Consider the following 138516-nt stretch of genomic DNA (forward strand, 5'->3'; position numbering starts at 1 on the left):
TAAGTTGGCCACACTTTGAAGTGGTCTCATCAAAAGGTCCTACTTACATTGGGTCCACACCCAACAGGAATGGGCTAGATTTAAGATCATCTTTTTCTGGGGTGCATTCAGTTCCAGACCACCACACCAGGTGTGCCAGGAAATAATCACATAAAACACGAATAAACAATGGAAATAAAATAATAGGTTACCCAATATTGGATGTATTGGAATGAGTTTTAAAATGGAATTAATATGCTGACAAAAACAAATGAAAAGATAGGGATTTTTAAAATTTTTTTATTTTTTTACTCTTATTCTTTTTTAAAATTTATTTATTAATTAAAAAATAAGAAACAAAATAAAACAACATACATAATCAGTGATTCACAATATCATTACCTAGTTGCATATTAAGATAGGGATTTTTGTCAGAGAATTGGAATCGATAGAAGAAGAATCATGCCGAAGTTCTAGAACTGAAATATGAAAGAACCGCAATGAAGAACTCAGTAGATGGGCTTGAAAGCAGCTGATGTACAGCAGAGAGCATTAGTGCAATGGAAATTCAGTAAGTAGACTATATCCAGATTGAAACATGTAGGGAAAAAGGGAGAAAATTATACTCTTAAGAGACATATGGGACATAGTAAAACTCTAACATAGGTGAGTAATTGGAATCCCAAAAAGAAAAGAGTGAGTCAGACAGGTATAGAAGTAATATTCAAAGAGTTAGTGTCTGTATTTGTTAGGGTTCTCTAGAGAAACAGAATCAACAGGGAACACTCGCAAATATAAAATTTATAAAAGTGTCTCACATGACCGCAGGAACACAGAGTCCAAAATCCGCAGGTCAGGCTGTGAAGCCATTGGCTCCAATGGAGGGTCTGGACCGAACTCCACAGGAGAGGCTCGCTAGCCGAAGCAGGCAGAGAGCTTGTCTCTTCTGAATCCTCCTCAAAAGGCTTCCCGTGATTAGATTAAGCATCACTCACTGCAGAAGACACTCCCCTTGGCTGATTACAAATGGAATCAGCTGTGGATGCAGCTGACCTGATCATGATCTAATTCTATGAAATGTCCTCATTGCAACAGACAGGTCAGCATTTGCCCAACCAGACAAACAGGTAACACCACTTGGCCAAGTTGACACATGAACCTGACCATGACAGTGGCCAAAAATTTTCAAAACCTGATGAAAGAGGAAAAGCCATAGATTCAATAGGCTCTGTGAATTTTCAGTAGGATACATACAATGGAAAATATACCTAGGAATGTCATAGCAAAAGTGCTGAAAACAAAATTTTAAAGCATTCAGAGTGAAACAACACAATATTCTCAAATGTGCGACAAAAAGATTAGGTCGGACTTTTTGACTGAAACAATGGAAGCAAGAAGACAATGGAATCATGTCTTGAAAGTGCTGACTGAAAATGACTGCCAACCTAGTATTCTGTCTTGTTTGCTGGCAGAGCAGGCCGCCAATGCTGTCCTTTCTAGTGCTCCAGCCTGCTCCAGCCAGTCACCCCACTGCTGAAAATAGCAGCCAAGCTGCAGTGTCTTAAACACCCCACACTTTGGGACACTTGTCCAGTTCAGAGCCTTCTCTGTTTACCTCACTTTGGGGGCTGGCCTGTTGGGATGACACATTCCTGCAGCACAGCCTGCCTCCTGGAGGGCTAAGGACAGGCTTTTCCTTCAGGCCTCTGCAAAACCAGAGAGAAACCCTGGAGCTCCCCTCCCAACAAGACTGCACAGCAGGGAAAGATAATGTATTAAATAAATAAATCTCTGAGACATTAATGAGGGGAAAAAAGTAAGTTGTGGAAGGTTACGTATATGATCATTTCTGTAAAACCTAAAATCTTGCAAACCAATAGTATACATTGTTTATGGAGACACAGATAGTCATAAAATATTAACAGTTCCATGGCACTGATGACTGTCCAGTACAGCCTGGTGGTTTTCTCTGGTCAGGGAGCAATGGAATCTTGGAAGATGCATACTCTGTGTTCTTTTTGTTTTACTTTTTCCCAGCATACACTCCCTCTTCTCTCCTATGATCCCCCGGTAAATACCAACTTCTATCTCTGTAAATTCGCTATTTCTAGTCATCTCTTATCAGTGGCATCATGCAAGATATTTCCTTTTGTGTCTTGCATATTTCACTGAGCATGAAGTTTTCATAGTCCTTCTATGTTGCTGCAGGCCTCAAAACTTCATTCTTTCTTCTGGCTGAATAGTACTTCATTGTGTATATGTTGCACGCTTTGCTCACCCATTCATTTGTTGATGGACAGTTGGGTTGTTGGGCTTTGTGTCCTTAATGGTCACCAGAGACAGTTTATTTAAATGAGCTGAGCTAAATAGCATATATGTGACAATGCTGAACTTTGATGTATCTCAGTGCTGTTTCCTTGGGTACTTTTCTGTTTTCTCTCTGCTTTTTGGTATGCTTGAAATATTTTCTTAAAGAAGAAAAGCCTTCCAGGACCATGCACCTGATTAAAAAAAAAAAAGAAAAAGAAAAGCCTAATAAGTAAACTCATGGAGTTAAAATCTTTGAAGAAGAAGGAGGAGGAGGAGGCAAGCCACTAGTTCAGACTTTTCCAAGCAGAGACATTCTTCTGGCATTAGCCTCTCGTGTGGCACGCATGCTTTTGCGCCCGTGGAAGCATCATGTGACTGTTTCACTGGTTCCCTCGCCTGCATCGTGCAGCGAAGGTGGCTGGGACTTCAGTACCCGGCCTTGGCCTGCTGGGGGCTTGGAGGCTGCCCCACTAGGAAGGGGTTCAGGTGCCAGCATATATGATGTTAATACTCCCGTAATTTTAGCTGTAGCTTTTAATGTGAGTTGGCGTTTGTTTCTGAAACAGTGTGAGGCAGGAATTCAACTGACACTTTCGCCCTGGAAATGGAAAGCGTGCCTGGGGAGCTGGTTTGCATGTTTACTCGGGTTTGTTTGGACTCTTGGTTTTACTTCACTTGTATATTTGTATGCCCCTCTATAAATATCACCTGTCGTTTTTCTTCATTTTTGTTATTGTCAAATATAACGTATATACAAAGCAAAGAAAGAAAAAAGCAATAGTTTCAAAGCATTCTTCAACAAGTGGTTACAGGACAGATCCCAGAGTTTGTCATGGGCTACCATACAATCCTCTCAAGATTTTTCCTTCAAGCTCCTCCAGAATATAGGAGGCTACAAGGAATAATTTTTTTTTTATCATCACAATAAACTTTTTTTTCTTTTTTGTGAAAAATAACATATATACAAAAAAGCAATAAATTTCAAAGCACAGCACAGCACAGCAATTATGGCCAGATGGCTTCACAGGGGAATTTTTTTTTTTTTTGCTTTTAGTTTATTATTTATTTTGCAGGAATCTTTGACTCTAAATATGTACTGTTTGGCGGTATGATGCATGCTTAGCCTTTTAAAATGTCTTTGTACAATTTCATCTCAAAATAATTTCATTCACAGTGTACACAGAAATCTAAGAGAGACTTAGTATTTACAAGATTCAATATGTTCTTGCTGTTTTAAAGAAACTCATCAATTCCTTACAGTAGGAAAACACGGACACTAAGTATCGTTATAAATAGGAATTCAGAATTGTTCAGTCTCAGAACTGTTCATGGCTTTAGAAATGAAAATTGAGTCATTATTCTATTAGTCTCTGAATGCCCAAGCCATGCAAAATCTATTTGTATTAAATATATGGGGATGCAAATAATACAGGAAAAAATGCAGTCTGGCAAATGTGAAAATGTCATCAGAATTAACTTTTACGATAAGAAAATAATGTTAATTCTTTCAAAAAGATACAGTAGTGGTGCAACATAGTGCCCAATGTATTCTGATTTTTTAAAGAAACATTTAAATTGTCAGTTTTCTTCCTCTACAGGTATATAGACTCACATATTGCAAAGTGGAATCATTTAAGTGGACTCATTTAAGGGGAATTTCATCAAACATTCTAAAATGAACTAATACCAATCAATTAACGTAATACAGCACATTAACAAATCGAAAGGGAAAAATCACACGATCATCTCAATTGATGCTGAAAATGCACTTGACAAAATTCAACATCCTTTTCTGATAAAAACACTTCACAAGATAGGAATCAAAGGTAACTTCCTCAATATGATAAAGAGCATATATTAAAGACAGATAGCCAGCATTGTACTCAATGGAGAGAGACTGAAAGCTTTCCCCTTAAGATCAGGAAGAAGACAAGGATGCCCTCTGTCACCACTATTATTCAATGTTGTACTAGAAGTTCTAGCTAGAGCAGTCAGGCAGGACAAAGAAATACAAGGCATTCAAATTGGAAGGAAGTGTAAAACTTTCATTATTTACGGATGACATGATACTACACTTGGGAAATCTACAACAAAGTGACGAGCTAATAAACAAATTCAGCAAGGTGGCGGGATATAAAATTAATGTGCAAAAATCAATAACGTTTCTATACATAAGCAATGACCTAACTGAGGGGTCAGTTAAGGAAAAATTCCACTCAAAATAGCAACTAAAAAAATCGAGTACTTGGGAATGAACTTAACTAGAGAAATAAAGGACTTGTATATAGAAAACTACAGAACATTGCTAAAAGAAATTTAAAAAGTTCTAAATAGGTGGAAAGACATTCTCTGCTCATGGATAGGAAGATTAAATATAATTAAGACTTGGAAAAGCTAGTTACCAAATTCATCTGGATGGGAAAAAGCTAAAAGTACCCTAAAAAGGAAGAACAAAGTGGGAGGATTAATACTAAGTGACTTTAAAACTTATTATAAAGTCACAGTGGTCAGAACTGCATGGTACTGGCACAAAGATTGAAGTATTGATCAATGGAATTGAATCGAGAGTGCAGAAATAGACAATCAAATCAATGGTCAACTGATTTTTGACAAGGCCCCCCAATCCACTGAACTGGGACAAAACAGTCTTTTCCATAGATGGGAGTGGAAGAACTGGTTATCAATAGCCAAAAGAATAAAAGAGGACCCTTACCTTATACCTATACAAAAATTAACTCAAAGTGGATCAAACATCTGAATATAAGAACTAGCACCATAAAGCTTCTAGAAGAAAATGTAGGGAAACATCTTCAAAACCTCCTAATAGGAGGTAGCTTCCTACATTTTACACACAAAGCACAAGCAACAAAAGAAAAAATAGGTAAATGGGAACTCCTCAAAATCAGATGCTTCTGCATCTCAAAAGACTGTCAAAAAGGTGAAGAGGCAGCCAACTCAATGGGAGAAAACATTTGGAAATCACGTCTGACAAAGGTTTGATATCCTGTATACATAAAGAAATCTTACAACTCTACAACAAAAGAAAAACCCAATTATAAAATGGACTAAAGATATGTATAGGCATTTTTCGGAAGAGCAAATACAGATGGCTCAAAAGCACAGGAAGAAATGCTTATTTTCATTAGCTATAAGGAAAATGCAGATCAAGACTATAATGAGATACCATCTCACACCTATAATAATGGCTGCTATGCAGGAAACAAGAAACTACAAATGTTGGTGAGGATGTGGAGAAATTGGGACACTTTCGTAGTACTAGTGGGAATGTGTAATCGATCAGCCACTATAGAAGACGGTTTGGCGGTTCCTTAGGAAACTAAATACCACCTGGTTTTAAGTGCCATAGTTTGATAGGATTTTCTGAAATGCAGAAGGACGTCTCCCTTAATTGAGTTTCTTCTTTTAGAGCTTGATTATTCTTGCAGATAATCTCTTTCAGAGGCATTTAGGAGCCATCCTTCACCATTCTTTGTAAAAGTCTGTTGCTGTTTGGAGAATGGGATTTCCACTTCCAATTCTGCTCCCCAGGCCCCGCCCCCCAGGCTCTTTCCCTAAGGCCCACCCCCGTCAGCCCCGCCCAGCCGACTCCGCTCCAGGCCCTGCCCAAGCACTGGGTGCGTGTCCTATCAGGCGCGTCCCGATAGGCCCCGCCCCACCGACCTCGCCCCCCGCAGGCCCCGCCCCTCCAGCTGTCAGGCCGGTCCGGGCCAACCGCCTCCCTCGGCTCGATATCCTGCAGGCCAGTTGCGGCTCTGCTGGTCGGTGGCCCCGAGGCCCTGCGGCCGCGCCCGGGTGTGCAGGACGCCGACACTCGCCTCGCGCCCGAGCTCCGGCTTGGCTTGCGTCGCGCGGCTCCGGCCGTTTGCTGGCTCCTGGCGGCGCGGCGAATCTGCCGCTGCGAATCGGCGCTTGCGGCGCGGGCCTCGCGAGAGCGGGGGCGCGGGGCTGGCGGGTGGCGCTCGGGTCCCCGCCGGCATGGCGGGCCGCGTGTGCCGCGGCTGCGGCGGCACGGACATCGAGTTGGATGCGGCGCGCGGCGACGCCGTGTGCACCAGCTGCGGCTCCGTGCTCGAGGACAACATCATCGTGTCTGAGGTGCAGTTCGTGGAGAACAGCGGCGGCGGCTCCTCGGCCGTGGGCCAGTTCGTGTCGCTGGACGGTGGGTTCCGGGCGCGGCGCCCCGCGACGCCCCTTGCCCCGCGGGCGGGCGCCAGTAGGTGCAATCCCAAGCTCTGGGTCTGGCGCTCACGGCGCAGGCCGTACAGGTGTCGGGCACCGGCGGACTCCAGGGCAGGTTTGGCGGGAGGAAGAGCGCGCGGCGCCGCGCGGGGAGGCCCCGCAGGGTCGGGGCGGCCTGCTACGTCGAGGGAGGGCTGGCGGTCAGCCTGAGGCGCCGCGGCGGCTGTGGTGGCGACCCTCCCTCCGCAAGAGGCCGAGAACGGCGACGGCCGGGTCTCTGGGAGAAACTGAGGCAGACGCCGAGGCTGCTGGGTCGTACGCGGTTGCTTCTCGGAAGGGGGAGTGGAGGGGGCGCTGGGTGCGGGGGTGCGGGGCTGCCGGGCTGTCACGAGCTTTATAGAACTGGTTGGCTCTTTAAACTGTGCTTGTATAACTTTGATTTTTTAAATTGAATTTACAAGAAGAGGAGAAAGCAAGAGGACTCTGGCTGTGGTCTGGACACAGTGGACACCCCCCACCCCACCCCAAACTAACAACAGTAAAATTGCATGTATTTTACAGTACAGTTCTATGAATTTAATGCCGTCAGAGATTCAGATAACCGCAATGAGTTTAAAGAAAAGTTCCATCAGTTGGAAAATCTAACTTGTGAGATCCTTTTATTGTTTCAGATTCCTCCACTCCTAGCCCAAGCAACTACTGATCTGTTCTCCAGCCATATAGTTTTATCTTTTCAGGAAAGTCAAGGAAGTGGAACCAGACAGTATGTAACCTTTTGGAGTTGGCTACTTTCAGCCAGCCTAATGGCTTTAAATTCATCCAGGTTGTTGCATGTATCAACCGTTCCATCTTTTATATTGCTGAGCAGTGTCCTATGTGGTTTTGTTAGGGTTTTCTAGGGAAGCAGAACGGACAGATAAATAGATATATATTATGTAAACATGAGATCTATTCTAGTTGCTCTAAGGTAAGTCCGAATTCCCTAGGGCAGGCAGCAAGCTGAGAACTCCAAAGGTTTCCAATGAATTCCCCAGGAGGAGGTTGCTGATTGAAGTAGAGATGCAGTCTCTGTTCTTAGTGCTGAAATCATCACTTCTTTTAAAGCCTCAAACTGATTGAATGGATGTCTCTCATTGTTGAAGGCGCGCTCCTCAGTTGACTGTGGATATATCAGCTATAGAGAGTTAAGTTCATGAAATGTCCTCACAGTAGCGGTCAGGCCAGTGCTTGCTTGACCAGATGATTAGACTCCATCACTTGGCCAAGGTAACACGTGAACCTAACCCTAACACCTTGGAACAGATGGTCTGCTGTTCGGCTAGCAACCTACCCAAGGAGATTTGGGATTGTTGCTGGTTTTAGGTGATTATGAGCAGAGCTGTCCTAAATGACTGTGTATAGCTTTCCAGGTTAGCGTAAGTTTCATTTCTCGAGAGTGGCTACCCAGGAGTGGGCTGCTGGGTAATATGGCAGGACCCATACCTGTCATACATTTAGCCCCCCACCCCTGCCAACCTGTACTCTAATTCCTGCCTTTATTTATGTACAGAGCTTGCACATTCTTTGATATTTTCTTGGAAATTACCTTAAGGCTAAATTTAACTTCCTAGATCTGTAACATTCTTGTTTGCTTTGATTACAGCTTAACTTCAGTGTTACACACAAACTGTTTCTGTACTCCTCTGGTTCTCCCCCGTATATGGAGTTCTTGCTATAAATTACATGTCTTTACATTATGAGTCTCAAACCACTGATTTCTCATTACATTTGTGCATTTGTCTTTCTCATCCTGTAGGAAGTGAAAAGTGGAAGCCAAGAATACAGTTGTACTGGCATTTATATTTTACTCTTTTCACTACCCTCACAGATCTTTATTTCTTCACGCAGCTTTGATCTGTTGTCTGTTGTCCTTTCCTTTCAACCTACCGAATTCCCTTTAGCATCTCTCCTAGGCTGATCTAGTGGTGGCGAACTCCCTCAGCTTTTGTTTATCAGGAAATAACTTAATCTTTCCCACATTTTTAAAAAAATATGTTTTTATTGAGTTATCTTCATACATATAGTCCATCCAAAGTATACATCAGTGGCTCACAGTGCCATCACGTAGTTGTGCATTCATCACCATGATCATTTTTAGAACATGTGCATCACTCCAGAAAAAAGCAGTAAAAGGAAAAAACTCATAACATCCCATATCCCTTACCCTTCCCTTTCATTGACCATTAGTATTTGAATCTACCCAATATTTTTGACCCCTTATCCTCCTCTGTTATTTATTTATTTTTGCTTTTACTTATCTGTTTATACCCTGGCTAAAAGCATCAGACAGAAGGTTTTCACAATCACATGTTTATATTGTAAAATCTATATAGTTATACAATCATCTTCAAGAATCAAGGCTACTGGAATACAGTGTAACCGTTTTAGGGACATCCTTCTAGCCCCTCCTATAATACCATAAGCTAAAAAGGGATATCCATATAATGCATAAGAATAACTTCCAGGATAACCTCTTGAATGTGTTTGAAATTTCTCAGCCACTGAAACTTTATTTTGTCTCATTTATCTCTTTGCCCTTTTGGTCAAGCAAGCCTTCTCAATCCCATGATGCTAGGTCCCGGCTCCCACATTTTTTTTTTTTTTTTATTAATTAAAAAAAGAAATTAACAACAAACAAAACATTAAGATATCATTCCATTCTACATATACAATCAGTAATTCTTAATATCATCACATAGTTGCATATTCATCATCTCTTAGAACATTTGCATCGATTTAGAAAAAGAAATAAAACGATAACAGAGAAAAAAAAGATTATACATACCATACCCCTTACCCCTCACTTTCCTTTACCACTAGCATTTCAAACTAAATTTATTTTACCATTTGTTCCCCCTATTATTTACTTTTATTCCATATGTTCTACTCTTCTGTTGATAAAGTAGATATAAGGAGCATCAGACACATGGTTTTCACATTCACAGAGTCTCATTGTGAAAGCTATATCATTGTTCAATCATCATCAAGAAACATGGCTACTGGAACACAGCTCTACATTTTCAGGCAGTTCCCTCCAGCCTCTCCACTACATCTTGAACAACAAGGTGATATCTACTTAATGCGTAAGAATAACCTCCAGGATAACCTCTCGACTCTGGAATCTCTCAGCCATTGACACTTAGTCTCATTTCACTCTTCCCCCTTTGGTCGAGTAGGTTCTCTCAATCCCTTGATGTTAATTCTCAGCTCATTCTAAGGTTTTTCTCAGTCCCTTCATGCTGAGTCTCAGCTCATTCCAGGATCTCTGTCCCATGTTGCCAGGAAGGTCCACACCCCTGGGAGTCATGTCCCACGCAGAGAGGGGGAGGGTGGTGAGACTGCTCGTCGTGCTGGCTGGAGAGAGAGGCCACATCTGCCGGCTCCCACATTTTTGAAAGACAGTTTTGCTTTATAGAATATAGAATTCTCAGTTGGTAATATTTTGCTTTTAGTATTTTATATCATCTCACTATCTTCTTGCCTCAGTGGTTTTTGATGAAAAGTTGGGATTTAGTCTTATTGAGATTCCCTTGTGTGTGACATGTTGCTTCGCTTCCTTTGACTTTCAGAATTCTCTAGCTTTGGCATTCGACAGTTGGATTATAATATGCATGGCGTGGGTCTAGTTGGATTATCCTATTTGGAGTTCATTGATTGTCTTTGATGTGTATATTCGTATCTTCTTAAATTTGGGAAGTTTTCAGCCATTATTTCTTTGAATGTTCTTTGTGCCTTTTTCTCTCTCTCTTTTCCTCCTGGGACTCCCACAATGCATGTATTGGAACACTTGACAGTATCCCACAACTTCCCCAGGCTCTGTTCATTTTCTTCTCCTCTTCAGACTGATTGATTTGAATAGTCTTATCTTCAGGTTCACTGATTCTTTCTTCTGCCAGCTCCAATCTGCTGTTGAACCCCTCTAGGGAATTTTAAATTTCCGGTACTGTGGTCTTCAACTTTGATTCCTTTTCATAATTTCCATCTATCTTTCATCTGTCTCAAATATTCCTTTGTGTTCACCAATTGTTTTCCTGATTTCCTTTAGTTTTGTTGATATTTTCCTTTAGTTCTTTAAGCATTTGTAGTAGAAAAAAGGGAACAAAATAGAGTTGCTGTGGCTGAGATTTAAAATAAATTCAGGAGATCATTCTGGAGATTCCTCTTAGTCGTGTATTAGCCAGATATCACAAACTGCCAAAGTATGCAAAGATACATGCAACAATGTTCCTTAGTACCCCAAGGACATCTGGACAGCATAAAACAAACCACAAGACAAATAACTCAGTTAACTATCCAACCCAAAGGACATTTCAGTATCCCAAATAGCTACCATTCACAACTTGTCTAGTCTTTGTCTTTAAAAACCCTTCCCTGGAAATGCCACGATGGGACATGATTTGTGGTGCTCCCCAAATTGCAGTTCTAAGACCCCAAATAAATGCCTTATGGCCTGGCAGCTTGATTTGTTATTTTGTTAATAATAGGACCATTTGAGAATATATACTTTTTAAAATTGTTAGTAGGGGTAAAATGTGCATATTGCAAAAATCATTTTAATCGGACAATTTTCTTTGTTATTAAGTACATTGACAGTGCTGTGTCACTTTCACCACTATCCATTGTTAAACTGTTTTTATCATCCTAAACCAAAACTCATATTCATTTAGTAATAACTCCCCATTCCCCTTCCCTCCAGGACCACTTTTTGAAGGACTTTGTCTGCAATAACCCTGGTCTGATCCTTCTCATTCATGGTTTGTGATGCTTAAATCTTCTCTTTTGCTGGGCCATTGCTTCCTGTTTCTTTGTATGTTTTATAACCTTTTCTTGAAACCTGGACGTTTTCATGTTTTAATGAGTTCTTGCTGGAATTTATGTTCTAAGGTGTCTGTTCCTTTATCTTGTGTCCTGCTAGTATTACGACAGAGCCTTGAGTAGGAGCTAAGAAAGAAGGAAGAATGAGGTGAAACGGTAACGCCTTTCCCAGCTGTTGCAGATTGACCTGTGTGAGCGCTGTCCTTCAGGGCTTATCCGTACCATGAGTTTAGAGAAAAGTTTAGGGCCAAAGCTCAGGGCCTCCCTGACCCTTTCTATGCAGTAGTCTTTTCTGGGGCAGGTGTGTGTGTCCCCAGGAATCCCCTTGTCTACTTCGTTCTGAATGCCCCCTCTTCTCTAGGAGATGTTTCCTCATGTACTGCAGCCAGCAGTATCCCTTGTCCCAGGCAGCATGCTTTCTCTGCTCCCCACCGTCCTGTAGGAGAGCTCGGTGAGCTGCCTCACTGTACACACAGGGCAGATTCTGGAATGACAAGTCCCTCAGGCCAGTACCAGGCAGGCTGGGCCAGTTAACATGCTCCATGGTGTATACAAGAGCTCCTCTGCTCCCTCTGGAACCAGAACGAGGGGTCTGCCTGGGTATGCAGGCTGGCTGCATGGGGAATGGGGCAGCCAGGGTGCCAGGAAGTCCCACCACTTTTAAGTGGCCTTTTCCTTGATTTGGTGCTCACCCAGTTACCTGTTTTCTGGAGCTCTGAGGAAATTGTTTCTACCAGTTCTTGTATGGTTGAATGGAGCCTCCAGGAGCCTAGCTCCACCATGTTGATGGGGCCAGGGTCACCCTCATTGACCCTTTTGTCCACTTTTTTTTTTAACTTTTTTTTTTTTTGTATAATATAACATATGTACAGAACAAAGAAAGAAAAACGCAATAATTTTCAAAGCACTCTTCAACAAGTAGTTCCAGGACAGATCCCAGAGTTTATCATGGGCTACCATACCATCATCTCAGATTTTTCATTCTAGTTGTTCCAAAACATAGGAGGCTAGAAGGAATAAATATTTTATCATCACATTCAACTTGTTTTTTCTTTTTTGTGAAAAATAACATATATACAAAAAAGCAATAAATTTCAAAGCACAGCAGAACAATTAGTTGCAGAATAGATTTCAGAGTTTGGTATGGGTTACAATTCCACAATTTTAGGTTTTTACTTCTAGCTGCTCTAAGATACTGGAGACTAAAAGAAATATCAATTTAATGATCCAATAATCATATTTGTTTGTTAAATCCTCCCTTCTCTGTATAACTCCACCATCACTTTCAATTTTTCTATCCCACTCTTTAGGGGTATTTGGGCTATGGCCATTTTAACTTTTTCATGTTGGAAAGGACTGTCATTAATATGGGATAGAGAGATGAAACTAGGTGATGCTCTGGAGATGCTGGGCCCTCTAGGCTTCAGGACTTATTTGGTCCAGGGACCCACATGGAGGTTGTAGGTTTCTGGAAAGTTTCCCTAGTGTATGGAACCTTTGTAGAATCTTATATAATGCCCTAGGTGTTCTGTAGGATTGGCTGGAATGGTTTTGGTTGGGGTTTGGTAGCAGTTATGATAGGTAGCAGTCTAACTGAGCCTTGCGTAAGAATGACCTCCAGAGTATTCCTGTCAACTCTATTTGAACTCTCTTAACCACTGATACTTTATTAGTTTATACTTCTTTTCTCCCTTTTGATCAGGATGGCATTGTTGATTCCACGATGCCAGGGCCAGACTTATCCCTGGGATTCATCTCCCATGTCTCCAGGGAGACTTTCACCCCTGGATGTCATATCCCACATAGTGGGGAGGGCAATGATTTCACTTGCAGGGCTGGGCTTAGAGAGAGTGAGGCACATTTGAGCAACAGAAGAGGTCCTCCAGAAGTAACTTTTAGGCATACCTGTAGGTAGGCTAAGCTTCTCTGCTACCTACATAACCTTCACAAGAGTAGGTCTCAAGATCAAGAGCTTGGCCTGTTGATTTGAGTATCCCTAATGTTTGACACAGTATCAGGGGTTTTCCCAGTGATAGTTTAATAGGTCCTTATATTTTCTCCCATCTGTCGAGGGACTTTACCAATACTTTTTGATTATCTGCTTAATATATTCTAGGATATATCCAGGCATTACATTAAGCTATACAGGATTAAAGGCCTTCATTCTTATTCTGGGCTCCCTGTGTTTTGGTTGTTCAAATGAGCTATCCAGACAGGCTGAATTAGATTATGTCCTTTTGCCCACTTTTTGAATGGAATTGTTTGTTTTCTTACTGTTGAATTCTGAGAGTTCTTTTTATATTCTGCTTCAAGTCCTCTCTGGCTATGTGATTTGGAGATCTAAACTGATTTTTTTGCAGGGCAGAAGTTGTAAATTTTGCTGCAGTCCAGTTTACCACTGTTTTTCTTTTACAGATTGTTTTTGGTGCCACATCTAAGAACTCTTTGCCTAGCTTCAGTTCTCAAATACTTCTTTGTATGTTTTCTTCTTAACATCTTACAGTTTTATACTCTACATTTGTATCTGTGAGCCATTTTGATTAATTTTTGTGTAAGGTGTGATATGTAGGTTGAGGTTCTTATATGGATGTCTGCTTGTTCCAACACCACTTGTTGAAAAGACCTCTTTTAGCATTCAGTTGTTTTTGGTCCTTTGGCAAAACTCTATTGACTATAAATGTGTAGGTCTATTTCTAGGCCCTCCGTTCTGCCCCACTGATCAGTGTGTCTATTCCTTTCTTAATCCCACATTGTCTTGCTCTCTGTGGACTTACAGTAAGTATTGAAATCATGTATTGAGAGTCCTCAAACTTTGTTCTTTGTCAAAATTATTTTAGCTATGATGGTTCCTTTCCATTTCTATTTAAATTTTAGAATAAATTTTTCTGTATCTGCAAAAAAAAAATCCTCTTGTGATTTTGGTTGGAATTACATTAAATCCTCTGATAAATTTGGAATTGACATATTTAATGTGTTGGGTTTTCTATTTGTGAACACAGCATGTCTTTCTTTAAGAGTTTCTTTGTAGTCGTATATAATATAGAGGATGTTTTGTGTCTTCCTTTCATTTCCCTCTGCCTTGGAGTAGACACGCTTGTCTGTTTAGATCTTAGGGAAACACTCTGTCTTACCGTTCTTCATGGTGTAGGCTATAGATTTTTTTTTCTGCCACTGATACTTTATTAGTTATACTTCTTTCCCCCATTCTGATCAGATTGGAATTGTTGATCCCACATGCCAGGGCCAGATTCATTCCTGGGAGTTGTCTTCTATGTCACCAGGGAGACTTTCAGTCTTGGATGTCTTGTCCCATGTAGGGGGGCAGGCAGTGATTTCACTTGCTGAGTTGGGCTTAGAGAGAATGAGGCCACATCTGAGCAACAAAAGAGGTCCTCCAGAAGTAACTCGTAGGCATGCCTATAGGTGGGCTAAGCTTCTCCGCTACCTACATAAGCTTCACAAGAGCAAGCCTCAAGATGAAAGGTATGGACTATCAATTTGGGTATCCCTAAAGTTTGACACAGTAGCAGGGCATTTCTGATGGTAAAGTTTAATAGTTCCATATTTTTCCTCCCATCCGTCAAGGAATTTTGCCAATGCTTTTTGGTTATCTGCTTAATATACTCTAAGATGCATCTAGGCATTACATTAAGCTATACAGGATTAAAGGACCTCTTTCTTATCTTTCAACCACCTGCATTCATTGGGCATCATGTAGAATGTCCAAAGTCCACAGTCCATCAACAATCTCAATTTTAGATAATTTCATTGTTACCAATAGAAAGAAAATCATTAAACACACCCTTGCCAAATAGGAAATCTAAACCTCCTCTTAACTCTTGTCCCTCCCCGCATTATTTACCTCTGCTGTTGCTGTGGTAGTACTGATGTTTGCCTTTTGAATATAGCCCATAGCATGTAATAGCAGTTTTCCCTTGTACCCTGGACTTACGCAGTCTTTGTACATGAATCATACCTTTGAAATAGTTCTTGCAAAAACTAATTTATATTTCTAGTGTTAATCAATGGGACACGTAGGTCTATACAACCGCTTTCTATCTTGTTCATCTTCAGTGTGGTAATATTACGTATAGACCCACTAGGGAACCACCTTCACTCCTATCTATTCCCTTATATTGGAGTTCAACCTTAGTAGCTAAGGTTCACCCATTTCTAGCTTCTATGTATCTCTAAGTCCCCCTATATTCTGTAGTATAAGCCTTGGACTGTACCTTTTCCATGATTGTAAAAGTGAAATCGTACAGTATCTGTCCTTTTGTGTCTGGCTAATTTCATTCGGCATTATGTCCTCAAGGCTCATCCATCTTGTCGTGTGCTTCAGGACATCATTTCGTCTTACTGTTGTATAATATTCCTTCGTATGTATATACCACATTTGGTAAACCACTAGTCTGTTGATGGGCATTTGGTTTGTTTCCAATGTAGCTTTTTTTTGTATATGCTCTTTATCAATAAAGTTGAAGAAGTTCTCTATTTGCTGTGTTTTTATCATGAATGGTGTTGGATTTTCTCAAAGGGTTTTTCTGTATCAATTGAGATGATCATGTGATTTTTCTTCTTTAGCCTGTTATGTAGATTTCACTGATGAATTTTCAAATGTTGAACCTGCTTTGGATTGCTAGGTAAGCAGACAGGGTCGTGGTGCATTATTCCTGTATATGTTGCTGAAATTGATTTGCTGTTACTGTGTTTAGTATTTGTTTATGTTCAGATGGGATATTGCCCTGTAGATTTCTTCTCTGTGATGACTTTATCTGACTTTTGTATCAGAGTGATGCTGACCTCATAGAATGAATTGGGAAATGGTCCTTCTTTTTCAGATTTCCGGAACTGATTATATGGAATTGATATTACTTTAAATGTTTGACAGAAGTTACCAATGTAGACATCTGGACCTGGAGTTTTGTTTTTTTTTTTCCAGAAGATTTTTAACTCTTCACTTTCTTTAATAGTTTTGGGTTAAAGTTGTATTTTAGGTTATCCATGAGAGAGTTTGGTAGCTGCGGTGTTTGAGGAATTGTTTGTAGAGTTGTTTGTAGTATTCTCTTGGTATTTCTTTAATGCCTGTAAGGTCTGTTGTGATATATTCTCTTTTTCCTTTCAAATACTAATATTTTGTGTCTTCTTGCTTTGTTTCTCTTTTTTTCCTTTGTCTCTTGCTGGAGGTTTATCAGTATTACCAAGGAATCATCTTTGGGTTTTGTTGATTTTTCTGTTCTGTTTTTCCCTGTCTCTTGCTCATCTTACTTTTATGGCATCCTTCTTTGTGTTCTCCAGGAGTGATTTCCCAGGGATGAAATCACTGGGCTGCAAAGGCTGCATGACACACTTTTGTGGCTTTGTTACGTATTGCAAACTGCCCCCTCATAGAGTTCTCCAAGACTCTGATGCCTATTGAGACAAAAATCAACATGATAACATAATAGTAGCAGACATTGAGGGTGTTCCAGGAGCGCACTGAGCTAAGTGCATCCCATGATCTGATGGCAGTTCATCGCACTCACGCTCAGGTATGACCACTGAAGAGAACTCCATGAGGGCCTTCCATCACGCTCTGTCGGGCTCTTTGTCAGGACACTTGGGCGAACTCCATCAGACTCCGTCAGGCTGGCGGGTGCCAGTTCATCCACGTCCCCACCGAGCCAGGCCTCAAATTGGGTCTCTCCTTAAGGAGTTTCACAACAGCAGCAAAAACTCTTTACTTATAAAATTATTTTGAAGTGCTTGCTTACCCATGTAGGAGAATCACGCTTTCTGGTCTTAGCCTTGGTGCCCCCAGGCTCACAGGTGCCCCACGCCATGCTGATTGAGACAGGGTGACCTTGCCCAGGCTGTGTAAGCAGGTGATTGGGGGAGGGTGCAAAGCTGCCAGTGGTGACCAGCACCTCCAGGTCAGCTTCCTGTAACATCAGTACCAGATGCTTAACAGTGGGCATAGTCTGAAAAGGGCAAATGAAGGGCAAGAATTTCCTAAGTCTGCAGCTTTTGGCCAGAGAGAATGCTTAATTTTTTTACCTTGAGCTTCCTTCTTTCAGGTTCCAGCTTTGCCTGCTCCCTACACTCTTCCCCCCTGCCCCCCAGTTTAGCAGACTGAGGTTTGCTGAATCAGTACTTTTCATACTAGCCAGGCAGCTTTCCAGATTAATCCCCTATATGCAGATTCACAACAGTGGTTTTGTGGCATAAGAGGGAATCTGTGTGGATTTAGAAAGCATGTTTTTAGCCCCTTCTTTGGACTAGCTGGACCCAGTGGGTTCCTGAGGGGACAGACAAGATCACCCATGCTTATCACCTGTGTAACAGGGGATGAGCTGAGGCTACACCAGGGAACTTGAGGACAGTGGGGGTCATTGGTGAAAGTCAGTGCATGATTCGTAGGGTGGATGGACTGTGGGCCAGCTCCAGGAAGAGAGATTTGGGGTGTTGGGGAGAGATGGAGGCCATTGTAGGAGCTGAAGGCAGAGGGACATGTAAGAGAGCCTACGGGTGTGGGGAGGGGTGGGGCAGAAGGGGATCAGCTGGCATTGGAAGCCAGTGGAATGGGTCATTTAACACAAACAATTAAATCTGCTCTGTTATTTAAAATAACATCTCTGGGGTGCATGGGTGGTTCAGTGGTAGAATGCTCGCCTTCCATGTGGGAGACCCAGGTTCAATTCCTGAACCATATACCCCCCCCCCCCCCCAAATCAAAAAAACTCTCTAGTGTGATTCTGTGTTATTGGGAGCCTGTTCTGCCTGCCGTCTGATTATCTAAACATGGAAAGATGGCTGGGATGAAGGCTGGAGGGTGGATGTCAGGGATTTTTATACTTGATCATTGTCCTTTTATAATGCAGTATTATGCGAATTATTTATTAAAAGCTTGTAGCCATTTTTACTAAAACAGTAAGAGCCTCCCCCACCGCCTTTTTCTAAAAGACAAATTGTTTAAGAGGGTTGCTGTGCCAAGATATTAGCTCTGCAGTCCTGGGTAGAGTGAATGTGGGTGATTGTTGTTCTCTGCTGTGAGTTTTCTATATTTTGAAAAACTCAGGTATAAAAATTCTAAAGCTCAAAAAATCACTGCCAACAAAATAAAGCACCCTGACAGGAGGCAGAGGGTGGGGACGGGTGGAACTGAGACATGTTCTCGTTCCCAGGGTCTTGGAGAGGGCCAGGCTGGGCACATAGGGTCACCTGCATCCAGGCAGGGTCTAGCTTAGCTGGGCTGGCCCCACTTGCTAATAATGCGGGTGCAGGAGATAGGTGGGTGCACTTCCTCTGAGAGGACAGGCTCCGGGCACAGCAGAGGAACCCTGGCTGCAGCTGGAAGCAGAATGTGACAGCTGTTCACCTAGGGTTTTGCTGCAAGAGTATGATTAGAAAGTGCACATGGGTGTGGGCTCCTGTCTGTGGCTCCAGGTTGAGGCTGCAACCCTGATGGCAAGGCAGAGGTAGAGGACCGTACCCCTTAGGGATTCTGTGAGTCCCTTGGAATGATGGCCCAGGGGCTTGACTACTTCCCATTATGTGTGCTGACCTGCTTTGCTCTTGCTCCAACAATGCTGGGTGTAATAAAAAAGGCTGCAATTGCAGACCTCCTCTGCCAAGTTTTGACAGATCAGTTTTTTGTGTTTCCAGGTGCTGGCAAAACCCCAACCCTGGGCAGTGGCTTCCATGTGAACCTTGGGAAGGAGTCGAGAGCACAGACCCTACAGAATGGTACGTGCCGCTGCAGCCCTGCTGCCCTGGGGCAGTGTCCAGGGGAGGGATGGGGTTGGTGGGGCTGGGTTGAGGGTGCTAGGAGCACAGTGCATTGCTGTGCCACCCACAGTGCCTCAGCTCTGGCCACCCTTGGTGAGGTCCCCTCCTCAAGCCATCTGGTGCTTCCTGGGTACTGCTGCAAACACTTTGTCTCTACCAGGGCTACTTAGAGGGGGAGCTTTGGACCCCTGCTTGGTCCCCAACTGTTTTTTCCTGATCTGGGTCAAAATAAGTACAAAAATAACAAACATATAAGTTTGACATTGTGGAGGCAGTTTTATTGTGATTTGTAAACGTATCGGTTCCTAACACACTGGAGCAATGAGTGTTCAAATCCCTTCCCTATTTTTAAATTGGGTTGTCTTATTGAGTTGTAAGACTGCTTTATATGTTTTAGATACAAGTTCCTTATAAGATATATGAATTGCAGAAAATTTCTCCCATACCATGGTTACCTTTTCACTGTCTTGACCATTTCCTTTGAAGTACAAAAGGTTTTTTTTTTTGTGGGGGGGGGGAGGGGAGTGCAAGGTTTGGGAGTCGAACCTGGGTCTCCCTCACCACTGAACCACCTGTGCACCCCTGAAGTCAGAAGTTTTTACTTTCACTGATGTATCCAATATATTTTCTTGTATGGATTGTGCTTTTGGTTTCATATATGAGAAACCATTGCCTCCTGTCACAGTTCTGTTTCATCATCTGTATGTCTAGTATGATGCTACCTTTATTCCTGTAGCTTTTGAGAAGTTTTGAAATTGGAAAGTGTACTCTAACTTTGTTCTTTTCAAGATTTTTTAAAACTATTCTGTATAACTTCCTTTACAATATAAATTTTAGGATCAGTTCACAATTTTCTGAAAAAAAATGGCAGCTAGAATTTTTGATAGGGATTGGGTTGACTCTATAGATTGATTTGGGAATGTTGCCATCTTTACAATGTTGGGTCTTCTGATGTGTGGACAGGAAATGTCTTTCCGTTTAGTTAGGTCTTCTTTAATTCCTTTCAACAGTGTTTTGTAGTTTTTAAAGAATAAATTTTACACTTATTTTGTTAAATTTATTCCTCAGTTTTGTTGTTTTTAACACTCTTATAAGTGGAATTGTTTTCTTAATTTCATTTATAGTTGGGCCATTGCTAGGCATAGGAATATGGATGTTTTATAGATCTTATATTTTGTAACCTTGCTGAATTCTAGTTTTTAGTGGATTCCTTAAGATTTTATATATATAAGATCATGTCGTCTGCAAATAGAGATAGTTGTACTTTCCTTTCTAACCTGGGTACCTTTTATTTCATTTTCTTGCCTAATTGCGTTGTCTAGAACTAGTAAGATGTTGAATAGAAGTGGTTGGTGAGAGCAGATATCCTCGTCTTGTTTTTGGTTTTAGGGAGAAAACATTTAATCTCTCATCGTTAAGTATAATGTCATTGTGGGCTCTTTAACATGCCGTTTATCAGGTTGAGGATGTTCCCTTTGATTGCTAGTGTGTTGTGTGTTTTAGTGTGAGGGATGGCACGTTTTGTCAGATGCCTTTTCTGCATCTTTTGAAATGATGGTGTGGTTTTTGTTACTATAATACAGTGTATTATAGTATTATAGTAATTGATTTCTTAAAAAGAATTTTATTTGAGAATATGTGGGTTTACAGAACAATCATGCATGAAATACAGGATTCCCAAATACCATCTGGGCTGGTTTGAAAACCATCCTTTAATCCTAATCGAAGCATGTAGGATCAAGCCCATCATGGATGTGGGGAACTTTGATTGGATTATTTCCATGGAGATGCGACACACCAGTAGTGGGTGGGGCCTCTTGACTACGTTGCTTCCATGGAAGTGTGAGCTGCCCAGTTGTGGGTGGGACCTTTTGATTAGGTTGTTTCTGTGAAGATATGACCCTGCCCATGCAAGGTAGGTCTTAATCAGTTTACCTGGAGTATTAATAAAATAAAGAGACTTGGATAAGTAGAATTTAGTCTACCAAATGCATGAAGAGTTTAGCATTAGGAAATCTGTCAACAATTTATTGCATCAACAAATAAAGAAGACAACTCATAGTTTTGTTTCAAGGGATGCCTAAACATACAGGGGAAGGTAATGATTTTCCTTACCAAGTTGGGCTTAGAGAGAGAGGGAGAGAGAGAGGCCACATCTGAGCAACAAAGAGGCTTCCTGGAAGCAACTCTTAGGCCTCCTTATAGGTAGTCTTAGCTTCTCCTCTACAGAAATAAGTTTTATAAGGGCAAGCCTCAAAATCAAGGGCTTGGCCTATTTTCTTGAGAATCCTGGATGGTTGAGAAGGTACCTGGGGTTTCCCAGATGGGAAATTTTAATAGTTCCATTTTTTTTTTTTCCGAACCTTCAAGGGACTCTACCATTACTTTTTTGGGGAGCGGGTGGGCATGGGTACATGGTCCAGAAATTGAACCTGGGTCTCCTGCATTCTACTGCTGAACCACCTGATTTTTCCAACTTTTTTTTTTAACATGGGCAGGCACCATGAATCAAACCCGGGTCTCCGACATGGCAGCTGAGAACTTTGCCTGCTGAGCCATCGTGGCCGGACCTGACTTTTTTATTTTATTGTTATTTTTTAAATGTATATATGTGTTTTTTTTTTACCGTATATATTTTATATTTCACACACTAAAAAAAAGTTTTAAAAAAAAGTCAGGTGGTTTTCCAAGTACATTTTAACAAGTAGTTATAGAACAGATTTTAAAGTTAGGTATGGGTTACAGTTCCACGATTTTTCATGTTTTCTTCTAGCTGCTCCAAGACATTAGAGACCGATAGAAATATCATATACTGGTTCAGCAGCCACACTCATTTGTTAATTCCTATCTTCTCTATTATACTCCTCCTCCTCTTTAAATAACATACATACATGAAAGCAATAAATTTCAAAGTACATTGCAACAATTAGTTGTAGAACAGATTTCAGGGTTTGGTATAGGTTACAGTTCCACACTTTTAGGTTTTATTTCTAGCTGCTCTGATGTACTGGAGGCTAAAAGAAATATCAGCAAAATGATTCAGCACTCACACTCATTTGTTAAACCCAACCTTCTCTGTATAACTCCACCATTACCTTTGATATTTCTCCAACTCTTTGGTACTATTTGAGCTATGCCCATTCCAGCTTTTTCATATTGAAAGGAGCTGTTAGTAATATGGAGTAGGGGAATGGAATTGATGTTTTGGAAAGGCTGGCTCCTCTGCATTTCAGGACTTATCTGGCCCAGAGACCCATCTGGAGGCATGGAATGTTTATAGAATCTTATATAATGCCCTAGGAATTCTTTAGAATTGGCAGGAATGGTCTAGGTTGGGGGTTGGCAAGTTATGATAGGTAGCAATGTCTAACTGAAGCATGCATAAGAGTGAACTTCAGTGTTGCCTCTCAACTCTATTTGAACTCCTTCAGCCACTAATGCCTTATTTTTTACACTTTTCCCCCTTTTTGTCAGGATGACATTGTTGATCCCATGGTGCCAGGAACCAGTACTTTTAATTATCAGCCCACCATAGTCTGAGATGTATCCTGGTATTACATTAAACTATACAGAATTACAAGACCTCACTCCTGTTCTGGACTTCAGGAGATTGATTTGTTTAAATGAAAGGTTGGTTTAGATTGTGTATTACAGAAAATTTAGGCTCTAAACACAATAAAGCTCTCTGCCTATGGTCTCATATTGTAGGTGAAGCTCTAGAGTACGTACATGATCATCTTTTACCCTTTATTCTGTTTTACCTTAGTCTCAGGCAGATTGGTTCCTGTTTATCTCTAATTGAGTCCTAATCTCTTTTTCGATTACTCTAACTATTATTGTATATAGCTATGCTAACTTTGAGGGCTGTAATATTTCATTTCTGGGTCTCAGATGTCACAAAGTTATTCAGAGTTCCACGGAAATTCCAGCTGATTCACATATAACTCAGTGTCTCAGAATCTAGAAATACATTTACAAAGTAAGACTAAGTGTGACTGTTTTAAGGGCTTAAAATCTAGGCTCCAGTTTTCTTATAGGTATGTTTTGAAAGAGATCTTAGCATACCTCTTCTTTTGTTTCTGACTTATTTTGCATAGCACATTTACCCCAAGGTTTATTCAGTTCTTTGTGTGCCTCATGACGTCCTTCCTTTTGTAAGCTGCCTCATAATCCATCATATAAATATGTCACAATTTGCCATTCTTCTTTTCTGTCATTGGTACCCTTGCCCCCCTCCATCTGTTGGGCATCATGGGTAATATCCAAAATAAGGAAACCATGTCTTACAATATCCTCACTTGGATGTACAGTCAGCAGCACTCTCAAGTTTAGACAGTTTTCATTCGTCCATGGAGACAAAGAACCAACAAATACAGTCTCACCAAATACCAAATCAAAACTTTATCCCTTATCACTTTTCTCTCCCCCACTATTAGTTGTCCCTAGTAGTGCTATGGAACTTTTGATGTTTTCCTGCTAACTTTTGGCCATAGCATGCATTTTTAGTTTTCCCCCTATACCTTTCTATTTTGACTCTTTGTCCAGTATCAAAGCTTTGAAATAGTTCATGTGAGAACTTGCGTATATTTGTAGATTTCATCAGTGGGATACATGGCACTGCACATCCTCTTTCAATCATATTCAACTTCAATTTGGCTTTATTACTTATAGCCTCGCTGAGTAGTTACCATCATTTCTATCCATTCCCTTGAATTTAGATTCTGCCTCTTTGGGTAGTCTTACCCCATCTCTAGCCTCTGTGTACCTCTAGGTCTACTGTATTACTCAGTGTAGTGTCTGAGATTATCTTTACCAGAGTCATAATAGCAAAATCATACAGTATTTGACCTTTGTGTCTGACTTATTTAACTCAGCATTATATTCTAGGGTATCTTTAATTTCCTTTACTGGGGTCTTCAGCTCTGTTTGGTTCCTTTTCATAATTTCCATCTCTATTGATATTCTCTTTGTGTTCATGTATCATTTTCCTGATTTCCTTTAGTCCTTGTTCATGTTTTCCTTTAGTTCTTTGAGCATAATTAGGACTTTTTAAAAAAATTCTTTGGTATGTCCCAGGTCTGATCTTCCTTATTGATGATTCTAGTACTTTAATCTTCACCTTTCCTGGGCGATTGCTTCCTTTTTCTTTATATGTTTTGTACCCTTTTTTTGAAACCTGAACATTTTCATATTTTAATGTGTTCTTGCTGAAATTTAGACTCTAAGGCATCTGTTCTTTAAACTTGTATCCAGCTAATTTTATAACAGCTTTCCTTGAATGCCAGCAGATAAGCAAAGAAAATGAAGGGAAAAAGAAAACAGTCTTTGTAGATTGACCTGTGTGAGTGCTGTCCTTCAGAGCTTACCCATACGATGAGTTTAGACAAAAGTTTAGGGCCAAAGCTCTGGGCCTCCCTAACCCTTTCTGTGCGGGAGTCTTGTCTGGGAAGGTGTGTGTGGCCCCAGGAATCCCTTTGCCTACTTGGTTCTGAATGCCCCTTTTCTCTAGGAGACGTTTCCTCATGTACTGCAGCCAGCAGTATCCCTCATCGCAGGCAGCATGCTTTCTCTGCTCCCCACAGTCCTGTAGGAGAGCTCGGTGAGCTGCCTTGTACACACAGAGCAGGTTCTGGGATGATGAGTCCCTCAGGCCAGCACCAGACAGGCTTGGGCCAGATGTACATGCTCCATGGTGTGCACGAGGGCTCCTCTGCTCCCTCTGGAGCCAGGACCAGGGGTCTTTGCCAGGCATGCAGACTGGCTCCATGGGGAATGGGTCAGAAGGTGCCAGGAGGCCTTTCCTTGATTCAGCACTCGCCCAGTTGCCTGTTTTCTGGGGCTCTGAGAAAGATGTTTCTGCCAGTTCTTCCTGGTTGTTCAAAGCTTCTGTGGGGGATGGAGCCCTGGAGTGCCTCACTTTGGGGGTGGGGTGGGGTTAGGGACTGGGCTCCACACACCCACTTTTTATTGAACTGTTTGGAGGAGTCCTGGCTCATATTGTGTTTTTTCACCCCCTGTTCCCCCATTATACTTCAGCGAGTATCTCTAAGAAAGGGTCTCCTTCCTTTCTCGATATTGCTTTTGGCCCATAGCTTTTTGAGTGGGCTTGCTCCTCGGGTGCAGACTATGTCCCCGGGTTGGCCCCTGCTTAGCCTACCTGTCTGGCAGCACTGAGCACCTGGTCATTCCCATAAGGGCTTGGCCCCCTGAGAATGCTTTCTCTGCTCCCCACAGTCCTGTAGGAGAGCTCGGTGAGCTGCCTTGTACACACAGAGCAGGTTCTGGGATGATGAGTCCCTCAGGCCAGCACCAGACAGGCTTGGGCCAGATGTACATGCTCCATGGTGTGCACGAGGGCTCCTCTGCTCCCTCTGGAGCCTGGGCAGTGTGGAGGGGTAGGCCCATGGGAGGTGGTAAGCTGGGTAGCCTCTTCTCTTACAGGGCATGACTGGGGGGCACCCAGGGGCTGCAGACTTTGGGGTTGGAGGAAGGCTGCACTGTGGGCATGGCTGGCATCCGAGCTTTGCCAGGCCATCTGGTTGTCAGTGGACGACAGCCTGTGCAAAACTCTTAATGATTCAAATGTTTGAGTTGGTCCTTGGGTAAGGGCAGGGGGAGCTTGGGGCAGACCAGCCTCTTGTGGCCAGACTGGGAATGACTTCTAGACAGAGCCCCTTGCAGACATCCTGAGCTCCAGGGCACCCTGCTTCACACAGATGCTGCTGGGAAGTGAAGTGACTCACATTTAATGACCAGCAGAAATTATTGGAAACTCAGATTGCAGCATTCAGAAATAAAATTTTATTGGAACATACACAAAAATACATTAAAAAACTTTCAAGAGGCAATTTTGTTGATGACAGATGTGACCTATAGAGGGCAGAGTGAAAGATTCTTCCCGGATAGAAAGAGGGTGAGGATTGGGTTAAAGAAATGAGTAGAAAGACAGAAGGAGATGAGAATGGGATCCTGATGAATACTGACATTTGCTTACTTGTCAAATAAAAAACAAATCTGAACTTAAAAGTAAAAGACTTTCAAGGACAGAGAATAAACCCTACTCTAAACTATGGACTGTAAAGTTCAACGTATAATTATAATAATGTTTCATCCCTGTCTATAACAAAGATATCATGCCGATACAAAATGATAATAATTGGGGAAACCGTGAGGAGGTGTGGGGGAACTCTGTATTTTCTGTGTGATTTTTCTGTAGACTACTCTAATAAAAAAAAGGAAAAAAAAAAACATAAGGAAAAGGGCAAATCTATATTCTTAATTTAAAATTATCAGGAGGTCATATGACAGTTATTTTATGAAAATTTTCAGTTGGTCAAGTGTTACTAACTAGCGATAATATTGGGATTTTTTTGCCCTAGGGAAGCGCCAGATCCACCACCTGGGGAACCAGTTGCAGCTGAACCAGCATTGCTTGGACACGGCCTTCAACTTCTTCAAGATGGCAGTGGGCAAGCACCTGACCCGCGGGCGCAAAACCACCCACGTGATCGCAGCGTGCCTCTACCTGGTGTGCCGGACCGAAGGCACACCCCGTATCCTTCCTTTGGGGTGCTGCTCGGAGGGCCCTGTGGCAGCTTCCCTCTGGTGCTGGGATATGGTTGTGATGTGACTGGATGTTTATTGGCTGACCTCTGGGACCTCAGGCCTTCTGCTTGGAGGGATAGGAAGCGGGTCCCCTTTCCTCTGGCACAGCCCCCAGGGGCAGGACAGGGGCTTTGGCCTCGGGTCCACTCTTGGACCACCTTGGGCACAGGTCCCTGTTTTCAGCGTGACCCTGGTGCTCAGATCTACCCTCTTGGTTGAGAGGAGCATGTTGTCCCTGGGGTGGGCTGGGGTTTCTCAAGGTTTGTGGAAGGGGGTGGGGAAGCGGCTGGAGCCCCGCGGCTGCCTGGGGAGTGTCCCACAGGCTCTACCTTTGTGCTATCTCCCCGAACTCCATCGTGGATGAGCTACTGCTTTAACGATTCTGCCATTGTGCTCTTTCTGGGAGTGACTGGCCAGGGCAGTGCTTGTGTCATAGTCTCTAATCATGGTTATTAGGGAGCAAGAGAACAGCTGCTGCAGAGGCTGGCTTCCAGGGGAGTGGGCTGGTGGGGGGCGGGCAGCTGGGTGCTACGGGTGCTGCGGAGCCCTGTGGCTCTGAGAGGGAGCAGACTTGGTTCCTGAACAGAGTTGCCTGGTGACTCTTCTGTTACCTCTTTTTTTTTACATGGGCAGGCACCAGGAATTGAACCCCGGTCTCCAGCATGGTAGTGAAAGAGTTTTACTATTATCTTTACTAACATCTGTTTTCAACTTTCATTGCTCTGTTACATTGCCACTTATTTTCTCAGACCAGTTTTTTTAGCATGCTAATTTTCTGCTGTTTGATTTATCATTCGGTTTATAAATTTCAGTGAGTGTATTTTCACTCCTTAAAAGTTTCTTTTGTTTTTAAATCTGCATTTTCTTTATTCATAATATCCTGTTTTTATTTGCATACCTACGTCTTCTGTTATTTTTTAATCACATCCATATTTTGGAGTCAGTGCTTTTTCTGGGCAGTCTCTTCATCCCCTCCTCTGCCTGTACTGTTTCCTGGCCTCCCTCAGGGTTGCTTGACTCCGTGGGTGTTTTCCCTGCCTACCTGCTGGAGTCCTGTACACCTCGGATTATATAATTGTTCCCTCCTTTCTACATTTACTGCTACTTGGGCTGATCTGGGCTTACTTTTTAAAATTTAGATTTTATTTACTTAAAAGGTAAACATGCACCCTGTTTAAAGCAGGGGTCAGGAAACTACAGGCTGTAAGCCAAATCTAGCCCACTACTTGTTTTTGTAAATGAAGTTTTATTGGCATGTAGTCTTATTCAGCCTGAAATATTTATTATCTGGTCCTTTACGGAAGTGGTAGGTGACCTGTGGTCCAGTAGTTCCATCTAGAAGGATTGTTCTAGCAACAGCAGATCCAAGCCCTTCTTCCCCATTTCCCACTCCCCAGAGGCAACTGCTGTCAACTCCTTTAGTTGATTCTTTGGAATTTCCTTCCATATCTCTAAAATCACTCTTTGATTTTTCAGTTTTGGGCACAAGCTGCCACCCACCCCCACAGTTTGCGGGACTTTCTCCCACATGCTGCCCACCTTCACAGGCCCGCTTAGCGTACTCTGCCCTCTTCTCCTGCCCCATGCTCCGATGCCTTCTCTGGAGAAACCAGGGTCCTCTTGTCAGCCTTGTGCTCGGGCTTTGGTGCACTGACCATGAATTTGACCCTATGCCCTCTGCTGCCCTCTGGAGCCTGCACCAAGAAGTCTTCCAATTTCACCTTCCTGAAGGAACTGTACTCTGTGCCTGTACACAGTGCTTGTGTGTGGAGACTCCTCTCCACCATTCTGGGTGCCTCCTTCCAGGCCCCAGGCCCTCATTTCGAGAAAGCACATTCCCCGAGGCTTTCCTCGGAAAGAGGACCTGGACACTAAATTGTTCTGAGTGCCAGTGTCCGGAAGTCACCCTTGTGGGTAGTGTGACTGGATGCGGAACTGCAGGCTGCAGGCCTTCTGGCCACCACCGGGGCACTCTTCCACCATCCTCTGGTGTCCTCTGAGGACAAGCCTCAGTGATGCCAACCACTGGCTTGGTTTGCCTGGCAGCTCCTCTCCTGTACGTGGGAACTACTTGAATCCTTTCTTTGATTTCTCCCACTTTTGCTTTGTTTCCTCTGCCTGCCCTTCTGACCCATGCTTTGGTTGTACTTTCTCTCTTGCTTTCCACTCATTTATCATGGCTCAGAAGAGCACCTAAACTCCCAGAAATTTTCCCATTTCTGCTTTCTTGTTCTTTTTGGTTTGTTTTTTTGGGTGCATGGTCCGAGAATCAAACCTGGGTCTTCTACATGGATGGCAGGCATTCTGACCACTCACTGTGCACCCTGCTTTCATGTTTTTAACATCTAGCAGTTCTTTCAGTTCTTTGAATATTCCATGTTCACAATTTCTTATTCCTGGTGGGTGTAGCACCTTTCCCCTCTCTGTAGGAAGCAGCAGGGGTTCTGGACCCTCCCCTCTCGTTATCTCTGCCTGTTGTCTGTTCCAGAAGCTTCCCTCCAGTGCCAGGTCTGCTGTTCCCTGTTTAAGTGTAGTAGCATGGAGAGCACCTGGAAACTGCACTTTGTTGGATGACCCTCAATATCAGGAGCTTTAACTAAAACACCCCGTTTAAAACCCTGAACCTTATCACTTCAGCAGGAGTATGTATGAAACACATACATCCTTTCCAGGGTGAAGGTGGGCACCCAGACATCCCTCCTACAGGTGGAGGAGAGCGTGACCTGTGCCTCAGAAGCCCCAGCCCCGGGAGGTTCCCGAGTCACAGACCCTCCCTCTGCCAAAGAGAACCATGGCCCTAGCTGTATACTCATCCCTCCCCTGCATTTCTTTAGCAGCTCTGCACATTTCGTGAATTATGCACCCTTCAGCCAGCCTCTGCCTGTGCCACCCCGAGCCTCTGACCGTGGTTTGGCTTTTGCCTCCTGAGCTTTTGCAGAGTCTGCTCGTGGCTGTCAGTAGTTCAGGGACACAGGTGCGGCTTGGGTATAGCAGATCCCGGAAATGGGAGAATATGGTTGGGGAGTGAGCTCCACTCTGTGTCTCTGAAATCATTGTGACCCCTCCATCGCTGGCGGGTCAGATGGGGGTGGCCGGAGCGCTGGTGTGCACAAAACCATGGCCCACGCTGTGTGATCTCCTCCAGTTCTACCCATCATGGCAGTGATTGCCCTGTAAAGGGCCTAAACCCATTAAAGTGTGCATTTCAGTAGGGAAATTTATGATGTGCACACTTTACCCCAATCGCCCCTACCTGACACCTGTCCGTCCCTGCCTGCACTGTCCCCTGGGAACTCATTCCACTGAAATCTCGGGTTGCTGCTTACCCATTTTCTTTGCAGTTTACTCACTGTTTTTGGTGAGGAATGCTTGAGGGAGGTGAGAGTCATTTGAGATACACCCCTCTGTGTCCTCTCTTTTGTTTGGTGTCTCCTCCTTCGTGTCAGGCAGAGTACCTGGACTCGTGGACCTGCCTCGCCTTTTGTGGGCCCGGGTGTTTTTCTTTCTAGCTGAGCATTCTGGTCACTGGGCCACCTTCTCCCTTGGCCTCTGAGGTACTGTTTCATCTTCCCCAGGAGCCCTAAGGACCTGTAAAGCTGCAGGCTCTTTCTCCTTGCCAGGGCAGGCAGCTGCTGGTTTAGCCTGTGTGTATCCTTCCCTTTTCCTCCACCCGCGTGCTTCCCTGTCTGCCTGTAGGACTCCTGCTTACTTTGCAGACTCTTCCCTGTCTAGACCAGTGGGAGAGCAGCAGCTTGTGGCCACCACCCCCTTCACACACCGACTGGCCCAGCACTAAGCCCCCCAACCCCCTGGCCTGGTTCTTAGCCCCTTTTGCATTGCTACACGAGTCACTTCTTAAAAGTCATGTGTTTTTTTCCTTTAAGCTTTTTATTTTGGAATAAAATAAAGTGAAAAGATTGTTCGAAAAATAGTGTGAAACCCATACAGAGAGCTCTCAATGTACAACAGCTGCATTTTATTTATTTGCTTTAATTGATATATATATATTTTTTTATTAATTAACGGAAAAAAAGAAATTAACCCAACATTTAGAAATCATACCATTCTATATATGCAATCAGTAATTCTTAACATCATCACATAGATGCATGATCATCGTTTCTTAGTACATTTGCATCGGTTTCGAAGAACTAGCAACACAACAGAAAAAGATATAGAATGTTAATATAGAGAAAAAAAATAAAAGTAATAATAATAGTAAAAAAAAACAAATAAAAAACAAAACAAAACAAAAACCAATAGCTCAGATGCAGCTTCATTCAGTGTTTTAACATGATTACTTTACAATTAGGTATTATTGTGCTGTCCATTTTTGAGTTTTTGTATCTGGTCCTGTTGCACAGTCTGTATCCCTTCAGCTCCAATTACGCATTATCTTACCCTGTTTCTAACTCCTGCTGGACTCTGTTACCAATGACATATTCCAAGTTTATTCTCGAATGTCGGTTCACATCAGTGCGACCATACAGTATTTGTCTTTTAGTTTTTGGCTAGACTCACTCAGCATAATGTTCTCTAGGTCCATCCATGTTATTACATGCTTCATAAGTTTATCCTGTCTTAAAGCTGCATAATATTCCATCGTATGTATATACCACAGTTTGTTTAGCCACTCGTCTGTTGATGGACATTTTGGCTGTTTCCATCTCTTTGCAATTGTAAATAACGCTGCTATAAATATTGGTGTGCAAATGTCCGTTTGTGTCTTTGCCCTTAAGTCCTTTGAGTAGATTCCCAGCAATGGTATTGCTGGGTCGTATGGCAATTCTATATTCAGCTTTTTGAGGAACCACCAAACTGCCTTCCACAGTGGTTGCACCATTTGACATTCCCACCAACAGTGGATAAGTGTGCCTCTTTCTCCACATCCTCTCCAATACTTGTCATTTTCTGTTTTGTTGATAATGGCCATTCTGGTGGGTGTGAGATGATATCTCATTGTGGTTTTGATTTGCATTTCTCTAATGGCCAGGGACATTGAGCATCTCTTCATGTGCCTTTTGGCCATTTGTATTTCCTCTTCTGAGAGGTGTCTGTTCAAGTCTTTTTCCCATTTTGTAATTGGGTTGGCTGTCTTTTTGTTGTTGAGTTGAACAATCTCTTTATAAATTCTGGATACTAGACCTTTATCTGATATGTCGTTTCCAAATATTGTCTCCCATTGTGTAGGCTGTCTTTCTACTTTCTTGATGAAGTTCTTTGATGCACAAAAGTGTTTAATTTTGAGGAGTTCCCATTTATTTCTTTCTTTCTTCAGTGCTCTTGCTTTAGGTTTAAGGTCCATAAAACCGCCTCCAATTGTAAGTTTCATAAGATATCTCCCTACATTTTCCTCTAACTGTTTTATGGTCTTAGACCTAATGTTTAGATCTTTGATCCATTTTGAGTTAACTTTTGTATAGGGTGTGAGATACGGGTCCTCTTTCATTCTTTTGCATATGGATATCAAGTTCTCTAGGCACCATTTATTGAAGAGACTGTTCTGTCCCAGGTGAGTTGGCTTGACCGCCTTATCAAAAATCAAATGTCCATAGATGAGAGGGTCTATATCTGAGCACTCTATTTGATTCCATTGGTCGATATATCTATCTTTATGCCAATACCATGCTGTTTTGACCACTGTGGCTTCATAATATGCCTTAAAGTCAGGCAGCGTGAGACCTCCAGCTTCGTTTTTTTTCCTCAAGATACTTTTAGCAATTCGGGGCACCCTGCCCTGCCAGATAAATTTGCTTATTGGTTTTTCTATTTCTGAAAAATAAGTTGTTGGGATTTTCATTGGTATTGCATTGAATCTATAAATCAATTTAGGTAGGATTGACATCTTAACTATATTAGTCTTCCAATCCGTGAACACGGTTTGCCCTTCCATCTATTTAGGTCTTCTGTGATTTCTTTTAACAGTTTTTTGTAGTTTTCTTTATATATATTTTTTGTCTCTTTAGTTAAATTTATTCCTAGGTATTTCATTCTTTTAGTTGCATTGTAAATGGGATTCGTTTCTTGATTTCCCCCTCAGCTTGTTCATTACTGGTGTATAGAAAGGCTACAGATTTTTGAATGTTGATCTTGTAACCTGCTACTTTGCTGTACTCATTTATTAGCTCTAGTAGTTTTGTTGTGGATTTTTCCGGGTTTTCGACGTATAGTATCATATCATCTGCAAACAGTGATAGTTTTACTTCTTCCTTTCCAATTTTGATGCCTTGTATTTCTTTTTCTTGTCTAATTGCTCTGGCTAGAACCTCCAACACGATGTTGAATAATAGTGGTGATAATGGGCATCCTTGTCTTGTTCCTGATCTTAGGGGGAAAGTTTTCAATTTTTCCCCATTGAGGATGATATTAGCTGTGGGTTTTTCATATATTCCCTCTATCATTTTAAGGAAGTTCCCTTGTATTCCTATCTTTTGAAGTGTTTTCAACAGGAAAGCATGTTGAATCTTGTCAGATGCCTTCTCTGCATCAATTGAGATGATCATGTGATTTTTCTGCTTTGATTTGTTGATATGGTGTATTACATGAATTGATTTTCTTATGTTGAACCATCCTTGCATACCTGGGATGAATCCTACTTGGTCATGATGTATAATTCTTTTAATGTGTTGTTGGATTCGATTTGCTAGAATTTTGTTGAGGATTTTTGCATCTATATTCATTAGAGGTTGGTCTGTAGTTTTCTTTTTTTTGTAATATCTTTGCCTGATTTTGGTATGAGTGTGATGTTGGCTTCATAGAATGAATTAGGTAGTTTTCCCTCCACTTCAATTTTTTTGAAGAGTTTGAGGAGAATTGGTACTAATTCTTTCTGGAATGTTTGATAGAATTCACATGTGAAGCTGTCTGGTCCTGAACTTTTCTTTTTAGGAAGCTTTTGAATGACTGATTCAATGTCTTTACTTGTGATTGGTTTGTTGAGGTCATCTATGTCTTCTTGAGTCAAAGTTGGTTGTTCATGTCTTTCCAGGAACCCGTTCATTTCATCTAAATTGTTGTATTTATTACTATAAAGTTGTTCATGGTATTCTGTTATTACCTCCTTTATTTCTGTGAGGTCAGTGGTTATGTCTCCTCTTCCATTTCTGATCTTATTTATTTGCATCCTCTCTCTTCTTTTTTTTGTCAATCTTGCTAAGGGCCCATCAATCTTATTGATTTTCTCATAGAACCAACTTCTGACCTTATTGATTTTCTCTATTGTTTTCATGTTTTCAATTTCATTTATTTCTGCTCTAATCTTTGTTATTTCTTTCCTTTTGCTTGCTTTGGGGTTAGTTTGCTGTTCTTTTTCCAGTTCTTCCAAGTGGACAGTTAATTCCTGCATTTTTGCCTTTTCTTCTTTTCTGATATAGGCATTTAGGGCAATAAATTTCCCTCTTAGCACTGCCTTTGCTGCGTCCCATAGGTTTTGATATGTTGTGTTTTCGTTTTCATTCGCCTCGAGGTATTTCCTAATTTCTCTTGCAATTTCTTCCTTGACCCACTCGTTGTTTAAGAGTCTGTTGTTGAGCCTCCACGTATTTGTGAATTTTCTGGCACTCGGCCTATTATTGATTTCCAACTTCATTCCTTTATGATCTGAGAAAGTGTTGTGTATGATTTCAGTCTTTTTAAATTTTCTGAGACTTGCTTTGTGACCCAGCATATGGTCTATCTTTGAGAATGATCCATGAGCACTTGAGAAAAAGGTGTATCCTGCTGTTGTGGGATGTAATGTCCTATAAATGTCTGTTAAGTCTAGCTCATTTATTGTAATATTCAAATTCTCTATTTCTTTATTGATCCTCTGTCTAGATGTTCTGTCCATTGATGAGAGTCGTGAATTGAAGTCTCCAACTATTATGGTATATGTGTCTATTTCCCTTTTCAGTGTTTGCAGTGTATTCCTCACGTATTTTGAGGCATTCTGGTTCGGTGCATAAATATTTATGACTGTTATGTCTTCTTGTTTAATCGTTCCTTTTATTAGTAGATAGTGTCCTTCTTTGTCTCTTTTAACTGTTTTACATTTGAAGTCTAATTTGTTGGATATTAGTATAGCTACTCCTGCTCTTTTCTGGTTGTTATTTGCATGAAATATCTTTTCCCAACCTTTCACTTTCAACCTATGTTTATCTTTGGGTCTAAGATGTGTTTCCTGTAGACAGCATATAGAAGGACCCTGTTTTTTAATCCAATCTGCCAGTCTATGTCTTTTGATTGGGGAATTCAGTCCATTAACATTTAGTGTTATTACTGTTTGGATAATAGTTTCCTCTTCCATTTTGCCTTTTGTATTATATATATCATATCTGACTTTCCTTCTTTCTACGCTCTTCTCCATACCTCTCTCTTCTTTCTTTTCGTATCTTACTGTAGTGCTCCCTTTAGTATTTCTTGCAGAGCTGGTCTCTTGGTCACAAAGTTTCTCAGTGACTTTTTGTCTGAGAATGTTTTAATTTCTCCCTCATTTTTGAAGGAGAATTTTGCTGGATATAGAAGTTTTGGTTGGCAGTTTTTCTCTTTTAGTAGTTTAAATATATCATCCCACTGTCTTCTAGCTTCCATGGTTTCTGCTGAGAAATCTACACATAGTCTTATTGGGTTTCCCTTGTATGTGATGGATTGTTTTTCTCTTGCTGCTTTCAAGATCCTCTCTTTCTCTTTGACTTCTGACATTCTAACTAGTAAGTGTCTTGGAGAACGCCTATTTGGGTCTATTCTTTTTGGGGTGCGCTGTACTTCTTGGATCTGTAATTTTAGATCTTTCATAATAGTTGGGAAATTTTCAGTGATAATTTCTTCCATTAGTTTTTCTCCTCCTTTTCCCTTCTCTTCTCCTTCTGGGACACCCACAACACGTATATTTGTGCGCTTCATATTGTCATTCAGTTCCCTGATCCCCTGCTCAAATTTTTCCATTCTTTTCCCTATAGTTTCTGTTTCTTTTTGGAATTGAGATGTTCCATCCTGTAGTTCCCTAATTCTAGCTTCTGTCTCTTTAAATCTATCATTGTAGGTATCCATTGTTTTTTCCATGTTTTCTACTTTGTCCTTCACTCCCATAAGTTCTGTGATTTGTTTTTTTCAGATTTTCTATTTCTTCTTTTTGTTCAGCCCATGTCTTCTTCATGTCCTCCCTCAATTTATTGATTTGGTTTTTGAAGAGGTTTTCCATTTCTGTTCGTATATTCAGCATTAGTTGTTCAGCTCCTGTATCTCATTTGAACTATTGGTTTGTTCCTTTGACTGGGCCATATCTTCAATTTTACGAGCGTGTTCCGTTATTTTCTGCTGGCGTCTGGGCATTTAATCAGGTTTCCCTGGGTGTGGGACCCAGCAGGTTGAAAGATTTTTCTGTGAAATCTCTGGGTTCTGTTTTTCTTATCCTGCCCAGCAGGTGGCGCTCGTGGCGCTCATCTTTCTGCGGGTCCCACCAGTAAAAGATGCTGTGGCTCATTTAACTTTGGAAAACTCTCGCTGTGGGGGAGGGTCGCCAGCGAAAGCGGCTTGGGGGAGTGCTGATCCGAATCTCCCAGCCGGCCCGGGAATCTGCGCGTGGGGAGCGTCGCTGGCCTCCGCGGCTTGGGGGAGTGCCGGTCCAAATCTCCCAGCCGGCCCGGGATGCCAAGCATGGCGGGGGGGGGCGCCAGCCGCCGCGGCTTGTGGGAGTGCCTATCCAACGTTCCCAGCTGGACCGGGAAGCCACGTGTGTGGAAGGGACCCCTGTTGCCGGTCTCCGCAGCTTGGGGGACCTCCGATCCAATTCTCCCAGCCGGTCCGAGTGGGCCGTGCGTGGGGGGGTGGGCGCCAGCCGCCGCGGCTTGAGGAGACCACCTGTCCAATTCTCCCAGCCGGCCCGGGAAGGAGGGCGGGAGGGACTCCGGCCGCCAGCTGCCCCAGCCCGGGGAAGTTCGCGCCCCGCAGTGATCTCACCGCTGCGGATTCTCCCTGCCGGTCAGCCGTTGCAGAATGGGGTACGCTGTCTTTTTGGTCTCTGTTGTGGCTCCAGGAGCTGTTCTGTACCGTTTCTATTTCTTTAGTAGCTGTTCTGGAGGAGGAACTAAGACCTGCGCGTCTTACTAAGCCGCCATCTTCTCCGGAAGTCCCTACCTTTGTAGAATCTTATATGATGCTCTATATATACTTTAGGATTGGCAGGATTGGTTTTAGTTGGGTTTGGCAAGTTATGATAGGTAGCAATGCCTAACTGAAGCTTGCGAGTTAGTTTTTTATATGATGAGAGTTAGCACCATTTGTTGAAGAGACTAATGGTGCTGAGATTGTTCTCAGAAATTTTAGGTTCCTTTGATTTTTAGTTCTACCTCATTTAGGTTTCCATAAATTTTTCCACTTACTGAAAATGAGTTTCATTCAGGTCCTGCTTGTAATTTGTTCTCCCAGCAAGTATGGTGCTGGCCATGAGGCCTGTTCTAGTTTGCTAGCTGCCAGAATACAATATAGCAGAAACAGAATGGCTTTTTTTTTTTTTTTTAGTTAATTAAACATATCAACCTACAAACACAAACATTCCTTCCATATGATCATTCCATTCTACATATATAATCAGTAACTCAATATCATCACATAGTTGTATATTCATCATCATGATCACTTCTTAGAACTCTTGCATCAATTCAGAAAAGAAATAAGAAAACAGACAAAAATTCCCATGTACCATACCTCTTACCCCTCCTCCCCATTGATCACTAGCATTTCAATTTACTAAATCTATTTCAACATTTGTTCCCCCCACTATTCATTTATTTTTAATTCATATGTTCCATTCGTCTGTCGATAAGGTAGATAAAAGGAGCATCAGACACAAGGTTTTCACAGTTACACAGTCACCTTGCGAAAGCTATCTCATTATACAATCATCTTCAAGAAACATGGCTACTGGAACACAGCTCTACATTTTCAGGCAGTTCCCTCCAGCTTCTCCATTACACCTTAACTAAAAAGGTGATATCTATATTATGCATAAGAATAACCTGCAGGATAACCTCTCGACTCTGTTTGGAATCTCTCAGCTGTTGACACTTTATTTTGTCTCATTTCAGTCTTCCCCCTTTTGATTGTGGGACTGGCTTTTCAAAAGGGGAATTTAATAAGTTGCTAGTTTAAAGTTCTAAGGCCAAGAAAATGTTCTAGTTAAAACAATTCCTTAGAAATGTCCGATCTAAGGCATCCAGGGAAAAATACCTTGATTCAGGAAGGCCAAAGGCGTTCAAGGTTTCTCTCTCACGGTGAACATGGTGTCATCTGCTAGCTTTCTCTCTCCTAACTTCCCTCCTGGGAGATAATCTAATTAAAGTTTCAGACATGCAGTATAGGATAGGGATTAGAAGAAATGGTTTCCTTATAAAATGGGATTAGGATTAAAACATGACTTTTCTATGGTATATAAATCTTTTCAAACCAGCACAGGCCCCCCCACCCCCCACCCTCCTGGCGCTGGAGCTGACAGTCTTGGCATTGCTAGGAAAAGCTGGTTGGCTCCGGATGCCATGGGCTGGGCAGTGGCACAGCACTGAAACAGGGCTTCAGTGCCCCAGTGTTTAGGAAAATTGACCTGCTGCTTCAAGTCCTCTGAGGGTTGTTGTGGGAGGCTCGTGTGCTGGGTCTGTTTGCTCTCTCGAGGATGCCTGGAATCTTTGGTCGGTGTTTTATCCACCCACCATTGTTTGCATCTATGCTTCTCATCTGTGACCGGCACTCACGGTCAGCGAGTGCATCTGATGAACTCTGACACGTGTGGTGTCTGTGCAGTCTACCCTCAGGTCCAGCACAGAGTGCACCATCATCTCAACAGTAGTCCCTCTTGCCCCTGCTGCTCTGGTGTATCCCCACCTGTTTTTTTTTTTTTTTGCCTATTCTAGAACTTCATGTAAATGGAATCACACGGTATGTGCTTTTTTGTATGAGGCTCCTTTTACTTAGTAGGCTTTCGAGATTTCCCACTTACTGTGTGTCCCGAGTAGTTCTCCAATGTGTGACACATGGTAGACCAGTGGTACTTCTGATGGAGACATAGTGAGTTCCAGTTTTGGGCAATCCAGAAAGAAGGTGCTGTGAGCATTCTTGTACAAGTCTTTTTGTGGACATGTGCTTTCATTTCTCTTGGAAAAAAAAAACCTAGGTGTGGAATTGCTGGGCCAAAGGTGAAGTTTAATTTTATAAGAAACTGCCAGGCCTTTTCCCAAAGTGGCTGTAGCATTTTGCACTCCTACCAGCCATGTGTGGCATTCCAGTTCTGCAGTCTTGTCAGCATTTGGTGCTATTGTTCGTATGTGGGAATATCTCATTTTTAATTTGCATTTCTGTGATAACTAATTATTTGAATATTTTTTCATGAGCTCATTGACTGTTTGTCTTCCTTTGTGAAATATTGTTCAAAACTTTTGCCCATTTTAAAAATTGTGTTATCTTTTTTTATTGCATTACAGGGATTCTGTATATATCCTAGGTGCTAATTTCTTGCTAAATACTTTAGAAATATTTTCTCCCAGTCTGTGGCTAGCTTCTTCAAATTCTCAGTATTCCCTTAATTGGACTTAACTTGGATGACACATACTTTATCAACTTTCTCTTTGGTGATCATTGCCCCTCAGTACCCCATAGAATTGCCCACCCTCATGTCATTAAGACATTTTCTACTGTAAAAGCTCTGGGACCTTAGCTTTTACATTTGGCTTTAGGAGCAGTCTCAAACCAGTTGTACGTCGGGTGTGAGGACGAGTTGTATCTCATTGTCTTTCCTGTGGGCATCTGTCCTGCTGGACTGGCCGGCTGTGTCCAGGCCCCTGCCCACCTGCACTGTGGCCTTGCCATTTGCCGCTCTGTGGCATGCACGTCTTCCAGCTTCATCGTCTTTTTCCAGGTGGCTTTTGATACTTTAAGTCCTTTGCATTTCCTATGAATTTTAGAATTGGAGTTGCTCTGAATCGCAGACCACTTCTGGGGTGTGTGGGCATTGACAATACTGTTGAGTCTTCCACTTAACAAAATGGTCCAGGTCTCCGTTTATTCAGATCTCTTAACATTTCTCTTGGCAGTTTTTGTAGGCTTTTATTTTATAGGTCTTATATGTATTTTGTTAAATTTATTCCTTTGTATTTTTCTGTTTTCTGATGCTATTGTAAATGGAATCATGTTTTTAACTTAGTTTTCCAATCTTCTGCTGCTAGTATCTAAAAACACAGTTTATTTTGTATATTCACTTTGTATCCTATGAAAACAATTGTGTCTGTCAATAGAGAGTTTTACTTTTCCCCCTCCAGTGTTTCTGCTCTGTGCTTGTTATTCCTGCCTCACGACGCTTGTGAGCTTGTCATTGTCCGCAGTGCGTGGTGGAGTACAAAGTGGCAAGAGTGGCTGTTTCCACCCGGCCTCATGCTGAGCTGTGAAGTTTATTTGATAAAAGAGGGCACACCTTCCCTTCTGAGAGTGCTTTTAGCATAGTCTTACATTTTGTGAAATGCTTTTTCTACATCATTGAAATTTTCTCTCTCTCTCTTTTTTTTTACTTTATCAATAATGATGAATTACACTGATTGATTTTATAATGTTAAACCAAACTTGCACTTTGGGGACCAATCCCACTTTGTTGTGATGTATTATCCCATTTGATCAGCTAAGTTTGTTACAGATTTTTGTGTCTGTGTTTGTGATCTGTGGTTGTCCTTTTATACTTTCTGCTGGGCTTTAGTGTTAGGAATGTGCTCTCTTCTTACGTGGGTTGAGATTGTTTCCCCACCTCTATTTTCTGAAAGCATTTGTGAGAAACTAGAGTCATTTCTTCCTCAGATGTATGATCAGATTTTCTAGGAAAGCCGTCTAGACCTCAGGTTTATTCATGAGAACATTTTTGGTGAATTTAGTTCCTTTAGTAGATAGATGACTATTCAGATTTTTTATGTTTCTTTTTGCCATCTTTGACAAATTGTAGCTTTCAGAGAATGTGCCCACTGCATACAAATTGTCAGTCATCTGCCCAAAGTTGGGCATGGTGTTCCCTCACTGTCTCCTGGACATCTGTGGTATCATGTTCCCAGCTCCTCTTTTATTCCTAATATCAACAGTTTGTCTTTTCTCCATCAGTGTAGTGAGACTTTATCAGTTTTGCTCATTTTTACAAAGAGTGAGTTTTGGCTTTGTTACTTTCTTCTGTTTGTCCTTTTCTTTGTCATTGGTTTCTCCTGGTTTCCTTAGCACTGCCTTCCTTTCATGTCCTTTGACTTGACTGCACTCCTATTTCCCCCCAGCCCTTCATGGGCGTGTTGATCTCCACTGCGGTGTTATCAGTCTTCTCGTTGCTAAGCTTCACGACGAAGCGCAGGGGGCACTCATGGCATCATGGCATGGCAGGCCCCCCAGACTCCCCTGTGGTCCAGCTCTGGGTGCACTCTTCAAAGATGCAGACCACAAGTGACATTCATTTTAACTCCATTTAACTAGCTGCCTCCCTCCCTGTTTAGTTTCGGCCTCTAGGACCCATAGTCGACTGGCCCGTCTCGTGGGTCTGGAGGATGGAAGGCTCCTCCCAGGCTCGTGGCATTCTGGCTGCCAACCCTCCTGGTGCTTCTGGCTCTTTCGCCTCCCAGGTCCCTGGTCCCTCCTGGCTTCTGGCCCTTCCTGCAGCTTGCTCCCTGTGTCTGGATTTCTTCCACTTTAAAGGCCTCATTCGGTGGGACCACACCTGGCCTAAAATGCCATCTTGAGAGGCCCTGTGTGCAGTGGCCCATGTCCTTAGGGGCACTGGTCAAGGCCAAGGGCATGTCTGAGTTGGGGACTCTCCTTCAGCTCACCACAGACACTGACTTGTGTTTTGCATTTTTACTGGAGTGTCCCTCTGGGTTTTGCATCCCTTAGTATGTCTTCTTCATGCTAGTTACCCTCCAGAGTGCAAGGACAGTCCCCATGCCCGAGTCCCCAGAGCTGCCCCTGGAGCACTGGTCCCATGAAGGCTACTTGTTGGGCGCCTGCCTCCTCATGGCAGTGCCTGAGTGTGTCTGTCTCCCCAGAGGCTTGGGGCAGAGACAGTGCCTGTGTGTGTCTTCTGTCCTGAGGGCTGCCGTGTGTCCAGTAGGGACTCAGAAAATGCTCGAGGAGCTGAGAAGGAATGTTGTAAGTGTGTGCATGCATGCATGCTGCAGCCTGCTGGTGTGGACACCTGGTAGAGGAGCTGTGCAGCTGCAGACTGGACCAGCAGCTGGGTTCAAACCTCTCCTTTCCGCTGCTCCCCTACATCTCAGGTCCTGGCAATGGACTCAGGATCTCCTTCCTCTGGTGCCCTGGATGTGGGCAGTTCTGGCTAGCCCCATTGCGGCCTCCTCGCACTCCCACCAGAGCCTTTCCCCTCATAGTCAAATGCTGGACTTAGAGGTGCCCGCGAGAGCTCGCCTTCCCCAGCCCTGCAGTCTTTACTGTGCTGATGTTTGCTGGGTAACCTGGGCTCCAGGTGACATGAGAGCCAGCAGGGTGCAGAGACTCCTTGACTCCTCTTACAGACATGCTCCTTGACCTCAGCGACCTGCTCCAGGTAGACCTGCTTTTGTTGCTTGGTCTGGTTTCCCCAATCCGAGACTGCAGAGGAACGAGCGCTGCTGTCTGACTGCCCACTCAGGAGAGTGGTGTGGTGACGGACACGCAGAGCACTGGCACCCCAGGAGGGCGAGGGGTGGGTGGGAGCACCTCCAGCAAGGAGCATCAGAGAGGGTCAGAATTGTTCCACTTCAGAACACGTTGACCAAGACACAAGCATACCTTTGTTCTAGGCAAGGGAGTTTCTTTAAAATAAAAGAAAAAGATTGAATCATAGGCTTGTAATTAAAACAATATAAAAACATTTACATTTATAGTCCATTTAGAGAACTAGCTGAATGCCAGAGAGCATTTTTCTGTTGAATTGTGTTTCCAAGCGACTGAGCACACTGTAAAGACTTAATGCAAAGACATCTGCACAGATGGCACTCCTGGATGTCAGGTGCCTGTGGGCCTTGCAGCATATGTCTTGGGAAGGTGCTGGGGGCAGGCTGGGGCTGTGGCTGCTCCACTGAGGAGTCATGCACACAAGCCTGACCGTGGTGAAGCACCAGAGTCCACGTGGATTTCAGACCTGAGGGACCTCAGAACCTGTGAGACACCCTTTGATTTGTATCTGACACTGTCCAGTATTTCTGTCTCCCAGCTGTTTTTCTAAACAGCATCTTTCAGAAGCTACTGATTAAAGTTAGTGGTCAAACTAAAAATAACCTACTGGAATTGTGATAATCCAGCGACTCCGTTTCAGATACCCCGTGCTTGGGTTAGGGCAGTGCCACAGCACCTCATCCAGTCTGGCTGATGGTGGCAGTTCCAGGCGTGCTTGGCTGCCGCTGCAGGGGGAGGGTTCTAGTAGGGTCTTCTTCCAGGCTGCTGTCCCAGGAGAGAGACAGAAAGGGCTGGCAGACCTAACAGAAGTCAGTGGTCAGCAAAAAGCGTTAGGATTTACTATCTCTAAAATAAGTCACGCTAATAAACATGGGCATTTTTGGAATTAGCTGTGTTTTCAATGCATGATCTTTTAAAAAAATTTTAATTTTAATTTTTTACTTGGCATGTGTTTAGAGAATCCATTCCTGTAGTATTCAGATCTTCTGCTTCAGACATCACATCAGGGCAGTAGACATCTCACATGGTCAGGCTGAGGCCAGAGGACAGGGCTTATAGTGCTGGGAAATGCAGCAAGCATGACCTGGGCCTCCCCAGCCACAGGCTCTGTTTGCTCTCATCCCATACCCAGGAGCGGTGACACTTGGGAGGCCTCAGAGCCAGGAGAAAAGCAGAGCAGCCCTTAGGCTTGGGGCCAGCCTGGGCTGAGTATAGGTAGGAGCCGCCAGGTCCACTGAGGGGGTCTTTCACAACTCAGGCTGGGACATGGAAGCCCTTGGCACAGGCTTTCTCATCCTGGCCCCTTTGTTCAAGCTACCCTATCTGCACAGTCTCTTCCACACCTGTCCTTGACGACCCTGTACGGCAGCCACCTCCCCCACCCCACCTCAACTGTCTGACCAGCACCGCTCTAAGAGCCCACCCTATCTGCTAGGGTCATGGTCATTGGTGCCCCCAGTGCTCCAGGTGTCTGACCTTGGGGTGGTGCCCCACACACAGCAGAGGCTCAGCAGCCGCTGCTGGCTGTCAGCACTGTGGGGCATCTTGCAGGGAGGTAGAGGGTACTCTGCTCCAGGCAGGCATCTTCCTAGCCCCAGTCAGGTCTCACTGTGCTCTGACTCACTGCCCGGGAGGCAGCAGAGCTCTTTGAGATTTGTATGGAGAATCACAACAAAGGTAGACTTGTGGGGACCCCTGATTGGGGCCCCAGGATGGGGACGAGACTAGGCTCCCAGAACCCCTTGGAATGTGAGAGGTGGCAGTATGGTTGGCATGAGGATGAGCTGGCATGTGTGGGCATGAATCACTGACCACAGTGGGCCCGCTTCTGAACTCATGCTTGTCGCATAGTAGTTGGAGAATAGAATCATGGCCAGAGCATCTAGCCAGTCCAAGAGTACCACCTGGGGTCAAAGGCCAGGCCTGTGGGGACTGTGGGGGTGGGCCAAACATTTCCTTAAACATGAGTGCCATGTCTGCTTGTTGTTTCTTCATCACAGGTGAACGTTTATGTGCTGGGGAAGACATTCCTCCTTCTGGCAAGAGAGCTCTGCATCAACGCGCCAGCAATAGGTACGTGCCTGGGTTAGTGAGAGCATGAAGGGTGCTGGCTTAGAAATCAGAGTGTCAAGCATTCTCTCAGGAGTGGGAGAAAAGGCACAGAGCATACAAGGGCTTCCCAAAGTAAGAAAACCCATCAGAGCCCAGCAAGATGGTGCAGTGAGGTTGCCTTAAGGGTTGAATGTGGTTGAGGGTGGGGCACTGCAGGGGTCTTACTTTTTGCTATACAAGTTCTGTACAACCCACCTGTCACGCAGGAGCTGGGGAAGGACAATCCTCCCTGGGCCCAGAAGGGAAGTGGGGTAGGGGTCTTGAAACACAGTATTCCCCTAGCCACCCTTTGTTTGAGCCTTACCAAGAAAAGGTGTTGGGATCCACAACCTGCTTTGAGGAATTTCTTTTTCCTTTGCCCAGTAGCCTCTAAACTAGAAGTACGCTTTGATGCAGAGGGCAGCACGTGGGACTGAGGTGGGTTGGCCCAGTCACCAGCAGGAAGACGGACCTTTGGGATTAGGCAGGGACCCTGGGGAGGGCCCCTGCAGCAGGCCCCTTGGTGGGTTCTCCTGGCCACAACCTCCTGACCCCAGTCCAAAGAGCACACCCCAAGGTGCATGCAGTGCAGGGCATCCCAGCCCTCGCCCCAAAGCAGTCCACACTCTGGAGAGAAGGCTGTTCCCAGGGCTTCCACCCCTCCAACCTAATCCCTACAGCATGGCTTTGTCTGACCTGCCAGGTGGCCTTTTCCAGAACATTCTAGTGAGGTCCAGAGAGGGGATGAGTCCTCAGCAGAAGGCAAATGCCAGGTGGGTGGGTGGGAGGGAGGCCCCCAGGGAGCTGGTGGGTTCTCTGTATGTACTCTGCTTTTTAGTTCCTTTGCAGTGTTTAGGAGTTTAGATTTTCTGTAGTTCTGGGAGACAGTTTTTGTCATCTTGGTTGTATGAGCAGCAGAACGCCCCAGTGTAAGACTCCTCATAGTCATGCACCTATAGCTGGCTATCATTTTATTAAGACTTCATTATGAAAATCCACTTAAATAGATGGGTGTTTTAAGTGGTTCCCCCACCCCCATTATGGATTTGAAGGGGAGGTCTCAAGTCAAGCTTAGAGAATTACCCAGAATTCAGGCGAGCAAAACAATGGTAAGGCCCTCAAAACAGGTGGTGTGGGCACCTGGGGGGCACCTGTCTGCCCAGTGCCCCAAAAGCTGCCCTCCGTCTGAGATGTGCACCCCAGCCTACAGTGGACACCTGTGAGGCCCAGCCACAAAGATTCAGAAACTGGGCGTGTACCTGCCACGTAGAAAAGGTTTCTATTTCACAGACTCAGGCTACAGCTGTCTACGTACAAAAGAGACATGAAATAAGTGAAGCCTTAATGTTGTCATGAGTCATTCAGCTTAAGGAATAAATATGCCATCAAAGCGCAAAGCGCCTAGGTAAACTACTGAGAGGAGGGGCAAGCGGTACCACCCCCTGTGCCCGCTCTCAGTACACTGACAGTGCTGGCCACCGTCCAGTTGGTGTCTCAGGCATAGAAGATGAGCTCAGGGATCTGGCCACCCTGGACCCCGGTACCATTGGTGCTGTCTGAGGAGCACTGGAACTGGAAGGTCACTTTCCCACACTGTACTTCCGTCATGCCCTCCTGCCCAAAGTAGCTGAGCTCACTGCCATCCAGGACAGCACTGACCGTGTAAAATGTGTCTTGCTCAACCTGGACTGGGTGTTCAAACCAGACTGAGAAGGTGTTGCTGGATCCATCAGACATGAACTTGGTCAGATTCTGGGCCAGGACGACCCCTAGGCGCTTCAGTTCAATCTTCACACTGTACTCCGCTTTCCCGGAGCTGGACCCGTACAAGCCCAGGCCTGCAACAAACACCCTCCTGTCTACAGCAAACTGGATGCTGTCGCACCGGCCCCGGTACCGCCACTGGTTGCTGCGGTAGGCAGAGGACTGGAAGCGGTGGCACCGCTGTGGGGCAAGGCCCTTCCTCTTGGTCAGGGGAAACTCGAGGTGGGGCTTTTTGGCGGCTGTGTACCACAGGAAGATGTTGTGGGTCTCCTCCAGCGTCAGGATGTCTGATTGGGCCGCACCATTGGCAAACTCCTCCAGGGTCATTGTAGGAATTCGAACCAGGTAGAGGGCTCGCCCCAAAACATGCCTCTTGTTCCGTGGAGAGATAGGCAGGCCTTGCCTCTTGCACTCTGCCTCAGCCCAGTTCAGCACAGCCTCAAAGACCACTGCCTCCTTGGTGTTGAGGGCCTCCCGCGTGAGGATGATCTCCAGTGTCTGGCGGTCGATCTCACAGAAGCCTTCTGACCGCAAGGCCATCTCGGCCTGTGCATCGATGACCTCCCAGCAGCGCTGAGTCAGCTCAGGCTCCTCAAACAGTCGGCTCTGGGAGAGCAGGACGCAGGCGTTCTTGGCTTCCAGGCTGGTCTCCAGAAAGTTGACACATGCTTTGGCCAGTGCAGGGACAATGTACTTCTTGGCAGCATAAAGAGTGGCCAGCACAGTGTCAGCTTCTAGATCGATCTCATCGCTGTACATGTACCTGGAAAAGTAAGGACCAGTGTCAGCTGCCAGGCAGGATGGGGCTGCCTGTCCAAAGACTCTTGGCCTGAAAGAGGCACCCACCACCCCCTCCTGTGCTTCCCTTAGAAGCTGCTGATGGAACCCGTGGTCACCGTAGAAAGCAGCCACCCTGCCCCTACCCTCTCCCTTAAAGGGATAGACTTACTTTAACAAGATCAGAAAAGCTGCAGGCTCCACGTCAGGAATGTGGATTTCAGACTTGATTTCTGCAAGGTCTCCGTAAAACATGGCATAGAAGACAGAGCTACCGACAGCCAAGACATACTGTGGACAAGAGACAGAGTTGCCTGTGAGTCCTCACTGGCCTGTGCTGCTCCAGGAGCAGGAGTGAAGACAAGGGGAGGCTGTGTGGCGCGCACGCCGGGTCAGAGGAGTCCATGCTTACGTAGGAGGTGGCGGTCTGGCCGCCCTCTGACGCTCAAAGGGCCCAAGGGCCGATCCTTGCTACCCACCTTGTGGGCCGGCACCCTCCTGGCCGCCCCTAGAGGCCCCACGATGAAGTGGACGTCGGCCATGAGCTCGTTGTTGAACATCAGTGCGTTCCTGCAAAGGGCAGAGACGCACGGGCTGGGGTCTGCGCGCCTGCCAGGGGTGGGGGTGCGGGCGCGGGGTTCGCGGGCCCCGGCTCACCTCTCGCGCAGGGTCGGGTGACAGGATTGCCAGTTGGGAGCCTCCAAGTTGTTGTTGTTCAGGGCGGGCGGCGCAGGCGTGGGTGCGGGCGCGGGCGGCCGGGCCGGGGCGCACGGCGGGCCGCCCTTCCTGCCCGCCGCGTTGGCGGCGTGGGGGGCTGCGGCGTTGCTGTTGGCGATGTCCGTGGCCGTAGCGGCCGCGGCGTTGGCGCGGGGGTAGAGCTCCGCGGCCATCTTCCCCGGCGGGGCCGCGGGGGCGGCCTCAGCGCATGGCGGCGCCGCGCCGCGCGCCCTCGCGCCGCGCCGGGGCCTGGGGAGGGGCTCAGGCGGCAGGAGGAGGGAGGTCAGGCACTGCGCGACGCGGCCGTGCAGGCAGGCCAGGGGCAGCAGCATGGGCGCGGCGGGCGGGCGGGCGGGCGGGGGCTGCTCAGTTCCGCGCCCAGTCCCGCTTGACAGCAGGCGGCGCCACCCGCCTGCCGCCGCCGCCCGCCGCGGCCCGGTGTCACGGCGCGCACGTTCGGCCCCGCCCCGCCGCCCTAGCCCTGTTGCCCTGGCCCCGCCTTGCCGCCGCCTCGCGTCACTGCGCGCACGCCTGGACCCGCCCTTGCCTTACGTAAGTGCGCGCACTCCTTGCCCCGCCCGAGCGCGCCCTTTGCTGCACAAGACCGGTAGTTTGTCCTCTGTCCCCGATTTCCTCGGTTCTCTGGGAGAGGCGGCCAGTCCCGGACCATCTTTTCCATCTAGAGCCCCTTGCTCCCAGAGGGGCCTTCTGACCCAAGACTGTACAAGTAGCCGGTTCTGTTTTTCAAAACTTTCACGTTCAGAAAAATCTCCCACGGGCGACTTGCATCCGAGTGGATGAGGCGCCGCAACTGGGGAGGACGAGGCAGGTGTGGGTGGAGAGGCGGGGCGTATGAGGCCTGGACCCCGGGGACGACTTGTCGCCTTGTCGACTGAGCACTTCGTTCATTCTGCTTTCTGGGTTTCATTTTCTTGAATTCTTTTCTTGGTGATGTGGTTTTGCTCTTTTCTTTATTTTGCCTATTTTAGGTAATGTGTTTTGTTGATTTCCTCTCTTTGCTAACTACTTCATTACTTCACTTTTCTAGCCTAACTATAAAAAACGTTTAAATCTATAAAATTACCTAAGAAAATTTTCTTAAGTTTCTTAATAATTTGTTTCAGGGATAAGGAAAGTGTGTATATTGTTTTTTTGTGTTGTTTTCTTTTGCTAATTTTTAGTTCTATTGTAATTGAGGTCAGAGAACGTGGCCTGCAGGATTTCTGTTCTTGGGAACGTATTAAGGTTGTGCATCTTTAATAAGTGTCCCATATATTTTTAGAACAAATTATTCATCTTTGTAGAGCATGGAATTTAAAATATATTTGCTACATCGAGCCTATGGCAATGGTATTTACTTCTGCTAGTCTTTACCCCTACTTAGTCAGCTATACATATACTGAGAGAACTATGTTTAAAAACTTCATGTATTGTGGAGATCGCTCATTTCTAACACATTTTGCTTTCTCTAATTCTTTAGTGTTATTACATGCATACAGATTTGTAACAGCTTTATCTTCTTTGAAATTGTCTTCTTTCCATTCTGCAGTGTCTGTTGCAGCCCCTTTGATGTGTTCTTACCTCGAATTCTATTGAGACTGCGCCTTTCGTCTCCCTTTTGGCCTTGTCTGCTTGTTCCTAGCCCAACCTTCATCCTTCATCTTTTTTGTATTATCTTGGTGTCTGTGTAAACAACATATCCTGGATTTTCCCTTTCTCATCCAAGCCCATTGGGAATTTAACTTAGTCACGTGATTTATGTTTGTAGATTACAGTGAGGTCATATAGTTGTGTGTGTGTGTGTGTGTGTGTGTTTGACTTAGAAAAGCAATCTGTTCCATTATAAGCACTTACATGGAGACTAACAGGCCTGCTGGTGACACAGGTCACCCAAAAGGGAAATGGTACCAAACTAGTGGTTAAGGACTAATTCGTAGAAATGAAACAGAAACAAACTCTTATCCAGGATTAATTTAATTTTAAACAGTTATTAGCTGTTGAGTCATTCTTCTCAGCTTAACTAGACAGTCTACCTGTGGTGACCTAGCAGGTAAAAACACACATCTTTACAACTTGGTGGTCCCAAGGTTAAAGAAACAAATGTTTAACGGAAAAGAAAGAAATAATATGAAACAGCTCAAGAAATATACTAACTAGCAAAAATGCAGGGAAAAAGAGGAACAACATAAGATAATGTTATGACTTAACTGAAGAAACTGAGAGGAGACTGATCTACATAGGAAAGTATACATCCTGGAAAGTCAGGTATGGCAGTTTTACAGTAGGAATCTATACGATTTGGATCTTTCCCCTGTTTCCTGAATAAACACATCTTTCAGTATTGTACTTCATGGCTCAGAGGCTAACCAGTATGGCTCTATTCCTTACCCACTCTAACCTTAAATGAACTGAAAGCCTTGGGAATATAGCATAAGAACAAAAATGACCACATGCATAGATTCCCCTTGTGTCTACTTCAACCCTGGGTTTGAGTCTAAAAAATTCCTGAAGAATATTTAAATATGTTTGTGGCTTTCCTAAGTTAAGGCCCCCAGTTAATATTTAGAAAACACCCAATGACTGTGTATTAATGGTAACTGTAGAGGAATGGCCGGACAAAGTCTATGTCTCAAAACCAGTGTTCAGTCAATCTCAGCGTTGAGAAGAAGAAAGGGGAGTTGAAATCACATGTGCGGACATATCAAGGCCCCTCGTCCTTCTGGACCCACACTTCCTTCAGGGTCTTCATCACTGTGAACATCCTTTGCCATCGCTAACCTTGTGTGAGGTCGTCTTCTGAACCGATCGCCCAGGGTTCCCTGGGACCTAGGAGAAGTCAGACGTTTAGGCAGTGTGGCCACCATGAGTCAGCAACAACTCTGGGGGCCTATCTTCTGCACCTTCTGGAGATTGTTCTGTTCCAATTTTACTTGAATCTCAGACATTCAGTCGACAATCGGTACCACTGAGAGCCAAAATAGTTTCATCGTGAGGTGATCACTGAACCTGGAATATCTCATCCTTACGTGGTTCAAAGGCATGCAACTTCAGTTTCAGATTTCTCAGCTCCCACAAGGCAGCACTCTTGCCAGCTGACTCTGTGGCTGGAGTGAACTCACTACAAGGACTGAAAGAGAAGCTGGTTCACCACAGCAGTGTGAGCTTCAACCGAGTGGCTTGGTTGGAAATACTGTTTGAATGAGTATCCCAGACCGTAAGTTTCTGATCATCAGCTGTGTACCCAAACAGACTCATGGAGCGGATGCCAGGAAACATCTTCAACTGCAGTTGAGTGCCCTCCCTGTAAAGATGGTCTTAACATCCACCACTTCTCCTTCCTTTGGGTCGGCACTGATGCCCCACAAGCAGATGGTATGGTCACCTGAAGCACTAAGGAAGTGCCTGCCGAGATTTGGATTCCAGGAAAACCCATAGCCTTCCTTCTGGTGTCCATGGAGATGCAAGTCTGGGTTGCTCTCTCCAGAAGGGTCTGGTTTAAGGATGTTCCATGTCATCGACAATAGGGACATCACTGGGTGGAGTCTGCAGTGAACCAATGGTTCTGGGGCATAGAATGGCCCCTGTTCCCTTCTTTGTCATTTATCTTGATTTCTATATCAGTTTTTCCACTCACTGAGCCAAAAGCTCCTTTCCCACTATTGTAGTGTGATGTGTCAGACTGAGCATCATCACCAGGGAGCTGCATGTTGCTGTGGCAAGGTGGTTCTGTTTATCTGACGCATGTGTCCCTGGACCATGCCAAGGGATGCTGAACTCTTTTACTGCTGATCTGGTTACATCATGAAGCCACTGTGCAGTGAGGCTGTGCTGCTCCAGAGCATGGTCCACGGCCAAACCCTAAAGAAACGGGTGTTCTGTACTCCTCGGTGGTCACACGTTCTTCTGCTGCAGCACAGAGGTGGCTTTGGGGTGGCAGGGGAGGGGGTGGGGTGCTCACTCAGCATGCTCAGCATCGTTACAGTTTTCTTTTGAAATCATCCTTCCTAATTGAAGCTATTTTTCTTCCCTGTTTTTAGCCTCTTGGCTTAATAATCTTAAAACATTTACCAATGTTTTAAGCCTGCAGTTTTCATTTTCTAGAGTTAGCCAGTGAGTTAACAATAAGATGCTGTTACTGTCTCACCTGCATTGGGAAGAGGCCTTTCAATGCTGTTTTCCTCCCAGCTCTGATGGCTCAGGAGTTGTTGGAGGTTAAAAATTAACAGTTATATTATTTTTAAATATGCCTTTTATTCCTCACAAGAATATCATTTGTAGCAATCTGATCATCTAAACAAAAAGCAAAAAGGTGGAAGCAAGCTGTATCCCCACATGGCCTGGGCCCCGCCCTGCCGCATGCATATTGTGGTGGCCCCGTGACTATGTGGCTTCTGTGGAGGTGGAAAGGGTCCGAGCTGCCTGTGTGGGGCAGCCAGTAGGCCTAGGCCACTTTAGGGGAGCTGCAACTTTCTATGGCCTTGGAGCCCTTGCTCAGGCTAGTAGGGGGTGGGAGGGAGCACGTCGGGCCTCCCAGGAGCCAGCACTCCATCATGTGGGCCCTGTGAGATGGAGGCACCGGGAGCATCATGTGCGTCGTTCCACTGCTTGCTGTCCAACCCCCTGCTGGCCGCGTGTCTGCTCCCCCCCGCCGGCCTGTGGTGGCCCTAGCCTTCCTAGACGGTCCTGTCTAAGGCAGGCATGTCGCTTGTCCTTAATAGGAGCCCACATGTTTCCTTCAGGGCCCTTAGGACTGGACCTACAGCCAGCTGGGTACCTCGTGTTATGTGGTCAGTCCCTGTCACCCCAGTGGGCTGTAAGTGTCACAGAGCCATGTCTTCCCAGCACCCAGCCCAGAGCCAGGTGTAAAGCAGGCCCTTGATAAATAAGAAGTAGGTGTGTGTGCATGCATGTGTGTGGGCTTATGCATGTGTGTATGTACAGATCTTTTTTTAAAATATTTTAGTTGAAGTGAGTAGGGGTGTACAATTAACATCCAAATTGATTTTTCCTTAGTTAGAAATGTGCATTTTTCAAAAAGAGAAGCACACACACCTCAGAAGATAAAAGGGAAAAGACAGGAGGTGGTAACTCACAAGAGAAAGGACAGCATATAAATCTGTAACAGTGAACCATGAAATGTGAAATTAATCCACAAGGCATCATTTTGCATGTGTATGTGGTGGGGGGGGTCAGGGGGAAGGACTAGTCTACATTTCCCCCCGAAATAGCAACCTGTGGTGCTGGTGGAGGTGCTGGGTACAGGCGTCTTGTCTCCTCCCACTGCGGGGGCAAGCAGGTGCACCCTGACCAGCTGGCCCAACAGGGTTTGCTGTGCCCTGCACTCCGTGTCTCTTTAAGCCATTTGACAAGTGTCTCCACCTCTGAGGACCCAACGGATGGCCTGTGGGACAGATGCATGGAAAGGGCCTGCTAGCATGAGCCCCTGTGCCTCCGGTGGCCTTGGTTATTGGGTGGGTTTTGGGGATGGGGTGAAACATGGGGACAGGGCAGGATGTTGGGGACAGTGGGCTGTGGGGATTGGCCAGGGGCTTTTGCCCCACTGAACTGGGGGGAGCAAGGCTATACTGATGGGGTGTCCCACAGACCCCTGCTTGTACATTCCGCGCTTTGCCCACCTGCTGGAGTTTGGGGAGAAGAACCACGAGGTGTCCATGACGGCTTTGCGGCTCCTGCAGAGAATGAAGCGGGACTGGATGCACACAGGCCGGCGCCCCTCGGGCCTCTGCGGTGCAGGTACCGGCATCTGGGCACCTTCGGCCCCAGTTTTTTCAGCAAGATGGGCTGCCAGGGTGACCAAAAGAGTCAGAAGTATCTGGGCACAGGGCACCTGGCCTTGATGGTGACAGGTGTGTCCTGGCCATCGTCTTAGGCCATCTCAGGTCCAGCAGAGTCGAGGGCCTGGCCACTGGCCACCACGCAGCCGCTCTGCCCAAGATACCCCTGTCCCCAGCCCTCTTGTTCGTGACCTATGTCCTGCCAGGTTGCAGACGTCCACCTACCCCCCCAGGCCTGTCAGCAGGCAGAGCTATGGGTCTGGATTTTGTTTCCAGAGTTAACCTTGTACCAAGAGCTGCTTCCTGGCCTATGCATTTCTGCACATCCCCCTGTTGTCCCCCTCGGGCCCTGAGACAATGACAGGAGCCTTAGAGACTGAAGGTAGTGGCTGGCCCTGCCCATGTTCACAGGCTGCCCAGCATCTTGTGTGGTTACAGTCCAGCTTCTTAGCCAGACCCCTCACCTCATCCACAGGACACCTTACTGCTTAGGAGAGACACTGGGTCAGCTGCCATGGATGTCCTGGGCAGGCTCAGGCCAAGTGTTTGGGTCCCCCAGAGGGGTATTGTCCTTGCAGCAGCCCCCTCCCACATGCCTGCAACACCCCCAGATGTGCTGTCCCAGCAATGTGCTTTGGCTTCCTTCCTGCTACAGGTCTGGGCAGTACGACTCAACCCACTTTTCCTGGGCCCGGGACCATCCCTTCCTCCTCTTTGGCCCCTTCCCTTGTATCTGTGCCTTCCACCATCTTGACACCTGGCTTTTATGGCCCTGCTGCAGCACCAGGCCTCCTGGAGGAGGAACTACAGCTCTGGCTAAATGTGTCCAGGTGGGAGGCAAGTTTTCTGTTTTCTTAATGCTTCTCTACAGCCAAGTTCCCCACGCTCTCTTTGTCTGCCCCCAGCACTTCTGGTTGCAGCAAGGATGCATGACTTCCGGAGGACGGTCAAAGAGGTCATCAGTGTGGTCAAGGTGTGCGAGTCCACGCTGAGGAAGAGGTGGGTGGCCCCTGCTTGTCACTGGGGGACCCAGGTGCAACCCCGGCAAGGCTTGCTCCCCAGAGCACATCCTTGGGTGCTGGAGTGCCCCAGGCCCCTCCAGGGCACAGCAGTTGAACTGTGCTGCTGGGTGGACACCCTGACCCTCCTGGGCTCCCCCCAGGGTGTTTGTGAAGTCTCACTAAGCCAAGAAACAAAGGCTTGTCTGGTGGGCTAGCCTAGCTGCTGGGGGCTGGAGGTCTCCTCTCCCCTGAGAAGCTCTGTCTTGTGAAGGAGGGTTCCAACCTCTCCTGCCGGGGTTGAGGTACTGACTGCGTTCACATGTGCTCTCTAGCGATGGCTTTGCTAGACAGACTCTGACAGGTGCCGTGCTGGCCCTATCACAGGTAGCCCTGTCCTGTGTCAGCTGAGCCAGATCTCATCACAGGGCTCAAAGACACAGGAAGAATCCACTTTTCTTTAACATTCTCTGGAAACGTGACCTTATTTAACACTGATAATTCTGTGAAAATAAAGAAAACAGATAAGCCAGTGAGAGCCAACCTTGAATCACTCTTGTTGGCTTACACAGTCCCTGCTGGCTGCAGGGCTTCCTGGCACCCCCAGCACAGGAAACGGAGATACTGACTGGCTCAGTCTTCCATCCCAGCCCATCCTGTGATCCTTTGACAAGGAGCCTGGGGTTGGGCATGTGGGAACAAGGAGGGGGCCCCAGGCACTTCTCCCTCAGACCCAAACTGTCAGCAAAACCAGGCAGGGACCAAGAAGCTGCCGGAAAGGGACTGGGCTGTGCTTTAGTTGCCCGTGGCTTTCTCTCCCAGCAGCCACGACCCTCGGGGAGGTTTAACAACGTCCGGTTCGAGGGCATGAGGTCCCATTCGCTTGCCCGTCTTAGGCTCACCGAATTTGAAGACACGCCCACCAGCCAGCTGACTGTCGATGAGTTCATGAAAGTCGACCTGGAGGAGGAGTGTGACCCCCCTTCCTACACTGCTGGGCAGAGGAAGCTCCGGATGAAGCAGGTAGTGGGCCCTGAGCCTCACCCTCAGTGTGTGCCTCAGCTTCGAAGTTTTGCAAAACTGGGTTGGTTCCTGAGGCTGGATTCAGCTGGACACCTGTGAGCCCGTGTTCACACCTGGCCCAGCAGGGGCACCAGGGCTGGGACTGCCCTGCAGGTGGGTGGGCTGCTCTGGGGGTGGGCTTTGTGGGGTCAGCGGAGGGGACTGGGTAAGTGGGCACTTGGTGAGGAGCCTTCCTTGCCAGGGACCAGCCAGGGACCCTGTAGGCTCTGTACAGAGGTGCTCTGGGCAGGTGCTCTGGGACCCGGCGCCGAGTGACTCAAGAACCTGGGCTGTCGCTCTGCCAACAGGGTACTGCTCTGTGTGTCTGTGGGCTGCAGGCCCATGCATCTTTCCTTGCTGTGAGAGGCCAGGGGCTGGAGGAGGGCCTTTGGGGTATGCCTTGAACCGCTGCTGCAGCCCTAGTCTCCTTGTCTGGGCTACCTAGCTTAGACAAGGAGGCTGCCGAGTGGGCCTGGCCCCTGGCCCAGAAGATTTGGGTTTCTGCTGTGCCCCTGCCTGGCCCCCACCCTCCCCACACCCATCATGCCTGCCTGCTCTGGGCATTACCTGGCCCGGACACGAGGTCCTCATCCCCCATCTTGGGAGCCATAGGGTGGCAGCATGCCAGTCACATGCCACAGCAGCGTGGGGGACAGGGTGCTGGCCAGGGCAGGGTGGGGGTGCCGGGCATCCCGGAACAGTCTCCATGACCCCCACCGCACCCCTCGACAAAAATGCCCAGTCCTGCTGTCACCTGAGGCCAGCTCACGAGATGCATTGTGAAAGTGGCATAACTTGAAAGGTACTAGGAAGCTGAAAGAACTGAATGCCTGTGTTACCAGCCAGGGGCAGTCCCTGTTAGCTTTGAGTGTATTTCCTTTCATCCCTCTTTTATATCTTCATTGTTCTGGTAGCCAGGTTTTGCAGGGAGCAGTGCCACACTCCTCTGCACAGAGGGGCAGCAGTGGGGCCAGGCCAGGGAGAGGGCCGGCAGTCCAGTGGCCCAGAGCCTTTCCCTATGCCTTCGGCGCTGACCCTGATGGGGGCACTCCCGTTGCTGCCCCCAGAGGATGGCCTCTGCCTGGGGTGGGAACAGAGCTGGTGCTCGGGCCTCTGCACCTGGGGAAATGCTGCTTCTCCCCTCTCCTTTGCCTCCAAGGAGCAGGAGCATGAGCAGGTGTCATACAGGCGGCTTCTAGACAGATGGTCTGGAGCTGGTGAGGGGGCCGAGCCAAGGATGCCCTGACGAGGCCCATGAAGTATTCTCATCCTCTTCTCTTGCAGCTCGAGCAGGTCCTGTCAAAAAAGCTGGAGGAAGTGGAAGGTAGCTGTTCATCTTACCATGTGAATGATTTAGTTTCCTTAGGAAACTGGCTTTGTGTTTAGTGTTTTGCTTTCAATGTGATGCTTTAGGTGAAATATCCAGCTACCAGGATGAGATCGAGATTGAGCTGGAGAGCAGCCGGCCGAAGGTGAAGGGGGCTCTCGCCAGCCTGTCCAAGGATGGTGAGTGCACACTCCGCCCTCACGCTCCTCCTTGCAGCCACTGCCCTTCCCGGCTTCCTCCTCCTCAGCGCAGGGTGGCACTGTGACCCAGGCTTCTGGCCTCCATCATCCCACCCTCCCCATCCTTGCTGTCCTCCTGTCCTCTCTGTCCTCCCCATCCTCCCACCCTCCTCATTCTTCTGCCCTTCCATCCTATACGTCTTCCACCTCTTCCCACCCTCTCTGTCCTTCCTGTCCTCCCACCCTCCCATCCCCTCTCTCCTCCCCAACCTCCTGCCCTCCCGTCTTCTCTGTCCTCCTCATCTTCCCACTCTCCCCGCCTTCTGCTCTTCTCCATCCTCCCCATCCTCTCACCTTCTCAACCCTCCCATTCTCTCCATCCTCCCCACCCTCCTTGTCCTCCCATCCTCCCTTGGGTACTTGCCCCTCAACCAACTTGGTCACACATCCCATTTCCAGTTTGGGGTGTGTGAAAGCTGCCATGAGAGTTCTTGGAGAAATCCCTTTGTGCACATTTTTCTTTTGGATACCAAGATGATGAATGATGTCTCCCTTGTTTTTCTCCTGAGTTCTTTTGGTATCTAGGTGGAGCTTTTCTGGGGACAATGTGAGGTCAACATCCATGCTTCTTTCTGGGGGTCATCTGCTTGTGGCCACCCACAACGATCCCAAAGGCTGCCACAGGGATACAGGTCTGTCTCTGGACCTCTTGTCCCTCCCCTTGTGTGCCAGGACTTGGGAGTTGGCATTCTCTCGATACTGATTCCACTTCCTGGCCACGAATAGGGCATTTCTTCCCAGCTCCTTGGCCCCTTCTGTGTCCTGGGCTGGGCTTCCTTCCAGCTAGGTGGGCTCCTCTGGGCTCCCTTCTGGTACCACCAGGCACCTCTCCTCCTATTACTTCTCCTGCTGCTGCCTGTTTGTGTTGGTGAAAGATTTGCAACCTTGTGTTCACTCTGGGCCTTCCTGTGTTAAGACCTCTATGGTTTTGCATAACTTGCTATTTACATACTGGATTTTCCAGGTAATTAAACCACCTATATCAATAGCAACACTTGTACCTGCTTGTTACGAACTCTTGTGCCTCTAAATTCCCTCTCTCACTGGCCCCTGCCTGGCCCAGTCCCCGGCTGTGTCACAGTGGTGGCCGTGGCCACTCTCTGGCTTTGGGCAGCATGTCTGGTGCCACTGCAGAATGCAGGACAGAGCTGGAGGCTGTGCGGTAAGGGCAGGTAGCCACGCACCCCTGTTCGTGGGGCATTCTCATGGCAAGTGGGTTTGCATGTGGCCCATGGCGAAGCCATTGGCTTTGCTTTCTGAGCAGCGAGGTGGCCCCGTCTTGGTCATCTCCTGATGGAGGGCATCCCTCGTGCCTGTGTCCTGTATCCCCTTCAGTCAGGGCAGTTAATCTTTCTTGGCAGAACCCACCTCCACAGGCTCTGTACTTTTTGCATGGAGTCTAGGAAAGTTGACCTGATGGTGTTTGTGAGTCTATTGTTTCTGTGGTTGTTTTCTGTATTTATCATTTCTTATTTTGCATGTGTTTTACAGCATTTTTCCTACCTGATTTATTGATTTTTCCATTATATCAATTGTTCTAGTTTGCTGGCTGCTGGAATGCAAATACAACAGAAACAGGATGGCTTTTAAAAGGGAAATTTAATAAGTTGCTAGTTTAAAGTTACAAGGCCGAGAAAATGTCCCAATTAAAGCAAGTCTATAAAAACGTCCAAATTAAATCACCAACAAGAAGCTACCTTTGCTCAAGAAAGGCCAATGAAGTTCCAGGTTTCTCTCTCAACTGGAAAGGCACATGGTGAACATAGCGAGGCCTGCTGGCTTTCTGCCCAGCTTCTTGTTTCAGGAAGCTCCTCCGGAGACATATTCCTCCTTCATCTTTAAATGTCTGTGGCAGCATGGGCTCTCTGCTTCACCGCTCTCGTCGTTCTGTTGTCATCCTCTCCTCCCTCAGAATCTCAAAGCTTTTCCAAAATGCGTCCTCTTATAAAGGATTCCAGTAAAGTAATCAAGACCCACCTGGAATGGGTGGAGTCACATCTCCCTCTATTCAAAAGTTCATACCCACAATTATGTGAGTCACGTCTCTGTGGAGATAACCTAATCAAGTTTCCAAACTACGTTATTGAATAGGGACTGAGAGAAAGGCTGCCTCCACAAAATGGGATTCGGATTAAAGCATGGCTTTTCTAGGGTACATAAATCTTTCAAACTACACCACCGGTTTTTCCATTTATCTATTTATTTTGCTACTGTCCTGTTTGCTAAGTCAGTCATTTCTGCTTTTATCTTTATCCCTCCTTCTGTTTTCTTTCATTTTACTTCATTGTCTTGTAACTCTTGGTTTGTTTGTTCTGACGTTTTTGTGGCTGTATATACTTCAGGCAGTGAGTTTTCCTCTAGGCACCATACTGTGTTCTGTGTTCCCTGCATTCTGCTCTCTTGTGCTGAAGAATCCTCACACCTCAGGCTGGATTTTCTCTCTGAGCACAAGAACTGTGTGAGGGAGTTCTATAGCTCTAGCCAAGAAGAGGACTATGGGCAGATGACAGAGCCAGAAACCAGGAGTCAGTCCCTCTATAAAATGACTGTGGAATAGGCAGGTTCTGTGAGATCCAGCTGTTTTGGACTCAGACTATTGGAGCCCTGTGCAGTTCCCGAAGAAAAATGGGAGGAGGAGGCTGGTGAACTGTGGGCAGCACCATGTGTCTCCCCACATTGCAGGGGCTCCTGCCCCCCCGGCCGTCTACTACAAGGTGCAGCAGCTGGGCTTGGGGGCAGCTAGTGTGGGTGAACCACCGCGCCAGCCCACACAGTTGGACCTGTCACCACTTTTCATCAGCAGCTTCAGGTGACTGGCGGTGGCCCTGGGCGCAGGCCCTGCTCCAACCCCCAGGCAGAGGCAGTGGAGGAGTCTCAAAGAGGCAGCACCTAAGCTTTGCTTTCCTCTTTTCTTTTCTCTTCCATTCCTGATTTGGAAGCAAAAATAGTTAGAAAAAGTCACAATGTGACAGCTCAAAAATTTGGCATCCCGGAGAGGTGAGAGAGCTAGGTTCCAGAGTTATAGCAGTGTCCTATTCAGGAATTCCAGCTCTCGGCTTTTTCATCAGACTTCTCCTTATATACATATAAAATGTAAATGATATGAGATTATTTTAATAGGAATTGGTTCATGCGACTGTAGGAGATGGGCAAGCCTAAATTTCGTAGGGCAGTCTATAAGCTGGGAACTCTGATGAAGGTTTTTGATGAATTCCCCAGAAGAAGCTGGCTGGCTGAAGTAGAGTTGGAAATTCTCTCCTCTGAATGCTGAAATCATCAGTTTTCCCTTTAAGACCTCCAGCTGATTGGATGGAACGTCTCTAAGACACCCTCCTCAGTTGACTGATGTATCAGGCATAGATACAATGAACCTACTGATGCGTTATATCCACGAAATGTCCACGCAGTAACATTCAGGCCAGTGCTTGCTTAACCAGACAGCTGGACTCCATCACCTGACCATGTGGACATGTGAACTTAACCATCACACATTGACAAAAAAATTACAAAACAAACAGGTAGAGGAAAGTAGATTTAAACATGGGGCAAAACCTTCCTAAAATGCTTCCAGAAAATAGAATAGGAGGGAGTACTTCCTAACTCATTGTATAAGGCCAGCATTACTCTGATATCAGTTGGGTTTCTATACTCCAGGAATGAACAAATGAGAAGGACATTAAGATAAGAATTCCATTCACCCTAGCATCTAAAAGAATAAAATATCTAGGAAAAATTTTTAAGCAGGAGGGTGAAAGATTTGTACGTTGATGACTGCAAAACATTGTTGAATGAAAAGAAGACCTAAACAAATGGGAAGACATCCTATGTTTATGGACTGGAAGACTTAATAGTGCTAAGATGTCAGTACTGCCTAAAGCCATCTACAAATATAATGCTGTCTCTATCAGAATTCTAGCAGTCTGTTTTGCAGAAATGGAAAAGCTGATCATCACATTCATGTAGAATAGAAAGGGGCTCTGAATAGCCAGAACAATCCTGAAGAACAAAGTTGGAGAGGCACACTTCCTGATTTCAAAACTTAACCACAAGCTGTTGTAATTAGAACAGTGTGGTACTGGAATAAAGATGAACATTTTGAGCAATGGAATAGAATTGAGTTCAGAGATAAATTTACATATCTAGGGCTACTTGATTTTCAACAATGGTGCCAAATCCATTCAAGGAAGTTGCTGGGATAATGGGAAATTCATATGCAAAAGAATGAATGTGGACCTACCTCTCACCATATACAAAAATTAATTCAAAAAACTAATTCAAAAGACCTAAGAGCTTCACTTTAAAATTCTTCCAAGAAAACATAGGATAGTATCTTCAGGACCTCGTAGTAAGCAGTGGGTTTTTAGATTTTATATCAACTGCCTGAGCATCAAAAGTAGAAATAGGTAAAATGAACTTTATCTAAATTGAGAATTTCTGTACATCAAAGAACATTATCAAGAAAATGAAAAGATAACCTATAGAATGGGAACATATTGGAAACCATCTATCTGATAAGGGTTTCATTTCAAGAATAGATTAAAGAACCCCTACAACTGAATAACACAAAGACAACTCAATTGAAAAGTGGCACATGGACTTGAAGACATTGCTCTGATGAAGATAGATAGCCATTAAGTGTATGAAAAAATGCTCATATTAGCCATTAGAGAAATGCAAATTAGGACTACAGTGAGATACCGGTTCATACCCACTAGGATGACTATTATTAAAATATATAGCAGGGGTTGGAGAGGATGTGGAGAAATAGGTGCTGCCGAGGCTCCCCTTCCTGCTGTGATGTCACTGTGGCCATTTACACACATGTGTGCCCAGTTTTGAACTTTCTCTGGACACTTGCCTCCTGCAGGCTTGAGAGAGGGGCTGCGTGCTGTGGACACCACGACAGGTATCCATCGGGTCTGTGCTCATGCTCCGTGGTGGTTCTTCCAAGCTGCCCTCACTGTTCCCCTTGGCCTCTGCCATGGCTGCAGCCGGTGTTGGGGGTCTGAGCACCCCCAACCAAGGTGGGGGTGGCCAGCAAGCAGCCCTTATCCCCACCCCTGGCATCTCCTGCCCCTCTGCCCATTCACTTGGTTCCTGCAGCAAGGCCTGGGTTTGTGTTGGAGCCAGTTCAGGAGCTTCCTCCCTTGGACACTGGCCTCGCTTGTGCATGCTCACAGAGGCCCTTGGGCAGGCCACAGGGGCCAGCTCTTTGGCTCTCACTGCTTGACAATGTCTGCTAGAGCCCACCCCAGCAGCACAAGTCAAGCTCCTGTTGGGACTGACTGTGTGTGGTGTTCTAGTTTGCTAGCTGCCGTAATGCAATATACCAGAAGCAGAATGGCTTTTAAAAGGGGGAATTTAATAAGTTGCTAGTTTACAGTTCTAAGGCTGAGAAAATGTCCCAATTAAAGCAAGTCTAAAGAAATGTCCAATCAAAGGCATCCAAGGAAAGATATCTTGGTTTAAGAAGGCTGGTGAAGTTCAGGGTTTCTCTCTCAGGTGAGAAGGCACATCGCAAACACAGTCAGGGCTTCTCTCTCTGCTGGAAGGGCACATGGCAAACACGGCGTCATCTGCTAGCTTCTCCTGACTTCCAGTTTCATGAAGCTCCCCAGGAGGCGTTTTCCTTCTTCATCTCCAAAAGTCGCTGGCTCGTGGACTTTCTTCTTCGTGGTGTTGCAGCATTCTCTGCTCCCTCCGAATCTCTCATTCTCCAAAATATTTCCTCTTTTATAGGACTCCAGAAACTTATCAAGACCCACACAAATGGGTGGAGACACATCTCCCCTAATCCCATTTAACAATCACTCTTGATTAGATTATGTCTCCAGGGAGATGATCTCATTATATTGAATAGGGATTATTCTGCCTCTACGAAATGGGATTTTGATTAAAACATGGCTTTTCTAGGGTACATACATCCTTTCAAACCATCACAGCGGGCCACTGGCAGCACTGCATCTCACTGAGGGTGTGGTGGGAACTGAGAAGCCTGAGCAGAAGAGGGCCACGGCCTGGCTAAGGGGCTGCATGGGAGGAAGTTGGATTCTGGGGGGACTTCCAGGGTGGCCAGCAGGTGGGGGCAGCAGATCACAGCCAAGTGCTTGGGGGCTGAGGTGGGGGCAGGAGTCACGTCCTCAGGAGACTCCAGTGGGGCAGATCCTTTCGTGGCTTTCCTGCTCTGGAATTCTGGAATTCTGATGCAGTCAGGTTTTCTCCCAGGGAAACGTCTGTCAAGATGATAACCTCAAATCACACTCACTGCTAACCATGAGCCTTAAAATAATACATGTGAAAAAAAACTGTTTAAAATGTAAAGTAAGATGTTCTCAGGCATGTCTTTTTTTAAAGCTGTCATTCAGTGATTTTTTTTTTAACTGCTGTATTGAGGTATAATTGACACTTGATGAACTGCACATATTTAAAATGCATAATGTGCTAGGTTTGGATGTTTGCACATGCTTCTGGAGCCATCCCTACAATCAGATAATGGATTTACCTGTCCCTGCAAAAGTGTCCTTGTGCCATTCTCATCCCTTCCCACTTTTCCTGTCCCCAGCAACCACAGATATGCTTTCCTTCCCTATGAGTTAGTTATGTTTTCTAGATATTTGTATACCTGGAGTCATATAGTCTGCAGTCCTTTTTTATTTTATTTACTGGAGAAGTAGGTTATAGAACAATCCTGCATAAAACACGGGATTCCTATGTACCACGCTGTGGTTAACACCTGGCATTAACATTTGTTACAAAAGTTGATGAAAGCACATTTTAAAATTGTAAAACCTGTAATCCATGGTTTGACTTAGGCTCACTTTATATTGCAGTTCCATGGATTTCTAAAATGTTTATTCTGTTACCATATATACAACTACACATTTTCCCTGTTAACTGCATTCACACATGTAATTCAGTGCTGCTAGTTATATTCACAATGTCGTGCTGCCACTACTTCGACCGATGACCAAAATATCTCTGTTATCCCAAGTGGGAACCTTGTACATTTTAAGCATTAGCATCTCTGTTGCCTGGTAAGCCATATTCTAGATTCTGTGAGTTTACTTATTATTTCTTATCAGTAAGATCATACAATATTTGTCCTTTTGCGTCTGTTTTGTTTCATTCAATGTAACATCTTCAGGGCTCATCCATGTTGTTGCATGTGTCAGGATTTCATTCCATCATATGGCTGAATAGTATTCCGTCGTGTGTACAGACCACACTTTCTTTATCCACTCATCGGTGATGAACATTTGGGTTGTTTCCATCTTTTGACAATTGTGAATCATGCTGCTATGAACATCAGTGTGCAGATGTCTGTTTGTATCCCTGTTTTTAATCTTTTTGGGCATAAAAGTAGAAGTGGGACTACTGGGTCATGTAATTCTCTGTCTAACCTTCTGAGGAACTGCCAGACTGCCTTTCACAGTGGCTGCACCATTTTGCATTCCCGCCAGCAGTGAACGAGTGTTCCTATTTGCCTACTTCCTCTCCAGCACTTGTTATTTTCCATTTTTTTTAATGGTAAAGCAATTCTAATTGCACTTACTTTTCTTTGGTCTGTTTTCTTTTTATTCTGTAATTATCTCAAGGTCCATCCTTGTTGTTGGTGACTCTGTAGTTGTCTCTTTGTTGTGGGGCAGGGTCCAACCTGTGCCCAGACTGGCTTGTCTGGAAGGCATTGGCATTTTCCGTTTAGGGCTGCTGCAGGTGAATCAGCTGTGTGCCTTCATGCACAAGCCTACAGGGCCTGTGCATTTGCTCTTCTCTGGGGCAGAAGCCTTGGAGGGCGATGGCTGGGGCACAAGGCTAGTGCAGATATAGCTCCGAGACACCCTCACACTCTTCCCCACAGCATCTGTGCAGGTGCCCCTGCAGTATGAGGGGTGTTTCTCCTCTAAGTGCCGTGTGTGGTCTGTACTGCATGATGCCTGGAGGTGCTGCGCCTGCATGTGTCCCGGGTCTTTGGCTAAGGAGCCTGCAGGGCCTCCTGCCCAGGTTCTCCTGGGTGGTGAATTCTGTTGTCACACAAGTCTAGGGGACTTTAGACTGGACCGAGTCTTTTGTCAGGTGTCCGGTTTGCAAATGTTTTCTCCCAGGCTGGGTTGTCTTTTCATCCTCTTCACAGCATCTTTCAAAGGGCAGAGGTTCTTAATTTTGACAGACTTCATCTTATCAATGTTTTCTTTTATTGCTTAGTGCTGCTGGTGTCACATCTAAGAACTTTGCCTGACCCGAGGAGCATGGATATGCTTTCATATGTTTTCTTCTAATGCGTGTGTAGTTGTAACTCATATTTGGGTCTCATGAGGTATGAGTGTGGGTTGAGGTTCATTCTTCTGTGCACGATGTCCAGCTGTTCCAGCTCACCTCCTGAAGGACATACCTCGCCCCACTGATGTAAGGCACATCTTACGTTCTTGCTGCCTAAATGCCTGGTATAAGTGTCTGCTGCACTGCAGGGAAGGGTTTCCTTCTGCAGAAAGGCTCTTCCTCTGTTTGGCCCTCAGCGCGTCTGATAGGTGTAGAAACTTGTGTGTTCCTAGGGTCCATCGAGGACAGCACCTCCAGCCTGTTTGGTGAGGACGAAGCTGAGGACGAGGAGCTGGAGGCTGCCGCCAGCCACCTAAACAAGGACTTTTACCGGGAACTGCTTGGCAGCCCGCTGGGCAGCTCAGATGCAGCAGGAGGCACCGAAGGGGACAGCAGACCCCCTGCCCTGGAGTCCCTGCTTGGACCCCTGCCCACAGCCGCCAGCCTGGGCATCTCAGAGTCCATCCGCGAGTGCATCTCTTCCCAGAGCGGGGAGCCCAGTGAGTGCCCAGGGCCAAGCGTAGGGGACAGGAGGGGCTGTTCCTTACAGGGGAGAAGGGGGCAGTTCTAGGTTGGGAGGGGGCAGGGGACTGCTTCAAGTCAGGGAGAGGTGGGGGGGAGGTGTCTGCTCTAGGCTGCAGAGGAGGGGTGCTGCTTTGGGTAGGGGACAAATGGGGGTGCTCTGAGCCCAGGGAGAGTTGGGGCATGTGAAGCCAGCCTCTCCCAAACTCAGTGGGCAGTTCCACAAGGCCCTTTGATCACCCCAGCTTGTCTACCCAGATACCACACCTCAGGGATAATGGGGGCGAACTCTCCTGGGGCTGGGAGTGGTCCTGTGGGAAGAGGATATGCTCACCCTGAGTGCTGGGCACCAGTGAGCAGAACAGGCCTCCTGCAATGGGCAGAGCAGTGGTGACCACTTGGCGAGTAGGGACTCCTCACTCATCCTCCCTTCTCTGCCTAGCCACAGCAAGGCATATCCCCACAGTCAGATGGTCTCTATGTCCACAGCAGGGCATGTACCCCGGGGTCAGGTGGACTCTGGCCACAGCAGGGTGTGTCCCCGCTGTTGGATGGACTCTGGCCACAGCAGGGTGTGTCCCCACAGTTAGATGGACTCTGTCCATGGCAAGGTGTGTCCCCGCAGTCGGATGGACTTTGTGTCCATGCCAGGATGTGTCCCTGGGGTTGGATGGATGCTGCTTCATGGGCTCTGGCACCAACAATGACCAGCACTCCTACCTTGGGGAGTGCTACGCTCAAGCTGACTGATGTCCTTCCTTGGCCCACTGGCCACATCCAGTACAGTGGCATCTGCTCCCAGGGGTGCCATTTTTTGTAAGAATTTCCTTCCAATGTTGATTTTGGGGTGATTTGCATCTCCTAAGGTAAACAAAGATGTCAAAACATGGTCACCAGGCACAGGGGTCTCTGTTGAGTCTTCACACCACTCTAAATCCCCCAATGCCGTGGGCTTCTCCACTCCTCTGCCAGGAGAGCCCTGCTGCCCATGCCCAACCTCCCTCCAGGACACCAGTTCTTAGAGGTGGAGGGAGAGGCATGAGGCCACGGGAGCCGGGCCAGCACAGAGGACCCTGAAGGGAGAAGCCCAGTGAGACCGTGAGGCCCAGAAGGACCACCTGCTGCCCCAAGGAAAGGCCTCTTCTTGCTGAGAGGTTCCTCTGGGGAAGGTGCTGTCTCCATCTGGCCAAGCCAGGGCCATGGTCAAGTGCCCTGCTCGAGGCCCCATCCATCCAGCTCCCACACCCAGGATGTGCCTGGGGTTCCCTGGCCTCGGGTTCCTACCCACATTGCTGCACAGGGCCAACCATTCAGCCCCTGCTGCCCTTTGTACCCATTTCCAGGGGGAAAGCAAGTCTGGTTCTGTGTTTCGGGTACAGGGGCCCTCCTGTTACCCATTTGCCTACGGGCTGCTTCTTGTCCAACTGCCAGGGTATGGGCTCTGCAATTGAGGAGCAGACCCCTTCCTCTGAGGAGAGGAAATGGATTGGGGCACTGCTCAGAGCCAGCCAGCCTAGGGCCTCAGTGCCTGCAGGCTGTGCCCTCAGGGGTACTGTGAGCCAGGCCTGGACTGAGCAGGGCAGGCCTTGCAGGGCGCCGACCAGAGGCATGGGCAAAGACCCCGAGGCAGTCAGCGGGGTTGTGACCCAGTGTGACCTGGGAGCAGATGGAGTGTGGGCCAGCAGGAGGGGAAAGAGAGGGCCAGTAGCAGCCTGCCCTGAGGCTGAGAGCAGCCATCCTAGGCTCCCACCGCAGTGACAAGCAGGACCCGCCACAGCCTGGCCAAGTAGAGGCCTGGAGCCAATCGGTGAGGGTGGCCGGCCCCTGTTTGCAGGCTGTGCAGGCCGTGCTGTGGGACAAGTGGGGACACCAGAGCGTGGCCAGGGAGGCTTATGGGGCCTGGGGCAGCTGACAGCCACAGATGTGTGACCTACCCTGCCTCCCACCCACTGGCACACAGGGTGGGCAGTCACCCCAGCCCAGCCTCTTCTGGCCTCAGCCTTGGGATCTAGAGGGCAGCAGCCTGACCCCAACCATGGAACAGAAGGGAGTACCTGGACTCGGGCAAGCCCTGTGTTTCCCAACGTGGAGAATCAGTTTGTTTCCTATGGGAAGGGACAGCCCTGGGGGTGCTCCCATGTGGGCCTCCCCCTTCCCCAGGCCTTAATACTGAGCTGTCCCCCATGGGGCCCTCATCAGCTAAGTGATTGTGGCTATAGGTTCATTCTACCTCTGTCACTGAGCCTAGGGTGATGCAGCTGCTCGCAGTTAAGCTTTCTGTGGAGAGGGTTTGTCAGCTGTGCAGCAGTTAAAGAGATAGTGTGGATGCTAGGAGGAAATTGACGGACCCATTGAGTTTGGGAGGAAACGGGTCTTCTAAAGCCAAGCCCAAAGTTCCTGAGGAAGCGCAGGTGATGGTAGCCACCCTCACTGGATGTCCCTACGAGAGACTGACGGTCGTGCTTCCCTTTAGAAGACACTTACGAGGATGGCGAATTGGATCTTAGCGGTATTGACGACCTTGAAATCGACAAAGTAAGCGGCTTTCGTGCGTGGCCTCTGCCGAGCCCTTGGAGGGAGGTGATTGTGTCTGTGGGTTGATATGGGCTTGGAACCCAGGGCCTTGCCTTTGTGGGGGCTGGCCGTTTCCAGCTTGGGGCCACCAGTACTCACGGCCTGAATCTCTGCTTGTCCCATCCCCTGCCCTGTGCCCTCCACCCCCAGAGCAGCCTCAGGTACTGCACCCTAGAAGGCTCAGACCGCCCTGGGCTGTGTGCCCCTTTCAGGAGGCCCTGTGTAGTGGCCTCTGCCATCTGGCACCCTAGGTTGGGAGCTATAGATGCCAGTCCCTCTGAATTGCCCAGATTGGTTGCCCACCAGCCTGAAGCAGGCAGCAGATCCCTGAGCGCCCAGGCTGCATTGGCTGGCTGCCACAGAACTCACCTCCCCTTTTCTAGTTGAAGGAGAACTCACCGCAGCATTGACTGCCCTTCTGTCACTGAGTTGATAGCCGGGCTGCATGGGCGTGGCTTGGGTCCTTCCAGGACCAGGGGTGGCTATGGCCTGTCTGAGAGGGACATAGCAGCAGTGCCATGTAGGGAACTGAGTGGCCAGTTTGGTGTGGGGTCGGGCCACAGCTGTCCATTAGCTGATGAGGCTGGTCCAGCCCACTGCTCACTGTCAGGGTCCACCTTCCTGCCCACAGAGGGCACTGCGCTCCTGGGGGTGTGGACGGGATGAGAGCCATGCCTGTACTCTGTCCCCAGTACATCCTCAGCGAGTCGGAAGCCCGTGTGAAGGCCGAGCTGTGGATGCGGGAGAATGCCGAGTACCTGCGGGAGCAAAGGGGTGAGTGCCGGCCTGCCCCGCCCACGCCCAGGCGCGGGCCCCGCTGATGCCCGCCGCTTTGTTCATCTTTCAGAGAAAGAGGCGCGCATAGCCCGGGAGAAGGAGCTGGGCATCTACAAGGAGCACAAGGTGGGGGCGCTGCAGCCCTTGTGCCAGCATTTCCCACGCATGTTTCTGCCCTGTATGAGGCGGGCGGTAGGAAGCACAGTCCACCGGGACCACCCTGTCCCCCAGGATGGACCTGTGTCAATGTACACCAGCAACCTGGCCCCTAGCTGTGAGATGCCTGCGCGACCCCTGTAGGCTTCTCAGCGCTGAACTCAGTACCTGGGGCAAGTCTGGGGTCCTGGCCCAGGAGGGGTATGGTGGCTTTTCCTGACCGAGTGGCTTCCCACGGGTGCTCTTTCCTCCCTTCCTGTCTGTGAGGCTTGGCCGAGATCTGCAGGTGGGCCCGTGGGGTTGGCTGTGGCTGCCGCCAGCCACACTCTAACCATGGACCTGTGCCCAGGTCAGTGGTGGGCTGGTGAGACGGGCCAGGCCACAAACCCAACCCCACCCCCCCACGGCCATAGGGCGGGCCTGACCCTACCTGCAGCTTCTCTGCCAGCTGAGGGCCAGGTCTGTGAGCTCAGAGCTCACGCCTCTGTATCGTCCCGCCAAGCAGAGACCCTCCCTGGAAGCCAAGGCTCCCATGATTTGGACAACCCCCAGTGCCCCCAGACCCCTAAGTGCCCCTCAGCCCCTCCCAGCCCCATCAATCCCCACAGTCCCTGCATAGCCCTTAGTGGGTCATGAGCACCATCACCTCACAAAACGCCTCGTTTTGATGTTTCCATTAAGCCAAAGAAATCTTGCAAGAAGCGGGAACCTATTCAGGCCAGCACAGCAGGGGAGGCGATCGAGAAGATGCTGGAACAAAAGAAGATCTCCAGCAAGATCAACTACAACGTGTTACGGGACCTGAACAGCAAGGGGGCAGCCAGCCCGCAGAGGGAGGATGCACGGCCGGGGCCTGGCACTGGGAAGCTAGCGCGCAGGAGGACACCAGCCAGCAGGGCTGTGGCTGCTGCAGACAGCCTAGGCAAAAGGTGTTGCGGCCATACTTGGGGTCATGGGGGAGGGTCTTGGACAGCACCCTGTGGGCTGTGGCCACAGGGTGGGAGTCCCCACTGCTGGGAAGGGTGCTGTCCCTGGCCATGTCCCTGACATGTGGGCCCAGGCTCAAGGGCCTGCTGTGGGCTCTCTGTCTATGGAGAAGGCAGGCAGACATCCTGGGAGGGGCTGGCCCAGGCCAGGCTGCCCACCACACTCTCAATGTCCCACACCCCTCCCAGCTGCAGTGTTCTCTGTGCCAGGAGGAGGAGAGGGACATAGAGGAAACACGAGCCCGGGTGGGCTGGTCTCCCAGGTACTGGGTGGACCGGGCTGGTCAGTGGCCCCGTGTTGGCGCCTGCCTCTTGCCCAGTGGTCCGCCTAGCTGCAGGGTACCCTCAGGGCAGCTCAGTGCAGAGGCCACTCGGCTGGCCCACTGCCGATGGATGAGCATACCTATGTGTTAACTCACTCCTCTTGTGCTGCTGGGGACATCTGGGACTGGGCTGCCACATGCTTGGCAGGTCCATGGCCTCCCAGGGATGCTGCTCTGAGGGACCTTATGTGAAAGGTTCTGTGCTCCCACCTGCCATTGCCACGGCCTTGTCAGTTGTTAAGTACAGTAGGAGAAGTGAGAGATGTTTTCATTTCCCCCTTTCTCATGGGAAACTAAGCAGCTCTTTAGCCATCGTATGGTACTTCTGTAGCAGTTGTTTTGAGACTTGGTGGTTTGAGTCCTTGCCCATTTTAACTAGGCTGTTTGCTTTTTTCTTAACGATTTGAAAGAACTTTTTGTATGTGCAGGAAATATGTCTTCTCTGTACAAGTGCTTTTCTCAATATGCTGTTTCTCTTTTGATGGTGTTGATGCTTTGCATTTGTTTTTCCATTTGCTTGTCTGTTTTCACAATGTGGTGCTAGGACTTTGGGTGGTGAAAAAGGATCAGCACACATAGCCTGGGATTCAGAGTGAGTTCCACTCTGGTCAAGGAAAGAAGGAACATAGAGAGCTCCAGGAGAGGAGGAGCCGGGGCATGGCACCTGGCGCAGAGCGAATTGGCTGTACCACGGGTTGGCCGGGAAGGGCGCAGTGCCAACCCACCCAGCCACATGTGTACCCAAAGGTGGCACCCCGTGCCCTCCCACCCCATCGCCAGAGCAGCCTTCTGCAGGCCTGGGAGAGCTAGACCATAGAGTGTCCATTACCATGTTTGTTTGTAGAGGGCATGAAAGCTCAGTGTCCACCTGTAATTCCCGGACTGTCGGTGAGTAGGTGTGTGTGTACTTGCGAGGCCACATCAGGAAGCTGACCTGGTGGCCCCCAGAGCCATGCCTGAGAATTGGGTTCTATGAACCTGGGCGGGTGCTGTCTACATGGTCCTTCCTTTGTGTCTGATGCACTCCGTGCATGTTTAAGCACAAAGAGAGGTGCTGGGCACCCCAGTAGGGCAGGAGGGAGAACAAGGCAGTGAACCGAAGGCTGAGTTGGGGGGTTACCAAGAGGCCAGTGTAGCCTATGCAAGAACATGCTAAGGCCCTGTGGCCAGAGGGTGCATAGTGGTCTGGCCTCAGTGCAGGAAGCTGAGCCAGGGACTGCGGCTTCAGGGCTTTGTCCCTCAGAGCAGGTGAGGGTGAGCAAAAGCCCAGCTGGGTTTGCTGAGTGCTTGGGGCCCCGTAAACAGAGCACGTAGGGGCAGGGCAAGAGCAGGCATGAGGTCTCGGCAGCTCTCCTGGAGCAGGCAGGACAGAGGATGCAGACAGTGGGAGGTGAGGGGGCTATCATTGTAGCCAAAGGGAGCCATGGGAGGGCTCAGTAGGGAGCAGAGGGGGGGTGGAGCTGTCACCTCGGAGGTTGTCTGGCAGGCTCCCTGGTTAGGAGAGAAGCAGAGTCTGCTGGGCACTTCCACGGCTCCGGAGATGGCATTCAGATAGAGCTAGAGGAAGATGGGCCCGGAGTAGGTTGTCCCTGTCTGGCCCTCCCTGGGACTCTGGGGACGGGCATGGGAAGGCTGAGGCCGAGGCTGCTGGGCCTTCAGCACCCCTTCCCAGCAATCTGGGACTCCCTCAGGGGCCTTCCAGCAGACCCTTGGGGCTTGTCAGCCATGGAGAGTGTGGTCTGAGTCACTACGGCATGCTTTTTCAGGTCGAGGCCTCTGGTGTCCTCGCAGCCAGCAAAGAAGGCAGCCATGGATGAGGTACGTAGGTCAAGGGTCTAGCGTGAGAGGGGCCAAAGGCCTTGGGAGCTCTGGCCTCGCGGGGCAGAGGTGCCCAGGGCCTGAGGGCAGGGGCAGTGCGGGTTGGGGGTGGGGGGCTTCATGGCACCTGGGAGCTCATTCCCAGGGTGCTGCACCTGCCATGCAGCCCTTGGCCGTGACTTTGGTGATGGTGCCCAGATAGCAAGAGGCCACTCAGAGCTTGTGTTCCTCGTTCCAGGCCTGGCCCTCTGGCCCCGGGCCTGAACTCATGCGGCCGGCAGCTGTGGTGATAGAGAGTGGACCTGTGCCGTCCCCCCCTGAGGAGGATGTGGACGAGGAAGACGTGGACGAGGAGGAGGGCGAGCCCTGCGTGAGCGCCCTGCAGATGATGGGCAGCAGCGGTGGGTGAGGGCAGTGGGAGGGGCCCTGCCCTGAGAAATGAGTGTATGTGACTCTGTTTTGTAAAGTGACTGTGTCAGTTGAGGCACTGGGAGGTACTGGAAGGGGCTGGCCCCAGAGGGGCATCCTGGGGCTCATGAGTGCCCACACCTGCACCTGTGCCCACAGCGGCTGGGATGCCCATGGAGCCCTGGCTGCACGCCCCTGTTGCATGTCCCCACTGCACAACCCCCAGCCTGCGCACTGGCCTGTTGGCCTCTGTGTCTGAGACCAGGCCTGTGTGGACCGTGCGGGCGGGGCCTGGGGGCAGCCAGGCCTGCAGGCTGCAGGGAGGGGAGGGAGGCAGCTCAGGCTGCCCCCCGTGAGCTCCTGCAGCATCCTCCTTGTCCTTGTGCTCTGCAGACTATGGCTGTGAAGGTGATGATGACGACGGCTACTGAGGACGTTGTGGGCAGTGTAGCCCGCTGGTGGGGACACCATGTGAGCCTCGCTCCAAAGAAACTGGGGGCTCTGAGACCGCAGCTGGCAATGTCGGCAGTGAGACTCCTGATGGGAGAGCTGTCCGCACCTTCCCCTGCCCTCCAGCCTGCATCCCAGCTACAGCGGGCCCAAATGGGACCCTCCTGTTGGGATCAAGTTTGGAGCAATGTAGGGACTATTTCTACTCAGCTGGGAGACTGGACTCAGTGTCTGCGCCTCAGGGTGGCCATGGCTTGCTGAGCTCCAGTGCTGCCCCTGGCACCTGCCCTAACATGGCGCTGCCTCAGGATGTGTGTCCTTCACAGTCTCCAAGGAGCCTCCAGGATGCTGAGTGCTGGCCCCAAAGGTGCAGGTCTGGAGGGGCCACCAGGCCTGCCTTTGTCCATGTGCTCGAGACCCTCACCTCCTCACCCACCTGAGCTGCACTTCATTCCTGCTATGCCCACCCACCAGGTGCCAGCGGTGGGGAGGCCATGGTCTTGAGATGTGGCTGCCTGGTGGCTGGTGCTGCCCAGAGTGGGGGCCCTGAGGACCCAGAGTTGTGCTGGCCCCAAGTGCGGGCAGCAGCCCCTAAGGGCCAGCTTGAGCTCTGCAGCCCCCAGCCATGCCCCGACCCTGTTTGGCCCTATGGCCTTTGCTGTTTCCAGGGAAAGACTAGTGGCGAGTTTCTGCATCAGGCTCCAGCATGGCCTTTGATCCACGTGTGGGAGGCCAGAGGCCAGGTTTGGGGCATGCTCTGCAGAGCTGTCCTTTCTTCATTGTCAGCGACCTGCCTTCAGGAAGTATCTGTGCCCAATAGTGACCAGCCCCTGGGCACAGCCTGCCTGGGGATGTGTTTTGGTTTGCTAAAGCTGTTAGAATGCAATAGACCAGAATTGGATTGGTTTCTATTAGGTTACAAGTTTATGGTTCTGAGGCCATAAGAATGTCCAAATTAAGGCAACAACAAGAGGAGACCATCACTCAAGAGAGGCCGATCACTTCCAGGATTTCTCTCAGCTGGGAACCACGTGGCTGGCATCTCCTGGGCCTTTGCTCCTGGGTAACGTTGCATTCAGCTTCTGATTCCAGTGACTGTCTATGTTGGCTCCTCAAGCACCTCCAAATGTCTGTGTGTAGGCGTCTGTTCTCTGTGTCGACTCTGACTCTCTCTCCGTGAGCTCTTTTAAGGACTTCAGTAAACTAGTTAAGACCTATCTTGAATGGGCAGAGTCACAACTTCACAGAAATAATTTAATGAAAAGTTCCCACCCTACAATAGGTCTGCTCACATGAGATTGGATTAGGATAAAGGACATGGCTTTTCTGGGATACATAGCAGTTTTAAACCAGTACAAGCACCCAACTTTGTGCCTCAGGTCAAAAACTGGCTGTCCCCTGGCTGTGAGATACCCACAGCCCAGAGGCCACCCTGCATGGGGCAGGGGCACTGATTGCAGGGTCTCAGGCTGCCTCCAACTCTGGCAGCTGCAAAGGACGGGTGTCTGCTGCGTCCACCTTGGCCGGCTCTCAGCCCCTCTTTCCATAGTGCAGGAGGCAAGGTTATGTGGGGTGTGGGCATGCCACAAAAATGGGTGGCGATGAATGGTTGAGTACTGGCTGAGGAGCTACAGGTGAACAAGAGGACAGAGCTGCCGTGTGGGGACATGGAGCAGGAGGCAGAGCCAGTGGGGGCATCTGGGACAGCTGGGCTGAGGGTGTGAGGATGGGGTAGATGGGGTGGGGCTCGGAGGGAGGAGGGGCTGGGGAGGGGGCCCAGGAGGATCCACCCAGGCACACCTGTTGGGGGAGCGAGACCCAGGTGACAAGGCTTGGAGCATATTTGGGGTCTTGTGGAGGGAAAGATGGCAGAACTTGGCACTGGGTGAGAATTAGGTGTGTGGTGTTAAGGGCCTCTCTTCGGGTCTTGCCTTGACAGCTGCCATGCAGGGAGGTGGTTGGTTTTCCAGGAATCAGATTGAGTCTTAAGTGCCTCTAGGGAGGTTGTGTTGGCATTGGGTTGGGGGTGGGGCCCGGCCAGATGTGTTCATGGGAAGGACGGTGCTGCCCAGCCAAGTGAGGTGGGAAGGAAGCAGCAACCCATTGGGGGTGAGAGCAGACACTGCCCCAGGACCAGGGGCCCCTGCCTGGGGACACACTGGCACCAAGTGTCTTTGAGACATTTGCTGAAGTGTTTGGTAGAGGGGAGGCTGCCCAGGAGAGCAGGGCAGGTGCAGAACCTCAAACTTGAGAAGGGACAGGGCTGTAAGGCAGTCGTGGCCCGCAAAGGGAGGGGGTGTGGAAAGCAGGCGCCCTGGAAGGGAGCAAGGCCAGGGCACTTTGTGCACCCCTCGGCAGCAGGGGAGGGGTAGGAGGAAGGGGGTGCCCAGGCTGAGGGAGGCAGGGCCTGGCAGGAGCAGCAGGCAGAGGCTGGAAGGGGCAGCTGGGGCCAAGGGCAGGCACTCAGGAGGGAGGCCTGGGGTACTGGGTCTTGCATGGTGTGGGGTGAAGGACAAATCTAAGGCCTGGATGGCTCTGGGGAGGAGGCTGGTGGGGGCAGTTGGGAGAGCAGGTCCCTGGGCCTGGACAGGGCTGCTGCTCCTTCAAGAGTAAGGTGAGGGGACGTGGTGCTTGGGTGGTGAGGGGCTAAGGCCTGATAAGGGGTGGTGGGCCCGGGGCACCTGGCTGCCGGCTTTAGACATTTTGTAGCCCTGGGACAGACCAGCATCTCTGGTCTATGGCCAGGAATTAGGGTTTGTCTGGGTGGTGCCCTCTTGGCTCTGATCTTGGCCCCGTCTTAGGCAGCCCAGTCCCCACACCAAACCATGGTGCAGCTTTTAGGTGAGGTGGGGAATATAGGAGTGGGGAGGAGGAAGGAGAGCCCCCCTCCCTGCCTCTGGCTATGGCCATTGTTCCCAGCCTTGTCTCCCTGTTGAAATCTGAATTCTCTGTGGAGCCACCTTCAGATGTGCTGTGCCCCTGGGCCTGGAGTGGACAACAGCCCTCCCTCTCTCAGCCTCTCCAGCCCTCCTGCCAACTCCAAGGCCCAAGGACAGTTCTGCCAGGTGGGTGGATGGGCCAGGCAGGTGGGCTGCCTCAATCCCTCGAATACCCCTCACACCATGTCCTTGGACCAGGCCTCCTGCTCATTCCCTCCCTGTGGCCCCGTCATTCCTCATTTCCTCCCTAAGAGTGATTCCACTGAGGTAGTCCTCAGTGCTAGGGCCACCGCCACACCATTGGTTTCACTGGTGCCTCTTTCCAGGCACCTTGGTGGGTTTCAGGGTTCCTGTAGACCTGGAAAGCCAGAGGCCTGGCGTCCAGTCTTGGAGGGACAGAGTGGCACAGAGAAGGCCTGGCCAGGTGATGCCACCCGCTCTGGTGCAACCAGGCTGATGTGGTGAGGGGTAGGCACCTGCAATGGGCTTGATTGCACCCACCATTTCCCCTCCCATCATGCAAGATCAGGATATTGGATGGGGCCTGGGTCAGTGGATGCCCATGGGAGCCTGCTTCTAATGGTTTCTGGCCACTGAGCAGGGCCAGCAGGGAGAGCGGTACGGCCTTCCCTCGGGGTACGCTCTGATAGCCCCAGTCAGCAGGTATGTTCACAGAGGCCCAGGGTGGTGACCTTCCTGAGAGGCTCACTTGACCTTAAACTATGGTGGCCTGCCCAGGCACCACCGCCACTCCCCATCCCACCTGTGGTGCCTTACCCCCAGGGAGGGAGGGCCACGGCCCAAGACCAAGACCAGTCAGACCCACCTGTCTGCCTTCCCTGCCAACGTGGGCCAGCAGGGTCAGACAACAGCGGCTGGAAGCAGGCCAGACCCCATCCAGGTGGCCACAGCCTCCTGTGGGTTCAAACACGTTCAGCATGTGCACATCCACACACCTGTCATGCAGTTCAGCTGTGCGCAATGCTCAAATTCACACTGCCACTCATCTTCCATCTGTGCCTGAACATACATGTAGTATACACCTGTTTCACATGTGCGCTTACTGCATACATATGCTTACATGTTCACAACCACTCACCATACATGCGTGTGCATACAGGCGCCCAATCACGTATCACGGTGCACCCATGCACACGGATACACCGAGCCCTGTCCAGGCCCGGCTCAAGCTGCAGAACTGCCAGCACAGTCTTAACTCTCTCCGTTCTGTTCTTGGAGAACAGGGCCAGAGAGTACATGGGGGTGGGGGTTAGCTTTGGGGCTCAAATTCCTAAGGGCTCTGGACAGGGCTGGACAGCAGCACAGCCTGTGCCCTGCAAGTGGGTGGGGCCGGGCATCTGCATGTGCATATGGGGGCCTCCGCGTGCCGCTTGGTGGGCCCATCACTGGGGGTGGGCTGGGAGCTGGGCTCTGCAGAAGACATGGGGAGGGGGCCACAGTTTGCTGTGTATGCCTGGTGCCCCCTATGGGCCTGGCCCTGTGCATGTGGCTGTGGTGGGGCCAGCCCTCTCCCCACAGAGGTGCAGAAGTTTTCTGCAGTTCCCAGAAGGTTGGCCACAGGTAGAGGGGTGCAGAGCCTGGGTGCTGGGGCTCCCCTGGGTCCAGCTCCAGGCCAGGACATGGCACAGCCCTCCAAGGCCCGTGGGCCTGTGGTGGTGTCAAGAGTGCTTTTGGGTGGGCCCTACAGCAGGGCCCAGGACCCCAGGCCTGTTCCTGAATGTACCTCATGCACAGCAGGGCTAGGGGCCAGGGCCAAGGCTGGGAGCTTGGGTCCAGCACCAGTCTCTGCTGTTGTGGGAATCACCTCCCCGCCTCAGCCGTTCCTGGCAGGGCTGCAACAGACTGGAGGAGCAGGCGTGGGCCTTAAGGTGGGTGGAGGGAAAGGGGGAAGCAGGCGCTGTCAGGGCCCCCCAGCCACACCACTCTCATCTCAGCTGGCCTGCCCCCTCCCCATCTTTCTTCAGGTCTGATGGTCAAAAACACTGAGCCGAGGAGGTTATGTACCCCATCTTCCAGGTCCTTCCATAGCTAATCCCTGCTGCTGCCATGGGAAAAGGCCAGAGGTGGGCTGCCAGGTTTGGGGGAGGGGGCACTGCTGCCTTGGGCAGGTCAGGGGTCAGCCTGGGCCCTGCCCACCCTCAAGGCTGAGGAGGGTGTAGAGCCAAATGGCCATGCTGGGAGTGGGGGGAGAGGTAGGGGAGGTCTAGCTGCATAAATGTCCAGGACGCCTGCTAGGAGCCGAGCCCTGAGGTCGCAGCTGGATACTGGGCTGGGTGACCACCTCTGGGTTTCAAACCCAGATTCCCCTGTGGGCCAGGCAGGGAAGGGCTGCCTTGGACCCACACGTGCAGACCCTGTGCGGTAGTCTCAGTCCCTGGTGTGACATACTGTAGTTGGGCCAGCAGCCATGGACCTGGGACCTGGGAGGACCTGAGAAGCTAGAGCTGGCTGGGTCACCCTTGGTAGCTGTGTGAGCCGGGGGAGGTGGGTGACAGGCTCACTACATGGCCAGAGTCCTTTGAGGGCCATGGGCAGGTCTCATTTCAGGCCAAAGTAGGGGGCCACAACCTGGATCTGTCTGAGGCCTACAGAAACCCCAGCCCTACCTGCCCATGGGACCTGCCTACCCCAGTATGATATGGGTCAGCCCCATGCGGGATGAGAGAAGTGCCTGGAGAGGACTGCAGACAGGCCTGGAAGCTTTTGACTATGACCTCAAGTGCATGCCACTGGGGTCCTGGCCACCTCCTTGGGGTCGTCCACTGGGACCCTGGAGAAGGGAGGATTTTCAGGGAGTAGATGGCGCTCCCACCGCTGGACCACTGCACAGGCATCACCATGTTCCCCAAACCCATTCCCTTCTCCTGGCAGCAAGAAGACAGGCTTGAAGGGCCCCCACCAGCCCCTGGAAGGATGGAGCAAAAGTAACCCCCGAGCCGGCACCAGCCCAGAATGGGAGCCCGAACCCAGGCCCTAACCAGCCTGGGACCCTCCCCACCACTAACCCTCCCCCACTCTATCCTGCTCCCACCTCACCTTGCTGCAGGATCTCCGAGGCCTCTGGCCTTGCCACCCTGAGGTCCTAGCAGCCCCCACCCCAGCCTGCAGGGCCCCGGCCCTCCCGGCTGGGGCTGTGAACAGCCTTCCCAGCCCAGGCGTGGCTGACAGACCATGGGACCCCACTGCTGCCAGCGACCCTAGAAAGCCCGTGCTCATTCCTGCAGCCCGGCCAGGGCCAGCAGGGGGCGCCCGAGGACTACAGGTCTGGGTGGGGTGCACCGCACAGGGCGGCCATCTGCCCTCCGGCCCCTGCAGTTCTCTGCTGGCCCCGTCCAGACCCTGAGGACCCTCCCCTCCCCTCCCCTCCCTCCGTCCCCTGCCCTGGACATCTGTGCCCACAGGGACCCCTGGCCTTCCACAGGGCCCTGGGGAGGTTGGCAAGGCCAGGATTAGCACGAGAGACTGTTTGGCCCTTCAAAGGGGCAGCAAGGGGAGGCTCTTGATGGTTTTCCTGCCGGGAGAGGAATGGCCTCAGGAAGCCATTGTCCCCATACAATGGCCCTGCTGGGGCCAAGAGGGCTGGGACCCGGCTGGTGGCCCCTGACCCTGATTCCGACTCTGACCCGGGCATTGACCTCATCCTGCATGTTAGCCCCAGCCCTGACCCGATCCTTCAGAGTCACAGTCATCCCACCTCAACCCTTACTCCGGAGGAGGCTGCTCCTGTTTGGGGGCCGGGGACAGGGGCGGTGGGAGGCAGGGGCCATGACACGGAGAGGGGCCCCCAGTTTAGGACAGTGGCAGGCATTCCCAGGCACAGATGGCAGACTGCCTGAGGCCAGGGGGCAGCACAGGGGCACCCCCACCCCTCCTCAGACCCATGGAGGCCCGCACCCTGCCTCATCCAGGGGCAGAGGGGGAGGGGCACAGGTGCATATGGCCATCGGGCCCATGGGGACCCATGGGGACATGGATGAGATGGCAAAGACCCTGTCTCTGGTCCCCCCCCCCCCCCCCCAGCCTGTGGAGGTTGTGCGGGTCTCTCTCCTCCCACCCAGGTCACGCTGGGGCCTCACCCTATCTGGGTTCCCCTTCACCAGAGCTGGGTCTCAGGATAGTCCCTTCACCACACAGGACTGGAAAGCAGGAGCTGTGCAAAATGCATGTTTCCCATTCATTTGTTCACTCAGTAACACACACGAGCAGGCAAGTCCCCACCTTAGTGCCTGACATCCCAGGAGAGATACACTTCAAGGCACACACGTGTGCACACACATGCACATGCGTGTGTAGGTAGATCCGTGGCTCCTACTTGTGGATGTCTCCGCCTGGTGTGGAGAAATCAACGGGAGGGCGAGTGCATAGGACGGGGAAGAAGACATGGGGGTGGGGATGGAGAGCACAGTCCTGGGGGGCAGTGTCTAGGGCAAGGGGACAAGGGCAAGGGGCACGAGGGGCCTCAACTCAAGGGGCACTGTCCCAGAGGACAGTGGTGGTTCTCCCGGGAGCCCGGGGAAGGCAGTTCAGGGTGCTGCACCGGGGGCCAGCAGGGAGGTCTGGTCTAGGATGAGGATGGTGGCAGGTGGGTGGTAGGAGCCAGGGCGTTGTCATTTAGTGGGTGGGTCAGCGCGAAGGGGCCGCTGAGCTCCGGAGCTGGCAGGGCTCATCAGGGCCACGGGTGGCAGCGGGTAATAGGAGTGGAAATCTGGCCCTTGCCAGCCTTGGGTGGCACTGGGAGACCCCTGTGGACCTCCATACCCCGCGCGGCCTACGGGTGCAGGGTGGGTCTTGGGGAGCCCTGAGCATGCGCATACGGACGCCTGGCCCCTTCGGACCTCATGGTGGCGGGAGCGGGAGATCAGGGGGCTCAGGCTGTGTGGATGTCCGCGCGTGCACATAAAGGCTCCACCCACTGCAGGCTGCACGCATGTGTGCGCAGAGACCCTTGCAGGTTTTGCTTGCGCGTGCCCCCGGAAGCCCCCGGTCCGCATGCACGTGTCTGCGTGGTGGTGGGGGGCAGCGCCGAGCGGAGGCCAGGTTGCGGGACCCACCCGAGCCCTGCTCAGGGAAGGAGAAGCACTGTCCCTTTTGGAAGGGCCCTTGGCCCCACACCCCTCTTCTTTCCTCTCCCCCTCCCCGCAACCCCTCCTGGAACGGGCTGGGATGGTCGCCTGGGCGCAGGAGGTGGGGGTGCCCGGCAGGAGCTGGTGGAGGGGAAAAACCCGGGGGGCCCTCTCTGCGCCCTTGGGAACTTATGTTCCCATCTTCACCTGTGGGGCGCCCCAGGCTACTTGGCGAGGAGGGTCACTGCCGGGGTGATCCGGGTGGGGGTGGGGTAGCTATGACTGATGATCTCCAGAGCAGGAAGGGCAAAGAGAGCCCAGGATGCAAGGTGTGTAGGGCTTAGGCTGGGAGGTCTTCTCAGAGGAGGGGACTTCAGTGCTGAACCCTGAAGGAGGAGGTGGTGCTAGCCAGGCCACAAAGGGCCGCAGAAAGTTCTAGGCTTACAAAAGAGGCAGGTGGTGTCTGCCAGGGGTCCGGCTGATAGAGGACACGTACAGACAGGACTGTTGAAGCTGGGGATGAGGTGCAGTCGAGGGGAGGGCTGGCGTGTCATTACAGAGACAGAAAAGGAGAGGGCTGGTCGCAGAAGGGGTGACAGCAGGTGGGAGGGTCTCAGTTCTGGGTGCTGGGGCCGCAGGGGCACCTGAGCTGGACCCTAAAAGATGGGGAAAATGCCGATGGGTAAGGCATGGCGAGAGCAAAAGACTGGCTGCCCACAGAGGCGTTCTGGGCTTGCCTGGGGCCGGGCCAGGGCTCCCGAGAAGGGGGGGTCCGGGCGCCCCTGGCCAGCAGGCTGGGTGTTTGGGGGGCTGAAGCGCTGTCGCATGGGGCTGGGGCGCCCCAGGCCGGCTCTCCATGAGTCACCGCCAGGCTGGCGTCCGGGCGCCTTGTGGCCACAGGAAGCGGTGAGGGCAGATAAGGGGCGGGAGTCGGAAGCTGGCCTAGGCCCCGCTTCCTGCGGCCCAGGGTGTGGGGGGTAGCTCGTCAGCACGGGGCGCGGGGAGGCCCGGGCAGAGGCGGGAAGGAACCGGGGCAGTTTTGAGGTGGCACAAAGAGAGGGCGCAGCAGGCAGAGCAAGGGTCAAGGGCCCCTGTCCCATCGCGGCGCCAGGTCAGCGCAGCTCGCAGGGCCCCAGAGGCAAGTCCACTGCAACAGCCTGCAGGGGGTGGCCAGGTGGCAGGTGACAGAAAGGCGGCCAGTCTCCTTGGAGTGTGGGACTCAGAGGCGGCATGCGCCCTCGCAATCCGTTCTGCTGCCACCCTACTCAGCATCAGGGCCACAGGGCAGTGTCCCCCACCAGTCACAGGGCTGCCGCTCCCCCCGCCTCAGGGGTGGGACTGCCAGCACCATCCACAAGGGACCACCTTCACCATAGTCACCCCACCTCCACCCAATACGAGGGGACCCTGCCACCATCCCCAGGCTGCAGCAACACCTGGGAGGGCTGAGAGGCACCTAGGACCTGCTTCTCCTCCAAGGCCAAGCCCTTCCTAGAAGGAGGATCCTGCCACAGCCCCCACACAGCCTCCAGCCGGGATCCCTGCTGTCCCCACCCACACTCCCTGCCTCACTTCCTGGACCCCTTGCCCATCCCCCAGACACCTGGCTCCTCCCCGATCCAGCCTACACCTGCTGCTCCTGGGCCTGCAGTGTCTCACTCGGTCCCCGCCCCCTCACCACCCCATGGCTGGGTCCGAGTCGTCTCCTGGGCCCCGCAGCCCAGCGTCCCTCTGTGTGGCTGGTGCAGAGGTGACCACCGGCTGTGCTGGCCAGGCCATGGGCTCAGCGGCTTCAGCCTGAGTCCCACATGCCGCCCCAAGCCTGGACCCTCTCCCGGGGCTGCCCGGAGTCTGCCAGGACTGGAAGTGGGCCTGGAACCTGGGGCGTGGGTGCTCTGCCTGGGAGACCCCTGTGCTTCCCAGAAAGCTACAGAGAGAGCTTGCCTGTTTCCCCCAAACCTCCATGTCTCGCCCCCACCAAGCTCCCCAGCCCCGTCAACCCCAGGCTTCTCCAGCCTGTGACCTCCGCCCTCACCTTCCCTGTGCCAGTGGGTCTCTAAATCTGGGCAGCCAGGTGCTGGACTTCTCCCAGAGGACCCTGGGACACCCTGCCCCCAATACACACTCGGGTAATTTCTCCTAATTGTCCAGGGGTCTCAGGGGGAGGAGCCCCCCACCCACCTCCCACGGAAAGCTGAGAGCAGACGGCTGAGTGGGTGCCCCACCCGGGACGCAGACACCGCAGCATGTGCAGTGCAGCCCGGGGCCAGGCGCGACGTCAATGCTTCAGGGGGAGATGCCATGCAGCCCCCTCCTCCCAAGCTCCGCTGCCTTCGCGGCACGGTCAAGGCTCTGGGGAGGGCGCAGACCCGGGCTGCGGCCACCTCTTAGGTGGGATCCCTGATCACACCCTGCCCCCTGCAGCTGGGGCGCGCGTCCCGGGCCCCCCAGGAGGCGCCCCACGCACAGGGCTTATCGCCATGGGCAGCTGGCGGTCTGTCCCTGCGCCGAGTGCCCCGGCCCAATTCAATGGCCATTGTCCGCCGGCCCCTTTGTTCGGGAGGCGGCCACTTCCTGCAGGAATCGAGCAGGGCCGGGAGGGCAGGAAACACTCAGAGCTGAGGCCCAGACACCGAGGCCGCCCGTGGGGAGGGTCCTGCCCCGGGTATGCGGCCAAGGTGGGGGTCTGAGAATGGGGTCAGCGCTGGCCGCGGGGTCCAGAAGGACGTCCTGGAGGACCGAGTGAAGCTGGGCTCAGTTGGCCAGTCTGTGGTGCAGACAGGAGGCCTGGCATGTCCCAGAATGTCCCCTGTGAGGGCGGCACTGGTGGGGGCTGGGCCCATGAGATCAGAGCATGGGCGGGGGGGGGGGGGTGGCGAGGGCCCTGAGGAAGAGCGGTAGATGGGGCAGCCCCCTCCAAGGTCTGTGTCCTCCTCCCTGACACCGCCCCAGGGCCATCAGCAGGTCTCGTGGCGGGGGGTCGGTGCCCACCTCCCAGAAGGCCGGGGAAGCAGGGACTGCAGCGGGCCTGGGACAGGGAAACTGGCCCTGGAGGGGCCCTCGCCCGCCAGGCCGCCCCGTCCGCCCATCCGACCCCTGGGCTCACCCCACCTCACAGGCGGCCGCAGCGCAGTACTCCGATTGGCCAGGATTGGTCATGTGCAGCCAGCCCCCTTCTGGGGACTCAGGTCTGTGAGCTGGGTGGTGGAAGGGAGGCCACCCCACCAATGCAGCTCCTGCACCCAAGGCCAAGGCTGGTCCATCCTCAAGTGGCCTCAGTCCCTCTGCCTAGGGCCCCTGACCCTCCCAAGGCCTGCCCTGCAGTCCCCATGGGAATTTCGGGTAGCAGAACTTAACACAGGGAATCGCTAGGAAGGGCTAGAAGTAGTGGAGCAGCCAAGGGGACAGTGTCACTCAGAACCCATGGCTGTAGTGACCTTACAGGCTGCCGCTGTGGGACCAGCCCCCGTGCAGCCTACTCACTTTCAGTGGATGCCACTGCCCCATCAGTCCCGCTCCAAGTCTGGTTCCCACTGCCTTCCTGCCTTGGCCACAATTTACCCGGGCAGAGCCTACCAGGCAGTCCCTGCAACAGGGACTGGGAGATGGGATTAGCTGGTGGTCTAGGGGGCTGCCTGCAGCTGAGACCACCAACACCCCAACCTCCCGGCTCTGTGGGCAGAGCAGGGCCTGGGGAGCAACCAGCCCCTGTGTGCCCCAGCCCAACCTCACAGCAGGGCCCCCTGAGCAGCTGAGGCCAGGGGGAGAGGGAAAGTCCGCTCCTAGAGCCCAGAACAGGGGGCACTTCTCACGCGGCCTCTCATGCACCAGGCATCCACCAGGGAAAGGCAGAGCTGGGTCTGAACAGCCTGGTGGGGAGGGGGCAGCCTGGGCCTGAGCTTGACCCCTGTTCGTTAGTCCATGTCCTCCAATAGGGAGATGCCAGTTGGCTCAAGTGTGGAAGAGATTTGTGGGGATACGACCGGGAAGGGTCCAGGGGAGCAGGTCAGGGGCACAGGGAGCCCAGACCGTGAGAAGGCCAACCCTTGGAAGGAGGGAGTGGGGCAGGGCAGGCCCTGAGCCTGTTGGAGGGGCCCCCATGCACCCTGCCTAGCCCCACCAGGGTAGGCGCCTCCCGGTGATGGGAGGAAGGCATGGAAGGAGTGCCTAGGGTGGGGGGCTGGGGACCGACAAGCAAAGCAGGGCCCCAGCTGGGAGGGCCCAAAGTTGAAGCATAGAACCCAGAGACAGCCTGGCGGGGGGCCGGGCCCCCAAAGAGCTGACCAGGGTGCTGGAGTGCGGGGCTGGAGATTCTCCCAGGATGCACAGGGATGGGGGTAGGGGACGGGCAACTGCTTGGCCCACGCTGGTGTGAAGGCAGGGCCCTCGGCAGCTTCCCGGAGAAGCAAAGTCAACGTGGGCCACCGGCCGTCCTGCTGTTCCCCTCATGCCTCTTTCCAGAAGAGGACATTGGGGGGTGCCCTTCGAGACCCCCTCCTCCTGCCACCATGAAGGGGCTGTCCCTACCCTGAGCCGCTCCGATGCTCCCGTCAGCCTCCCCCACACCACCAGGATGCAGCCCACAGTCTCAGACCTGCATGTGCCCCCGCCTAGTGCCTTCTACCCGGAACCTGGGGCTGCTGGCACCAGGGCCCTCTTGGTCCAGGCCCACAGGCGCCCTGTGCCCAGCTGTGAGCACTCAGCTTAGCCCTCTCCTCCAGGCAGTCCCCTGTGCTGCATCCAGCCCTGGCAATGCCTGTCCCTGTCCCTCAGACCTCTGCCTGTGCTCAGGCCGCTGGGGATGAGCCCAGCTGGGTCCCTTCTCCCTGGTAGGCCCCAGGCTAAAGGGCCTTTGTGGGAGGTCTCTGCATGAATCATTCCTTCGGGGCAGCCACAAATGCAGGAAATCCCCGTTCTATAAACTCTATTTTCTCTCACAAGAGGGAAAGTCTGTTGCACGGAGCTCATTGTTCCACAGCCAGTGCTTTCCGGGTGGGCTCCGTCTTTACTGCGCAGAGACTTGCGCGTCCCCCGGGCTCGGGGTTGAACCGCTTCCCTTCGAGACCCAGGGGCGCCTGGAGGTTGGGGTGGAGGGGCTCGGGCAGCCCCCGGCCCAGGGTGGGGCCAGCACGTCCACAAGGCGGGGCCGCAAGGGGCTGGTCAGTGCCAGGTTGGAACCGGGAGGGAGCTGGGGTGCAGCCCAAGGCCCACACACGCTCCCCTGCCCATTGTGCCTCCCCGGAGGGCCACCCTAACCCCAGCCCCAACCATACTCTGTTCTGGGGAACCCTGCAGCCTCTGGGCCTGGGTGGGCCTGATGCCCACAGCCTGTGCCTCCCACCTGGGCTCCAGCTGGGAGCCCAGCAGCTGCAGCAGGGGAGGTGCGGCCAGCCATGGATCCAGAGCTGGGGTGGACACAGGGGGCTGGAGGTCTGGGGGCAGATGTTGGTCTAGGTGAGCCGGGTGGTCATGGGAGGGGCACAGGAGAGGCCTGTCCCCAGCCTGATGGCAGTCCCTTCCCAGGGAACTCTGTTTTGGGGAACAGAGGCGAGGTGTCCATGGGAGGGGGCAGCACCCCAAGGCCAAGGCCAGGATGCGGGGGCTAGGGCAGGCTGCCCACACAGCTCTCACAGCTGCTCCCAGGCTTACCATTAAGTCCCACCCGGGGCAAGCAACAGGGACAGGCAGGATCCCCTATGCCACAATTTGCCCATCTGTAAATGGGGGGTGACAGATGCACCTGGCTGGGGGGCTGCCATGGAGACCAGGAAACAGGGTCTGTGAGGGTCTGCAGGGCACCCTCCCCCCACTGCCTGGGGGGGGGCGGGATGTGGAGGGGCCCTGTACGGTGCCCCCACACCTAGAGCCGGCATACAGAGGGAGGACCTGGGGGATGGGCAGGGGCCGAGGCCAGAAGGGGAGTCTGGTGGAGACGGTGCGGGGGGCTAGGAGGGGGAGCAGGACCTCTGCATCCCCGCTTGCTCTCCGGAGGGGCTGCCCCCTGGTCAGGCGAACCCCTCAGAAAGGCCTTCTCAGCCCTGCGGCCGAAGCAGCCGCCCCCCCAGGCCCCCCCGCACCATTCCCAGCCCCCGTGCTGCTTCATTTCCCTCGGCACCCAGCACTGCTGCAGGCACCTGTGCGCATCTGTTTCCTGGTTCCTGCAGCACCCCCGCCCCCCACCCAGCAAAGCTTTGGCTGCTTGGCCATGGCCACTCCCGGCACGAGCCACCAGCTGCCACGTATTTGGTAAACGGATGAAGGAAATCTGAACAGAATCCTCAGTCATCCCAAAACAGTGGGGACAGGAGAGGGAAGGACAGTGGGAGACGGAGCACGCCAGGGTTTGGGGACTGATGCATTCCATAAAAAAGGGGAAAGCGGCAGAAATATGGGGCTTCATGAATTACAGGCAGCTGCTGAGAGCGTCATCACGGAATGTGCAACCGCCAGAACAGTGTTTATCCAACAGTGTCTCAGAATGGAGAAAATAAACTCAAAAGAGGCTCAGTAAGTAGTAAATATAAAATAAGATGGCTGGAGTAAGTGTGACTACAACGGCAATTATGACAAACACAAACTTGGTGACTGTAAATGAGAGGCTCAGAGGGAGAGGAAAGGACCAACCACTAGAGAGATGGAAGGGAGGAGGGAGGGAGACAGGTGGGTATGAAGATGGACAGACAGAAGTAGGGAGCAGATCTGGGTGACTGATTTGAAGGGAAACCCTCACACAGGATGAAGGGCCCACACGGTTGTGGGATGACAGCAGATCAGGAAAGCGTCACCCATGTGCAACTAAAACAGCCTCCAGGATTTCACACCCCTGGAGATGGAAACCTGCACCCCTCCCTGGGACCTGGCACCCCCCCCATCTGCACCCCCCCCCCAACTCCCACGCCCGCGGCAGGCCACACTCATGCACAGGGAGCTCCAGCTCTCTGCTGGCGCCCGGGCTGCCCAGTTGCCATGGGGCCAGTTCCCAGGGGCCGAGCCCTGCAGTGACCGGATACCCGCGAAGTTCTCAAGGAACCTGGCTTCCGACCCAGACTTGCACACTTAATCCCCAGCAGGAGGTGAAACTCGGACGTCCTCTAAGGCCCCGCCCCTCCACCGAGCCCGGCAGATGGGCTCCGTCCTAGCATGGGCCTTTCTGGGTGTGGACCTTGGGAGAGGCCGTGCAGGCAAGTGGGGTTGGGCCGAAAGTCAGCCTGGGAACCACCCCCACCCCCCAACCCCCCATTCCCACCTGCCCTGAGGGTCAGCCCAGACACCCCCACCCACCCCAGCCACAGCCAGGTGCCCCGGGCTCTGCTGTCACTGCTCAGGATGGCTGGACCCAACCCGGCCCTGGGGCCTCCGGCTGACACAGGAGGCTGGGGCTGATCTGAACAAGAGTGGAACCGAGGCTGGGGACAGGCAGGGGTGCCAAAATGCTCAGAAAAAAGAACATAAGGGTGACCACGAGGTTGGGGTGGGGATCCTGGGTTGGGGGGAGCAGCCAGGAGGCTTCTGGGGTGTGGGGAGCAGGCTTGTTGTAAAACGTGTGTGCTTGGCACCCCCCCCCACAGCCCCTGCTGCGCGCAGCGCCTCGCCACCTAACATGTGAGAGCAGAGCACCAGGCGCTAGCGGGTAAATGAAGCAGGGACACCAGCAAGAAGTCAGCAGGCGCTTTTAAGGAGCTCTTCAGTGAGTGATCAAGATGCCTAAAGGAAGATGAAGATCAAGAATAAATAAGCTGATGACTAGCCACCAGGGAAATGCAAATGCAAACCGTAAGAAGATACCACTTCACACCTACAAGGATGGCTTTTTTTTTTATTATTATTTTAAAAAAAGCCCAGAGAGTTGTAAGCACTGGAGAGGATGTAAAGGGGCCTTGCTGGTGGGCAAGCAAAGCGCAGCAGCCTCTGGGGAAAGTAGCATAGTGCTCCTCACAAACTCAGTACAGAATTACCACCTGCCTTGGCAGCCCACTTATTTGCACATGAACTGAGGGTGCAAAGAGACTCGGGGGTTTGCACGCTGAAGTTCCCACCAGCACATTATTTACAGTTGCCCAAAGCTGGAAGCAACCCAAGTGTCCACAACAGAAGAGTGGACAAAAAAAAAAACATGGTCACTACACAACAGACTTATTTGGCCGTAAAAAAGGAATGGAATTCTGAGACCTGCTGCGACATGGAGGAACCTGGAGGCTGAAGACAAGCTCAGTGGCACAATCGAGACACATGGGCACAAAACTGCGTGATGTCTTCCAAATTCACAGAAAAAGAAACAGGTCAGAGGCTACCTGGGAAGGGGCAGGAAAAGGTGCATGTTCACTTGTGAAAATAAAAAAGAGAAGATAGGATTTAACAAATGAATAGGATTGCTGAATCATTAAATTGATATCTCTTTTAGTCTCCAGTATTTTAGAACAGCTAAAATGAAAACCCTAAAATTGTGAAATTGTAACCCACATTAAAGTCTGAAATCTGTTCTACAACTAATTGTGGTGCTGTGCTTGGAAATTTATACCTTTTTTGTATATATGTTAATTTTCACAAGAAAAGAAGGAAAAATAGTCTATTGTGATGATAAAAAATTATTGAAGCCCTCTAGCCTCCTATATTCTGGAGCAGCTAGAAGGAAAAACCTGAGAGGACTGTGTGACAGCCCATGACAAATTCTGGGATCGGTCCTGCAACCACTTGCTGAAGAGTGCTTTGAGAACTATGGCTTTTTATTTCTTTGCTTTGTATATATGTTATATTATACCATTAAACAAAAAAAGTCTCGGGGAGGATTTTACTTTTAGCAGGAAGCCCCTCACACATTATTGCCCCTCCCCTCGTTTGCCCAGCTCGATTGATTTGAGAGCATATCTCATGTTATTGGACAGCCCCCACGCTCCAAAATTGCTTAAAGCCCTTGGTAAAGGAGAGAAGATTCTAGAACAGATGATGGCATCCTCCTGCAAGCTGTTCATATGTGCAGCACCTTGAAGCATAACTGTGCCCATTTCTGCATCAACACCCCTGGCTCCTACGTTTGTAGGTGCAAACAAGGGTACATCCTCAACTCGGACCAGAAGACCTGCAGAATCCAGGACCTGTGCACGGTGGAGGCGCACGCCTGTGAGCAGCTCTGCGTCAACGTGCTGGGCTCCTTCATGTGCCAGTGCTACAGCGGCTACACGCTGGCAGAGGACAGGAAGAGTTGTGCGGCTGTGGACTACTGTGCCTTGGAAAACCATGGATGTGAACATGAGTGTGTAAATGCTGATAACTCCTACCTGTGCCAGTGCCCTAAAGGATTTGCTCTTAATCCAGATAGAAAAACATGCACAAAAGCAGTACATGCTCATCGGAGTAAATTGGATAGTATTAAAAAAAAAAACCTTTATACTGGGCAGGATAAGAAAAACAGAACCCAGAGATTTCACAGAAAAATCTTTCAACCTGCGGGGTCTTACACGCAGGGAAATCTGATTAAATGCCCAGACACCAACAGAAGACAACGGATCACGCTCAGAAAATTGAAAATATGGCCCAGTCAAAGGAACAAACCAATAGTTCAAATGAGATACAGGAGCTGAGACAACTAATGCTGAATATACGAACAGAAATGGAAAACCTCTTCAAAAACGAAATCGATAAATTGAGGGAGGACATGAAGAAGACATGGACTGAACAAAAAGAAGAAATAGAAAAGCTGAAAAAACAAATCACAGAACTTATGGGAGTGAAGGACAAAGTAGAAAAGCTGGAAAAAACAATGGATACCTAAATGGTAGATTTAAAGAGACAGAAGCTAGAATTAGTGAATTGGAGGATGGAACATCTGAATTCCAAAAAGAAACAGAAACTATAGGGAAAAGAATGGAAAAATTTGAACAGGGGATCAGGGAACTGAATGACAATATGAAGCGCACAAATATACGTGTTGTGGGGGTCCCAGAAGGAGAAGAGAAGGGAAAAGGAGGAGAAAAACCAATGGAAGAAATTATCACTGAAAATTTCCCAACTCTTATGAAAGACCTAAAATTACAGATCCAAGAAGAGCAGTGCACCCCAAAGAGAACAGACCCAAATAGGCGTTCTCCAAGACACTTACTAGTTAGAATGTCATAGGTCAAAGAGAAAGAGAGGATCTTGAAAGCAGCAAGAGAAAAACAATCCATCACATACAAGGGAAACCCAATAAGACTATGTGTAGATTTCTCAGCAGAAACCATGGAAGCCAGAAGACAGTGGGATGATATATTTAAATTACTAAAAGAGAAAAACTGCCAACCAAGACTCCTATATCCAGCAAAATTGTCCTTCAAAAATGAGGGAGAAATTAAAACATTCTCAGACAAAAAGTCACCGAGAGAATTTGTGACCAAGAGACCAGCTCTACAAGAAATACTAAAGGGAGCACTAGAGTCAGATACAAAAAGACAGAAGAGAGAGGTATGGAGAAGAGTGTAGAAAGAAGGAAAGTCAGATATGATATATATAATACAAAAGGCAAAATGGTAGAGGAAAATATTATCCAAACAGTAATAACACTAAATGTTAATGGACTGAATTCCCCAATCAAAAGACATAGACTGGCAGAATGGATTAAAAAACAGGATCCTTCTATATGCTGTCTACAGGAAACACATCTTAGACCCAAAGATAAACATAGGTTGAAAGTGAAAGGTTGGGAAAAGATATTTCATGCAAATAACAACCAGAAAAGAGCAGGAGTAGCTATACTAATATCCAACAAATTAGACTTCAAATATAAAACAGTTAAAAGAGACAAAGAAGGACACTATCTACTAATAAAAGGAACAATTAAACAAGAAGACATAACAATCATAAATATTTATGCACTGAACAAGAATGCCCCAAAATACGTGAGGAATACACTGCAAACACTGAAAAGGGAAATAGACACATCTACCATAATAGTTGGAGACTTCAATTCACCACTCTCATCAATGGACAGAACATCTAGACAGAGGATCAATAAAGAAATAGAGAATCTGAATATTACTATAAATGAGCTAGACTTAACAGACATTTATAGGACATTACATCCCACAACAGCAGGATACACCTTTTTCTCAAGTGCTCATGGATCATTCTCAAAGATAGACCATATGCTGGGTCACAAAGCAAGTCTTAACAGATTTAAAAAGATTGAAATCATACACAACACTTTCTTCGATCATAAAGGAATGAAGTTGGAAATCAATAATAGGCGGAGTGCCAGAAAATTCACAAATACGTGGAAGCTCAACAACACACTCTTAAACAACGAGTGGGTCAAGGGAGAAATTAGTAAATACCTCGAGGCAAATGAAAACGAAAACACAACATATCAAAACCTATGGGACGCAGCAAAGGCAGTGCTAAGAGGGAAATTTATTGCCCTAAATGCCTATATCAGAAAAGAAGAAAAGGCAAAAGTTCAGGAATTAACTGTCCACTTGGAAGAACTGGAGAAAGAACAGCAAACTAACCCCAAAGCAAGCAAAAGGAAAGAAATAACAAAGATTAGAGCAGAAATAAATGAAATTGAAAACATGAAAACAATAGAGAAAATCAATAAGACCAGAAGTTTGTTCTATGAGAAAATCAATAGGATTGATGGGCCCTTAGCAAGATTGACAAAAAGAAGAAGAGAGAGGAAGCAAACAAATAAGATCAGAAATGGAATAGGAGATATAACCACTGACTTCACAGAAATAAAGGAGGTAATAACAGGATACCATGAACAACTTTACGCTAATAAATACAACAATTTAGATGAAATGGACGGGTTCCTGGAAAGACATGAACAACCAACTTTGACTCAAGAAGAAATAGATGACCTCAACAAACCAATCACAAGTAAAGAAATTGAATCAGCCATTCAAAAGCTTCCTAAAAAGAAAAGTCCAGGACCAGATGGCTTCACATGTGAATTTTATCAAACGTTCCAGAAAGAATTAGTACCAACTCTCCTCAAACTCTTCAAAACAATCAAAGCGGAGGGAAAACTACCTAATTCATTCTATGAAGCCAACATCACCCTCATACCAAAACCAGGCAAAGATATTACAAAAAAAGAAAACTACAGACCAATCTCTCTAATGAATATAGATGCAAAAATCCTCAACAAAATTCTAGCAAATCGAATCCAACAACACATTAAAAGAATTATACATCATGACCAAGTAGGATTCATCCCAGGTATGCAAGGATGGTTCAACATAAGAAAATCAATTAATGTAATTCACCATATCAACAAATCAAAGCAGAAAAATCACATGATCATCTCAATTGATGCAGAGAAGGCATCTGACAAGATTCAACATCCTTTCCTATTGAAAACACTTCAAAAGATAGGAATACAAGGGAACTTCCTTAAAATGATAGAGGGAATATATGAAAAACCCACAGCTAATATCATCCTCAATGGGGAAAAATTGAAAACTTTCCCCCTAAGATCAGGAACAAGACAAGGATGTCCATTATCACCACTATTATTCAACATCGTGTTGGAGGTTCTAGCCAGAACAATTAGACAAGAAAAAGAAATACAAGGCATCAAAATTGGAAAGGAAGAAGTAAAACTATCACTGTTTGCAGATGATATGATACTATACGTCGAAAACCCGGAAAAATCCACAACAAAACTACTAGAGCTAATAAATGAGTACAGCAAAGTAGCAGGTTACAAGATCAACATTCAAAAATCTGTAGCATTTCTATACACTAGTAATGAACAAGCTGAGGGGGAAATCAAGAAACGAATCCCATTTACAATTGCAACTAAAAGAATGAAATACCTAGGAATAAATTTAACTAAAGAGACAAAAAACCTATACAAAGAAAACTACAAAAAACTGTTAAAAGAAATCACAGAAGACCTAAATAGATGGAAGGGCATACCGTGTTCATGGATTGGAAGACTAAATATAGTTAAGATGTCAATCCTACCTAAATTGATTTACAGATTCAATGTAATACCAATCAAAATCCCAACAACTTATTTTTCAGAAATAGAAAAACCAATAAGCAAACATATCTGGAAGGGCAGGGTGCCCCGAATTGCTAAAAGTATCTTGAGGAAAAAAAACGAAGCTGGAGGTCTCACGCTGCCGGACTTTAAGGCATATTATGAAGCCACAGTGGTCAAAACAGCATGGTATTGGCATAAAGAGAGATATATTGACCAATGGAATCGAATAGAGTGCTCAGATATAGACGCTTTCATCTATGGACATTTGATCTTTGATAAGGCAGTCAAGCCAACTCACCTGGGACAGAACAATCTCTTCAATAAATGGTGCCTAGAGAACTGGATATCCATATGCAAAAGAATGAAAGAAGACCCGTATCTCACACCCTATACAAAAGTTAACTCAAAATGGATCAAAGATCTAAACATTAGATCTAAGAACATAAAACAGTTAGAGGAAAATGTAGGGAGATATCTTATGAATCTTACAATTGAAGGCACTTTTATGGACCTTAAACCTAAAGCAAGAGCACTGAAGAAATAAATAAATAAATGGGAGGTCCTCAAAATTAAACACTTCTGTGCATCAAAGAACTTCATCAAGAAAGTAGAAAGACAGCCTACACAATGGGAGACAATATTTGGAAACGACATATCAGATAAAGGTCTAGTATCCAGAATATATAAAGAGATTGTCCAACTCAACAACAAAAAGACAGCCAACCCAATTACAAAATGGGAAAAAGACTTGAACAGACACCTCTCAGAAGAGGAAATACAAATGGCCAAAAGGCACATGAAGAGATGCTCAATGTCCCTGGCCATTAGAGAAATGCAAATCAAAACCACAATGAGATATCATCTCACACCCACCAGAATGGCCATTATCAACAAAACAGAAAATGACAAGTGCTGGACAGGATGCGGAGAAAGAGGCACACTTATCCACTGTTGGTGGGAATGTCAAATGGTGCAACCACTGTGGAAGGCAGTTTGGCGGTTCCTCAAAAAACTGAATATAGAATTGCCATACGACACAGCAATACCATTGCTAGGTATCTACTCAAAGGACTTAAGGGCAAAGACACAAACAGACATTTGCACACCAATGTTTATAGCAGTGTTATTTACAATTGCAAAGAGATGGAAACAGCCAAAATGTCCATCAACAGACGAGTGGCTAAACAAACTGTGGTATATACATACGATGGAATATTATGCAGCTTTAAGACAGAACAAACTAATGAAGCATGTAATAACATGGATGGACCTAGAGAACATTATGCTGAGTGAGTCTAGCCAAAAACTAAAGGACAAATACTGTATGGTCCCACTGATGTGAACCGACATTCGAGAATGAACTTGGAATATGTCATTGGTAACAGAGACCAACAGGACTTAGAAACAGGGTAAGATAATGGGTAATTGGAGCTGAAGGGATACAGACTGTGCAACAAGACTAGATACAAAAACTCAAAAATGGACAGCACAATAATACCTAATTGTAAAGTAATCATGTTAAAACAGTGAATGAAGCTGCATCTGAGCTATAGGTTTTTTTTTTGTCTGTTTGTTTGTTTGTCTTTTTTTTTTACTATTATTATTATTTTTATTTTTTTCTCTATATTAACATTCTATATCTTTTTCTGTTGTTTTGCAAGTTCTTTTCCTAAATCGATGCAAATGTGCTAAGAAATAATGATCATGCATCTATGTGATGATGTTAAGAATTACTGATTGCATATGTAGAATGGAATGATTTCTAAATGTTGTGTTAATTTCTTTTTTTTCTTTAATTAATAAAAAAAACTTTTAACGAATAAAATTTAAACAAGCTGTAATTCTAAAAAAAAAAAAAAAAAAAGTCTCTTCACAGCAGCACTCCACGGCCACACAGGCGAGGCAAGCACGGGGGATGGGGGGCATGTGAGGTTCGTGGGTGAAAGCGTGAGGATAAAGAGAAGATGTGCCTTGTCCCAAAGTATGTCTGGCGATATGTCTTACTGACGGAAGGAAACCCTGACTTTACAGCCAGGCAGACAGTGCCTCTGCGAAGCGAGGGAGGTGACACCCGGCACAAGCATGTCATGTCACCTCCGCGATGCTCTCGCCAGGGTGCACAGGAGGAAACAGGCAGCAAACCCAAACCAAGGGACACTGTACACAATAACTGACTGACTGCAAAGCTGCGAGGCCAGACAGACAGAAAGACGGAAGGCATCTCAGAGAGGAAGGGGCACAAACTAAAAGCAGGGACCCAGAGTCACAGTTCTGGGCTAAGGGACGGCCTGAGTGAGAGGCTGGGGCATGCGGGCTCCGGGTTTAGCTGGCAGTATTGCACCGCCCAGCAGTATTGCACCGCCCAGCAGTATTGCACCAAATTAGGCTGTAGGTCTGATCATCATGCTGTGGCCACGTAAGACGCAAACGTTAGGGGGAGCCAGCTGCAGGCCTTAAATAAAACTTCCAAGTGTGTTTGCAAAAAAAAAGAAAATAAGGAGTTTGCTTTTGGGAAAAAAGAAAAAGCACAGGCTGGGACTTGCTCACCCAGATAGAGCCTGGGCCCACGCTGGCCGCAGAACTCAGAGGTGAGAGGAAGCCAACCCCGGGGATCCCAGGTCTGGACTCGCGCCATGGGGCGCTGGGCCGACACCCAGGTACGCTGCCCGGGCCAGAGGCTTCTCTGGAGAGACCAAAAGGCCCGCAGACGGAAGATTCCCCCAGATACTGAAACGCGGGGACCCCAACAAAGGAACCATGTCCCCGAAGTGACATGGCTGCATCTGCCATGCAGCTCCCAAAGGCAGGCCCCGAGAGAACCAGGACGGGCTTGAGAAAATTAGGGTTATCAAGCAGAAATGAAAGAAACTGATATACTGGAAGGAAAAAAATGACAAGTAGGACTGAAGGACAAGGATATAAAAACAAGAGAAAAAAATTCAGAAAATTAGAGGCTTAATCCAAAAATGCAACGTCCAGTCAACATGACATCCAGACAGAAGCGTGAGGGCTGAGGGATGACGTGGAAAAGAACTCAGACTGGAAAGCTTCCCAAACTGAAGGGCCCAAGTTTCCCCCGAAATGTTCCCCCAATACCCGGGCCCGTGAGAGAGGAAGACCTGCTGGTGATGAGCCTCCTGGAATTTTGGGCCCAGGAATCGGGGCCAAACACTCCCAGAGCGAGGAGGGTCCCCTGCAAAGGGCCTCGGTCCCCCGAGCACTGACCGGCCAGGCAGACACCACTCAGCACAGGCCTTCGGGAGCCCGTGGGAGTAGGCACTGGATAGAGGACAGAGGGGTTCCTGGAGGCTGGAAAGGGGGCTCCGCACGGACGCCAGACGGCAGAGCAACTGGTGGGTCTGACCAAAGGAGCAGCTCTAGGGACAGAACAGAAACACGTGGAAGTGCAAACCCAAGGCGTTCCTGCCATACTCTGCAATGTGCATGCTCGTACCTGAAATAGACACCCAGAACTGATTTAAATGAGATCCCCAGGCGGACGCATGGGGCAAGAGAGATACATGTGTGGGTGAGAGTGCGTGACAGAGAAAAGCCAAATCCTCTGGCATTGTGAGGCAGGCACAGTGGGCACCACCGACATGGTCCCTGCGGTCTCTCCATGGGCACCTGGCCACCTCCTCACAGGCAGAGCCCCTCTGAGTTGGGGGCATTCAGCTCCCAGTGTGTGTCCAGGGAAGATGACCCCCCCAAGCCTGATGCAGACACTGGAGGTGAGTGATCCTCCACTGGCCCAGTAACTGGGGTCCTCACAGCTAGGGCTTCTTTATTAAACAGGAAACACCCCTCTTCCTTGCTAATGCCACTGGGTCTGTAGGCCAGGGCTGGGCTGTGGCAGCCCAATTATGACTACGATCCTCACGGGCCAGCCCCCTGTGCAGGGCGGCAGTGACCAGCAGTCGGCACAGGCGGGCAGCAGACAGTGCCTCTGCCAGCCAACCTGGGCTGTTGCCCCCTGTAAACAAGAAATTGCCCACCCCCCCAGCTGTCTGGAGACTGTGGGGGCCTCTTCAGCACACCTGCAGCTGAGCTGGCCCAAGCCAGGGCCACACTCCTATGGGGCGGTCAGAGGAAAACGCTGACCACAAAAATTCAAGAAGACAGCAGCACAGGGCGAGGACACAAGGGAACCACCAGAAGTAGCTGAGAGAGGCAGCAGCGGCCGGGGGGAGGGCGGGGCAGGGGGCTGGAAGCTGCTCGTTTTGTGAAGGAGTTGTGCCCAAATCTTTAACTTTTTCCCTTTGGCTGTGTATTTGTATCACTTGAATAAAAATAAAAACTAATTTTAAAAACCTGCAAAAGAACCACGATCGCCAGAACTCCTTTCCCAGCTCAGGTGGACAGAAGCCTTGCCAGAGGCCACAGCCCCCTTTCAGTGGCTGCCCTGGGCTCTCCCCCCACTGGGGGTCAGCAGGGAGAGTCTAGTCTCAGGCAGATGGTCCCCCTTGCTCCCCAGAGGGAGGCTCTCTGTTCCTGGGCCTTGGTTCCCTGCTCCCAGTGGGGGTGCAGGGTCAGTACCTGACAGCCCCCCCCCCCCCGGCCCCCGACCCAAAGGGGCTGGCTCTGTGGTGCCCCAGGCCCAGGGCTTTGGGCTCCGGGCTCAGGCAGAGGCTCACCTGCTGAACCTGCGCAGGTGTTCATGCCTCGGAGGCCACCTGCACAGGACGCCGGGCCCTGCCCCTCCCTCCCCCAGATGTCATTGCTCCCATCTGCCTCCTCCGCCATATGACCAGGTGCCCTGGGCAAACACCTTGGTCTGCCCGCCCCCTGCCTTTGGGGCACCCTGTTCCTCAGGGCACAGTCCCACCTTACCCGCATCAACCCTGGACCCCCACCCACTCCCATCACCCACCCTCAGGCTTCCCCTGCACCCCCATACCTGATAACCCCCTGGGTCCCCGTGCCCCTACCCCTGACCTCCTCACCTTCTATTTTCCCGCTGACCCAGCCGTGCACACACTCGGGAGACCACCCACCCATCCGCCCCTCTAGGGCCTTGTCTGCCCCCACCCACCAGCCCTGCCTCCATCCCATCCCGAATTTCCAGGTCTGCATCTGAGCCCGGGAAGGAGCTGAGCCCTGGAGGCCAAGGTCACCCCTACCCTGCTCAGGCCGCTGGGCCCTCCAGGAAGTCCAGTGTCCATGGGGACCTCCACTAGCCCCCCCACAAAGAAGAGGGAGGCAGCAGCTCCCAACTCCCCCGCAGCCCCAGGAAGAGCCTGGCTCTGACCCACCTTCAGAGCCAGCCCAAGGGGTGTGTCCCGCTCCGTGTCCTTGGAGCTGTGCAGCAGGGCAGCTTGTCTGGGCTCACACTAGGCTGCCCGGGGTCTGTGGGACACTCCCACTGTCGGGTCCCAGCTGCAAAGGCCCTCGGCCGACAAAGGCACAGGCACCCACATCGGACTGCAGACGGCTGGGGACACCTACGGGGAACCCGTGCCCAGGAAGGCACGCACAGTAGGGGCCTGGAGGGTGGCCCAGCAGATGGAGAAGGCAGAAAAGGGTCCTCCCCCAGGGCCCAGAAAGGCGTTTCAACCCAGGGCATTGGACACCCAGCACGGGCACGGTGACGACTGCAGTCAGGGAAAACTGTCCCCGCTCTCTTACCCACAGCCCCAGTATCCGCAACCCCCCCTGCCCTCCTCAGGCGGGCGCTCAGCAGGTTGCGGGCCTAAGGGACCCTGGGTGGCTCCTCCACAGGAGGATCAAGCCCACCCAACCACCCTGGACAACAGCCTTGGGCTTGCTACTTTCCCACCCCCAGCCCCAGCAGCACCCAGTGTGGCGCCCCGTTCCCTGGAAGCCGTTCTCCTGGGGGCTCCCCCACCCCTCACCCTGGGTAAGCTGCCCCCAGCTCCCTTCTCTGCACAGAGGACTATTTCGGGCTGACTGTGGGCCCCGGGGACAGCAGGGCTCACCCCGAACCCCCGATTCCAAACAGCCCCGGCACACGCAGGTACTGGGGGAAACGGCCTCCCCCTACCTCACAGGAAGGTCACACTGCCCCGGGAGTCCCCGGTGACAAATGGGGGGACAGGGCTGGGTGGCCACTGCCAGCATGAAACGCTCGTGAAAAGTCTCACTGATGTACTTTTCATTGTTTTTACGTCGACGTGAAATTCACACAATCCTTCAAAATGTGCAACTCGGTGGCACCGATTACACTGAATGCTGCGCAACCAGCACCTCTACCGTCCCAGGTGTTTTCACCACCCCAAAAGGAAGCCCTGTCCACATTCTGCCACTGTCCATTGTCCCCACCCTGGCCCCTGGCAGCCACGATCCCGCCCTCATGTGGACATGCCCCTCCGAGCGGAATCACACAGTACCTGACTCTGTGTGTTTCCCTGTGTGGCTCAGCCTGGCCGCCAGGGCTCACCACATCATATGCATTACACACTCACTCCTTTCTTCGGCTGAGTAATATTCAAAATCCCTGCGGGTACGGCCACGCTTTGCTGACCACTTCACCTGCTGGGCCCCAGGCTGTCTCCACCTTGTGCCTCCTGTGAGTGACACCGCGACGAACGCTTGTGTGCACGTGGCTGTCTGGGACCTGGCTTTCGGGTGTTTGGCATTTACCACGGGGTGGAGTTGCCGGTTCACGGGTGGGGAGGGGGGAGTGCCTCACTTTCTGAGAAACTGTAGGTTTTCATGGCAGCTGCACTTGCTAATTTTTTAAAGTCTCTGAATTCTGCAATCTATACCACAAGCCCCCTGAGCCTGTAGCACGTGAAAATGCTACTCTGCCCAAATGTGACGAATCAGTGCTCTAGGGAGCTGTTGGCTGAGTGTGAGGGGGCTGCACGTCTGCCTTCTCTGGTGCTGCCGCCCTGGCATCCCTGCGATTTGCCCTCATTTTCGGAGCAACCACGGGCAGGAAGCTGCTCCAGGAGGGGAAAGGGGTGTTCTGGTGGGGGGTTGCGGGGCTCTAGTGGGCCGGCTCCCTGGGCTCCAGGACACTAGGGGCAGAGCTCAAGATGGGAAGCATACTTCCCCACTTGAGTTTCCTCTGATGGCCCGCGGTGAACCATGCTCCAGTGCCCCGCTGAGCAGACCCTCCTCCAACCTGGGGCAGCCTGGGGCTTCCTTTCTGACCCACAGGATGCAGGGAAAGTCGCGGCTTGGCTTCCCAGGCTGGGCCATGAGAAATCGGGCAGCTTCAACGGGCCACTTTAAAGTGGTGCCAAGTTCCAAGTCCATGGCCGGGAGAAGGCCATGAGGGAGGGGCCAGGGTGGCACAGTTCCAGCCAGCCTCCTGCTCTTCCGGCCACCCAAGGATGGCAGTGGGCATGGAAGGAAGAAGACGCATTGGATGCCCTTACCCCTTAGCCACCTGCACTGGAAACTCCAAGTGAGATCTGCCCGGCTGGGCCAGGACAGTCCTCGGACCTGGAGAGAGAGCAACCAGAAGTTTGGGGGTGGCCTGTCATACAACAATTAATAGCTGGGATGCAAGCACCAACTTTGAGGCCACATGGCCAAGCCCCCAGGGCCAGATCACTTGTACCTGCCCCTGGGGGTGAGGAGGGGCAGTGGTGGCAGCCGCCACTAAAGGTTTTCCTCAAAGCAACCCGGCATGGGAGGGGGCCCTGACACCTGTGCCCTCCCACAGCCACGGAAGCGCTACCCGAGGTGGAGGGGTGGTAGCTCCTCCCTGGGGGACTGGCAGTCACCTCAGGCCAGCTCTCCTCGGAAGGAAGCTGCAGGGGAAAGCCCAGCCCGGTCCAGGACCCAAACGCCCGCTCCATCCCTTCTTCTCTCCATGCCCTCCCCCCACTTCTTGCTGGGCTCCGAGGGGCAACAGTGATCTGCCAATTCGGTCTCCTGCAATTCCCCCGCAGGCACCCCAGGATCTCCTTGCCTGGAGGGCTGCCCCTCTAGAGGATGTCACCCCGTCTGGCAGACCTGCCCTCAGGGTTTGGCTCACGCCCCGCGGGGAGGCACCAATTCGGTTCCCGTCCCCCTACAGCTGCAGCTGCGGGTCCCCGGCTCCAGCCTCCCCAGCCAAGAGGCCCCAGGTCCCAGCCTGGTCCAGCCTCCTCGCCCCCGAGACCCGGGAATTCACCCGACCAGCCCTGCGGCCACCCACCCCCGTCCGCCACCGACGCCTCCGCCTCCGCCTCCGCCTGGGAGGGGCTCCGCCAGGTGCGCCCCGCCCCGCCCGCGCACTAGGCATGCGCAGAGGCAGCGCCCACGCGCGTCCGGGCACGGACTCTGCCCCGCGTTCGCCCCAGGCCCAGCCCTGCGCCGCGCGCCATGGAGCGGATCGAGGGGGCGGCCGTAGGCCCCTGCACCGCCTCGCCCTACCTGCGCCCGCTCACGCTGCACTACCGCCAGGTGAACCCGCCGCGCCCGCCCGCCAGCCCCTTCCGTGTCTCTCCGCGGCCCCGCCCCGCGCCCCGCGCCCCGCCCCGAGCTCCGCCTCCGCCGGGCCGGCGCCCGCGTCCCGCCCCGCCCCACAGCGCCCGGCCCAGCGCCGCAACCTGGCCCGGCCCGGCCCGATAGGTCGATAGGTCGGAGTTTCGTGGACCTGGTGAGCGTCCAGGCCCTGGAGGGGCCGAGGAGGGACATCCAGGCTTTGCACTCATTCCTCCAAGGAGGCCCTCCCTGTCCCCGTCCTCCCTCTTTGTGGTGGTATCCCCTTCCCACCCTGGAGGTCAGGGAAGTCTTCCTAGACGTGATGGTCTGGAGGCTGCGACTTGAAGCAGGTGATACCTGGGCAGCTGAGGTGGAAGGAGGAGTTCTGGGTGGGCCAGGGGACAGTGGCCTGAGGGGCAGAGGTAGGAGAAGCAGTAGGCTCCGAGGTATGTGTAAGGAGGGAGGAAGGGACAGGACTGTTCCTGCTGAGTGACAGTCCCTGCTGCCTCCTGGCAATCCCCCACCCCATCCAGCCAGTTGTGGAGCCCAGCCGGGCCCCCTAAGCACTTCTGGGTGGATCTCACTGGGCTCTGTGCCGTCCAGGCCTCACCTTTGCTCTCTGGTCCACCTTTCCCTGGTTGTGGCTCCACTTGCCCCAGCACCCCCTCCTCCATGCCCTCTGGCCAGTCTGCCCTTCATGCAGACTCTCAGGACATCTAGGGGCTCTGCTCTGCCACTCCCCATGCCTCCCAGTCCTTCCTCTCGCCAGCTTCTACTAAAGCTTTCTCGGACCCCCAGCCTGCGAGCCCCTTTCCCCAGTCTCCTCACTCTACTTGACCTTGTCCTGCTGGCTCTGGAGGGCTAGGGAATTCAAACCCTCTGATTGGGTCCAAGGCTGCAGTGGGGCAGCCGCTACGGTCAGCACTTCTGGGGGTCGCAGCTCTCTTCCCTGGCAGTAGCCTGGGGCAGTGGCCTGATAGATGTAGAGACGCACACCTGGCTGCAGGTACACTGTCCCTGGAGTCTGGGCTCTGGGGAACAGCCATGGGTAAGGTTGGGCCAGGATTTGTGCCCGCTGTGGCCCAGGGCTTGCAGCATTCTCTCACCTACTGCCTGAGCTTCTGGACAGCTCTGCAGCCAGGGCGGTCAGCCCAGCTGGCACAGCCCAGTGACGGGCAGTGGTGATGAGCTTAGCTGATGCCTGTGGCAAACTGAGGTGGTTGAGGGCAACAAGGACACTGGCCGCTGCAGCCCTTGTCGCTCACTAGCACCTGCCAGTGGAGGCTTGGTGGACAGGAGGCCCCTGCAGCTCCACCTACCAGCCTGTCCCACGTACCTCCCTCCAGGCCTGGGTCTTGACCAGCTGCCACAGGGGGCCTTTGGAGGGACTGGCTGGCCTCAGTGGGCCTTTTTGTCCCCTGCTTTGGCTGGACATAAGTGTCTGGTGGACTCTGAGCTGAGAGGGTCCCTGAGGCCTACATGGGGTAACCCTGGAGGGAGGCAGATAGCATGGGGCAGGCAGGAGTGGCTGGGCCCTTCCCAGAGGGCATTAGGCAGGCCTGGGCTTGCCCTGCTGGGCAGCCTTTTCAGTAGTCAGCCAGGCAGCCTGACTGTGCCCACAGGACATTGACCACCTTCCCCTTGGAGGCCAAGGCTGCCACTGCCAGGCCCAGGAGACCCCACTGCCAGCCCCTGGGAATGCCTCTGCCTCCAGGCTGAGCCTGGACCAACCCTCCTGAGCCCTGCCACTGGCCGCTGAACTCCACCCACAGGGTTCTCCTCCCTGGACTCCCCTTCCCTCCCTTCCGCTTCCAGGATGCCCTCACCAAGCTCCCATCTCTTCGGTGACCTCCCTCCTCTGCCGCTGCTGCATGCCCTGGGTGTCTGGTCTGCATCCATTGACCCCAGCCTGGACTGAGCCTGGGGCTGGCAGCTTCTCTAGTGCCCCAGGGCTGACCGAATAACCGAGTGACACATGACCAGGTGGCAGGATGCCCAGGCCTAGCCCCCTCAGCAGAGACCCCTGAGGGAAGTGCATGGTTTACATGGACAGGCACTGCCTGCTCCAGCCTGGATCTGGCTCAGGACATTGTTTGCCCTCAAGGATGGAACCTGCCTTGGCCAGCCACATCCGCTGACGGGATTTGGGGCCCCTCATGCCCCTGCCTGCTGCAGCGCCTCTAGCGTCCATCTTGGCTGCCCCCAGTTGCCCTGCCCAGGCCCTTGGCTGGCCCCCTTCATCCCAGTGCCCAGGATCGGGGGCAGGCTGGTGGAGGGATGTGGAGGACGGGCAGGATCACAGATGCCCGAAAGACTGCGTGGGTGTGTGGGTGAGGGTCCCTGGCTTTACTCCCGCCCCCTCCCCAATTTCCACTGTCCAGTGACCAGCTTGGAATCACCATGTGCTGCTTGTGATCTGCACTGGGCTGGTGTGGTAGAGGAGGGGGCCGCCTGCCCCTCCTGGCCTCCGTCCTGCCACCCCAGTCCAGTCCCTGCTCCCTCCCCGGCCCTGGGCCTGTGCTGTGCCCAGGCTCCTTCTGTCCTGGTCCCCCACCTCTTCCCCCGGAAACATCAGGCCAGCCTCACCCTCCCTGCTCAGCCAAAGCTGCCTCCTCTGCCTCTCTCTCACCTGCCCTCCCATCCCCTGCAGCAACTGCTCCCTGCAGGCCCCGCGGTTTCTCTGTCAGGAGTGGCTGCAGCAGGGCTGCCCGGCTCCCCCACTCCCCTACTCCCCACTCCGGATTCTCTGCCCGCCCCTGACCTCTGACCCCTACCCCCTTTCAGAATGGCATCCAGAAGTCATGGGATTTCATGAGGACACATGACAGGTGAAGCCTGGGGCACAGGGCCCCAGGGTGAGGGAGTCCCTGCCCCAGCCTTTCCAATGGCCTCTGAACCCAGAAGGCTTTCCCATCCCTGTGTAGTCCACACTGACTGGGCTGCCCAGGCCACTGTGACCGCCGCTGGCCACTCTGTTCACCGCCAAAGGGAGGCCCTCTCAGTGCTGGGTCGAGCTGACTAGCGGCCCTCCTGCCCCTGGCGCCAGAGCCTCGGCTGGACAGGGTCATGGCTTGAGGAGTGTGGCTGTTGGGCAGCTGGCGGGCAGGGGCCACATGTCCCATCAGTCATCCGGCCTCAGCTGCTACCCCCCTTGACCTGCCCAGCTGCCCAACTGTCCTTCAGCCAGCTCCCCCCGCCCTGTCCCACCATTTGGAGTAGAGTATGCTCAGCCTTAGCCCTGGTGTGTGCCCTGCCCTGCCTGGGCCTCAGTTTCCCCACCTGAGGCCTCAACTAACCTGGGCTCCAGAGAGGGGAGGGGGGCCCGGCCTGCTGGGAAGAGGAGGACGGGCCCCAGGGGGGTGAGTAGGAGTTGCCTGCATGCTGAGCTCTGCTGTCCCCCCTTGCCCCCGCCTCTCCCCACAGTGTGGCCATCCTCATGTTCAACACGGCTCTGAGAAGTCTGGTGTTGGTGAAGCAGTTCCGGCCAGGTGAGGGGCGTGGAGGGGCCACAGGCCGCGGCCCCCACCCCAGCCTAGGACCTTGTGGTCCGGGAAGGCTCTGAAAGGCTTGGGAATTCAAACCCTCGGACTGGGTCCTGAGGCTGGGACTGCAGGTGTGGGGAGGAGGCTGGAGGGGCAGCTGGCCAGCGGGGTCCCTTGGGGGTGGCTGTGACCACGGGTGCCCTCCCCTACTAGCTGTGTATGCGAGCGAGGTGGAGCGCCACTTCCCAGGGTCGCTGGCCTCTGCGGCCCAGGACATACCATGGAGGTTGCTGCCAGCGCTGCCCGGCACAGCCGGGATCACATACGAGTTGTGCGCTGGGCTCGTGGACCAGCTGGGACTCTCGCTGGAGGAAGTGGCATGCAAGGAAGCTTGGGAGGAGTGTGGCTACCGCTTGGCACCCCCTGATCTGCGCTGGGTCGCCACTTACAGGTGAGTGGGAGCTGGGTGTGCTGACCAACCATCCAACGCACGGGGGGCCAGGGTAGGGCAGGCTGCCTGGTAGGGAGTGAGTGCCCCATGGCTGGAGGTATGTAAGCAGCAGAAACTTCTCCTGGGCTGGGAGATGGTTGGCTAGAGTGGGCCTCTGATCTTAAGCCAGGCCGGAACCCAGGTCCTGGGACTCGCTGGGGAGCATGCCGGTCTTGTGTCCCCTCCCTGCAGCCCCTGGCCATGTGGGGCCAGCTCCTTGTGGCAGCTGCTGCTGACAGATGCCTCTACTTCCTGTGGGATTAAGCACCGGGCTGCTGGGGGTGGGGTGAGTCACTGTTCTCAGATGCAGCTTAGGGGGGAGGGGAGGCTCTCCTCTGGGTGGTGGGGCCTGGGCCTGGGCTGCGGGGTGCCCCTGCTAGAGCCCCGATGTTGTGTCCCCACCCTTGCCTGCCTGAGACCCCCCTGGGCTGTCTCTAGAATGAGGATGTCAAATTGGGGCCAGGGTCTCTGGGACACTGTAATGGGTCCCCGGGGCCTAGGAGAGGGCATGAGTGGCCCCAGGGCAACCAGGAGAGGGTGTGGGGGAGCCCCCTGCCTTCCTCACTACCCTTTAAGGGTTCCCTCTATGGGCCTGGGACCCCTGCCTCAGCAACTCCAAGGGGTCAGTGAAGTGCACCTCGGTCCTCAGAAAGAGAGGAGCAGGGGCTGGGACCCTCCTCGTCAAAGGCAGGATTTCCATCCCAAAGGGCTGAGCACCTGTGTGTGACAGCAGAGTTGGAGCCAGGGTGCACAGGTGGGTTTGGCCAGCAGCTGGGGCGGGGGAGGCCCCCAAGAGGCCCCTGACCAGCCCAGGAGGCTGCGCAGAGTCGTGGCAGAGGGGCCGGGCCGAGGCCCAGGAGGTGAGCAGGCTACCTGCCCTGGGCTGAACTGGCCACGTGGGCAGAGTCTTGGGTCAGGGCCCGGTGCTGAGGGGGCTAGGGGAGCCACGGAGCCTTCTGAGCAGCGAGTAGCCTGCTCGGGTGTGCATTTTGGAGAGAGGGTTGTGGCTTGTGGAGACAGGCCTTGGAGGGCACAGGTGAGGGCCGGGGCAGCTGTCTCAGGGCATGACAGGTGGCAGGGACAGAGGCCAAACCCGAGGCCCAGGTTGGGGAAGGGACCTGCCTGAGCACATAACCCAAAGCTCACTGGGGCCAAGATCGGGGAGGCGGCAGGGCCCAGGCCGAGGCCACCAGCAGAAGTGGGCTGCCAGGAAGGGGTCAGCACGAGATGAGGGGCCGGAGGGGGTGGAGGAATCTCCTGAGGGGTGGGGAGCCAGGCGATGTGGGATGGAACCCCCCCCCCCTTGACCCCCATCTGCTGGGCATGTTTCTCCCGCTCCTGCCGCCCCAGCCCACTGAGGACTGGGACCCGCTCATGCCTCTCTCCTGCCTAGAACTGGTGGGCCCCTGACCCTGTGCTCGAGCTGGACCCAGCTGCCCTGGCATGCCCTGGCCCCACGCACAGCCCGCCTTAACACGTGCTGATCCCTCATGGGATGCCCAGTGCCAACCTGGCAGCCTGGCCTGGGGAGGGGACAGGAGGGTTGGGTGCACTGGGTGGAGGGAGGCCCTGGCTGAGGGCATCGTAGGTGCAAAGGTTGGGGGGGGGGGGGTAGGGCCTGCATTTTTCACCTGGGCTGCACCACAAACTTAGCAACCCAAAGCAACACTTGTTTCTGTTCTCATTGTTCTCAGGGGTCGGGGGTCTGGGTTGGCCGGGTCTCTGCTCAGGGTCTCACCAGGTCGCGATTGCCAAACTGCTATCTCATCTGAGCTCAGGACTTCCAGGCCAGCTGGAGAGCCCCTCTCTCTGACTTCCTCCGTCTCTGGTCTCTCTTGAGAGCCTGCCTGTTTAGGTCAGGCCCACCTAAGATACTCCCTCTTTTCCTGACCTCGAAGCCGGCTGATCAGGCTCTCAACTGCCTTTCTCTTTCTCACTGTCTCGTAATGCAAGCAAGGAACCAAGACCCCACCCCTTCCCAGGCCTGCCCTCCCTCCAGGGGCTTAGGCAGGAGCAGGGGTTTCCGCTGGGGTAGGGACTGGAGCCCTAGAACTCTGCCTGCCTGGGGGAGGCCAAGGAGCACAGAGGGTGGTGGGGAGGGTTGTGGAAGGGGCAGGGGGCAGCAGGGTCCCTTGGGGGGCTGAGCAGACCCTGTCTCGCCTGGTAGGTCTGGCGTAGGGCTGACCAGCTCCAGCCAGACCATGTTCTACGCGGAGGTGACAGACATTCAGCGTGGCGGCCCCGGGGGGGGCCTGGCTGAGGAGGGGGAGCTCATCGAGGTGGTGCACCTGCCCCTGGACGGCGCCCAGGCCTTCGCGGACGACCCCAGCATCCCCAAGACCCTCGGCGTCATCTTTGGCATCTCCTGGTTTCTCAGCCACGTGGCCCCTGGCCTGGGTCTCGGATGAGACTCCAGGGGTGTGGGCAGAGGCCAACCTTGGGCCACCAGTGCCTGTCTCCCATCTGATCACCACACAGACCCCAATAAAGGCTCAGGAATCTCTAGCCTCGTCTGCTGGCTCCCAGCTGGGACCAGGGGAGCGTGGGGGTGGGGAGGCAAGTGTAGCCCTTCTAGGGGCAGAGGAGTGGCTCGTGGCCTGGGGAGAGGCAGCGGGCTGGCAACCCCGCTGCCTTCTCGGGTGGGGGTGGGGTGGGCAATAGGGTTGGGGCTCAGCCAGGCCAGGTGTTCAGAAGGGCCAGAGCAGGCCTGCGGGCCACAGGGCCGTGGCGTAGGCTGCGGCCACATACGGTGGGTGGGCCAAGCCAGGAGGTGGGAACAGAAGCACGTGCTGGAAGCTGCTAGCTCCATTCACTGCAGCAAGTGAGGGGCCCCACCCTGTTGGGACTGGATGTAAGGCCCGGCACCAGGGGCTGAGCTGCCGGGTTTGGGTCTGTCCCCCACCCCTGCCCTGTCCAAGGAGCAGCCTCGGGCTGTGTATTTGTGACAGGCCTGCTCTGCTTGCAGAGTGTGTCGAAATGGCTCCCCAGGTCAGCTGGCTGTGCAAATCCTAGCTGAGGGTGGGGCAGGTGAGCAGTCTCCTTTCGATGGGCTCTGGACCCTGCAGGCTGGGGCCCCGGACCCTAGCTTGGGGATCTGCTGCCTGCTTTTGGTGGGGGCCCCTGCCTGCTCCCTGCCCAGCTACCATCCAGTCTTTCCTGAAGGTCACGGGCTGCCTGTGTGACTCACAGCTGTCTCCCCACAACCCTCTGTGCTTGGGGGTCAGAGGATGCTATACCACCTACTTAGGCGGCTGCTCAGTCTAGAGGCCCAGGTACCAGACACACGGAAGGGGCCCCACACGGGAACAGGTGATGGAGCCTGCTGTGGGCCACAGGTCTCAATGCTGTGCTGAGGTCGGCGTTGTGGTGGGGTTCCAGCCCGAGGGCCGGGAGGCTTCCTGGAAGTGGAGGTGCCCAGCCCAGCCCTTCCCCAGAGTCCCCAAACCTGGGGAGGCAGCCGGGGATGAGGCCTGCTGGCTGGGGGAGGGGGAGAGAGGGCAAGGTGTCTGGGGCTGCCGCCCAGAGACAGGTGGGGGCTGCCATGACCCGGTGTCCCTTCTGACCTGACCTAGTGCTCAGGCCTCGGCATCCCGGCCCTGGGTGGATGGATAGAGCTCTAGTGATGGATGCTGGCCTGGCTCTGCTGAGCCCCTAGTTGGAGTCTGGGGGCTGAGCCCCTCCCTCTAGGCCGACGACCCTTGCCCTTTTGTACGCCCCCTGCCGGCAGGCCCCTGGTGGGAGTGCTGGGAAGGCTCCTGGGGTCCCTCCCCCCTTGGGCCTGGTGTCTGAGGCCGCAGTGGAGGCAGTGCCACCTGTATGCAAATGCTGCTTGGGACCCAGGTGGGGCCTCCTGGGAGCCCAGGCAGGCGGGCAGCGTGTGTCCCTGCAGACAGGTTCCGACAGCCCCTGCTTCACCTGCTCAGAGGAGGCCCCAGGGGGATTGGCGCCCTAGGCCCTTGTGTGTCTGGAGAAGGATGGACAGGACAGGATGCCCTGTCCCACCTCAGAGCCCTCCTTGCCTGATGCCTGGCGGCCCCCAAAGCAAAGCTTCTTGCTGCCGCGGAGGGGACCTTGAGCCTCTGGGCCTCTGGGGCAGGTGGTAACTATGAAGTGCCCTGGGGAGTGTCCTAGGCCCCAGACTGGGGGGGCGGGCAGGGCAGTCCTTGTCCCCCTCCAGCCCCTCACTGCTCTGTGGCTGGATGGGCAGGTCAGCAGGCACTGCTGTGGGCCTCATGGAGCTGGCATCGATTTCCCGGCACTTGGAGGGGGGGGCTGTAACCGGAAACTCCCCTCCCAGGCCGCTATATTTAGTCCTGCAGGCTGCGTGGAAGTGCAGCTCTAAGCCCCAAGGGCTCTGCCCAAAGCCCAGGCAGGCCGGCCCCCAGGAGCTCCCTCCTGGCCTGAAGCCCCTGGCCTCGCCAAGTGCCCCCCCAACCCTGCACCCTACCCAGAAAATGCTGCGTACCCACCTCAGAACACCCCTGGGCCCCCTCCCCTGGTGCTGGGACGTTCTGAGGGAGCCCCCACTCCCAGGCTGGAGCTGAGAGACTGAGCGGTGGGCCCCAGAATAATGGAGGGAGCCTTTTTGGAAAGAGGCAGGGCAGCCTGGCTGGGCAGGGTAGGGGTTGGGGTGTCCAGCCCCCCAAACCTCTACCCTGAATGATTGGAGTCTACACAGCAGAGGGACAGACGCTTATTTGAAATCCATATGGTCCTGCTGCTGAGTCCTGGAAATCCACCCACAGCAGTCACCTCCCCTGGCTCCCTGTGCCCCCTCTGCCTCGAGGGCAGATGTGGCCCTCCCTCTGACCTTGAGTCTCTCCAGGCACTGCTGGGGGGTTGGAGGGGAAATGGGGCCTGACAGAAGATTCTGGGTCACATGCACTGGCATCCTGGAAGGGGAGACAGGGAACTTGGCCCTTGAGACCGCCCTGATGCCCACCCCGCTGCCTGGTGCTCAGGGCACCCAGGCCCTGCTCCCAAAGACCTGGAGGGCAACAGATGGGCTGGGGCACCTCCCCCCAGCTCTGCAGGCTGGGAGTGGGAGTGGGGGTGGAGGAGCTCCAAGGAGGCTGAATTTCCCCCACGGGTTGAGTTCTCTGCAGGGAGTGACTGGGATGGGGCACGTGCCCCCACTGGATGCCCCCGAGCTGAGGCCACTCTGAGCAGGGCACAAGGCCGGGCTGAAACGCAGGAGCTTCTGGGATCCCTGCCAGGGAGTCATAGTGCTGTGGGAGTTCGTGGGGAGTGTCCTTTCCCCCCACAGTGGGTCGGAGCAGGGAGCAGAGGGTGAGGGTGGGGGGTGGCAAGGGGCACTGGGGAGTGCTTCTGCAGAGGTGGAATTAACTCCACTGCCGCTGCTGCTACTACCAGCCCTGGCCTGACCACACCCCTGTCCCTGCGGCCAAGGGGATCTTTGTGAAAATGGAGATCAGAGCATAGCCCGTCCTGTGATGTCCCTCTGCTCTCTGTAGGAAGACTGGTCTGTGAGGTCAAATGTAACCTGATGCTGACCACCAGGTCCTCTATGCCCTCAGCTCCAATGCCTGGAGCATTGGCCTTCTCAGAGGCAGGCTTCTCTGCCCCAGGGCCTTTGCACATGCTGTCCTAGCCCCCTCCCAGTTTTGTCCCTCTGCCTCAGCAGTACCATTTATCATCTGTCTAAGTCTTCTGTCCACCCCTGGACTGGGGTCTCTCTGAGGATGGGCAGGAGTGGTATCTGCCCTCATCACCCTTGTCTGGATGTCCAGCAGAAGCACCCAGGGCGGTAAGGCAGGGAAGGATGAAGCTGTGAGCCCCTGGAGCTGTTGGGGGAGGGAGTGCTTCTCTCCAGTTGGGGCCTCCCTCTCTAGTACCCATCCTGGGCCAGAGCAAAAAAGACAGGTATCCCCCTCAGGCAGTACCCCTGCTGCACCAAGCTGGGGATTCTCGTGTTTGGCAGGGATGGGTCCTGCCTCCACGCCTCTTGGACATCGATGGGGTATGGTGGCCCACCCCCTCAGGGCCTCCAGCTGCTCCTGCAAGCCTGGATCCTCGAGGGGGTGGCTAACAAACATGAGGGGCAGCCAATGCTCCCGCTGCTTTTGTGGGCCCCCTAGGCCCCTGAACCTAGTCAGTACCAGGCCTCCTTCAAGCCTCCATTCCTCTAGGAAGCCACGTGTGACCCTCATATGTGCCCTCAGAGTCCCCTAGTGACCCCCATCCAGCAGCTACCAGTCCCTAGTCCAGGGCTTAGGAGAAATTTGCTGAGAACCCTGAGGAGAAAAGACAGCCCAGTTACTGGGGGTTTGGGGTGGGGGCCCTCTGGGTGCAGGTCCGCAGGCAGGGACCGCGCCCAGTGGAGGGGCGGCGATATCCTAGAGGGCACGGCACGGCCGGCCCGCGCCATCGCTGAGTTGGCCGCACAGCTCGCGCGGATGAGCGGACTTGACCCGCTGCTCCCCAGGCGCAAGAGCGAGGGAGGGGCCGTGGGGTGGGGGCCAGCGCCCCCTGCGGCCGGCAGAGAAGCAGGAGTGGCGCGGGGTGCGGGGTCGGGGCAGGGATAGGGTTCCCTGTGTTGGGTGGGGAGCAGAGCCCTGAAGGGCGAAGGAGCCTGCCTCTCCACTGCGAGCAGGCGACGGCCGGGACGCGGCGACCCCAACCTCCGGCGGGACTCGAGTGTTCGCGGAGCCTGAGCTCCCTGCGAAGCGCGGGAGCGGCGCGCGCCTGGCGCGGGGAGGCGGCGCCCGCAGCCGCCTTTAAAGCCCTGGCGCCCCCTGGCCCGGCCCCACCCCGCGCGCGGCCCCGCCCCCTCATGCATATGCAGGTACGCGCGGGTGACGAATGGGCGAGCGAGCTGTCAGTCTCGTCCCGAACTTGTGCGCTGCGGGCGCCGGGAGCGCGGGCGAGCTGAGCCGAGGCCGGGACCCGCCGCCGCCGCTGCCGCCGCCGCCACCGCCGCCGCCGCCGCCGCCGCCGCCGGGTGGGGAGCCGGGCCAGGTCGCGAGCGCGGGAGCCTCGGGAGCCGGAGCCGCCGCCGCCCCTGCTCGCCCGGGGTCGGCGCTGCTAGACCCCGCCCGCTGCCGCCGCCGCCACCGCTGCCGGCGCTCGGAGGGCGGGCAGGCGAGGCCGCGGGCGCGGGCGGCCGGGGCCGGGCGCGGGCGGCGGCGGCGGCGGCGGCGGCGGGGGCTCGGCGGGCGGCGGGCGGAGGCGGCGATGCGGGCGCGGGCCCGGGGGCGTGGGCCCCGGCGGCGGCTGCTGCTGCTGCTGCTGGCGCTCTGTGTGCAGGTGAGGAGTGCACCGCGGCGGGGGCGCGGGACGGGGCGCACCGGCGGCCCCTCGGGGCCGGGCGGGCACCGCCTCGGGTCGCCGCCGCGACAGATCGCGGAGTCCTCGAGGCGCGCGCCGCCAGGCGGGGGCGCGGGCGGGTGGGGGTTGGGCGGACTTTCCGGACCTGGCCGACCCCAGCCCGCGCCTCCCTCCCGGCTCCCGCTGCCTTATTTTTAGGCGGCGCGGCCCCTGGGCTATTTCGAGCTGCAGCTGAGCGCGCTTCGGAACGTGAACGGGGAGCTGCTGAGCGGCGCCTGCTGTGACGGCGACGGCCGGACGACGCGCGCGGGGGGCTGCGGCCACGACGAGTGCGACACGTACGTGCGCGTGTGCCTCAAGGAGTACCAGGCCAAGGTGACGCCCACGGGAACCTGCAGCTACGGCCACGGCGCCACGCCCGTGCTGGGTGGCAACTCCTTCCACCTGCCCCCCGCGGGTTCTGCGGGGGACCGAGCGCGGGCGCGGGCCCGGGCGGGCGGCGACCAGGACCCGGGCCTCGTTGTCATCCCCTTCCAGTTTGCTTGGCCGGTACGTGCGCGCCTCCCTCTTCCACTCCTCGCTCTCCACTACCCTCCCGCACGCAGCCGCCCCGGCCTCCGCGGACTGCGCGGGGCTGGGGACCGCGACGTTGTCCTCTGTCCCAGCCGCGGCCGGCGGCTGCGCCCGGCACCTGCGGCCTAGGCTCCTGCGCGTGGACGGCGCTCACCGAGACGGGGCGGGGCCGGCAGGGGGCGCAGCGCGACGGCCGTCCCCGGGCGTGGGCTTTGTGGGGGCGCCGTTTGCGCCCGGGCCACGTGGGCGCGGGGCGGCAGCGGGGCGCGGGTTCCCGGCGGCTGTCTGGCCTCGTGGCCCGGCCCGGCTCGTGCAGCCCGCGGTCCGCGGCGGGTGCCAGCGTCGTCCTGCGCGTGTCTGTCTGGGCGGGGAGGCGCGGCGGGGCGCCCGGGGCTGGGGCAGGCCGCGGAGGCTTGCGAGCCGCGCGTGTTGGGGCTGGTCTGGGGCAGGCCCTGGCGGAGCCGCCCCGGGCCCGCGGCCAGCCTCGCCCGCCCTACCGTTTCCTGGATGCCCAGAGGGCACGACTGAGCGCCCTGGGACCTGCGCCCAGGAGTGCCTGGTGTGTGCATGTGTGTTGTCTAAGCCCCAGGCAGCGGGCTCACGTCCGCATCCCCCACCCCCAGGGGAAGAGATGCAGGGTACCTGGTGCTGTGACCCTTTGTTCCTGTGTACTCCTGTAGGTACTTGGTTTCCTTTGTTCTTTTTTGGGAGGGGGAAGCTGAGTGAAGGGAGTTTCTGGACTCTTTTTGGGGGTGGGCAGGCAGGCAGGAGCCTAAGGCCTGTAGCATGCTCAGGGGCTGTTGGGAGGAGTGCTGTGGGGTGGGAGGGAGGAAAGGGCTGGGAGCACTTGGTCAGGGGTGGGGGGCTTGCAGAGGGAGCCAGTGGGCGCCCCCCCCCCCCAGCCTCCCAGTGTCTAATGCAGAGCTTGTGGGTCCTTAGAGCAGGGGCATGGGTTTAGGGCTACGCTGCTTGGGTGGCTGTGGGTCTGGCGTAGGGTGGAGGTAGGAATGAGGAGCCCTGCCAGGTGGGTGCCAGCCTGGATTAACAGGTTAGGGCCAGGGGGGCACACCTGAGAGAAGCTGAATGGGTTGGTGAGGGGTCCTCACAGGTAACCCGGCCCTGGGTTCCTGCAGAAGGCTTGGGGCTGCTCACCAGGTCCTGCAGTGCTCTGGCCCACATGGGGAGGTAGGGCACACACACCCCGGCTGTTGGCCTCCTTGGGGTCTCCATGACCCCGAGCCTTGGGGAAAAAGCACCCCCTGTGATGGAAGCGCCCCCGCAGTGGCCAGGCAGGCAGGTCTGAGCAGGACCCACAGCCTGTCGTCTGAACTTGGTCCTGAGCCAGCGCGGCACCAGGTCGCTACCTGAGGATATGTTTTCTGCTCGAGTTGGCAGCGGTGGGCGTGGGGGCAGGGAGGCCTCGAGGAATGTGGCGGGCTGACGCGTGTCCCTCGCAGCCCCCCGCCTCCACCGGCTGCGGTGGAACAGGACGGGACGGGGCAGGCCCAGCCTTCCCAGGAGCGCTGCATTTGGGACGCTTGCTCGCAGGGCCAGTTCCTCTCCCTTTGTCCTCTGCCTGGCTGTTCTCCCCCGGGTAGGGCCTGTGGGTGTCGGGGCCAGCTCAGCCTTCCTTGTCCCTGTCTGCTGTGCTGCGGCACAGAGCTGCTGCCGTGATGCCAGTGCCGTGGTATTTCCGATCTGTCGCCAGCACCTGTGGCCATGCCGCCCCAACTTGCTGGATGTCCAGCTCTTTCAGTGCGCCTGGCTCTCACCCAGCCAAAGCATGGCATTTGCCAAGCCGTCTGTCCTCTGGACACGGGGATCCCAGGTTCTGGGCACAGAGTGGGGGGGGGGGCATTCAGGTCAGGAGGGAGGGTGGACTCTACCTGGGACCAGCTCCGATTCTTGGGGTCCCTGGCAGGATGGTTTGTGAGGAGGGCCGGGTGGGCCCACCATGGAAGGAACAAGCCTGGGCTGGGAAGGCAGGAGGACTGGGAGCTAGTCTGGGTGGATTGCCGTCCTCTCCCTGCACCTCTTCTGTGCGTCCCCACTCTGTGCCCCGTCCTGCTCCCCTGCTCTGCTCTTCATGATCTGCTTCGTATCTGGGGGCCATGCTAAAGGCTTCAGGAGATGCCTTCAGTGCTCGGGTGCGGTGCAAACTCCACATGCAGCCTGTGGAGGCTTAGGAGTATCCTGGGGGTTTTGTCCTTGGGTTCTGAGGGATAGGGTGGGAGATGAGGCTGTCCCACAACAGGAAGGGGTTGCTACCCGCTTTGCAGCAAGAGACAGGCAGGAGTAGCTATGGTTCACAGGGACCTGCGTGGACTGCTCCACAGTGGCCCTCACCCTGCACCCCAGGCCCGAGGTGGGATCCCATCCCCCAGACCCCGGACCCGAGCTGAATTTGACCAGAGTCAGCTTGAGCCCGGCTTTGTTGTGTAGAGTGGGAGGGGCCCGTGAGGAGCTGCCCCTGCCCTCATGGTGGGGCTCCTGAGGCCTAGTGGGGATGGTGGGCCTGGGGGCAGGGTGAGCGGGACCAGTGGGGCCGTGTCTAGGGACAAGTGGTCACTTTGTGGGCTGGGCCTGTGGCCCGTTCCTGCTTCGGCCCTGGGGCTCATCTCCCTCAGGTGACGATGGCAGGAGAGGTCTAGCCCCTCCAGGGCTCCGGTTTCAGGGAACGTGTCTGTGCACAGAGCTTCTGGCGCTGGTTCCAAGCGCTCTGCCCCATGGGGGGGCCGGGTCGCGTACGTGGGATGCAGCAGGGTAGAGAGACCAGGCTAGAGTGTGTGGACCTCGGGCGGGGGGCCCGGGAGGCCGGGCCTGGGTGTTCCTGGGCTCCGGCTGGGGCCGCAGTGCCATCGCCCTGCCAGGGCCAGCCACGGGAGTCTAGGTGGGGGTCGCAGGGCAGAGGCGCGGTGTGGCCTTCAGGGACGGGGCCTCTGAGTGCTGGCGGCTGGGCTCCCAGCTGCGGCTGGCCTGAGAGGAGGGCCTGGGGTTTCTGGCCCTCCGTGCTGGGGAGCCTGGGTGACCACGCAGGGCTCCGAGCTGCTCCTGCTGACGCCCCTCTGTCAGCTCTCCACTTCCTCCATCCTTTCTCCTCTGGCTGCCATTCCCCCTCAGCTCCCATTCCACATGCTGGTACCCTTTATCCAAACCACATCCCTCAATTCTTCAGCCCTCCAGACCCCACTGCACCCACCTCGTTCCCCAGCCCCCACTCTGCTGGCACCCAGACTCCTCCTGTCTCTGGGATAGCGGAACACCCTCCCAGCCCTAGAGGCAAGGCTCTCCACTGCCTGTCATCCTGTCGAGATTTGGGGTTGACAGCACCATTCTGGACCTTGTGAGGGGGAAGGATAGGTCAAAGGGCCACAGCAGACGTGGATGCTGGGGTGTGGGATGGGGGCAGCAGACCCCAGGAGACAAGACAGGTCATGGGGGATGGAGGGGAGGCCGGGTGGGGTCTGCCACACAGGCTCAGGTTCTCTCTGGGTGACTGCCTGCCGCCCCAGTGCAGGGAGCCCAGCTGGCGGGCGGCAGGCCCTCACGGCCGGGCGGGCGGGCGCACATCCCCACGGGAGCAAGAAACCAGAGCCCTGGGCTCGGGCGAGGTGGTGGTAATCCTACCTGAGCACTGTCCTGGGGTTTCCTGGGAGCCGACAGGAGCTCCCTGCCCGCCCCAGAGTCCAGGTGTGGCTGCGGCAGAGGGCCTAGGAGTGCCCGGCAGGGGCTGCAGCTCTGCATGCCTGGGCGGTGCTGCCTGCTGGGTGGGCTCAGACTGCAGCCAAGGGCTCCCACCAAGCAGCCAGAGCAGCATCGTCCCCTACTCAGACCTCCCAGCTTCACCCACTGTGCTCAGTGTTGACACAGAAGTCTGCTCGGGGGTCTGTGGCTTCCCTGTGGTCCGTCTCCCATGCTTCTGTCTGTTTTGCAGCCACATGGCCCCTTTCCGCGCTTCTCTTCCTCCTGTATGGAACGTTTACCTGATGCGTCTTCCCTCACTTACTTGCTCCCAATCTGCAGTGTCTACTCCAGCATCACCCCCTTTGGGCTCCCTTGGCTCTCCTTGCTCGATTGTCTTTGGGATGCTATTACCTGTGAAGCCTCCTTGGCTTCTCTGAGCTCCATCATTCCCAACAACATATTGGGTCTGGTAGACTGTCGTGAGTGAGGGAATAGATGAGTGAATGAATGAGTGAGTTTTGCTGGAGCTGTCACAGTAGGTGGTGTAGGACTTGACCAAGGAGCAGGGTGTGCAAAGGCCCCTAGGGTCAGCGTGGCAGACTGGGCTGCAGGAGGAGCAGGAGGCTGGAGGGTGGTGGGGACGGGTGAGGGCAGCTCAGAGGCTAAGGAAGGACCTCTGGGCAGTGGGGGATCGGGGGTTCCTGGGGAGCCCTGGGAGGAGCCGGGCCCTGTGGCGGCACAGTGTAGGGATTCAGAAAGGCAAGGGGTGGGGTGGAGGAGCCAGGTGACAGCTCCTACAGGATGGAGGGGGCAGAAGGAGTCAAGCCTGAGTTCCTGGGGCATGGGGACATTTAGATTCTTTTCGGTGTCCAGAGGCAGGAGCTGTTGGTGATTTGGCCGGGTAGGGGAGGCACCGGGGTTGGAGATCTGGGTCACGGGTGTTGAGGTGGCAGTGAGAGGTGGAGTGTGGGCAGGAAGAAGCAGGGCAGCCAGAGCGTGGCGTGGTGGAGAAGGATGGCTCCTCCAGGGCCAGGTGGCCCTCTCAGAGGGAAAGTGTTCTGGCACGGCCAGGACTGGACCATAGGACTGCAGAGACGTGGCTGCAGTGTCCACTCAAGGGGCTAGTGACCTTGGAGGTGGCTCAGGGCCCACCCTGACCTTGCAGCCCCCAGCCTGGGGTTGAGACGGGACTTGGGGGGTGGAGGGGCTCCTGACTGGGCCAAAGAGGGGAACGAATGGGTAGATGTGGGTGCCTGTGGTGGTGGGGTGCGCTTGGTGCTGGGGCCACTCCCACCCCTGCCTGGATGGGATAGCATGGGGGCTGCACAGGCAGACCATGAGGTTGCTTGGGGTGACCCCAACAGCATCCCCCATGATAGCCTCCTGGGACCTGAAGGTGGTCCTGGAAGGGGAGGGGAGCAACAACCCCGGGCTGAGGCTGCCTCACTTTCCCTATCTGTACAGCCAGGGCTCCCTTCGTTTCCTGGGTCTCAGGTTAGCAATGGGTTTGCTGGTTGTGCACTTGCTAGGGCGAGGATAGGGGTGGACGATGGGGCATTTGCTCCTCTCTGGGGAGCTTGGAGCAGGATCCGCCCTGGGCCCGCCCAGCGAGGTGGCTGAGGGGTGGTCTCAGGCCTGGCTGGACCTGCCCTTGTCCCCCCCCACCTTTCTGCCTGGGTGGCTCTCCCTTCTCCCTGTTGACTCGAGCTGGACCCAGGGCTGAGGGTGGCAGGGTGCGACCCAACCTGGCCCTGCCCCTCCCTGTACTGTGTCCCATGGCCCTGGCAGGCAGGTGGGGGCTGCAGGCATCTGATCAGCCCCCTCCCCATGTCTGCAGCGCTCCTTCACCCTCATCGTGGAGGCCTGGGACTGGGACAACGACACCACCCCCAATGGTGAGTGAGCTCTGGGCTGGTGGGCTGGGGGCTGCTGCCTGTGGGGCTCCCCTCAGCGCACTTAGGGGTAACTTCTCTCAGCCCCAGTTGCTGACCCTGGTCCTTTGCCTGCTGGGGACAAAGGGGCATTTGTCAGAAATTGGTGTCCTGCTAACGGCTGGGGAGCTCTGCCATGTTAGTGCTTTGCAGAGCTTGCATGAGTGTCATCCTTCCTGGTGATGGGTTTCTTTGCATGCATCTCCTGTTTGGCCCGGGGGAGTGTCTAGGCAGAGCAGGGCACTCCGAGGGGCTCTCTCTAGCTCTGTAGTCCCTCTGCTTGGCTGCCCTGGAACATGGGGCCTAGTGGCCTGCTCCCTGCCTGGCCTGTGCAGGGAACTGTTGAGGCCCTATGGGGTAGGGCATGGGAGGTTTTCCAGCGTGTGAATGGGGAAACGCATGCCAGGCAGAGGGCCCCGAGGCAAAGGGTGCCTAGTGAGTTGGAGGGGCAGCACCTGCAGGGGTGGGGGCGGTGAGGCAGCTGTGTGGGCACAGGTATAAGCTGGAGGAGGCTTGTTGTGGTTCGGCCACATGAGTAGGATGGGATGTGGGAAGTCTGAGGAGCTCAGTGCTTGTGGGTAGTGAGATGCCTTCTGAGGTTGGGACATGGGGTGGGTGTCGGAGGCTGGGAGGAGGGGAGCAGGCTGGACCTGGTTGAGTTTGCCCCGTTCTAGATCTCTGGGGCAGGCCTTGACCCCTGCCCTTGTCCCCCGCCCTTGCCCCCTGCTGTCCCAGTTTGCACCTACTCCTGGGGTCCGTGCCTGGCTTTTGGAGCAGTGGAGGCTGAGGAAAAGCTTGGGGGCCCAGCTATGTGCCAACAGGAGCAGCAGGCGGAGGCCATGGGTAGCGGGCCTTCCGGGGTTTGGTGGCCTCTCACGGGAGGAGTCTAGCTCCGCCGGGGCAGCCCCTGGGCCCCAAAGGGCAGCCGTTGACACTCCCACCTGCCCCAGAGAAGCTGCTGATCGAGCGGGTGGCCCATGCGGGCATGATCAATCCTGAGGACCGTTGGAAGAGTCTCCACTTCAGCGGCCACGTGGCTCACCTGGAGCTGCAGATCCGTGTGCGCTGCGACGACAATTACTACAGCGCCACCTGCAACAAGTTCTGCCGGCCCCGCAATGACTTCTTTGGCCACTATACCTGTGACCAGTATGGGAACAAGGCCTGCATGGACGGCTGGATGGGCCAGGAGTGCAAGCAAGGTGAGGCCTCGGGGCCGGGGGTCAGGTGGCTGGGGACTGGATGGAGGAGGAGGGGGTTGTGCTGGGGGGTGGTACCTGGGGGGCATTGCCTGGGGCAGCAAGGGGGTGGGGGGCAGTGTTGGGTGGGGGGAGACTAGGGAGAGGTGGCTCCGCCTGCTGAGGCTGCCTCCTGCTCACAGCCCTGTGTAAACAAGGATGTAATTTGCTCCACGGGGGATGCAGCGTGCCTGGGGAGTGCAGGTGAGTGCTGGCGCCTGCCCGCCCTGCCCTTGTGTCCTGTCGTGGCTGCACCTGCGCGCTCATGCAGCAGCTCACTGAGCAACCTGCCTGGCGCCTGCTGGAGGCTGGGGCTGCTCAGCCGAGGGCCTGGGATGAATGTGGGATGCGTGTGATGGTGACAGTGCCACAGGGGACAAGGGGGCCTGGGGCATTTGGGCAGAGACCTGGAGGCTGCGAGCCAGGGGATGGGTGACCGAACAGGAGGAGGGGAGGAGGGTACAGCTGGCACAGGACCAAAGTACGGGCAGCAGAAGGCTAGCTAGGGGGCGGGGCTGTGTGAAGAAAAGGCTGGTGTGGCAGTGGCCAAGAAGTCTAGGCAAGAGATGAACCAGTGGGAGGTGGGAAGTGGGTGGGCCTTGTAGGCATGCTGGAGCTGGGTAAGAGGAAGAGCAGAGGGTCTAGGAGGACCCCAGGCCTTTTAGCCTTTGAGAGAGGGTTTTTTCACTGGGGGTGTGGGGCATACGCCAGATGGGGTGAGGTCAAGAGGGGATGAGCAGAGGAAGCAGCTGGTCAGCAATTTTGCCACATAGTGGAGCAGAGAACGGAGGGGGGCAGCTGGCAAAGCTGGGGCCAAGGGGGAGGGGCTTTGAGCTAGGCACTCTCAAAGCTTGTAAGCGGGCAGGGTGCCTGGCGTAGGGACGTAGGCAGGAGGCAGGGGAGGACCTGGTGTGTGGGGTTGGATACCAGCAGGTGGGCGTGGTCCTCCAGGAAAACCTGGGGTTTCATGTGTCCCAGCACCTCCCTCTCAGGGTGGGTTTGCCTCTAGATGCATTTTTCGGACAAGGATGCCAGGGCATGGAGAGGTTAAGTAACTTCCCCGAGGTCATACAGAAGAGAAGCCAGGGAAGGGGTAGCATTGGGGTAACTGGCAGGAGCTTCTGTGGGGGACAAGGGCATGGGGGTGGAGAAGTAGCCTGGGAGGGGGAACACACGAGGGGCTGGGTAGCAGCTTGCCTTGTGGCCTTGTGGCTCCCCCAGCCTGCTGGCTCAGGTACTGTGGGAGTGTAGGGGGTGAGCCAGGTACCCCCGGGAGCCACGTTCTGGGTGGGTGGGGGTGGGTACGGGGCTGGTGGGAGGCTCCTTTGATGTGGGTGGCAGGAGTGAGTGGAAAGGCCCCAGACTGCTGCACCCCACCCCACTTGCCATCCCTGGTGCGCTGGTGGCCAGGAGCCCCTTGGGGCTGCGCAGGTTACAGGGGAGGCAGGTGGAGAAGTCGGCCTCCTCCCTGCCCTTGTTGCCTGTCATGGGGCGGAAGGCTGCTGGGGTGGCGTTTCTGGGAGTTGTGGGTGACCCCCACCTGCTAGGCTCTCTGGGCCTATGGCTAGGCCCAGCTGCTGCCCGTGCTTGGGCTCAGGTTTCAGCCTAGGAGCCCCCTGCCCCCACCGGATGCTGTGGAGAAGGCTGTGCCTTCCTGCCGCCTCCCGACCCGGGAGCTCCCGGCCGGAGCAGCCGGGAAGTGAGGCCGGTCTCGGCTGCCCTGCCGCCGCCTGCCAGCACGCCCTTGGGACCGGGGTCTGGGCTCCGAGCCCAGCGCTGCTCCGTTGCCAGGTGACAGGCGCGTGCTGGCCCCTTCCTGGCCTCGGTCTCCCCACCTGCCACCTGGAGGGAGCTGTGCGGACCTCCCCTGCGGACACTGGGCTGGGCGTTGGGGCCGCAGTCCTGCCGGCCTCAGTTTCCCTACCCTGTGCCTGGCCGAGGCTGACCAGCGTTCCCTCAGTGCTGGCCACGGGGCCCGAGGGCGGCTCAGGAAGGGCCGTGGCTCTTTCCTTTTACAAAAATAAATTCACGTGGCGGGTGCCGGGCGTGGAAGTGACGTGGCCTGGACGTCATTCCCGTCCTCAGGACCTGTGAGTACTAGGCAGGGGGCCCTGGGATGCCCCATCCAGGGCTGGAGGGGAGCCTGCTGCAGGACACCTGTGGCCTAGGGTGGCCATGGCCTGGGACAGCAGGCACTGAGGGCCTGGGGGCCCTTCCACATGGTGCCGGGGCTCCCGCCACTTCGAAATTGCCCATCTGGCCTCAGCAGCTGGTGGCCTAGGGCTGGACAGCTGAGGGTCTCTGTGGCTTTGATGCCCCCATCTGTGAGATGGGGCAGCTGCAGGCTTTGCAGTGAGAAAAGCCCATGGCCTCGAGTCATGGACAAGGTCTCTCCTGTGCCAAGGCCACAGGTCTTGGTCCAGGCCAGGACCCCTGTCCCGATGCCCACTGGTCACCCAGACCCTGTACTGCCTGGCATGGGGCACCTGAGCTGCTGCACCCGACCCTGGCCCCCTGCAGGGCCTTCCTTTCCGGGCACCTGCTCCAGGGCCCCAGCTCAGGGTCGGGCCCCAAAATAGCTCAGGGCAGACTGACGGGACAGCTGGGGCTGCCCATCCCAGCGGCCAGCGGCCGGGAAATGCCCATGACAGTGTGGCTGGCTGGCGGGGTATAACCCTCACCTGGCCCAGGCCACAACCCTGTCTGGCTCCAGTTGTAAGGTCTGAGGCTGCCAGCCCCGCAAGGGTGACCTGCTGAGACTCTGCTCCCCGAGGCCACCTACAGCCGCTGCGGCATAAGGGACACCCTATGCCCATGGGTTCATATCCCCTCCCCCTTGCCCCAGGTGCAGCTACGGATGGCAGGGGAAGTTCTGCGACGAGTGCGTCCCCTACCCAGGCTGCGTACATGGCAGCTGCGTGGAGCCCTGGCAGTGTAACTGCGAGACCAACTGGGGCGGCCTGCTCTGTGACAAAGGTGGGGGGCATGGGGCGCAGATGGTGTGCTCTGTGACAAAGATGGGGGGCTTGGGGGGGTCTCGGCCTGCTCTGCGACAAAGGTTGGGGGAGGTAGGGCTACCCAGGCTCAGCTGTCACGGGCAGGGACCGTGAAGGCTGAGCCTGCCCCTGAGCAGCCGGCTGCCCCCAGACCTCAACTACTGCGGCAGCCACCACCCCTGCACCAACGGCGGCACGTGCATCAACGCCGAACCGGACCAGTACCGCTGCGCCTGCCCCGATGGCTACTCGGGCAAGAACTGCGAGCGAGGTATGGGCTAGGGGCGGTGGCTCCCAGTGCCGCCTGGGGGCTAGGGGACGTGGGGACGTGGGAGGCGCTGGGGGGCTGGGCACAGCCTCTCTCCTCTCGCCCTGGGTTTTAGCTGAGCATGCCTGCGCCTCCAATCCCTGCGCCAATGGAGGCTCTTGCCATGAGGTGCCATCTGGCTTCGAGTGCCATTGCCCCTCCGGCTGGAGTGGGCCCACCTGTGCACTTGGTGAGTTACTCCCGTTCGTTCAGGGGCTGTGGCTTGGCCGCTGGGAGTCTGAGGCGTAGCCAAGGAGGGCGATGGTGGAGGGAAGAAGATGTGGTTGTGGATGTCATCAGTTGTGTCCCTGGGTGGGAAGACCCAAGGCCCCTCCTGCACCCACCCCACATCCACCCCCTCCTGCACCTGTCTCTCCTGCACCCACCCCATGTGCACCCGCCCGCATGTGCATCCCCGCACATACTTGCATCCTCCTCTGCCCTTGTCCGTGCCACAGGGACCTCAGTGTCTGGCCCAGCAGGCTGTCCCCTCCCAGCCCCGAGCTCCTCTCAGCCTCTCCTCCCCCCACAGACATTGATGAGTGTGCCTCCAGCCCCTGTGCAGCAGGTGGCACCTGCGTGGACCAAGTGGACGGCTTCGAGTGCATCTGCCCTGAGCAGTGGGTGGGGACCACCTGCCAGCTGGGTAAGGGGCTGGGTGGGCCGGGCAGGTGCAGGCAGACTTGGGCCGGGGCAGGGGCTGAGCCCAAAGCCGCACTGTCTCCTCTTGTCCGCAGACGCCAATGAGTGCGAGGGGAAGCCATGCCTTAATGCTTTCTCTTGCAAAAACCTGATTGGTGGCTATTACTGCGATTGCCTCCCCGGCTGGAAGGGCACCAACTGCCATATCAGTCAGTATGGGCAGGAGGGCCTGGGGGTGGGGGTAGGGTGCGCAGGGGTGGTGGGGGGCTCCTGGGACCCCACCCACAGCCTCCTTTGTCCTGCAGACATCAATGACTGTCACGGCCAGTGCCAGCATGGTGGCACCTGCAAGGTGAGGTGTGGCTGGCTGCCTTCCGCCCCGGCGTGCAGTGGGTCTAGCATAGGGGGGTGTGCGCCAGACTCAAATCCCTCCCCCCCGTGCCCACCCCCTAGGACCTGGTGAACGGGTACCAGTGCGTGTGCCCCCGGGGCTTCAGCGGCCGCCACTGTGAGCTACAGAGGGACGAGTGCGCCAGCGGGCCTTGCCGCAGCGGTGGCGTCTGCGAGGACCTGGTGGACGGTTTCCGCTGCCAGTGCCCCAGGGGCTTCTCTGGACAGTTCTGCGAGGTCAGGCCCGGGTACCCGCCCCCAGCGCCCTGGGCTGGGCAGGGTTTCCAAGGCCAGGGACCCTTGCTGCAGTGCCAGAACGAGCCCTCAGGCGGGGAGGGCCAGGACCCCCATGGCAGCTACCCAGAGTCTGGGACACCTATACCCCCTCCCCCAGGTTTCCCCATCCTGATGGGGAAGGCGTGGGGTGGCCTTGGGGGTTGGGCACTGTTGTGGCAGGGAGGGGCATGCTTGGGCCGGGGTCTCCAGGTGGGGGCAGGTGATGTTCACTGGGGACTAGTGTCCCTGTGCCCTTTGGACCTAGTGGGCCACAGGTGATTCTGTTCATGGCATTTGCCCTGTGATCTCTGCCCTAGGGCCTCTGCCAGGCAGGGGGCAGGAGTCCGCACTGCCTTGCCCAGAGGGCTCCTAGGCCTGTGGCAGGGGTCAGCCTCGAGGCCGTGGTCTCCTGGGGGCGGAACCCTCTGCCAGGCTGCGGGGCCTGAGGGGGTGTGGGCCGGGCCTAGGGTGGGGGCCAGCCCGAGGCAGAGGCCGGATGCCACCGCGGCCTGAGGAAGCGCCGTGGCGGACAGGCAGGGCTCGGGAGGGGCCCCAGGTGCTTCCGCCCAGCGGAGGATGTCTGGACGTCTGGGGCTACAGGCCCCACCCGACAGAGCCCAGCTCGGGCCTGGGGAGGGCAGTGGGCATTGGGGATTCCAGAGGCGACCGTCTTGCGAGCCTCACAGATGTCCCCTGGTGCAGGTGGACGTGGACTTCTGCCGGCCAAGCCCTTGCCGCAACGGGGCGCGCTGCTACAGCCTGGAGGGAGATTATTTCTGCTCCTGCCCCGACGGCTTCGGTGGCAAGAATTGCTCGGTCCCCAGGGAGCCTTGCCCCGGGGGGGCCTGTGGGGGTGCGTGCCTGAGGCGGGGGTGGGGGTGGGGCTGGCCAGGTGGGGGTGGGCTGGTCCTGACTGACCTCATCTGCCCGCCTGTCCACCGCAGTGGTTGATGGCTGTGGGTTCGAGGTGGGGCCACGGGTGCCAGGTGCTGCCCCCTCCAGTGTGTGTGGCCCCCACGGGCACTGTGTCAGCCAGCCGGGGGGCAACTTCTCCTGCGCCTGCGACAGCGGCTTCACGGGCACCTACTGCCACGAGAGTGAGTCCATGTGGGCAGCGGCCGGGCAGGACAGGGCTGGGACCCCGGGACCTGGCTCACGCACTGCCACCCTGCAGATAAGGACGACTGCCTGGGCCAGCCGTGCCGCAACGGGGGCACCTGCATCGACGAGGTGGACGCCTTCCGCTGCTTCTGCCCCAGCGGCTGGGAGGGCGAGCTGTGCGACACCAGTGAGTGCGCCACACCCGCCCCGCCCCCTGCGCCCCACCCCTCCCTCCTCCTCTACCCCTCCCTCCTCCTCTACCCTCCCTCCTTCTCTATCCCCTCTCCTTCTCTACCCTTCTCTCCTCCTCTAGCCCTTCCTTCTTCTCTATCTCTCCCTCCTCCTCCTCTATCCCTTCTTCTCTCCCTCCACTTACTTCTCCCCTTTCCCCGATTTCCCAATGTCATCCTACATCCTTCCTCCTTCCTCCTCTGTACCTCACCTACTCCTCCTTTACTTCTCCCTCACTCCTGCCTCACTCCTCCCCTACTCCTCCCTCACTCTTCCCTCGCTCCTCTCTCGCTCTTCCCCTACTCTTCCTTTACTTCTTCCCCTCTCCATTGATCCTGCCCCCAGCACCCTGTCTGTACCTGCCATATGCCGGCACCCATCCTCCTTTCCTTTCTTCCTCTCTCCTTCCCTCCCGTGCTTTTTCCTCTCCCCAGCATGCCCTCCTCACTGCCAGGCCCCAGTACCAGCCACTCTCCACGGAGCCCTGACAGTGCCCCTCAACCTTTCCCCTTCCCCATGGTTCTTCCAGCCTGCCAGACTTCCCGCTCCTCTTTGCCCCAGGTCCTGTGTTCTCTCTGCTTCCATGTTCTCCGTGCCTGTGTGCAGGGGCCTGTCCCTTGGCCCCCAGCCATGCCGCTGTGGGTTGCAGATCCCTGCTCTCAGGCCCGTCCACCGAAGCTCCCTCTCGGCTCCTCTGCCGCTCCCTGGCCAAGCACTAGCGCTTCCAGCCCCGGAAGCCTCCCCCTCCCCACCGAACACTGGCAAGCCCCCCGGCTGACCGCGTCCTCACCCCCAGATCTCAACGACTGCCTTCCTGACCCCTGCCATAGCCGCGGCCGTTGCTACGACCTGGTCGATGACTTCTACTGCGCCTGTGATGACGGCTGGAAGGGCAAGACCTGCCACTCGCGTGAGTCGGTGCTGCCTCCGCGCTGCCCTGGGCGGGGGCCCCTCTCCCAGCTGCACAGGCACACAGGGCTGAGCGTTCCATCGGGTGCCTATGTGCCTACAGGCGAGTTCCAGTGTGACGCCTACACCTGCAGCAATGGGGGCACGTGCTACGACAGCGGGGACACCTTCCGCTGCGCCTGTCCCCCCGGCTGGAAGGGCAGCACCTGCAACATCGGTGAGGAGGCCCCGGCCAGGTCCCCTCCTGGGCAGTCTTCCTCGGAAGAGTGAGCGGAACCCAGGTTCTTATAGTGGGGCGGGGGCACATCTGCCCTCTGCTCCAGAGCCTTCTGGGGCCTGCTGCCACCCCCAGGGTAGGGTGGGGGCTGTGGACTGAGACCCCTGGTCTCCCAGGCTCAGCAAGCTGTCCTCCCCCCCACTGCAGCCAAGAACAGCAGCTGCCTCCCCAACCCCTGTGCCAATGGCGGCACCTGCGTGGGCAGTGGAGACTCCTTCTCCTGCATCTGCCGGGACGGCTGGGAGGGCCGCACCTGCACGCACAGTGAGGCCTGGGGAGGGCCCGCTCCCTGCACCTGGGCCCCCCCTTCCCTGTACCCAGTTCCCCCCACCTGGCCCCTGCCCTAGCTGGCCTGCTCCTTCCACCTAGTCTGTTGAATGCCTAGGTCCCCGTACCACATCTCGGTTCTTCCTCCTTCAGGGTGGGTGTCCCCCCCACCACTCTGTGGTTCCCAACCCACCACCTTCCTCTGCCGTATACACTCCCCCCATCCCCTACTTACTCTGCTGGCGGGTTCCTGCTGAGGTCCCACCTCCACCTTGAACCGTAAGCACAAGGCATCCTTTACCTTCAGCTTACCCCCCCCGCCTTGAGACCTGGTCAAGCCACTCTCCCTGGCCCCACGTTGTCTGGGGCCCAGACCTGGGCGGGGTGCTGTTGGGGGGGGGTGTCTGCGGTAACACACCCTCTCTCTCCTTCTCAAATCCAGACACCAACGACTGCAACCCCCTGCCATGGTGAGTGGCAGCCCCGGGGGCTGCCGTGGGGACGCGGGGACCTGGCCCACCTGGTGTGGGGTTCTGCCCTCCTGACACCCCCTCCCCCGCAGCTACAACGGTGGCATCTGCGTCGATGGCGTCAACTGGTTCCGCTGCGAGTGCGCACCAGGCTTTGCCGGCCCCGACTGCCGCATCAGTGAGTTGGGGGTGGGGGGCCCAGAGGACCGCACCCTGCCCAGAGGCCATGGAACCTCAATGTGCACATGCCCCGGGAGACAGCAGTGTCTGCCCCTTCTGAGCCTCGGTTCCCTGCTTGTCTGTGCTCCTCCCAGGGCATGTCCTGCCTGGTGATGAAGTGGGGTCCTGCCCCCAGGGTTCCAGCCTGGGAGGAGGAGAGCTGGGACCCTCTGGGGCTGGGGTACACAGCCAGAAGAGGCACCTCTGCAGTCCTGGGGCCAGCGGTCCGGCTGGGCAGCAGCTGGCCAGCCAGTGGCATGGGCACCCCTTTGCTGGCACCCCCCACCCCACGAGGGTTGTGCTGCCTGTGCTGCCTCGCCCAGGGCTGAGGGTGACGTGGCACTGAGAAAGCCTAATGCAGAGATGGTGCTGGGCCTTGGCCCAGGCTGCTCTCAAGCAGCTGGAGTGGCCGTTGGTGCCCGGCACCTGCACTGCACAGGCACCACCTCCTTGCCAGCCACTGAGCATGGTCGCTTCCCTGCAGACATCGATGAATGTCAGTCCTCGCCCTGCGCCTATGGGGCCACGTGCGTGGACGAGATCGATGGCTACCGCTGCAGCTGCCCACCCGGCCGGGCTGGCCCACGATGCCAGGAAGGTCAGCTAGGCGGGGGCCAGGCCAAGGGTCGGAAAGGGGGTGGCCGTGCCAGGCCTGCATGCCTGCCCCTGACCCCCACTCCCCCCTCTCCCCACAGTGATTGGGTTTGGAAGGCCCTGCTGGACCCGGGGCATCCCGTTCCCCCATGGGAGCTCGTGGGTGGAGGACTGTAACAGCTGCCGCTGCCTGGATGGCCATCGGGACTGTAGCAAGGTACAGGCTGCTGATGCTCGGGCACAGAAGAGCACGGTGCTCCGGGGAGGAGGATGGTTCCCTTGAGCCCGTCGGCTATTTCTGCTGGATGTCACGGGACAAGGAACACTGGGAGGAGCCTATAGCAGACCCAGACCTAGCCCTGGTGCACATGGAGAAACCGAGGCTCTGTGAGGGTGTGGTGGGCCAGCCTCCAGAAACTCAGTGCTGGGGTCCTGCCCCACCCATGGCTTCTCCCTCTCCCTCAGGACACCCTGGCTCCATGGAAAGTTCCCCCAGCCACCCTGGGGACCTGGAGTAGCAAGGGGGTCAGGGGCAGGGTCCCTAGGATGCCCTGACCCCGGCAGTGTGTTTGTGTGTGTGCTGACGTGTGTACAGGGTTCCATCCACGTGCACACCTGCCCACTGAGCTGGGTCCCTCCACGGGCCTTGCCTGCTTCAGGTGTGGTGTGGGGGAAAGCCTTGCCTGCTGACCGGCCAGCCCGACACGCTGAGTACCCAGTGCCCACCCGGGCAGCAGTGCCAGGAGAAGGCCCCGGGTGAGTGCCTGCAGCCGCCCTGCGCAGCCTGGGGGGAGTGCAGTGCCGAGGAGCCGCACCCACCCAGCACGCTCTGCCTGCCACGCTCGGGCCACCTGGACAACAACTGTGCCCGCCTCACGCTGCGCTTTGACCGTGACCAGCTGCCCCAGGTGAGTGGCTGGACGGGCCTCCCTCTCCTGCCTCAGGGCTACAGCTCAAATGAGCTGAGGCCCCATTGTCAGCTGCCCCCAAGCAAGCTGGGCCCTGGCCGGTCCCCTGGGCGATCAGGTGAGGAGCTAATGAGCTGGTGAATTGGGTTCTAGTGGGACCTGGCCAGAGAGTGGTCAGGGACCTGCAGCCCTTGCTCTGGACCCTGGGGTAGAGGGAGGCCAGCCAGCAGCTCTGCAGTCAGACCTGGCCCAGGCTCCTCTCCAACTCGCTCTGCTCCCCTCTCCCCACACCTGTCCTGGGCCTGCCTGTAGGTGCTGGGTGGGGTGTTCCCTCCAAGTCCTTCCCTGGGTGTAGGGCTAGGCTGCAGGTGCCTGTGGTGCCAGTGGGGGCAGGAGCAGCCTTGGGTGCCCAGGCCTCTGCTCATGCCCTCTTCTGCCCAGGGTACCACTGTGGGCTCCATCTGCTCTGGGATCCGTTCCCTGCCAGCCACGAGGGCTGTGGCCCGGGATCGCTTGCTTGTGCTGCTGTGTGACCGGTCAGCCTCAGGCCCGGGCGTCGTGGAGGTGGCTGTGGTGAGTGCCCGGGACGGGCCCTGGGATGGCCATCTCACCCAGCGGGCGTTCGGGCAGGCAGGGAAGGGAGAAGTGTGTGATGCCCACAAGCCCTCTTGCCGTGCCAGGAGCAGCCTCCAGGGGTGGCAACGATGGCCATTGGCTGTCAGTCCTGTTTCTCCAGGGCCCCAGGCTTGCCCACCCCCACCTGCCATGGGGAGGGCACAGAGCAGACCCACATGGTGGATTTGGCTGGGCACTTCCTGCAAGTGGGGGGCACCTTCCTGCCAGGCAGGAGCGACGGGGTTCAGTGGGGGGCAGGTAGATGAGCCGTCAGGCAGCTTGGCTACCTGGTAGAGTGACTCAGGCCTACCTGGCTGTGCTGCCTGTGGTCCTGTTTGGGACTAGAGCCTGAAGCCATGGGGGCCAGGGCTCAGGACAGAGCCCCTGTCTGTGGAAATCCCCGGGGAGCAGCAGGAGTTGGGGTACAAAGGTGGCAGCTAGGATGGGAGGTGGCCCCAGGTCCAGCAGTACAGGGGGTGGTGTGGCCGAGACAGATGGGCGATGCCCTGTCGTCCTGTAGTCCATCTGCACCTGTTCCCTGCTGTGCCCTCCCCCTGCTGTGTCCACCGCATGCCGCGGGAAGGGGGAGCTTTCAGACTTTGGTGCCTCTTGGGGTGGCCAAGTCCACTCGCTCACTGGTAGCCTCGCTTCTCCTGTCAGCCCTGGTGGCAGGGGAGGGGAGTCTAGATGCAAACAGTGCAACATCAGGGGAAGGCTGTGGGGGAAGACCCAGAGTTCCAGGGCTCAGGCAGGGGAGGGGTTGCGAACAGGTTGGGGAGGGGCTTGAGCTGCTGGCCAGGTCCAAGAGGACCTTACTGCCTGCCAGAGCCCCAAGGATGAGGAGTTGGTGTGGAGGTGGGAGGGCTTCAGTGAGGGGTGCAGGCCAAGTGGCCGCCCCCTCAGAGGTGCTCTCAGGCCTTGGGGTGTGGCTGGCAGGGCTTGCTGGGTCCTAGCAGGTGCCCTCAGTGCCCTCCTCTGCTGCAGTCCTTTGGCCCATCCCGGGACCCACCGGACAGCGGCCTGGTCCAGGAGGCCGCGCATGCCCTGGTGGCTGCCATCACCCAGCGGGGTAATGGCTCCTTGCTGCTGGCTGTCACTGAGGTCAAGGTGGAGACAGTTGTTGTGGGCAACCCCTCCACAGGTGAGTGGGGAGGGGGGCATGACCCCATCCACCTATCACCCCCAGCCCCATGCCCCTGACCCCCATTCCCCTAGTCCCCCAGCCCCTGCAGCCTGGCAGTCAGGCCTCTGGGCCACCCAGCCATCAGGGCCCAGATCCACCTGCCTTGCCCTCCCATGTGCCAGCCAGTAAAGACCAGGCCACTGAGGCCACCTGGTCCCCATCAGCTGCCATTGACCCCCCGTGGCCTGCCATCCCTGCCTCTACTCTGGGGCCTTCCCAGCCCTCCCACAAGCCTGGAAGAAATGGCGCCACACTGGGGATCCACACGGTACCCCCACTACATGCGTGCTCGCCCTTGAGCCCTGCCCCCTCCGGCCCTCGCCCCGCCCACCCCAGCCCCGCGCCGCCCCTCAGCCCCGCCCCCGCCACCCCCCCCAGGCGTGCTGGTGCCCGCGCTCTGCGGCCTGTTCGGCGTGCTCTGGGTGGTGTGCACGGTGGTGTGCGTGTGGTGGACCCGCAAGCGCAGGAAAGAGCGGGAGCGGAGCCGGCTGCCGCGGGAGGAGAGCGCCAACAACCAGTGGGCCCCCCTCAACCCCATCCGCAACCCCATCGAGCGACCGCACGGCGGGGGCGGCCCCGGGGGTCCCAAGGACGTGGCCTGCCTGTGCAAGAACCTCACGCCGCCGCCGCGCAGGGCGGTCCAGGTGCTGCCCGGGTCCGTGGGCCGCAGGGCCGGCGAGGACGAGGAGGACGCGGAGCTGGGCCGCAGCGCGGGGCACTCCCCGGAGGCTGAGACGTTCCTCCCGCACAAACTCACCAAAGATCCCGGCATTTCGCCGGCGAGGCCGGCCCGCTGGGTCGCGGGCCCCAAGCTGGACAACCGCGCGGCCTGGAGCGCGAACTCGACGCGGCTCGCGGGCTCGGAGTAGGCGGCCCGAGGTGCCACCCGCGCGTGTGCATAGTCCCTTTATTTTGTGTAAAAAAACAGCAAAAACAAAAAAGTTTATTTTTTACGTTTCTCTACCCTTGTATAAATTATTCAATAACTGTCAGACGGAGAACGGGGAGTGTTCTCGGATAGTTGCTATTTTTGTAAAGTTTCCCCGTGCTGCACACACGGTGTGGCCGAGGAGAGCAGAGGCTGGCTGCGATTCCATCGACCCGCGTGGCGTGTGTTACCAGAGGTGGTTCCTGTTTACAGAATCTTCCTTCTAATTCCTCAGCGGGGCACCTCAGGGGCTTTAGGCCAAAGAGCCGGTGGCCCTGCGGTGGGGGCGTGTCCCCGGGGTCAGCGCGGCCCCTGGTGTCGGCGTGGCTGTGACCAGCAGGCACCCCTCCCCGGCCTGTGCCTGGAGACCTCACCCTAGAGGCCCCTCAACTGTGCTTTCGGAAGTGCCCTTCGCGACTGCCCGCTCTCCCTGGGCAGCAGGACTGAGGCTCGTGACAAGTGCCTTCTCACACACTCTTCCCTCACAGCTGTCAGCTCTGGCCCTGGGCATCAGGCCCCTGCCCGCCCCACCCCCCGGCCCCCGGCCCCTCCTTGTGGGAGTGCGTTTTTGTAAATATGTACAAATTAAACGAATCACTCTGTATATTTGATTTAATAATTTAAACGGTTTGGCCTCCCTCGTTCTTTGGAAGCTGTTCCCGCTTTATTTGGGGTTGGGGCAGGAAGTTGGGGTGCAGGAGCGCTGGGCTGGACGCTGGGCCTCCTGATGTGGTGGCCTGGAGCTGAGCCTGTCCCCCACCCCCGGGCTGCCTACAGCACATGCGAGCACGTGGGCATGCTGCCATCTTGTGGTGTCTGACCCAGGCTCAGGAGGGTCCCGCTAAGCTCAGCTTGAGCAGAAGTTTTATAAAGTAGCTAGAAGTGGCTTAGCCCTGGAAAGCCATTGGGGGTCTCTGGAATTGCCCAGCCAGAGTTCAAGAGGGTGAAAACAAGGAACTCAGCAGCTCTTGGGAGTGGCATTTGGGCCCTTGTTTTGGTGGCCTCCAGAGCTGGGCATCCAGGACAAACTCGGGACATTTCACCACTCTGTGCACAGATTGTTTAGTCCCCTGGGTGGGGGTCAGCTGGTTGGCTGAATCAAGGAACAAAGCCATGGTCTTGGTCTCTAAGGAAAAGAAGGGAGAACAGACCCCAAATGGTTGGTGGTCAACACGTTTTGTTGAGTGAACTCACCAGCTCATCACTGCCATGAAGCCATTCTGGTTGGTGGGATGGGCGGAGGCCGGTGGTCTGGGAGGAAGGGGAGGTCACAGTGGGTGGCACCACGACTGTGCCATGTGGGTTTTCAGTGGACAGACGCACCTGCAGTTACCCCTCACCTGCCTCCAACACCTGGCCTCACCTCCAAACAGGCACAGAGGCCAGACTTAAGGTTACAGACTTCAGGGGTAGCTCAATGCTCCTTGCTGCCCCTGCCTCTTTCCATTCGCCCAAGCCCCACTGGCTCAGGGCAGCCCTGCACCAGGGCCCCTCATTTTCTGCTGACCTCTCTCCCTATTTCCCATTTTTGTCTCTTTGAGTGGTGTTCTGCACAATTTCTTCCAGTTCACCAATTCTCTTTTCAGCAGTGTCTGAGTGGCTGCTAAACCATTCTATTTTTTCATTTCTAGAAGTTCAATTTGCTTATCCCACCTACTAGATTTTTTTTTAATAAGGTTTCTTATTGACCTGTTGGTATTCTCAAGCCTGTCTTTATTTCTTTAGGCACAATAAGAAAGTTTGTTTATTATAATCTATGTTGAGCAATTCCAGTATACTTCCATCTCCTTCCCCAGTCTCTTGACAGTTCTCACGGTGCTAGGCTTCCCTGTATGCTGGGTTTTTTCATTCAGTTTTTTGTTTTTTTTTTCATTCAGTTTTTTACTTTGGTGTGTTCACAGAGGAGCACAGGACCCAGGAGGAAGGTGAGTTTCATTTTCTTTCACCAGGCATCTGGGGTCTCACAATTTAGGTAAACTCGAGGCTTGAGGTCTCACTGGCCAACCCGGTTGTAGGAATGGGGGCTGAATGTCCACACAAGCCTGGCATAACCTGTAACCCCTTTGAGTCCCAGCAGAGGAGCGGAGGTCTGGCCACAGGCTGGGTGGGAGCTGCACCCCTCGCATCTGGGGAGTGGCCCTCCAGGCAGGCACCTGCTCCCACCCCTGCTTAGAGGCTGATGGGGCCTCGGGAGCAGGGGCTGTACTGCAGGCCTGAGGGGGCCCCTGGGTCCAGTCCCCAGCTGGGGTCAGGTGAGGGGCTGCAGCCTGGTCAATCCAGGCCCAGATGCTGCACAGCCTAGAGAAGGAGGGGTCGGTGAGCAGGGCTGTGCAGTGGAGGGGCATGGAGGGGCTCCTGGTGGCCACATGGCCCTGGAAAGGGCTCTTAGCGAGGGGGGCTGGGGGTTGCTGGGTGAGGCCCAGGGACTGTGGCAGCCTGAGGGGCGTGGAGCAGCTCAGGGGCCCACTAGCGCCCTGGGGTCCCGGCCTGCTGCCTCCCTGGCCTGGCTCTGCCTGGCGACGGCACCCAGCGCCAAATCTCTGCAGAAACAGACCGCGGAGTGAGTGGGGACTCCTGCAGCAGTTGTTGCCTGGCCAAGGCCGTTAACCCCTGCAGGCTCCTGTGGCTCCACTCCAGCTGCCCACTCCCTCCTGAGATCCCTCTACTGGAGCCATTTGAGGACCCCAGATGCGCAGGGACCCTGGGGCTGGAAGAGGCTTGAGGCACCTCACCAGCCGGGAAACCGAGGCCTGGTGAGGCTGCCCCATGACCTTCCCCGTGGTGCTCCTGGCCTCAGAGAACCCTGGAAACCGTGGAGGGGGTGGCAAGGATTAGGGTTTTGAGTGACAATAGTGGAGGGGGACGCCCCTGGGAGGGGCAGCAGGTGCGGCTCAGAGGGGCTCTGGGCCAAAGGAGACCCGTGGGGTCCTCCCTTGGGGAGTGTAGAGGGCAGAACCTGTGCTTGGCGGGTCACGCACAGGAGCAGCCTCCCTGCCCATGGCCCACCACAGGTGGCCCTGCCCCTCACTGCCCCCCCCACCCCCATCTGCACCATGCGGAGAATGACACAGCTGGAGGCAAACACACGTCTGCCTAATACTCCTACACTCTTCCTCAGCCAAGGAACTTCAGCTCCGCCAAAAACAAGGTATAGCTGGAGAGAGCTGTGAAAACCCCTCCTCTAGCTGTCCCCTCCCCCTAGCTCCCCCTTCCCTTAGCTCCACCTCCCCACAGCACACCCCTCTCCTTAGCTTCCACTTGCCCTCCCTCTCCCTAGCTCCCCCTCCCTCTAGCTCCCCCTCTCCCTAGTTCCCACCTTCCCCTAGCTCCCCCTCTCCTAGCTCTGCCTTTCCGATATCTCCTTGCTCCCCCTAGTTCCCCTCCCCCTAGCACCCCCCCATCCCCTAGCTCCCCACTCCCGGGGTCAACACAGTGCACCCAGCCAGGCCCCTGTGGCCGGTGACCTTGCCTCCACTGTGCCTCCCGAGAGAGCTCCAGGCCTGCTGTCGCTTCTCCCAGCTGAGAGAGACCCCCTCCCTCCTGACCCTCCTGATCCGCCCCCGCCCCCCCCCCACTCCAGTCACGTCCCCTCTCTCCTCCCTTTTACTGCCAAGCCCCCCAGGGGGTGGCCTCTGCTCATTGTCTCCATTTCCCTCCCCCGGGGCATGAAGCCCTCGAGTGGGGGCTCCTGGGAGGCTTGGCCCCGAGACACAGAGGCCGTCAGAGGTGGTCAGGAGGCCCCAGGGAGTGTGCTTCCCGGTCCCCCACAGAGCTGGGGCCTGTGGCTCTCTCCCGGCCCCCCAGGAGGGCTCTTGCACTGCCGCTCCTGAGCCCCTGGACTCCAGGACGCCCCAGAGCCAGGTGCTCTGACGACCTGTGGGGGCTCAGGCGCCAGAGTCCGGAGGAAACGGCCACAGGCCAATCACCAAAGTCGATGATTGGAGGGGACAGGGGCACCCACAGGCATGGCCTGGGGCCCGGGCTGTATCCGGAGGTGAAGATTTAGGGAGTTGTTATAGATTCCAAATCATTATGTAGATTTCCTCTCTGCTTTCTGGTGTATTGGAGTGGCCAAAGGGAAATGCCTGACATCTCTGAACTGTCACCCAGCTGCTTTTGTCACCAAGAAGTTAGGATTTAAGGGATGATTTTGGTCACTGAATCATTATATAGATGTTCCTTTTTGCTTCCTGGTATATTAGAGTAGACAGAGGGAAACGCCCAAGGGCTCTGAATTGTCACCCAGCTGCCTTCATCTCTGATGATGGCTGTGTGGTCCTTATCTTCTGCCCATCTTGACCGGCACTTAAACCCATTTATCCAGTTGTTCAACTTTGGAGTCTTGTGGTCACTGAAGGCAACTCCCAATGTTTATAAATGAAGGGGCCTGGGTTACCCAGAACTGACCCACCCCATGTCTGACGCTACCTTGCCAGTCAGAGCTGGATCCAACCAAAACAGGCCTGGCTGACATGCGCAGTAGCTTAGACGTTGGCCTGTAGGTCACCTACATCTCACCATAATGCTCAAGGTCAAGGCCATCACCATGCGGGCTGAAGGCCGCCTGCCTGTAATGAGTCTGCGTGTGCTCAAGGTCAAGGCCATCACCATGCGGGCTGAAGGCCGCCTGCCTGTAATGAGTCTGCGTGTGCTCAAGGTCAAGGCCATCACCATGGGGGCTGA

The 138516-nt window shown here is 53.6% G+C and overlaps 4 protein-coding genes and 1 pseudogene across 10 annotated transcripts; 3 read left to right on the forward strand and 2 right to left on the reverse strand.

Annotated features, from left to right (window-relative positions):
• Positions 1–6283: 6283 nt before the first annotated feature.
• Positions 6284–74380, forward strand: BRF1 (BRF1 general transcription factor IIIB subunit). 5 transcript variants are annotated; one of them, XM_077128366.1, is made up of 18 exons: positions 6284–6469; positions 18988–19068; positions 26490–26663; positions 42228–42259; positions 44370–44442; positions 53323–53472; positions 54419–54512; positions 55408–55534; positions 56858–56897; positions 56987–57079; positions 65689–65955; positions 68451–68512; positions 69244–69325; positions 69399–69454; positions 70166–70413; positions 72560–72611; positions 72850–72981; positions 73413–74380. In XM_077128366.1, the coding sequence occupies exons 1-18, from the start codon at positions 6286–6288 to the stop codon at positions 73728–73730; spliced, it is 2265 nt and encodes a 754-aa protein (XP_076984481.1). In that variant the 5' UTR covers positions 6284–6285; the 3' UTR covers positions 73731–74380. The 5 variants fall into 5 exon arrangements, with proteins under 5 accessions (XP_076984481.1, XP_076984482.1, XP_076984483.1 ...); XM_077128367.1 differs by having other exon boundaries at positions 68454–68512; XM_077128368.1 differs by having other exon boundaries at positions 72850–73012; positions 73413–73565.
• BTBD6 (BTB domain containing 6) lies at positions 45415–48050 on the reverse strand. 2 transcript variants are annotated; one of them, XM_077128364.1, is made up of 4 exons: positions 47659–48050; positions 47481–47571; positions 47174–47292; positions 45415–46987 (listed from the first exon to the last, which is right to left on the reverse strand). In XM_077128364.1, the coding sequence occupies exons 1-4, from the start codon at positions 48048–48050 to the stop codon at positions 45955–45957; spliced, it is 1635 nt and encodes a 544-aa protein (XP_076984479.1). In that variant the 3' UTR covers positions 45415–45954. The 2 variants fall into 2 exon arrangements, with proteins under 2 accessions (XP_076984479.1, XP_076984480.1); XM_077128365.1 differs by lacking the exon at positions 47481–47571 and having other exon boundaries at positions 47659–47732.
• LOC143656555 (histone-binding protein RBBP4 pseudogene) lies at positions 49685–51692 on the reverse strand (annotated as a pseudogene).
• Positions 74381–102661: 28281 nt separating the features above from the next.
• On the forward strand, positions 102662–109312 carry NUDT14 (nudix hydrolase 14). Its single transcript, XM_077126668.1, has 5 exons — positions 102662–102814; positions 105620–105663; positions 106259–106323; positions 106531–106768; positions 108975–109312. Exons 1-5 carry the CDS (start codon positions 102734–102736, stop codon positions 109213–109215), a joined length of 669 nt encoding a protein of 222 aa, XP_076982783.1. The 5' UTR covers positions 102662–102733; the 3' UTR covers positions 109216–109312.
• A 4689-nt stretch (positions 109313–114001) lies between these two features.
• JAG2 (jagged canonical Notch ligand 2) lies at positions 114002–134385 on the forward strand. 2 transcript variants are annotated; one of them, XM_077128371.1, is made up of 26 exons: positions 114002–114073; positions 114293–114643; positions 120189–120246; positions 121233–121484; positions 121664–121724; positions 124366–124496; positions 124668–124787; positions 124900–125013; positions 125356–125469; positions 125561–125674; positions 125771–125817; positions 125919–126092; positions 126834–126984; positions 127076–127228; positions 127306–127419; positions 128260–128373; positions 128476–128589; positions 128797–128913; positions 129359–129386; positions 129479–129564; positions 130090–130203; positions 130301–130416; positions 130859–131107; positions 131549–131680; positions 132707–132863; positions 133284–134385. In XM_077128371.1, the coding sequence occupies exons 1-26, from the start codon at positions 114002–114004 to the stop codon at positions 133772–133774; spliced, it is 3744 nt and encodes a 1247-aa protein (XP_076984486.1). In that variant the 3' UTR covers positions 133775–134385. The 2 variants fall into 2 exon arrangements, with proteins under 2 accessions (XP_076984486.1, XP_076984487.1); XM_077128372.1 differs by lacking the exons at positions 114002–114073; positions 114293–114643 and adding an exon at positions 115221–115343.
• Positions 134386–138516: the final 4131 nt, after the last annotated feature.

Source organism: Tamandua tetradactyla, chromosome 14, assembly GCF_023851605.1.
Source record: "Tamandua tetradactyla isolate mTamTet1 chromosome 14, mTamTet1.pri, whole genome shotgun sequence".
Taxonomy (NCBI): domain Eukaryota; kingdom Metazoa; phylum Chordata; class Mammalia; order Pilosa; family Myrmecophagidae; genus Tamandua; species Tamandua tetradactyla.

Excerpts from the sequence above, each read along its gene's own strand:
- BRF1 (XM_077128366.1), top strand. The coding sequence starts at position 6,286 with ATGGCGGGCCGCGTGTGCCGCGGCTGCGGCGGCACGGACATCGAGTTG. Across the intron at positions 57,080-65,688 it reads CGCCAGCCTGTCCAAGGATG|GGTCCATCGAGGACAGCACC; the intron begins GTGAGTGCACAC and ends GTGTGTTCCTAG. Across the intron at positions 69,455-70,165 it reads GCATCTACAAGGAGCACAAG|CCAAAGAAATCTTGCAAGAA; the intron begins GTGGGGGCGCTG and ends GTTTCCATTAAG.
- BTBD6 (XM_077128364.1), bottom strand. The coding sequence starts at position 48,050 with ATGCTGCTGCCCCTGGCCTGCCTGCACGGCCGCGTCGCGCAGTGCCTG. Across the intron at positions 47,572-47,658 it reads CACCCGACCCTGCGCGAGAG|GAACGCACTGATGTTCAACA; the intron begins GTGAGCCGGGGC and ends TGCCCTTTGCAG. Across the intron at positions 47,293-47,480 it reads GGAGGGTGCCGGCCCACAAG|TATGTCTTGGCTGTCGGTAG; the intron begins GTGGGTAGCAAG and ends TCTTGTCCACAG.
- NUDT14 (XM_077126668.1), top strand. The coding sequence starts at position 102,734 with ATGGAGCGGATCGAGGGGGCGGCCGTAGGCCCCTGCACCGCCTCGCCC. Across the intron at positions 102,815-105,619 it reads TCACGCTGCACTACCGCCAG|AATGGCATCCAGAAGTCATG; the intron begins GTGAACCCGCCG and ends ACCCCCTTTCAG. Across the intron at positions 106,324-106,530 it reads GGTGAAGCAGTTCCGGCCAG|CTGTGTATGCGAGCGAGGTG; the intron begins GTGAGGGGCGTG and ends CTCCCCTACTAG.
- JAG2 (XM_077128371.1), top strand. The coding sequence starts at position 114,002 with ATGCGGGCGCGGGCCCGGGGGCGTGGGCCCCGGCGGCGGCTGCTGCTG. Across the intron at positions 127,420-128,259 it reads GGGCGAGCTGTGCGACACCA|ATCTCAACGACTGCCTTCCT; the intron begins GTGAGTGCGCCA and ends CCTCACCCCCAG. Across the intron at positions 128,914-129,358 it reads GGGCCGCACCTGCACGCACA|ACACCAACGACTGCAACCCC; the intron begins GTGAGGCCTGGG and ends TCTCAAATCCAG.